A 144,179-nucleotide genomic window follows, 5' to 3' on the forward strand; every position below is an offset into this window, starting at 1 on the left:
TTCTTGCCTCCTGTCTTACTCCCTTAAACTCTCCATGCTGCTAAAGAGAACTGCCAAAAATGCAAAATCTGACTATTCCTAACTTAAACTTCGCAATGGCTCCCCAGCCCCATAGGATGAAGTGCAGTGTCCTTTTGGAAGGTGTTTAAGGAAGGTCCTTCGTGACTGGTCCCATGTACCTCTCCAGCATTAACATCCATCGCTGTTTAAACTTATGCACTAGAATTATTTATATTCCCATGGCCTCATGAATTTCATGCCTGTGAACATTTTTTTCTTTTTTTCGTATTTCTTTTCTTAAATGCTTTTCTCCTCACATTTCATCAACGGCTTAATTCTTTTAACTCATTATGACTACTTAGCAGTCAATAGCAGGAAATCTTCCTTGAACCAACAAATTAGGTTCTTTGCCATTTTGTGTACTTACTTAGATAAGCATTTATAGCATTGAAATGTTGGCTTTATGAAAGGAGTGACCTAATCTATCTCTTCATTATTATGTCCCCAGTGCATTAGTGCTATAATGATGACTAGCATGTAATGGCAACTTAATAACTATTTGATTATTGTGATAAGCAGTTTACAACTTATACATCACATCATTATGTTGTATACCTTAAACTAATACAATCTTATATATGTCACTTAAATTTCAGTAAAACTGGAAAAAAAAATTATTTGATGAATGAATGACTTGTTTACATTTCTAACTAAGCTCTAGATTCTAAGCTCCTTGAGGGTAATGACCATGACTTATTCATATTTGTATACTAGGCATCTTGGACAGTTCTTGACAAATAGTCACTCAATATTTTTAACTGTCAACCTTACATTTTTTTTCTATATTTGTGTGACTTAATTTATGCTAATGATGGGGTTTATGTAAGGCACTCTTTCATTCTACACCAAAGTTTAAATTGTCAATTTAATAAACATTATTAACTGAATGCCAAGCATGCTGTAGAGATTGCAGTTCAAACGTGTAGCAAGGGAGAAATGTGAAAAGATCAATAATACGAAGTATTAAATGCTAAACAGGAGTTTGTATAAAGTCCTCTTTAAACATAGATATGGAAGCAATCTTCCTTGGAGAGAAGGTCACAGTTCAAGGAAAATGTTAGAGGAAATATTTGATGAGATTCTTCAAAGGATTAGGAACAATTAGGTCGGTAGGCAAATGAAAAAGTTATATAGGCAAAATAAAGAGCGTAGGCAAAGGAATGAATGTACTTAATGCTATGGAATAGCATGTGGTCTCCTAAAGGTAGAATAGAGGGTTTGTGACAGGAAATGACATGATGAAGCTGGGGCTAGACACAATCAGTTTTGAGTCCCAACTCCATAATTGAGATTTTAACCTAAAAGCAATGAAAGGCCATTAAAAGATTTTATTTAGAGTTATAGATTTGTTGGAAGATAACTGGTGATAGTGACTATGTAATGGCAGAGGCAGACATATAATTGAAGCAGACAGTAGTACAGATAGAGATGATGAGACTTTGGACTATGATAGCAGTGAGTGGTAAGAGAAGTAGGTGTCAAGGGTGATGATGCGAATTGCATAAGATTTAGCTAAGCTCAGACAGTATTTCAGAATCCCCTTTCTGGAATAGTTTCAGGTCAGTTAACAGTTGAGCCTACAGCATATCCCATTTCTTCCAGATCTGGGGCAGACAGATAAGCAACATCCAGCCCTACACACATAGCTCAACCAGTTCCTACAGTTACTTGAGATCAAAGTCTATGTGATTCCTAGTTGGTCTTTTTCTCTGATTGAACCCTGATGCATAATTTGCTGCTAGAACAAAATATTTAAACCATATAACAGGGTTTTTGGGACTGGGCCTTGGGTGTACATTAGAAGGGCCTTGAAGAGACGGTTTAGCAGGAGCCTGATGGCACTCCAGGAGGCCCTTGGTGAGGGTTTAAAGGAATGTGAGGAAAATGTTATTAGAACTGGAAGAGAGGTGACTCCTGTGAATAGTAGCAGAGTTTAGCAATGATGCCAGCAGCATTCACTTGGAAAGTAAAAAGCATATCTCATTTACTGGGTGATCTAGATAAGATTTCTAGCCAGTGTTGATGTGGTGTCGATTCTTCTAGCTGCCTATAGTAAAAGAGAAAGGCCAGGGTAAGAATTATTAAATGTAAATGAGCCACAAACTTTGGGCTTAATAAATAAAACTTTCTCACTTCTAGCCTCTCCAGACAATAAATGATGCTAAAATTAATAAATGAGTTCCAGGCAAATACCAAATCAGGGAACTGTCAGGAAAATGTCCGAAGATGAAGCCAAGGTCATAACAAAACCCTTTGTTAAAACCTCAAGAAGATTACAGATCTTTTCTAATCAACAGATGAGAGAGCTTCTAAAATTCTTCTCTTCTCCTACAGTGGTTTCACATGGGAACCCCAAATAGAGAAGGATATGCAAAGAGATTTTGAGTGTGGCTTTGTCTGATGGAAGAAATTATAAATTGTTTGAAAATAAACTTACAAAATTTTTAAAGGGATTATATCAGCTTTGAATTAAAAATGACTGTATAAAATGGAAAGATGAGCCCTCATAAACTGTTGTTAGGAATGTAAACTGATGCAGCCACTGTAGGAGAGTCTGGCAGCTCCTCCATGTGACCCAGCAATTCCTCCTTAGGTATATACTCAAGAAAATTGTACACAGATGTTCATAGCATTATTTGTAATAGCCAAAAAGTAGAAACAATTAAAATATCCATCAACTGATAAATGGATAAATAAAACAGTATAACCATACAATGGAATAATTCTAGGCAATAAAAAGGAATGACATATTTGTACATACTATAACATGGATGAACCTTGAAAGCATTACAAAAGTGAAAGACAATCACAAAGGACCACATATTGTATCATATCTATATAAAATGTCTAGAATAGGCAAATCTTTGGAGATAGGAGATTAGAGGGCTATGTGTTATGGAAAAGAAAAGTAATTCAAGAGCCCAGAATGGGGAACCGAGAACCAATCCCAGGCAGTAGGAATGAACACTAATCAAGGGACTGACAACATATACCCAAATGAGTTCCAGAATTGCTATGAACTAGTGGGCTGCTTTGTGCCTCTTTTTCATTTGCATGGTACTGTCTATTGCACTCTATGTTTTACACGTTAAATTCTAGGTACTTGTCTCTTTAGTTCATAGATCTTCAGATCAAGATGAACTGTATTTGAGTTGACTCAAAGAACTGTCCCTGAAGAGCTCCATTCACCTTTGTACCTGATTTAGAGGACAAGATCTTAGGATCTGATGCTCTAAATAGATGAAACTTTGGGGGAGGGGGCACTCTTGGGAGAAAGTATGTTGGGGGAATGTAAACAATTCATGGCCAGAGGGTGAACTTTAGTGGATTTTAAGATATGTCCACTTAGCATCAAGAGGTGGGGTCTATTCCTCTTCCTTTGAATATGGGCTGTACTCAGTAACTTGCTTCTAATAGAATGTGGCAAAAGTGATGTTGCATGACTTCTGAAGCAGGTCATGAAAGTGATATAGCTTCCACACTTCTTTCACTCTTGAGATGCTAACCCTTTGAACCAAGACACCATGTTGGGAGAAAGCTCAAGCTACATTGAAGAGGCTACATGTAGGTGTTGTAGCTGATTGCCTTAAGGCCCCAGTCAATAACCAGCATCTACCACCAGATGTGAGTGAATGAGCCTTTAGATAATTTCTGCTCGACCCCTGAGCCAGCCCAGCTGTTGCCAAGAGGAACATTGACAAGCTGTTCCCACTGAGCATTGCCCAAATTATAGACTTGTGAATAAAATAAATATTTTAAGCCACTAAGTTTTACAGTGGTTACCCAGCGATCAATGAGTGGAACAGGTGGTATTGATGAGACTGATTACACATTGGAAGTAAGGAGGGAGGAATCAAGAATGTTTATCAGATTTTCTAGGTTAAGCAAATTAATAGAAAGCAGTATCAGATTGTAGTGGCCTGTTTACCCATATAAAACTAACAATTACCAGTGTTTGAATAGTGTCAGCTGGGGTACTGGCTACACAGAGTTACTTTAGAGGAGGTAAGTGTCCATGAGATTTTTTTAAAGGCAAAGCCTTATGGTCACTTTGTTTAGGTAGTAACAGCATGATTGTTCTTAAGAAACTAAAATATCAGTGTAAAGAAGTTAGGATTGGAAGAGATAAGATGAAGAGCAGTGATTAAGTAGCTGAAAAATGATTTTATCCTAGCAACTGCAAATCACTATTAATCACAACCTCTTTTTTTTTTTTTTTACCATTACAATGATATTGATGTTTGTTATAATACCCTTTATAAATTTAATGATTCTTTTTCAGGACTTTGACATTTACTTTAACCTCTTACTGGAAAAGCTCTTGTCTGTAATAGGACCTTCTCTGATCATCCTATCTAAAATTGCAAATTCCTTATTCCCATTCTCCTTATTTTTTTTACCTGCTTTATTTATTTATTTATTTGCATTTAATATCATCTAACATACAAGTTTTGCTTATTTATCTTTATCAGTTTTCTCCCCCAACTGGAATGTAATTTCAATGAGAGAAGGATTTTTGTCTTTTTTTTTTTAAATTCATTTCTCTATCCCCAGTGCCTGTTACAATGTTGAGCAGATAGCAGGTGCTCCTATAAATGAATAAAGTAATTTTTTTAATTACAAAGAGAGGGTTAGATTTGTGTTCTGCATACAATCAATACAGAATGTATTTTATAGTATTCAAGTTTTTGGAAATCAGCAATCCAAATGTGAGATTATCCATGTATGTGTGTGTGTGTGTGTGTATGTGTGTATGTGTATGTAACCCAAATGCCTCCATTGCCCAAATGGGGTTCTAATAGATATCAAATGTCACTGGCTTTAGCTCCTCCCCCTTTTTGTCTTTGTCTTAATCTTTTATTTGGAAAATTTCAAATATACATAAGAAAATAATGGGAATAGTATACTGAATCTCTGTGACCCATTACTAAGTATCAATAATTATCAGTGTTTGGTCAGTCTTGGTTGATCCATTTCTTCCTCCCACTTTTCCCCCATGATTATTTTAAAGAAAATTAAAGACATCATGAAATTTCACCTGAAAATTTTAGATGTATTTCTAAATGTTGAGTACATTTTTAAAAAACACTATCATCATGCCATTACCACATATAACGTAATTAGCAATTTCTATCATCTAATACCTAGCCCATGATCAAATTTCCCCAATTAACTCTATAATATTTTTATTTAAATAAGGATTCAAACAAGGACCATAGACTGCATTTGGCTATTATTGCTCCTAAGTCTCATTTATTTCATAAGTTTCCCCTTGTTTTTATTAATGCCATTGATTTGTTACTTAAACCTGTACCATTTGCTGTAGAATACCCTATGTTCTAAATTTGGCCTACTGCTTCCCTGATATGAATTTAGCTTGTTCTTTAGTCCTTGTATTTTCTATAAATGGTAGTTAAATCTAGAAGAATGATTAGATTCAGATTCAATTTTTAGACAAAAATATTTCATAGGTACTTTTTATTGCATCATACCATGAGACTTATAACATGTGATTGTCTCAATTTAAATGCTGCTAAAATAAATTAATGAGTTATTAGCCTGATTTCTTACTTATACAGTTGGTCATTAACCTCTCAACTACTTTAAACATCCAATTATCTTTTCATAGATTCATTATTTCATTAAAATTCGCAAAAATGATGTTTTTTTCTAAATCTACTTTTCTTCCTCATTTATTAGCTTCAATCTTTCTGTGAATAAAAACTTTTTAAACTATTAAGTTATATTAAAATGTATCATGTACTAGAAAAGCAGCATAAGTGCTTCATTTTTTTCCTTTTTTAATTTTCAGACTTATGAGTTGGTTTCCTAGCAAGTCCCAATGTAATCAATGAGTTTCTTTTATTTTTTAAAATACCATCATGAACTCTTAGATTTGATTGTATTTTGATATGTTTCAGTTCAGAATTATTCTTTCTGATCCTCAAATTTTCCTATTTTAGACCAGTGGGAGTCCTTAAGAAGTTGGCTTCTGTGTCCTTTTGATATGATCTCATTAGTCTTAAATAACTTCCATGTCTCTGGCATGAGATATTCTAGGATCATCTTGTATATTTCCTGCTCCAAATCTGGAATCAGCTATTTCCCCTTTCTACCTTTTGCTCAGGAAATTATCTGATGCCTCCCACCTTCAACCTGGTATACCTCAGAATGTTTTTGTTTCCATGACACGCCAATTCTGCACTTAGAGTTCTAAAATGAATAATAAAGAACTTAATCCCTAATAGTTACCTCCTCTCTTTCCTATTTCTCTTCTAAGCCCATGGCTGAAAGGTTGTTAGTAAGAGCATTGAGGGGTGGTAAAAGTACTAAGATCGTTACCTTGAATGGGAAGAAGATAACAAAGATGCCGTCAACATTAGAAAAACTGCCCGGCCTGAAGACTCTAGACCTTCAGAATAACCTAATTCCCAAAGTGTGCCCAGAGATAAGCACCTTAACCCAGGTGAGGACTAGCACATCTTTTTGGATTGAGGATGGAAAATAGGAGGAAAGAAAAGAGTTGGGAGAACAATAAGGCTTCAATCTCTGGAGAATTAGCTTCCTGGAAATTTACTGTTGAGCATTGTGAGAGAGCATCAGGAGGTTTTTCTCCCTTAGGGAATTGCATATGACAGGGGAAGAAGATGTTTCAACTTATTCAGGTACACTTGAGCTCACATCTAGAATCAGAGTATTAGGTCTCTGCCACACTCATCTTTCTGGAGGCTGTCATCTGAAAAATGTTGGGAGCCTGGATCTGCTTGTCTACCTTGGGGGTTCCATCTGGAAGTTGTTTTGAGGATCCCTGAGATGCTGTTCATCCTGGGGACTATCTTGAAGCTTTTGCATATGGAATGAAGACACAGTTTGGATTTAGGGAGGGAGTTCTTTTTCAATTTCCTAGAGTAGGCTGAACTTTGAAATGGAGTGTTGGCAGGGAATGGGAAGGAGGGGACATTCATTTACTCTGAAGTAGTCTCTAAAAGAGTATTAGTATGCTAAATAAAGAATGCCCTTCTTAAAGAGCAACAGTTGACATGAATAAATCCCAGATGCTTGTGTTAAACATCTCTGTCAAACAATGTGAAACACCAGCTACTGTCTTGAGATTGAGAGGAGGCAAGGGATATTAACTTTGCAGGTTTCTTTTTGCTCACTTGTAAACTGTCATCATCATGGAAAGAACCTATAACCAGCTAAGTCATTGCAGTTCATTAGTTTTGAATTCAGTATTACCCCCCCTGATCCCCACCCCCACCCCAAATCTCTATTTTCTTACTTTAACCTACCTCATTTTCTTTTTGATTTGCAAAATTATTTGAGCTTGTAATCTGTGTGGCCAAATCTTTGCAAGAAATAAAGCAATACTAAAAGTACATTTGTAGTTACAGAATAACAAGGATTTGGACTTTTCTAATGGGACAGAGGAGTTTCTCTGCAGAAGAATTTAGGATTTGACCAAGCCCTGAGCCAGTTCTTACCCTCTGCGTGATTTTTTCCCCCAATGAATTAACACAGTGCATTAAGAAAAATCAAATACTATAAAAGGTTTATAATAAAAAACAACTATCTTCTGTCCCACTCACTCTCACTCTCAATCCTGTTCTCCATATACAACCACTTTTAACTCATCTTTTTTTCTTGATTTGTTTCATTTTAGATATCACTCTTCTTCATCTTCTAAGTATAATTATATTAATATGTTTATTTTCTTCACAGTTTTCCTTTAAACTTCATATTATTACACCTTCATCTCTTCTTCCATCAATTACAATCTCTTTTTCACTCCCTACTTTGTAAGATGGAAATGTTAGCATCAGTAATCCACCTTCAGCTCTCTTCCTGTCTTCTGCTTCATAAATTCTAAACTTAATTTTATAAGATATATAACATTTATGTATTCAGTTATAACCACAATTAAATTTTTGTCTCTTGGAGAATTCTAAAATGTATGTTATGAAGTAAATATCATTCACATGGAGTCAATTAGTGTACTATGATTATATTTTCTTGTATAACCTTTTTTTCTTTGAGTGACTTTCTTCCAGGAGGCTCCATTCTTCTAACCCAATCTAAGCTGACTACTATTCAGGTTTTCTGCACACTGTCCACCAAGGACAATCTCTTTACAGCTCTCCTGAATTGGACCACTGTATCTCCTATTTTCCTCTTTCTTAATCTACTCTTTTATTTTGTAGGAATAAATCTCTAGATAACATCCTAATCTTGGTATGTGGTAGTTAGTTAAATTTTGGAACTCTTATCTACCTGAAATGTGTATTCTTCCTTCACATTTAATAGTTGTTTAGTTAAAAATTACAGATTGTAAAATATATTTCCTCAGGAAGAAGGCTTGAGAATCTGATTACCATTATTTTGTTTTCTTGTGGCTTCCCTGTTATTTTCCTCCTCATCCTTCTACTATTTAGAAGAGACCCCAATTTTGACTTGCTTGTTTTCAGTTTTCTTAAATAGGGAGCTGGCTCAGCTCTGACCTTGCTTTTAAAGAAGAAATTATACCTTACTTTTAAAAAAGAATTTGATTGATTTGAAACTAGCCTTCTTGTGGACTACCCTTAAAGTGCTTTGCAAGGCAGATTCAGGCTAAAGATATTATTGTTTAGATGTTCATGAACTAGTAATTTTTCTCATATAGGGTTGTGAGATTTTGGAAAAAAAAATCTCTTCTCTCATTATAATGGGAGTTCCAAAAGCAGCTTGAATAAAATGTGCTAGAAATACTCAAAAGATGGATATAGATTATTTACACAGTTCAGAGATTGTACTGTGGTCTTAAAGATGCCACTGATTTCTAAAAAAAGAAGGTATTTATAAGAATTTGCTGAGTGAGCCATAATGCTGCCCTCCTTCATACACTTTTGTCGTACATATGCTACTTAGAAAAATGTAAAAATCTTGTTATTTTTCTCAGTAATTTGATTCAATTCTTTTTATTAAATAGTTTATGGAACCTGACAGTATATTATGTACTATGTAGGTGTAATGAATGGGAATATTTACTGTCCTTAAGGAATTTAAGGATTAATATTTCATATACTAACTCAAACATATTTATACTTGTCATAGCCCAATTATTTCATATACTAACTCAAACATATTTATACTTGTCATAGGCCAATACTATTCTAAAATAGTATCATCAAGCCATAATCTAGTTCAGAACGACTTCCAGGTAAAGTTGGACATTTCAGCTGGGTTTTTTACATTTAAAAAAGTTTTTATCCAAATTAGTCATGGATCTCATTTTAAAAATCAAATAAGTAATTGAAAGATGTAATAAATAGCATAACACTTTCTAGTAGTAATTAATAGCTACAAGCATAGCATAATTAAATGTTAGGAGAAATTGCCTGAATCAAGTTCTAGAAGTACATATGATACATTGAATCAAATATAGGGTTAGTGAGAATGAGCTGATGGCTAGAATAGAAAAGCATGTAGCCCATTAGAAGGAAGTAAATCAAACTGGGCAAATTGGAGCTGACTGAGCTCTATAGATACTTGATTTTGAAAAAAAAAATGATGTGGAGCCATATGAGTGTTCCACAGTTTGAACTATGTTTACAGGTATGTCCCAAGCAGGCAGCAATCAACTAATGTTTACTGAGCAACTATTGCATTCCAGATACCATTCTTTGAATGCTAGATGAAACACATAGAGACCCTGTCATTGTGAAATTTCCACTTAATAGTAAAGATATAATATATATTTGAATCAATATAATAGAAAGCAGAAGATAATACCTGGTCATAGATTGTACACAGTGTCATGCATGTACAATAGGAGGATGGCTTTGTGGAGAAGGTGGTACATGACAGTGGGGAGTATTAAACACAGACATCTATTATAACAACTGGAAAACCAAGACATAGTGATAGTTTAATGGAAACAATCCTGAAACACATTATCACTGTAGAAACAAACAAAAATTTCCAGTAAAATTAACAAATTAACATAAAGTCTTTATTCTGTGGTCAATATTTCGTCTCCTGAAAATGTCATTCAAAAGTGGCTGTGAATTTAGAAATCTTTGAAAAAATGAGTTAGATATCATTAAGAAAACAAATAAGTTTAACATTTAAAAGCCAAATGGAAGTGTCTATATATATTTGAAGTACCTACTGCATTTCTAGTACCATGCACATCTAACATTTTGTGAAATGGTCTCCTGGGTCTAAAAGATTATAGCTAGTATTTTATAATATCTATTATTTGTCAGACACTTTATTATATCAATCCTTAAAATAGCCTTTAGAAGTAAATGCTGCTATCCCCAATTAAAAAACAAAAAGGAGACTTAGGAATTAGAGTGAGTTGCCTGAGATCACTTACCTAGTACATTGCATAGCAGATAGTCCCCAAAGCCTATGCTTTGCCTTCTGCACAATACTGACTAATAAGTGTGTAAACCAATAGAACAAGAATATTTAAAATGAGAATTCCATGTGTTGCATACAAGATAATTCCATTATGTATATGTATGTGTGTGTATGAATGAATATATTATGTGCATTTATAAGCTTATATATAATCATTCTGAGCAACAGTAGACAGTGTAGTATAAAAGTTAACAGCAGACCATAGAGTGAAACTAAGCTATTTCACCATAAATCATAGCCTGGACCTCAGATCCCTTTTCTGGAAAGTTGGTGGTATTGTGAGGCAATGTATAAGGCTGCTTGGCACAGTGTTTGATACCTATACCTATTAAATTCTATTCAAATGTTAGTGTTATCATTAATAAATCATTTTCTTCTGATTTCTTGTCCTCTTCTCTCCTACTTATACAAAGATTGCTACACATGAAACCTAGATTTCATAATGCAAAAGCATCGATGGATGCAGAGATGCTTATCTCATATCCAAGACATAAGAGGAACCACACATATCTATTTCAAGGCAGGCCACAGATAGGTTATAACACAGAGATATGAGTAGGCCAATGCAATCAAATGAGTCTATTCAAATTTAGGAAGAATTTAGAGCAAGTGTGCAAAGATATGGAAAGGACTATGGGGAGGTTGAACATATTTAAAAAATATTGGGTGAGGAAATTCCTCATTGATTATTTGGGCAGCAGTTTATATATAATCTAGCAGGACTGGATAGAGGGAATTTAAATGATAGCATACCTCATTCTTTGCATTCTTTGGCTATGTAATGCTATCTGTAATCAGGCAGTCATGATTACTATTCTTAAAGTAATTGCAATGGTATGTAGCTGAAAAGGTTGCATCTAAAAGGAAATTTGAGAATTTCCTTGACTGAATATAGGTGGAGAGAGAGAAGTTCTAGGCGATTCCAAAGTTGGCTACCATAAGATTACAAAAATGGTGGGTGCATTAACTTAAGTGTGGATGGGAAAAAAAGATTTGTCCATTGACATTGTCCAGTTTTAAACTTTGAATTTAGAATGTCAACATCACATTCACTTGAGATATCTTTTGAGCCCAAACTAACAAGATGTAATTTTTACAGGGATAATTACATTTAAGAAAATAATTCAATTGCATAAGTCTGGGATGTGGCTTATCTCTTTGACTGTTAACTTAGCAGTTTTCATTGACACAGACAAAATTAAGTATGCATCAACAATATGTCTTGTTGCTTAAAGAGTGCATGCCAGGTTAGGCTGCATTAATAGAAGTATAGTCATCTGACCGAGGGAGGTTTCCTGGTCCCACTAGCATCTATACTATGAGACCACATTTCCTGTATCACCCGAGGTGCCATGTTTTCAGAGAGAGGTACTTAGAAAAAATTAGAAAGTGACCAGGTCAGTGATGGGTCTAGAAATTATGTCCGGAGGGAAACGGTTAAGGAAGAATGAAAAAAATTCAGGAGGAATATGATAGCAATCTTCAAAAATTTGAAAGATTGTTATGTGGGAGAAAGGAGCGGGGATAAAACTTTTTTTATAATTGCTGTGGGAATAATTGGGTAGAAGTTTCAGAGAGCCTAAACATAAAAATAAAGTAAACAAATAAATAAAGCTTCCTAACTAGATAAAAGAATTACTCATTATTGTGTCATGAGGAAGATATATAATTGCCCATTTACATTTAATATGCTACTAGGTGACTTATAAAACTTCATTTGGATTGTAAGATGCTATAATTCTCTTGGTAATGGGTCCATAAGAAACCATTTAGTAGCAATGGTACCTATCTATGTCAATATGCCAGTTTCCAAGGGACAGAAGAATTACATTCTGAAAATACCAGCAGAACTTTATTTTATATATACTTATTGAAGTAATGTAAGTTTTAAATTTACCAAGTAGTTGTTTCTTATATGACTAAAGCCTTCCCTCAGGAACTGCCCATACCATAGAGAGTATTACTAATGAAACACTGTGTGTACTCTTTCTGGATGCTTGCTACTTCTGAAACCCTTTGTGAATACCATACCATTTAGAGTAACTGTGTCAAGGCATCCCCAATGTCTCGCCTCAAACATCACCTCCTAATGACTCAGTCTAGCTCTGAGTTACTTTCCATTCCATTATCCCATTTCCTTTCCTTCATATGTAGCATTTAACACTAACAGAAATTATTTGTCTGTCTCACTTCCTAAAGTATAAACACTATGAGAGAGGGATCATTTGTGTCTTTTTTACTGTAGCATTCAGAATAATATCAGGCACATAATAAATATGATTAATTAATGAAACATTTAGATTGGGTCTTGAGGTATACCTCAAGGGTAACTCATTCCTTGCTGTGGTGTCTCTGGACCTTATGTATAATTTATGTAACTTAGTCTGAATCTCTGACATATTTGCCATGATGATAAAGTATAACCACTTGACCTTTAAGATACCTTTATGAATTTGAAGGCCATCGATAAGTTCTTTTAGTTATCCTATTCTATCAAGAATAATCCCAATACATTCATTTTATCTTAACTTTGAAAACCTTTACATTTTGAGGCTTTCAGTTGCACCCTCTTCCTCTTCTACATGTCATATTTGGTGTGGAGCTCAGAATTTCACATGGAAGCCTGTCTTAGCCCAAGGGCCGTGTAGTTAATGTGTCACCCAGAAAAAGTGTCTTTTCTTGAGTCATATATCTATTTTATATCATCTTGGGAGCTAAGTTGAATCAGCCATTCTACTAAATTTCTCTAGATTGTCCTTTAAAATTACCTTTCATCAAACCTCTTACATCTCCTCTTGTCAACAGATAGCTTTGTTTCATATTTCATTGAAAAAAATAGACACTGTCAGTTAAGAACTCTCTCATCTTTCCCTTACTAAATCGATTCCTGTGCTCTGATCTGCATACACCTTCTCTACCTTCCTGCCTACTACCTCGAATAAGAGTCTATTTTTATCTAAGGCCAGCACCCACTTGTGCTTTGGATTCTATCCTCTCTCATCTCCTAAAGGATTTTGATTCTGCAATTATCCTTCTCTTTATATCATTAGTTATTCATTCTCTACAGGATTATTTTCATCAAAATATAAGTTGTGATATATTTTATTTTAAGGGGAAACAAACCCTCCAGCTTCTTCCTAATTTCTAGTGTCCCTTCATAGCAAATGTTTTGTTTTCACACATTTCCTCTGCAGCACACTTTTTCTGATGCTTCACCTGGACCACTACATTCATGCCTGTGTTACCTCTGTGTTTTGCTTCTTGCTCCACCTGAAGACTATTCTTTATACACGTCAGAGTGCTCCCATTAAGACACAAATCAAATAATCCTACATAATTGTTCAAAACTCTACAGTCCTTTCTAGTTTTGCTTAGAGTAAAATCCCTACTCTTTACCCTGATTTACAAAATAATACATAACCTGGCTCAAGTATACCTTTCAAACCTCACTTTTTCTAGGTTTCCCTTTACCATTTATGCTCAAGCAATATCAGCCACATCTCTTGGCTTCTCAACCATACCAAGAACGTTCCTGCTTTGGGGTCCTTATTTTGGCTATTTTTTCTTTCTTATTGTCACTCATATCTCCTTTTAAATATCAACTTCTAAGACAAGCTTCCTTGATCAACCAATCGCTATCTCCTCATTTTAAAAATTATCTACACAGCACTTAGTACTATCAGTTATTTTTCTTATTAATTTAGTTAGCCATTCACTCATTCACTCATTCAATTATTTCACTGTTACTGTGTAAGTGGTTTTAGGGTAAATGCATTACTTAAATGTCTTATTTACCGCTGTATATTCTGTACCTAGAATTAGTGGCTCATAGGAGGCATACAATGCATATTTTTTAATGAATGTTAGGGGGAGGGGGCAAAGGGAGTCAAATATATGGTGATGGTAGGAAATTTAACTTTGGGTGGTGAATACATAATCCAGTATGCATGTGATGTATTATTGTACACTTGAAACTTATGTAATTTTATTAACCAATGTTACCCCAATAAATTTAATAAAATAAAAATAAATGTTGATTCACCTTCTTCCTTAGAGATGGCTATATCTCTCCCTCTGGAACAAAGGACAGGCATGGAAGGATTCTGCTCATTTAAAAAGATTCAGATTCTCTAAACTCATGGTTTCTTTTCTGTAACACAAACCACTGCATATCCAGATATTATCTGACTGTCTGCATTGTTGGTGGAAAAATAGCAATATTCTGGGCACTTTTGTTACTGTCCTTTGTCTCTTTCCCAGGGGTCTCATGCTTTCTACCAGCATCTATGAAATGGTAGCAGGTTAACTATTATTTGCAAGTTGGGTAAAATCTCAAACCTTTAACGATTCCTTATGTTCTTGTATTCCTCACAAGTATCACAGAAATTTTGTTAGGTTGTCAGCACTGGCCTTCTGCTATGACTTTTTTAAAACTAAATTTGTGCAAAAGAATGAAATCTACTTCCGTTTTGGAAAAAACTTCGAGTAGTTATTGTGATAGACAAATAATGCCCGCCTCCCCAAGATACCCATATCCTAATCCCCATAATCTGTGAATATGTTGGGTTACATATCAGAGAGGAATTGGGGTACTGACAGAATTAAAGTTAATAGCTGACCTTGAGATGGGGAGATTTTCCTGGATTATCTGGGTGAGCCCAGTATAATTATGAAGGTCTTTTAATGTGGAAGAGAACATCAGAGTGACATGATTTGAAAAAGACTACCAGTCATTGCTGGCTTTGAAGATAAAATGGCAAACTAGAAGCCAAAGAATGTGGGAAGCTTCTGAAAGCTGGACAAAGCAAGAAAACAGATTCTTCCCTAGAATCTCCAGAAAGGAATATAGACCTGCTGACACCTTGATTTTATGTCAGTGAGACCCGTTTCTGATATCTGATTTCTGGAACTTAAGATCATACATTTGTGTTGTTTTAAACCACTAAGTTTGTGATAATTTGTTACAATGGCAATAGGAAACTAATATAGTCACAGACTCTGGATTAAGTTTTTTCATTAGAATGGCTGCATAAATACAGACATACCTTGGAGATACTGGTTTGGTTCCAGACCATGTAATGTAATAAAAATCCCAACAAAGGGTCTTGCCTTCAATTTGTAAAAATACAACACCTGTGAAGTGTAATAAAGTGAAGTGTAAGAAGACAAGGTATGCCTGGATATTTTAACTTCACCTTTACAGAAGAATAAGGCCTCTAAGATGGTGGATGTGTGGTTTTTTGTTTCCAGGACAGTGGTAAATCTAAGAAGAGAGCATGTATGGAAGCAAAACCTTTTTTATGAATTGTAAGGACAATGAATTCTATTGTAAATGAATCTGTGTCTACTTTATATTAATTTAAATCATTAACATACATCCACACCAAGTACCAGGTGACATTTAAATATAATTGTAAATTGCCTAAATTTTTTTCTTAATTATTTTTGTCTTATATAAATACATTAATTTGTCAGAACTCCTATGATTCTTTTTCTTTTACCCCTAATGTTAAAATTCTGAAATATGGAGTTGGTAATGAAATCTGAATGGTAAATTAGGTTTGGGAGTGAAAGAAAAGACTCTTTTTGTATCTTGGAAGATGCAATTTGATTTCAAATCAAATAAAAAAATGATATTTTAGGGAACAATCCTGTATCATTGATTTATTGGATTAGAAAATCAAAGAGGAACTTTCTAACTCCTCTTATGTGCAATACTTCCTATATCTAACCAATCCTCACTGGTAGAGAAGGTGCCTATGGGGTAGATCTTCTCTACCCTACCGTGCCTTGTTAGTAGTTTCTATTATAAACTTTGTCATCACAGAGTCACTTTATCCTCCCCCGCCCCAACTTTTCTATCCTGTAATAAAGAAGTCTTATTGGTCTAAATTAAAAAAACAAAAAACAAAAAAACAAAAAACAAAAAACACATTTGGGAGTAGTACAACAGGAGGACCTCAGATCTTGGGCTATATTTCTGATTTCAGGAAATTAGCTTCTTTGTTGAGTTTTTAATGGTTTTGAGTCTATGGGTCACAATATTAGGATATTCTTGAGTTACTCAAGTGCATATGAATGAATCATTAATTGCATTTTTAAATACCCTTGGAATGGTTTGCAATACAATTTTAATGAGTGCTTTAGTGAGAATTAAATTGTTTTAATTAACATAAAGTGTTTGAACATAAGCCCAAATGAACTTTATTTATAAAGACCACTTTAGGTATATGTGAAATAATTGTTTAGAATCATGTTGGAATTTTCTTAGGTTACATAGATCTCAGCAAAGGGGCTTAATTATTTCTTTTTTCTCATTTGAAGATGGATAATGTACAAGTCCATTAAATTTCTTTATGGTTGCAGTTGACAGCACTAAATCTGGGAAACAACCTTTTAGAAGAAGTTCCAGAAGAGATGAAATACCTTACATCCCTGAAAAAGCTCCATTTATTTGGAAATAGAATTCATAGATTTGCATCTGGAGCATGTGGTAAGTTAAAGAAAAGCAACATTATAGCATCAAATTTAATCCCTTTACTATATTTAACAATTTGGAACTAAAGTGAAAAAGGAGTTTTAATCCTTTTTTTTGTTGGAGATATTTAGACATATTCTTGAAATTAAGGAATTTGGGGGACTTTTTTTTTTTCAACTATTGTAATATGTTTCTTTACATGTAGACCTAAGAAAATAAGTAAGCATCAGTGTTAGTGAATTTTCTCCTTTTTCAGAATCAGTGTATGTTTAGACTCTTGAATCTGTGGGCTCTTTCTCTATGCCAGAGTAAAAACTAGTTGGAAATCAAATCAAGAAAAAAACTTTCTACAGCTCTCTTTGTTCTTTACACTTTTTATTGTCTCAGATACTAAGTCACAGTTTTTGATCAATATACTAAGTTTAAATCAATTTGAGGAGAATTTTAAAGAAAAGATAGGGAATCCAATAATTGGCATTCCATTCAGTATGAAACTCTACCGTGAATATTTTAGTTTCTGTATTTCTTAATTTAGGGCTGTTGAATTTTGGAAATCTCATGTGATTGATTGACATGAATTATGTTTTATGTCAGGTCCTGATTATCCAGCTGCAGAAATAGTTTGGTATCAGGGGGTTAAGCACGTCCAACATGTATGACACAACCCTATCGGCCTGTCCAGAGTGGACTAGACCAGGGCTAGATATGTATCCTAAACTGGGTCAGTCATATTCTCTCTCTTGCAGATTATGATAAAATCTGAAAGTTTAATTGGTTTAAGCTAATCACATGAATTAAGACAATGGTTACACACTGGTGGCCCCATGGCTAAATCTGGTCCACAAATAGGTTGGATCTGTTTTGCCTGCCTTTTTAAAAATTTGAGTTTAGTACCAACATTTGCAGATCAAGAGAATTCACATAAAAGCTTAGATTTCTGTTTGTTTGGATTTTTTGTTTGTTTTAAAAAAGATTTCTGTTTGTTTGGATTTTTTGTTTGTTTGGATTTTTTGTTTGTTTTAAAAAAGAAAGTTTAAGCAACACTGTAATCACATTGCTGTGACAGCAATTGCTAGGAGCTGGCTGAATGGCTGCTGCCCTCTTAGATAAGGCACGGATTCTCCAGGTCAACACACATGGGCCAGTTGGATTTCCACCAGGCCCACTGCTGTGTTTTGTTATCTTCTTGGTTCCTATAGGCATTTCATTTGAGAAAACTCTGTTTATCCTGTCTGTGGACAATCAAATGCAGGAGTTGTGGGATGGCTACAAATACATGGAAAATTAGAGAAAATCTGTTCAAAAGAGAAAGACGTGGGAAGGGAAAAGGGGGACAGGACATGAATATGAAGCTGAGAGAAAGTATAATGAGAAATGAAACTATGTTCTGCACTCTGTGTTCTGCAGAGATTCCCAGATGGTATGTAATCTACCAGACTTTGAGAAGCTCAGGGTGGGGAAGACAGTCTATTATCCTGGAGTGTGGCCGGGGTCTCCTTGGACATCACAACTTGGTTCAGTGCTCCGAAACATCAGAAGCCCAGGAGATGAAGCATGAGCATTTTTGTGACTACCAAGAGCAGACAAAGGACTATGTATATATAAATAGCCAATACATATATATGAGCTTATAATTAATTATACAGCATGTATATATTATCTGTATATATAAAATATATTTATATTAATATGACTTTTGGCCACCACCACTGCTGTGGTCTGAGGGCTTAGCATGTGGGGCAGCAGGGCAGTGGGCCTACACAGCCATGGGCTAGCTCATAGGGAAGTCTATGAGAAGAGCCCTGATGGGGAGGAGAACAAGGTATACTTGGAGCAAGAGTACACCAAAAACAGAATCACCGACTTTGAGTTCAAGCCACTGATGGTACTGCCCTTGGAGATCTATCTTTCAATGAGCCATAATGTTTCTCCACAACTTCCTGCCATTATAGCACTATCTCAGAATTCTGCACAGGAGAGGCATGCCAGACGATGGCCAGGTGTGACACCCAGTATTACTAGTACAAAGAGTAGGTAAAGAAGATTAAATGCTCAGCCCCCTCTCCTCCACCCTCCACCCCAGTACATCAGCTTAGTCTTGAGCTCTGTGTAGAAGCTGGTGACCAATGAGGATGTGTTCCCCACGAAATATGGCAGAAAATTTCCAGGCTCCTTTGAGTCGCTGGTGAAGATTGGAAAATACTTGTTCCATGTGCTAGCACACATCTACTCATCCCACTTCAAGAAGACCCTAGCCCTGAAGTAGCACAGGCACTTAAACACACACCACATCCACATCATTCTCTTCACCAGAGAGTTTACCGTTTTTGGCCCCCAAGTGACTACTGTCATGAACAATCTCACGGAGGTGCTGTGCAGCAGTGGAGCACAAGCATGAGAGGTGAGCCCCTCTCCCCCAGCTAGATAGGTGTGCACAAAAGCAGTAAGAAGATGCTATGTGTACTTGAGTTGGTCTGCTTGGATGCACACACATGCTGGGCCTGGCTGAGCTGAGTGCCAACTTCACAGCTGCAGGTAGGCATGGGGCATTTGGCTGATTTACCTTGGTGGTTTCCTGTTGAGTGGATGAATGTCACTAATAAAGAAGAACCTTTGGACTTAATTCATTTGCACAACAAACATTTATGGTACTGCTGTCTGAGTCAAAGAAAAAAAAAAAAGAGCGTGGGTAATGGTGCTTTTTAGTTTCTCATTCCAGTTCATGGTAGCTTGACTGTACTTTTTGTCCTCAGGAGCCATAACTTAGCATTATAACTTTGTGATAAATTAACCTTCTTTGTTTAAGCTAGTTTAAGAGGTTATCTATTACCAGCAACCTAAAGAGCCTTGGCCACAGCAAGAAATAAAAAGGACAACAAAGGTATATGGAAAAGTGGTTAAAAATTATTTTCTGACATGTAGCTAAAGCAACTAAAATTATTTTCTAACAGATGGCTTAAAAAATTTGATCCTGCTTAATCTGAACAACAATCTACTCACATGGATTCCTGAAGAAGTCAGCAGGTAATTTTGTTTATAATTAGTTAACCTCCCACCCACTCCAACCCACCCTGGGCATCTGAGCACAATTGTGCCTTGCCTAAAGTCCTTGCGGGATTTATGCATAGTAGCAAAGAGGCATCTGAAGGACTGAGGCAAGGCACTAATTTTAAGCAGATGATTCCTTAAACACTTCAGAGAAATGAGAAACAGCATGGTTTGGTAGTCTAAGTGTAAAAGTGGGCATTTAAAACAAAGTTCTAAAGTTGATTGTGTTATTGATCTGCCAGCTCTGGGGTTCTTGGACCTTGCTCCACTGTAGAATTGGTGACATTAAATTTTACTTCATATCTGTTTCATATGAGTAAGTCATTTTCAGCTCAAAAGAAAATATATTATAAAAGAAAGGATTTAAAACTAAGACATCATTTTCATTAAAAAAAAACAACAACATATTTTCTTATCATCAGAAACAACAACAAAAAAATGTTCTTTTTCCTTCCTGCACATCTACACAGATAGGCTACCAGAACAGAACCTTTCTGGAGCCAGCTGAGGGGCTTGTCCTGCAGACAAACCACCCTCTTGTGTTTTTCTTCTGACAGATGGAGAGAGAACTCTCCTAGGGTTTACTTTGGAGACTCTCTTCATTGTCTGGTGAACAGAAACATGTATTACAATATAAGAGCATCCTGATTTTTGAAAGAGGACACAAAACTGCGAACAGTCCTCAACAAAGGGCTTTTGGCCGCACCTAATGTCTATTCAAATTCACTTCGAATAGATCTATACTTATATTGCTAGAGGTCTATACCTCTAGCAATGTATTATTTCCCAGATAGATTTCAACAGAGAAGTAAAGTTTTAAGTCAGAATAACTAGAAAAAAATTTGAAGTAATCTAATGTCTTAATGAGAAGAATATTTATAGCAATGAAAATTCCAATAGTTGTCTGCTTGCTTTTTCACTTATTCAGTCGATTAGTGTATTTGATGATATAATAAAAACAGGACATCTTGGAAGAACAGGTGAACTAAGTTCAGGTCATATCTTTGTACAACCAGCCTGATGACCTTGGGCAAGTAATTTATCTGTCTTAGACCTTAGCTTTCTCATATCTATAGGAAAAATTTTAAGTAGATGAACTTCAAAATTCTTGCAGCTGTAACATGTTATGATTTCACAAGTTAGTAAACTTAGCTCTAGAGTACAAAGTACACTATTAAAGGAACTGTATAAATCTATGGTAATATGTTAGAAAGATGAATTAAAACTTTCACTGAAAAAAAAGTAGAATTGGAAAATGTGTAGGTCCATACTTTTTTTTACAGATAATTCTGGATTGTCTGTATCTTAGCTGTGCCCTAGATGTAAGTTGAATGTTACCTCCCCACACATGACTCCATTTTTTGACCTTGGGAAAGTTTCTTCACCTTCCTATACTTTAATATCTTCATTTCTAAAGTAAGGACAATAATAGCACTTATTTCACAGGGTTGCTTTGATAAATAAACTCATCAAAGATATTTAGGGTTGAGCCTGGGTCATAGTAAGTGCTCAGTGAATGTTAGCTTCTATTATTATTGGTTATTATTATTCTTTTCGTTTCCTTCATTCACTCCTTTTTAGGTACAAAAGATTGACTTAGTACTGAATTTTGGAAAAGCATCTACCATACATGTCTTAGTATCCTCCTTTTTCTCTGCCATCAATTAAGCAGCCACCTTAGCAGGATAGGCTGTACCTGGGTAGGTATGTTTAATTCAGGAGGACTAGGAGGGAGCCTGATGATGGTCATGTCAGCTCCATGCTGATGTTTGATTCCCTTATTTCTGAATCCCATGTCTTATTTCTCAATTTGTTCAGAACCTGGGAAGGGGAGAGAGGAGTTTTGTTTATTGACTGACAAACTATTATTGGTTCAAGGACTTGAAGTCGAATCTCAGCAGGCAAGAGTTTTGTCTCTAAACAACTCTGTCATAGGCAGAACTGCACAAGCACAGGGAGAGAAAGAGAACTTGGGCATCCTGGGGACAGAATCTCTCAGAAAAAAAGGACAGGGGAAGGGACTAAGCCGAAGGGCTTAGTTCTTTTTCCAAATTCGCCAATCAGTGGTTATTCTTCAACCCACTGGAGAAGAAGAAGGGCAGGAGGAAGCTACACGTGTATATCTCCTGTAGTTTTCTCTTGGAAGAGTGTGAGTTCTCCCAGTTTTGTGGAAGTGGAAACAATTGCAGATCACTTGTTCCTCTCTTCTGTTACCGGAGACATCCAGGTTCTTGATGTCTCAAACAAAGAATTGAGCAAGACATCGAGATACAGCAGAAAAGAAAAGCTTTATTAGAAGGCAAAGTACAGTTCCAGACATGGAAGCTGGTCTGAGCAAGAGAAGCATCGCTCAAAGGCCTGGTAACAAAGCCTTTGGGGTTTTTATCCCTATTTGCTGTGGGAGATTACTTTTCTTAGAGGGGTGGTCTCCCTTGATTGACAATTAAGATTAACTGGACTCAGTGATTCATCATTTGCTTTCTGCACATGTTCGTTCCCAGAATTCAGTCTGTTATAATGATATTAATGAACTTCTGGGCATATGCATCATATTATAATGATGGTATAATGAGGCTCAGGTGAATTAAATATTGTTGGGGTCTTTATTGCACAGATGCGAATGGTTTAAACTGGTACCTAATTCTCTGCTCACTTGTTTCTTTCTATGAGTTACTTTTAGTCCAAAAATGCATTCCTGCTTTCTTAATTGTGAGTGGACTAGGGCAGACACTTTCTAGAATAGGATGACCTCAGTTTCTTTACAGGCAGATCCGAAAACCTCTAACTTTACTGCCTAACTCTTTTCTAAGAGTCATGAACCCTCCTATTATTATGAATGTTGAGGATTGGGAGGTCTCTTCTGTATCTGTTTCCTGCTGAGAAAGGTCATTGTCCCTGCCTACTGGTGTTTCATGGAGCTCTTTTCCTTTCTGCCTTAGTCAGGGTGGGATCTTGGGTTTCCTGCTGAAGTGCTGCCTTAGTCGCTAGACAAGGAAAAGAAAATAAGAACTTGTTGTTTAAATCATATATCTATTAATTTCTATTATTGATTTGCCTATTAAGCGAATAAAGGGAAACAGGTTTGGTTAATATATTTCTTAAAGAGTGAAAAAAGACCTTTGGCCTAAAGTCCCCTCTCCTCTCAGACTTTAAGTGCTCTGTCTGGCATATCTCCATTGCTGCTAACAATGGGCTGATGACCCTTATCAATAGCCAGAGGATCTGAGTCACCAGTTTCGGGGCAATTATCGAGATTTGAGGGATAGGGCCTTTTTCCTAAAGAAAGGAGGAAAGAAAACTTAATTAGCTTTACTAGAAGGATTAAGAACTCTGCAAGAGATGTCCCATTTCATTTCCTGCTAAAAGATTAAGAATTTTACAAGTGATGTCCTGTATCACTTCTGCTCTTTAGTTAACCAAATGAATGACAAACATGTTTACAATAGCCTCTGAGCTGTTTAGTGCCTTGAAATAACAAAGAAATAAAAAAACAACTGCCTAATAATTCAGAGTAATTCAGAGTAGAATCAATTAAAATAATGATTATGATAATTACTTGTGAAGAACATTCTCCATCTCTCTCTCCACAGGAATTCTACATAGTTTTACTCTCTGTCAACATAGGCTCATCCTTCTTTTACCCTGTATACTCTCTGCAAATGACTTGGCTCCCTATTTTACTGAGAAATTTGGGCTCCTTTAATTCCCTTCTTTTCAAATTTTTAATCTTGTCTTAAGTAAACCTTAAGGCAAAGTCTCCTCCTTGCCTTTTCTCTTGTGCTCCCTTATTCTCTTTCCTTTCCTTCATAACCACATTTCTCTAAAGTTTATCCAGATGTTCTAGCATCATTTGTTGAAAGACAGTCTTTTCTTAATTTAATTGCCCGGACACCTTTGTCAAAAGTCAATGACCATTTATGGGCCTATTTGGACTCTTCATTCTCTTCCGTTGATCTGTTTTTCTGTCATGCCTCCCAAAACATACTATCTTGAACTGTAGCTATATTGTAAGCTTTGAAATCAGCTTTGAAATGCAAGCCCTTTGACTTTGTCTTCTTTATTATAGTTTTGGGTAGGCAGTTAAGTTAGAGATACTTTGAATTTCCATATATATTTTAAAAATGATTCTTCAGATTTTTACACAAAAACTGTCAAAATTTTTATTTGGACAGTTAAATCTGTAGATCAGTTTGGAGAGAATTGGCATCTGAGCAATATTGTTTTTTTCTAAATATGAACAAGATACATCATCTCTACTTTTATTTAGAACCCCTTTATATTTTCTCAGTCATGATTTATAGTTTTCAGTGTAGAGGTCTCTGATGTCTTTTGTTAAATGTATTTTTATATTTTTATGGTTTTTTTGCTGTTAATGTATATGAAGTTATAAAAGTTTTGTTTTCCAATTGTTTATGACTATAATATAAAATTGCAATAGATTTTTTAATAGTGACTTTGTAGTCTGTGACACTGATTTTACATTTAGTAGGCTTGCTTGTTAATTTTTATGAGATTTCTTTAACATTTAAAAATTTTTATTATTTCTTTATTTATTTTTTAGGCAAGGCAACCCTTGGTTGACCTCACAGATTGCAAGGACTTTGTCAGCTTACAATTCCTAATTTTTTATTTTTTACACCTACAGCACCTGGTCTTCCTAAGTGGTCTCCCATCCAAGTACTAACAAGGCCTGACCCTGCTTAGCTTCTGAGATCAGACAGGATCGGGCTTGTTCAGGGTGGGATGGCTGTATCTCTCTTTGAAATTAATTTTTTAGTTTTTTAAAAATTTATTTATTTTAATTAGTTTCAAGCATGTACTACATTGGACAGACATCTATATAGTTCATAAAACGATCCCCTCAATTGCTCTTTCCCTCCCCTGACCCTCCACCTAGCCAACGCATTAATGCTAACTGCATTCCCTGTGCCATGTTCCCCATCCCCGTGACCATCCATCAGCTACTAATTTGTACTTCTTCAACCCTTCACCCCATTCTCTCAGCCCCCCATACCCCTCTCCCCTTTGTCCGTCACCAAATTGTCCACTATATTTGCGAGTCTGTTTTTGATTAATTTGTTCTTTTTATTCCTTAGATTCTGCATATAAGTGAAATCATATAGTGTTTATCTGTCTGACTTAAATAGCTTCTAGGTCCATCAAAGCAATATCTTTTTCCATTCCCTTCCTTTTAGTCTGTGTGTTTCTTTTAATCTGAAGTGAGTCTTTTGTATTTTTTCTTCTTATAGAAGTCCTTCCAACATTTCCTGTAATACTGGCTGATAAATTCCTTTAGCTTATTTTTGTCTGGGAAGCTCTTTATCTGTCCTTCAACTCTAAATGATAGCTTTGCTGGATAAAGTATTCTTGGTTGTAGATCCTGGGTATTCATCATGTTGAATATTTTGTGCCAAACCCTTCTGTCCTACATAATTTCTTTTGAGAGATCAGATGCCAGTCTTATGGGTGTTCCCTTATAAGTAATTAACTGTTTTTCTCTTGCTGCTTTTAAATTCTTTCTTTGTATTTAACCTTTGGCATTTTAATTATGATATATCTTGGTGTGGGCCTCTCTGGATACCTGATTTTTGGAATTCTCTGAGCTTCCCGGGGTTTTATGTCTATTTCCTTCACCAGGTTAGGGAAGTTTTCCATCATTATTTCTTCAAACAGTTGTTTAACATCTTGATTTTCTTCAGTTATGCAAATCAGATGGATATTTGGATGCTTAATAGTGCCCCATATGCTCCTTAAATTATTTTTATAGTCTTGGCATCTCATCTCTTGCCATTTTGATTGTGTGTCTTTGGCTTTCCCATCATCTAGATAGGGCATTTGATCCTTTTCTTTATTCACTTTTTTTTTTTATTCCATTTAATATACTTCTTGTCTCAGATAATGAACACATTTCAGACTGGTTCCCTTTTATAATTTCCATTTCCATTATTATGTTTTTTATTTCTTTGTTGAAATTATCTACACTTCCCAAAAGTTCATTGAGCACCTTTATAACCGGTGTTTTGAACTCCGCATCTGTTAGATTATTTGACTCTATTATATCTGGATCTCTGTTCTGTTCTCTCATATGGTTTCTGCTTCTTTGTCTTCCCATTTTGGCTGCCTTTCTGTGCCTGTTTCTATGTACTAAACAAAGCTCCTAAGTCTCCCAGTCTTATTAGTGTGGATTTGTGAAGTAGGTGTCTGTCCAGTGGCACAGTCCTGAGAGGGTTCAGCTGTAGGCTAAATTTAGCCCAAGCCTCTACCCCTCTGGGGCCACCTGTTAAGATTCAGGAAGAAATCCACAGATGCTGTGCTTATAGTTACCTCAAAAGGACACACCAGAAACTGAGGCCAGCTGCCTCCAGTGTGAGTCTAGGTGCTGCTCAGCAAGGAGCACCTAACTGGCTGAGGATATACTTGGATGTGGCTTGGGTGGGGCCTCGAGTTGGGGGAGGCAGGTTTTAGGGAATCCTCTGGGAAGAGCAAACTCTGTTATCCAGTTTGATGAAGTCAGGGCTATGGCAGCGCTGAGTCCATGCACTGGGAGTAGGGAGGGCTCAACAGGGAACAATAGATACCACTGGCACTTCTGTACAGTGCAAGTCTCACCTCAGCCCTCACTCCGACAATGTCTCACTGTAAGTCCCTGATCCCCCCTGCACGCAGCCAAACTGGTGTTGGTGCTCAGAGCGAGCAGTTCCGTCACCACAAAAATCTGTCCGCAGATGTGGCCCCTTTAAGAGGCGTCTGCCGCTGCTGCAGCCTCCATCTTAGCTGCTCAAGACCGGGCAGCCTGCGTCTTCACCCTGTCCTACATTCTGCTGTTGCAGGGTGCTTTCTTGGATTTCTCCCTCGTTGTATGGTTTGTTCCTCTAGATTCCAGGCAATTTTTCCTTGCTGCTACTCCTTGTTTCTATCACAACTTTGATTTGGTCGCCAGAGGGATGAATAGAGCCTCTATCATCTATGCCATTTTTTTCTTTACCCCAAATTAAAAATTGTTTTTTTGCTTTCAAAAAATTAAATTTACTGAGATGGCATTAGTTAATAAAATCGAGTTGTAAGTGTACAATATTATAATACATCATCTGCATATTGCATTGTGTGCTCATCACTCATAACTTAGTCTTTGTCTGATACCATATATTTGACCCCCTTTACTATCTTCATCTGCCCCATACTCCCCTTCTGGAAATCACCATATTGTTGTCTGTTAATGAGTTTTTTGGGGTTTGTTTGTTTTGTTTGTTCATTTGTGGCTTTCTGTTTTATATCCCACATGTAAGTGAAGTCACACTCTCTGACTTCAAATTATACTACAAAAATCAAAACAGCATGGTACTGGCAGAAAAATAGACACATGGACAAATGAAACAGAAATAAACCAACATATATGTGGCCAAATAATTTTTGACAAAGGAGCCAAAAACATGTAATGGAGAAAAGAAAGCCTCTTCAATAAATGGAGCTGGGAAAATTGGAAACTCCATGCTGTTTTTCATAGCGGCTGTTCCAATTTACATTTCCACCAGCAGTGTATGAGGTTTCCTTTTTCTCCACATCTTCTCCAACACTTGTTATTTCTTGTCTTATTGACAGTAGCCATTCTAACAGGTGTGAAGAGGCCTTTATTGTGATTTTGATTTGATTTTCCCTTATAACTAGTGAAGTTGAGCATCTTTCACTGTCTGTTGAGCATTTATATATCTTCTTTGGGAATGTGTCTGTTCAGGTCCTCTGACCATTTTTAAATTTGATTGTTAGCATTTTTTGTTGCTCAGTTGTATAAAGTCTTTATATATTTTGAATATTAGCCCCTTATTGGAGGTTTTGTTTACAAATATCTTCTCCCATTCAGTTGGTTCCCTTTTTGTTTTGTTGATGTTTTCTTTTGCTGTGCAGAAGCTTCTTAGTTTGATATAGTCCCATTCATTTATTTTTGCTTTTACTTCCCTTGCCTTTGGGGTCAAATTCATAAAAACCTCTCTGAGACCAAGGTCCATAGTTTAGTACCCATGTTTTCTTCTAGATATTTAATTGTTTCAGGGTTTTGATACATTCTGAGTTAATCTTTGTGTATGGCAATACCTCTGCAGTGAAAATCACTTAATTTTCCCTAGTCTTCTTTACAACTCAATTGCTTCTGTCTCAGGGCACTACTCCCATGTATTGGAAGAGGTGAGTTATGGATCTCCTGTGTGCTCCTGGTGCCACCCTCCAGTAGTCAGAAACCCCTGCAGGACTGCTCCAAGTTGACTCAGCTGCTTCCAACTGTGTTACAATTGTTGGAGGATGGGTGTGTGTATGTGTGGGGGAGAGACAAGTGAGGGGAACAGGGTTGTAGAGGTTTGGGGGTGAGGGTGGGTTGTATGTTTGAGTGTTTAAGATTCTGCTCTTCCTCATGGGCTTAGCTGCGCTGCAGTGAATACAGACTACTTAGGCTGGAAAGTTTTTTTTTTTTTTTTTTCAGCCCATTCATTATTTGTCAAGAGAGGATCTTGCTGCCTGGTGGGCCACAGTGGGATGAGGTGGGCAAATTTTCTGTCTGCAGAATCCTTTGTTCCTTGCTGGCGGGCTTTGGAGAGCTATGTTATTTTGCACTATTTCTCTGCCCTTGATCCTGGTCCAACCTCAGTGTGTGCCAACTTCCCAGGCCCAATTGTCATCTCTGTTTCTCCAGTCTGGTCTGCCCGGTGGGGGCTGTACCTCAGCCTTTTACTACTATTGTGTCCACTGGGTCTGTCGCAAATATGGAACTACAGCACAGTTTCTGTCTCTGTCCTTCTTCTTTGTTTCCACTTTTTGTTTAGATATGCCCAACTTCAGATGTTTCCATGTGCTGTTGTCTCAAACGTTTGTGTGTTGAGCAGGGAATCCTTTGTTGAATTATAGAAGTTTGACTTGTAACTTCAAGGGGAGAGACATGGAGGTCCTCTCATGTTGCCATGTTGTTGACGTCTTTGACTATCTCTTTAATTTTGAAATACTTTTCTATACCTTAGTAGGCTCCTTGTTAACCTGCTTCATCTTCTGTTTCTCTACTCATGCCTTCTCTGGATGCATTTTTGTATTGTCAAATGTTCACATTTTTCAAGAATCTTCATTGGCTTCCTCTCTCCCTTTTTCCACCCTTTTTGTTGTTGTTCTTCTTGTCAGTCTCATCAGCTCACATGGCGTCCATTTTCATGCTTATAGTCTTCTACCAAATTCCTTTCACTAGTATCACTCTCCTAACTTCCAGTTCTCCACTTTTAATTGTTTTAAAATGTTATCTCATTCCGTTAATCTCAACACATTCATTGTATATTTCCATTCATAGCTCTGTATATTTCCAATCATTGTATATTTCCAATCTTGATACTCATCTACTGGATGGGCAATTTGGCGAGATATTTACTGCCTCCAATCTTTTATTTTTTTTCATTTCTAAATTAGGGGTAATAATTCCAACTTTATGGTTATGGTGATGATTAAACACACAGGTACATAGTTGGTGCTCAGTAGTGCTAATTTCTTTCTATTTGTTTCTGAAAAATATTAATATTTTCTCAGCTTACTATGTCTTCTTGTTGCCCTACTTTTACAAGATTTATTATTCAGAACCAAGTTCAAATGTCAATTGTTCCAAAATGCTTGTGACATATACCTCAAGTACCATATTTACAATTACAGACTCAAATATTTTTAATATTTTTCTTCCTAGCCAATGACATTTTCTGTCTTAATTTTATGGCCTTATGTCATATCTTCTTCTAGTCCATGATGTATACATAAAGGCAGAATTTGTGTCTGATCCATCTTTTCATTTTCCACAGGAACTAAGTGGCTCTCACATCTATTTGGTACAAGATATATAATATGTAACTATATTCATAAAGCTATATATCTATATTTATATACTGATACTTATATCCATGTATATGTATATATGTATACGTATATTTATGTATTTATATATCCTCCTTCATCTTCTTGCTTCCTCTTCAATCTAGTGAATGTATATGTACAAAGAATGAATGTAGAATTTTCTTTTAAATCTAGATTTTGATTACATAAAATATATTTTTAACATAAGCCATCTGATTATAAAATATCTTCAAAAGTTAAGTTACGACAAAGATTTTTTATGCTCATATGATTCACAGTAGTTGTGAACACTTGACTGAAATAAGGCTCAGATGAACTACAAAAAAATAAATTGACACATGGCTTCTGATAGGCAGTGTCTGTATAATGGACTTTCTTATTCTCATGAGTTTCATTCATATACTTTGTTTATTTTTTAGATTAAAAAGCCTTACATGTTTGAGTATAAATCATAACCAGCTAGCCAGCATTCCTAGACAACTTTGTTTCCTTGAGAATCTTTCTGAACTTCAACTTAATTACAACCAGCTCATTTGCATACCTGAAGAGATTAAGTTCTTGAAGATGCTCCAGAAGCTTCTTCTGGTCAGGAACAACATTGATGTTTTGCCAGAGGTAAGCAAAACATGAAACCAAATTTTCTTCTGTTGGGAAAGAACTCATTACAACATGGTCGGGAAGAGTTATAGATTTGGGCATCTCAGTAAAACCATCCTTTGCTTTCCATCTGAATAGATATAGTTAATTCCCAAATTCTTATGACAAAGGAGGGTTATAACTTGGATTATTTCACATAGGTAGGGCTGCCAAATAACAATCCAGTATGCTCACTTAAATTTGAATTTCAGATAAGCAATGAATAATTTTTTAGTGTAGGTATGTTCCATATATTGCATAGAACATATTTATACAAAAATAAAATCCTTGTTTCTTTGAAATTTAAATTTAAGCCTCCTATATTTATCTGGAAACCCTATATACGGCACAAAATGTAGTACATTCTGGTTTTGGTATGTGTTCTAGATATCTTCCATTTTTCCTTCATAGCCACTCTCCATTCTTTTCCAACCTACTCTTCATCTGGGAGACTTATCTGTATCAGCATCAGTGAGCTCCTTTGTCCTCTGGCTTCCTCTTGGATATGGCCAATGAGAGGCACTAGCAGGAGGTGAAAGGACAGAAGGAAAGTGAGTATCAGATAGTATTCCTCTGATGTCTGCCTGATAGGGTGCTGTGAGTTTCCTGCATACTTTTCTAGAAGGCCATAGATAATGTCAGATGATCCTCATATAGACCATTACTAGCCCCACCCCCTTGGCTCTTTAGGTCAATGATGGTAAAGAACTTCTTGCCATTGATAGCTTTTGGGAATTCTGTGGGTTTAAGAAACTACATTTCATGGTTTAGTTTTTCCTAAACCCTGTGAAACTTTTATAAATAGTGACTTTATTAAACTCTCTTCAAATTTCCCAGTTTGAGAGTACTGTTTGTTGCTGGGAACCTGTAATTGGGTTTACCTTCCTTCTTTAGGCAAATTAGAATTAATTTAATAGAAGGGAATGTATGTCATATAGTAAATTGAGAGATAAAAAAGCAGATCAATTCTTGTTGTTTAATTTTTCTCTCAGGGATATATTTCCTTGAAATATTTTGTTCATATTGTAATGTGATATGTGAAAATATACCAAAGTGTAGGCTGTAAATAAGTATATTTCAAACATTTTATTCTTAAATTCTTTAAAAATCTTAGTTTCTATAAACAAGTAAGAAATACCTTTAAATTTATTAAAAGTATACGTTCTTAATCTAAGGAAAAAGCTTTAACAGCAGTAATATGATCATTTTCATGAAGCATTATATTATTTAGTATTCATAACAATTCATTATAACTCTTCTTATTATACCCATTTTAGAATAAAGAACAGGGAGGCTATGTGACCTGAACACAAAGGTCAAAGATTGGGCTCAAATCCATGTCTGTCTAACTTAAAAGTCAGATCAGTACTCTTTCTACAATTTTATAAATCCCAAGGAGTTTAGACTTTAAACAATTTAAAAAAGTTCTATCCTGAATTATCATGTAAAGAATACCTATGATCAAATATGTCTTTGTACATTTAATATAATTTAGTTAATATGATCATTATTCTTTTTGTTTTGCATTATAAATGATAAGGCATTACAGAAAATACTCATTTGTTTTGATAATGAACAAGTTATGAAAAATTTTCTGGTACATAATAAATTGTGTGCATGTTTGCACATGTATATGAATATATATGTCCATCCGGTTACAATGGGCATGTAGCTAGAGATACTAACAGATTTTTCTTTATAAGGAAAGGGTTCTGTTAGCTCAGTGCTAAGCAAAAGGGATATGAGAAATAATTGATGGTGGAATTGTCAATAGACACAACTTTCTAAGATTATATCTATTTTCTGTTTCGCAAAGATTATTTCTATTTTAATGATAGTGTCTGCTGAGTGCTTATTATGTATTAGCCCCCTTAATAAGAACTTAGTAACTTCTTTAATACATTCAACAATCATACTGAAGTAGGGGCTTCCATTAGCAATTCCATTTTACAAATGGAGAAATTGAAGTACCAAGAGATTAAAAAATTTACCCATAGTTACATAGTAAGTGTAACTTACTATGAATAGTGAACCTATGAATAGTCTAACTCTTGGCCACCATGTTATGTTGCCCTGGAGTGGTCAGAGGAAATGGAAAACTCAAAGAATCTGGCAATCCCAGACATAAAGATATCTTTGGAAAGGATTTACTGAAGAATGATCAGGTAATTAGAAAAGATGATCAACGCTATCAAGTTTGAACTTAGAAGAAATATTTATGATTCTACATATGAGGTTTTTGAAAGTCAATCTCTCTTTTGTTTTCTGACACAGGGATTTTGTGATCTTAGAAACCTAAGAATCCTAGACATAGCTGGAAATATTATACAGATATTTCCACCAGGAGTAAGTAGAGCCAACTTCTATTATAATTTTAAAATAATTTTATTTATGCTATTGAGATTAGAAAAATATGGGCAGCCAGTAAAACCTGTAGTAATTGAAACTTTAAATTATACAAATGATTCAAAGATTTTCTTTGTTCTAGAATTTCAAAACCTGTTCTTTCCCATTCCTTCATTTGTGTTCTGCGCCTGCTGAACTTGTTTGAACTAAGTGAACTCTGATTGTTATCATAAATATTTTAATATATTGGTTATAGTTAATGTTTTTTGCTGTTACATACTGCTTTTGGTCACCTTAGACTTTTTCTTTCTTTTTTTTTGAAATGGTAAAGTGATAGGATTTATTGAAAGCTCAGAGTTACAACTCTCTCACAAAAGGGTGTATCTGAAAGTGAGATGGTCCGGTCACCTCAGACTTTTTGAAACCATTACTCCCCAGAGTATACATTTTTATCCCTTATAATTAATCCAGAAGCAATATTTCTGTTAGTTGGTTTTAAACCATAAACAATAAAAGATGCACTTTTTTTTTTCCATTTAGAAATTCATTTTGATTTTGTTTTATTTCAAATAATGGAGAAGCAGTTGATATTGGTAACTTCTAACTTTTGGGAAAGAAATGGCAGTTTTTCATATTGCATTTTTATATCCTAGCAGATACATTTCTATATTCTAGGTAATAATTACAAGCCCACCAATCCAGAGGTATTCAATAAATAGTTGATGGTCCATTAATTACTTTCTCTGACTGATCAACTCCAAATTGAAATTTTTGTCTTTTTAACCCCCAAAATAAATTTTACAATGACTTAGATATGAAAAATGAGTGTAATATCTGCATTTTAGAAAAACATTACAGATTTTTTTTATTATGGTAATATATATATAACAAAATTTATTATTTTAACCATTTTTATGTGTACACGTCAATGGCACTAAGTATATTCATGTTGTTGTACAGCTATCAGTACCATCTATCTCCAGGAATTTTTCCCCTCTCTCCATTTCTATAGAAATGTCTTTAAGTGCCTTTTTTATTTTGTCACAGCTATTCTTTTTTTTTTTTCTTTTTACATAGGTCTTTATTTAAGAGTGTTTTGCTGTTTTATAACCTCAAACTTGGTGTGCTATTTGAAAAATTCAGTTATTTCACAATAGTATTCACATGGCTTTTATTCACATGGCTTTTAAATCTTTGAAATTGGATTTTCACCAGCATTTTTGTATAAGAATGTACATTAAATGCAGAGCTACAGCAAGACAATGGGACTGTTGTAATTGTTTGCTCATATGTGTTGACAGAAAGTTTCTGGGTTACTTAATTATTAAGAAAAACACTGTCATGATTACACAGTTAATTAGCTATTTTAGAAATGTATTGGTTCTTTTATTACCACATAGTCAGATCTGATACATTGAGACTTTAATTTCTTTCTTTAGCTCTTTTATTTTCTTTCCTAAATTTAAACTTTTAAAAAATATTTAATATTTGTGCAAATTATATATTTTTTTAAAATTTCAAACAACAAAGAAATACAGAATAATAATGAAAGTTTCCACATCAGTACCTCTATATGTGTGTTTTTAGAAAAGTTTGTTAAAGCATTTTTTTCACATTATACTATATCTGGATTGATTTAATTACATTTAACATCCCAGTATGATTTTTTTTTAAAGTAATACCATCTAAGTATTAAAAAGGTTTCATTAGTACTATAAAGATCAGTAGAGAGAAAACAAAACTCTGGGGCTGGTTTCTTGATCTGATATATTATTGTACCATTTAAAGAAATTCTCAGTGCCTCAGGTAAAATTATTTGATATTCAATATCCAAGACATCAAGATTATTCATTATAATAGTTTGCAAATGTCCTATGTTTTTTGGGTGAATAAGTATTGTTAAGATATCTGTTCTTTCTTTCCATTTAGCACTCTTTTTTTTAAACAATAATTTTTATTTTTCGGGTATAGTTGGCATATAATACTATGTTAGTTTCAGGTATACAACATAGCAATTAGACATCTATATAACTCACAAAGTGATGACATCAATAAATCTAGTACTCTTCTTACATTGTACATAGTCATTACAATATTATTGGCTATATTTTTTATTCTATACTTTGTATCTCCGTAACTATTTTATAACTAGCAATTTGTGCTTCTTAATCCCGTCCCCTTTTTTACCAATCCTCCTTAATCCCCTCTCTCTGGTAATCTTCAAAATGTTCTCTGTATCTATGTTTATTTCTGTCTTTTATTGTTGTTTATTTTGTCCTTTAGATTCCACATACATGTGCAATTGTATGGCATTTGTCTTCCTCTATCTTACTCCACTCAGCACAATACCCTCTAGGCCCATCATGAAATATTTTTTCCATTCTTTTACTTTTAGTGAGTGTGTGTGTGTGCGTGTGTGTATCTTTTAATCTGAAGTGAGTATCTTATAGGCAGCATATGTAAGGGTCTTGTTTTCTTGTTCATTCAGCCACCCTATCTTATGATTAGAGCATTTAATTATTTTTCATTTGAAATACTCATTGATAGATATGTAGTTATCACCATTCTTTATTTAGACATATATATATATGTTGTCATCATCTTCTTCCTCTTCCTCTTCCTCCTCCTCCTCCTCTTCCTCCTCATCCTGCTCCTCATCTCTCTCCTCCTCCTCCTCACTCCTCCTTTGCCTCCTCCTCACTTCTCTCCTCCTCACTCCTCCTCAACTCTCCTCCTCCTCTTCCTCTTCTTATTTGTACAACTTCTTCTATTTCTATTTCTTCTTCTTCAGCTCTTTAACGCTATTTCTTCTTCTTTCTTCTTCTTCTTTCTTCTTCTTTCTTCTTTTCTTTCTTCTTTCTTCTTCTGTCCCTCCAACATTTTCTGTAATACTGGCTTGGCAGTGATGAACTCCTTTAGCTTTTTCTTGTTTGGGAAACTTTATCTGTTCTTCAACTCTAAATGATAGCTTTGTGGGTAGAGAAATCTTAGTTGTAGGTCCTGGGTTTGATCACTTTGCTTATTTTGTGCCAAGTTTTCTGACCTGTCAAGTTTCTGTTGAGAAATCGGCTGACAGTCTTAAGGCAGTCCCTTGAAGGTAACTAATTGCTTTTATTTTTTGTTTTTAAGATTCTCCCTTTGAATTTCACCTTTGGTATTTTAATTGATGTGTCTTGATGTGGGCCTCTTTTTGGCTTATCTTGTTTGGGACACTCTGAACTTTCTGGGGTTATATGTCTATATCTTTCACCAGGTTAGGAAAGTTTTCTGTTATTATTTATCGAAATAGGTTTTCAATTCCTTGTTCTCTCTCTTCTCCTTTTGGTATCTGTATGATGTGAATGTTGTTACACTTGAAGTTGTCCCAGAGGCTTCTTAAACTATCTTCATTTTTTTAGATTCTTTTCTCTTGTTGCTGTTCTGATTGGGTGTCTCTGCTACCTCATCCTCTATGTTGCCGATTCGATCCTCCATTTCATCCACTCTAATGTACTCTTCATCTCAGATATTGTAGTCTTCATTTCTGACTGGCTCCCTTTTATGTTTTGCATTTCCATTTTTATGCTTTTTTTTTAATCTCTTTGTTAAAGTTCTCTCTGAGTTCACCCAGTCCTCCCATAAGTTCATAGCGTATCCTTATAACCAGTGTTTCGAACTCTGCATCTGGTGGATTGCTTATCTCCATTTTGTTGAGTTCTTTTTCTGGAGCTTTGTTCTGTTCTTTCATATGGGATATGTTTCTTTGTCTCTCCATTTTGTTTGCCTCCCTGTGTTTGTTTCCATGTATTAGGTGGGTCTCCTAAGTCTCTCAGTCTTAGTAGAGTGGCTTTATGTAGTAGGTGTGCTGTGGAGCCCCTTGGCGCAGATCTCAGAAAGTTCCAGCTGCAGGCCAAGTTTAGCTGCAGCCTGTGTACCTCCAGGGCCATCTGTTAAGGGTCACCAAGCAACCACATATGACTGCCACCCTTGCTGAACTTATAGGTGCCTCGAGGGGCAAAATCAGAAACTGAGCCTGGCTGCCACGGGTGTGAACCTTGGGGATGCTCAGCAAGAGGTACGGGGCCCGCCTAGGCCAGATGCTGCTTTTTGGGTTTTGTGAGCCTTTGAGAGAATTTATGAAAGTTTACAGCAGGAGCCAAGATAGCCAGTTTGTAGGGAACAAATCACTGAAAGCAGCTTGGGTGGGCCCACAAGTTGGGAGAGACAGAGTCTCAGGGAATCCCCTGGGCGGAGTGACCTGTGTTATCCAGGTTGTTGGTGCTTGCGTCTGCAGTTTGGAAGCAGGAAGAGCTCAACCAAGGAACATTGGCTTCTGCTTGCACCTCTGTCCTGGAGCAAGCCATCTCTCCAGCCCTTGCCCTGAAGCTTGATAGCTCAGCACCTCCCCATATCTCTGGTGCCCCTCAAGCAGCAACCCCAGCACTGGAGCTCAGAGATGAGTGAGTTCATCAGTGAGTAAGGCCAGATATGGGCCCTTTAAGAGGGAAGTCCCTGCTTCCTGCAGCCCTCTGTCTCACTCAGGTGCAATCTTTGCTGGTTTTTACATCCAGAGGTTGTGGGGACTTCTCTTCCCGGCACTGGAACCCTGGGCTGGGGAGCCCAGTATGCGGCCTGGACCCCTCAGTCCTCAGGTTGGGGAGGTGGCTCCGCAGCCAAGATGGCCTTCCTGATTCTCAATCACCACATGCTGTTGTGGGACCAGGCATTTCATGTCTTTGCCCTTCTATAGTTTTGAGTGACCTATTATTTGAAGTGACCTAGTTGCAGGGCTTCTGTTCAGCCAAATCTCTGGTGATTTTGTGTACTGGTTGCTCTTTAGTTTTGTTATAATTTTGATGGTGTTGCTGGAGGACACATGCACAGCCACTACTTCTTATACCATCTTGAATCTGCACTTTTGTTTTCATATATACTTTTATAAATAGCATTTTTCTGATTATAGAAGTAACTAATTCATTGTAGAAAATCTAGAAAATTGATAACTATTAAAAAAACAATATATAAGGTATCTTTAATTTTACTTTTCAAAGAGTGTTTACTGTTTTTTCCTCTAGTATCTCATTTTCATATGTGACTTAAAAAATAAGATTGAAAATATATTACATAAAGAAGTATGTATCTTGCTTATTCACTTAACATTATATATAAAATATATTACATAAAGAAGTATGTATCTTGCTTATTCACTTAACATTATATCCCTAAACGAATATTCTTCAAATATGTGATTTTTAGTGAATGGGTCTTCTATTTTTTTCTTCATCATATGTTCACTTTTTCTTTCATTTTTATTTATTGCTGGAATTGGAATTGGATTTTGAATAAACATGCCTTGGAGGAAAAAGATGATTTAAAATAAAATGTCTTTTATTTTCATTTCCTTTTGTGAGAGTAACATTTCTGAAACATGGCCTGTGGTAGACAGTAGACCATATGGAACAACTGGCACTATGTGCAGTAAATAGTAATGCTTGGTTTTGAGTTAGTTTCCTAGGATTGCCATAATGAAGTACCAAAAACTGGGTCTTAAAATAATGTCTTTCTTTTGTTATAAGGATATCAGTTATAAGGATATTAGGCCCACTCTAATCCATTATGACCTCATCTTAACTAATTACATCTGCAAAAACTCTTTCCAACTAAGGTCAAGTTTTAAGATTCCAGGTGGTCATGAGTTTGGGGGAGGGAGGACATTGTTCAACCTATTATACTTGGGTAGAATAATGAGTTTTAGTACTCTATTTAGCACCTGTGTGTGTAATTGTTACAACTCTCCTATGTGAAACATATATGACAACTTAATTCAACAAAAATTTGTTAAGTACCTTCTCTGTGATCAAGTTTTTTTCTAAGTGTTAGGCATGAATTTTAGAAGAATTCCCACACTTAGGGAACCCAGTAGCCAAGTAAACAGATATGCATGTTGCCCTGTAGGAACTATGGAATTTGTGTTTGAAGAAAACTTTAAAATTGAAGCAGGTAAATACAGAAATTTAAAATTAGAAAAATTAAAGAAACTGGCATTAATTATCTTTGAAAGAGAATGGAGGCAGTTAGGTGGTAATTTCATTGATGAATTAAAAATATGAAAGGGGAAAGTTCCCTTCATAACTTTTGACAATGGGAAAATAATTGTTATTTGAATTAAGATGCCATAGTGGGATTTCTGGGAGGAAAGTGATACTAATCTCTCTTTAGATTTTAAAATAAAGAGTAGAATACTCAGTCTCTAAAGTAGTTATGATTTGGCCCTTTCAAAAGGGAGAAAACTAAATTGCTGAATTGTTTAGTTCTCTTGAAACAATTATTTTTTATCTTTTAAGCAAAGATATTTCTCTGGCTCCTCTTTGCCTCAATAGCCCAGTTATTTTCCAAAATGTGATCATTTGAAGAAAAAGTTGACTTGACAAAAGAGAGATAAAGTTTTAATGATCATATCAAGGGACATCATGATGTGTGTCTTGATGTGAATTTATAACAAAATATCATCTAGAAAACATTTACAGACCTAACAGAAAACTTCACATTTCTGTAACACTTTTGATCAGAACCCTCCATTAGTAATTTAACCATCTGAATTATTATGACTACTTTCCAGTTTGAGAAAAGGCATTAAAAATTATCCTTCTGAAGCAATACTTTGCAATTACCTAGTAATTTGCAGATTTGGAAAGCAATTTTGCATGTTATCAAATGTATTTGATATTGAAAAGCCCATCGAAGAAGACATATTTGATATCATTACTTCTGTTTGGCACTGAGGATATTGAAGCTCCAGAGAAGTAATTTACCTACAGCAGTTTCCTTCAAACTTGAATATACATCAGAATCCTCTGGATGGCTTATTAAAGTATAGATGGCTGGACCCCACCCCAAGAGTTTCTGACTCAGTAAGATGGGGAGCTCAAGAATTTGCATTTATATTAAGTTCTCAGATGATGCTATCCTGAAAGTCTGGAAACCACATTTGGAGAAGCACTGGACTGAAGTATAGAACAGAGGTAGAGCTGGACTTACACTCAGGACTTTTGGCTGCAAGCCCAGGACTCTTCCCATATTAGAACCCTACCTCTAAGAGAAAAAAGTCTTGAAGAATCAATTCTTTATCTCTGGACCTACAGTCAGGGGCAGTCCACAAATAAATAATACATCTTTTTCATCTCATGGGGAGTTTGAGTTCTGAGAATTTCTCCGTGTCCTTAACTGAAATAATACTCAGGGAACACTCTTTAAATGATACAATTCTAGCATACTTTGAAAAATACTTTGTATAGAAACTGGGATTTTGGTATGTGAACACAGGAATGTCTATAAAATTGGAAGCTGTTACTCCTCTTCAGCCACATTGTGGATTTACTTGGTATGTATATGCCATTGACATAACTTCTTACACATTTATTCATCAGCCAATCTAAACATTGGAGAGGTTTTAAGCATGTGACTTTAAACACTAAATTTTATTTTTAAGAATGTTTGTCAAGGCCAAATTTTCACCATGTAACTTTTAATTGTTTCTGAGTTGTCTTTATAAATTTCCCCATATACAGCAGGTGGTCATTTTTGGAAGAGAAACTCAGGTTTAGCTAACATTTATAAGGACACATATAAATGTAACAACTTATGAGAAAATGTTATGCTGAGATTAGACACTGAAGAAATATGCTTAAAAGGATGTAAATCATAGCCAATGCTACATTTTCCACTGCTGCTGCTTGCTTTCAGTTTTGAATTCATGATATTAATATTCATTTGAATCCATGGCCTTCATAAATGATTCTATGTCAGAATTATGAATCTTAAGTATCTGTATATCTCTAAAGTTTGTAGGCATATAGTGTTTTTTTTATAAGAAAAAATGAATACAAGGAGAAAAAGCCTGGTATTTTCATGAGAAAAATTATACTTGAACTATTTTTGAAGGGATAATAGTTATAGCATCTATTCTATTTATTAATGCCCCTTTTATTCTTCAAGAATTCTTCAATTATCATAAATCATATTTGAGAATAGTGTAATAAGTACTTTTCCCTTTTACCATATGAGAAACATGGGAGAAGAAAAATGTTAGCAACTTTTCCAGAAGTGCAAATCATTTGAATGATGAAGAGATTTGAATACATTGTTCCCAAACAAAAATTAAATATGCCTAGCTTAGCAGTTTACCAGTTGTATGACCATGAGCATATAACTCAATTACTCTGTCTAATTTTTTTTCTCTATAAGTTGGGAATATTAACAACACTTGTATCATAACATGGTTGGAAAAGTATCTGACACAACAATTGGTGTTCAGCAAATAAAGGATGAATGGATGACTAAATGAGACTATATCTATATATAGGAAGTGATGCATTAAAAGCCTACAAAGGCTTTTGGGATGGAGGCAGGTAGTAGTCAACACCAACCACCAGTAGTATATATGGTGAGGCAGTATATAGAGAGAGGAATATAAGAGAAAGCATATATATACATATATATATATTACCACACACACAATGTTTGGCACATGTCATCAATATCATCATCATCAATAACATATACACATTATTACGCTATATATACAGATAAAATTATATATATATACATATACAAATTATATATATACATATACAGATATACAGATATGTATATGTATATATATACATATATATGTATATACATATACATATATATGTATACACACACATATATATGTATATATATGTATATACATATACATATATATATATGTATACACACACACACACACACACACACATACAGACACATCCTTTACTAGCACATTATATTAAATGTTACTTTCCTTTAATGCCATGAAAGCACTTGAATGATTCTAACTTGCAAATAGCAGGGTAACCACTGATCTGTATGGACAGGTATACATGGGGGTACAATCTCTGTTAGCATCACTTCCTATTCCCCATGTGCTATTTGCCCGAATGGCTCTTCCAGATGATTTTCCTCTGCAGGCTCATTTATAGTCTTCTGGGCTACCTTGGGTAAGCAATAAAACAGAATCAACAAACCATCTTCCTGAAAGGGTTGGGGGATCTTTCTTTCTCTAGATCTTTGCCTTTGATTCTGTTTATTTCTGTCTCACCCTTTCCTCCCTTGGGGAAAGCTCTACCACTGTTCTATACTTCAGGTCAGTGCTTCTTGGCTTACTTAGTTTCTGATTATCACACTGATTCCTTGAAAATAAGACCCTTCATTATTGACCTCCCTTTTTCTTAGAACCTCTACTCAATCGTCACCTACTGCTTATTCTGATGTTCTTTCTTGCCTTGAATACTTTTAGTTTAATATAGTTTTCCTATTTATAGAAAATGGTGACTGATCTTTTTATGTTAAGTGACTTGCTCAAGATCAGTGACTTATATAAGTAAATTATATAAGTAAAATCATATGGTATTTGTTCTAGGTCTATCCATGTTGTTGTAGATGGCAAGATTTCATTTCTTTTTTTGTCCGAGTATTATTCCATTGTGTATGTGTACCAGATTTCTTTATGCATTTGTCTATCAATGGACCCTTAGATTGCTTCCATATCTTGGCTACTGTAAATTTTGCCACAGTGAATATAGGAATATATATATCTTATTGAGTTAGTGTTTTGGATTTCTTCAGATAAATACCTAAAAGTGGAATTGCTGGGTCATAAGGTAGTTGTAGTTTAAATTTTTTGAAAGACCTCCATACTGTTTTCCTTAGTGCTTCACCAATTTACAATCTCAGCAAAAATGCATAGAGGTTCCGTTTTCTCTACATCCTCTCCAACACTTGTTGTTTGCTGATTTATTGATGTTGGCCATTCTGTGTTAGATGATATCTCATTGTGGTTTTAATTGGCATTTCCCTGATGATTAATGATGTTGAGCACAGTTTTATATGTCTATATGTAATCTATATGTCCTTTTTGGAGAAATGTCTATTCAGGTCCTCTGTCCATTTTTTAATCAGTTTTTTTTTTTGGTATAAAGTAGCATGAGTTCTTTTTTCTTTAGTTAATTAATTAATTAATTAATATCTTTGTTTAATTTATGGTGACATTGGTTAACAAAATCCAATAAGTTTCAGCTGTACATTTCAACAGTAAGGTATGTATATATTTACATTGTGTGTTCACCTCCCATAGATTTATTTCTGTCACCACATATTTGACTTCCTTTACCCCATCTACCTCCCCCCTCCCCACTCTTCCCTACCCTTTGGTAACCAATAGTCTATTGTCCATGTCCATGAGTCTTTATTTGTTTGTCCTGTTCATTTGTTGCTTTTAGGTTTATATTCCACATATAAGTGATATCATGTGATTTTCAACTTTTTCTGTCTGACTTATTTCGCTTAGCGTGATTACCTCGAGGTCCATCCATGTCGCAAATGGCAGTATTTCATCTCTTCTTATGGCTCAGTAATATTCCACTGTATATATGTACCATAGATTCTTTAGCCGATCATCTATTGTAAGATACTTTGGTTGCTTCCATGTCCTGGCCACTGGGAATAATTCTGCTATGAATATTGGTGTGTAAACATCTTTTCAGATATGGGTTTTCAAGTCTTTGGGGTAAATACCCAGGAGAGGGATTGCTGGATCATATGGTAGATGAATTCTTAGTTTTCTGAGGAAACTCCATGCTGTTTTTCATACTGGCTGTACCAATTTTCAGCCCTGCCAGCAGTGTATGAGTGTTCCTTTTTCTCTGCATTCTTTCCAGCATTTGTTATTACTTGTTCTGTTGATTATAGCTATTCTAACAGGTGTGAGGTGGTATCTCATTGTGATTTGGATTTGCATTTGCCTAATAGCTAGCGATGTTGAGCATCTTTTCATATATTTGTTGGCCATTTGTATGTCCTCTAGGTAGAAATGTCTGTTCAGGTCTTCTGCTCATTTTTTGATTGTATCATTTTTTTTGTTGTTGTTATGGAGTTGTAAGAGTTCTTCATATATTTTGAATATTAGGCCCTTATTGGAGGCATTGCTTGCAAATATATTTTCCCATTCAGATGGTTGCCTCTTTACCTTGCTGACGATTTCTTTTGCTGAGCTTTTCAGTTTGACATAGTCCCATTCATTTATTTTTGCTTTCACTTCCCTTGACTTTGAGGTCAAATTCATAAAATCTTCTTTAAGTTCAAGGTCCTTGAGTTTAGTTTCTATGTTTTCTTATATGCATTTTATTGTTTCAGGTCTTATATTTAGGTCCTTAATCCATTTTGGATTAATTTTGGGGTGCGTGATAGACAACAGTCTAGTTTCATTCTTTTGCTTTCCAGTTTTCCCAGCACCATTTATTGCAGAGGCTTTCCTTTCTCCACTGTATGTTTTTGGTTCCTTTGTTAAAATTTATTTGCCCATATAAATATGGGTTTACTTTTGGACTCTCGATTCTGTTCCTCTGGTACGTGTGTCTGCTTTTTTTTTGTCAATTCCATGCTGTTTTGATTATTATTGCTGTATAGTATAATTTGAAGTAGGGCAGAGTGATGCCATCAGCCTGTTTTTTTTTCCCTCAGGATGGCTTTGCAATTTGGGATCTTTTGTGCTTCCATACAAATCTGATGATTTTTTGTTCTATTTCTTTAATAATGCTGATGGGATTTTGATGAGGATTGCATTAAATCTGTATAATGCTTTAGTTTAAATATGGTCATTTAAACTATGTTGATTCTTCCAATCCAAGAACACAAAATATCTTTCTATTTTTTTGTATCTTCTTTGATTTGCTTTAATAGGTCTTATAGTTTTCATTATATAGGTCTTTCACATGCTTCATTAAGTTTATTCCTAGGTATTTTATTCTTTTTGTTGCAATTGCAAAAAGAGTTATTTTTTCCACTTGTTTTTCTTACACTTCATTGTTGGTGTATAGGAACGCTATGAATTTTTGAATATTGATTTTGTATTCAGAAATTTTATTGTATTTTTTTATTATTTCTAGTAGTGTTCTTGTGGAGTCTTTAGGGTTTTCTATATAGAGAATCATGTCATTCATAAATAGTGACAGTTTGACTTCTTCATTTCCTATGTGGATGCCTTTTATATATTTCTCTTGCCTGATTGCACTCGCTAGGATCTCCAATGTCATGTTGAATAACAGTGGTGATAGCCTTGTGTTGTTCCTGATCTTAGGTTTTTAGTTTTCTATCATGAAGTATAAGGTTACTGAAGGTTTGTCATATATGGCTTTTATTATGTTAAGGTACTTTCCTTCCTTACTGATTTTGTTAAGTGTTTTGATCATAAGTGGGTGCTATATCTTGTCAAAGGTTTTTTCTGCATCTATCGATATGATCATATGATTCTTATTTTTTAATTTGTTTATGTGGTGTATCACATTAATCGATTTGCTCATGTTGAACCATCCCTGTAGCTCTGGGTTGGGGATTGGGGGCTGCGGCTCAACCTCGATTTTGCAACCACCACCGCTAAAAATCAACTGTTGTTTTTCTGCCATCCCGCTTCTCTGCCTTCTGCCTTGATTACTGGGTCCTTCTGTTGGCCACGGGGAGCTCACAGCTTTCCCAGGCAGGGCTGTTCAGGAAACTTGCCATTCCTTCTCCCCTACCCCTCCTCCTACAGGGAGTTGCAGAGGCTGTGAGAGGCAGCTTCTTTATTTCTCTCTGTCCACCGCCCTACACCCAGGGTTCTGACCTGTAGTAGCTCTTACGCACAGATCTCACACTCAGACGTGCTGGTGTGCAATTTAGGTGTATTTTGTTGAGTTTTAGATGTTCAGCTTATTGTTGCTTCAAGGGAAGAGATCTAGGGTCATCTCTCACTCTGCCATGTTTTCTAACTTCCTAAAATTACATTTTGGTAGGTTTTTGATGACTGTATCAATTTCCATACTGCCGATTGGTCTATTTAGATTTTCCAATTTTCCTTGATTCAGTTTAGGAAGGTTGTATTTTTCTAAGTACTAGCCTATTTTTTCTAGGTTATTAAATTTGGTATTATATATTTTTTCATAGTATTCTTGTATGATCCTTTGTATTTCTGTAGTGTCCGTCCTAATTCCCCCTCTTTCATCCCTGATTTTGTATATTTGTGTCCTCTCTCTTTTTTCTTTAGTGAGTCTAGCCAGGGATTTGTCAAGTTTATTAACTTTCTTAAAGAACTAGCTTTTCGTAATATTTATTTTTTCTATTTTTTGTTTCTTTGTTTTCAATTTCATTTATTTCTGCTCTAATTTTGATTATTTCTTACTTTCTACTGACTTTAGGCTTCATTAGTTCTTCCTTTTCTAGTTTTTTAAAGATAAAACGTTAAGTTGTTTATTTGGGCTTGTTCTTGTTTTTGGAGATAGGCCTGTAATGGTATGAAGTTTCCTCTTATGACTGTTTTGCTGTGTCCCAAAAGTTTTTATATGTTTTACTATCATTATCATTTGTTTCTATGTATCTCTTGATATCTCTTTTTATTTCTTCTGACCCAGTAATTCTTCAGTTGTATGTTGTTTAATCTAAGTATTTGTGGTTCTTCCCGCTTTCTTTTTACAATTGATCTCTAGTTTCAAAGCATGATCAGAGAATATGGTTGGTATGATTTCAACCCTCTTATATTTGTTGAGGCTATCTCTGTGTCCCAGTATGTGGTCAATCTTTGAGAATGTTCCATGTGCACTAGAGAAGAATGTATAAGCAGCTGTTTGAGGACAGAAGGCTCTGTAAATGTCAATTATGTCCAGTTGGTCTACTGTGTCATTTAAGAATGTTATTTCCTTATTGATTTTTCATTTGGATGATTTGTCCATATCTAAGAGTGGAGTATTTAGGTCCCCAACTATGACAGTGTTTTGGTTTGTTTCTCCCTTTAGTTCTGTTAGTAATTGCTTTACATATTTCAGGCTCCCAGATTGGGAGTATAGATATTAATAAGTGTTTTTGTCTTCTTGGTGCATGATTCCCTTTATCATTATGAAGTGTGTCTCTCAGTATCTTTCTTTACCTTTTTTATTTTGAAATCTATTTCATCTGATATTTGTACCGCTACTTCCACTTTTCTCCGAATGCCATTTGCTTGAAATATCGTTTTCCACTCTTTCACTTTGAGTCTATATTTGTCTTTGGAGCTGAAATGTGTCTCCTGGAGGCAGCATGTAGTTGAGTTTTGTTTTTTGATCCATTCTGCAATTATGCCTTGTTATTGGTGAGTTCAGTCCTTTTACATTTAGGGTGATTATTGAAATACGAGGTTTTCTTATAGCCATTTTATCTTTTGCTTTTTGGTAGCTCAGTGTTTCCATTGCTTCCTTGTGTTTCTGTTTTCTTTATTTTGATTGGCTTTTGTGGATTTTCCCTCTGGTTCTTCTTCTTTTGTGTTATATACTTCAGTTCTGAATCTTCTGTGTGTGGTTACTAGTACAAATATGTAAAAGATAGTTATATATATACAGTCGTCATTTTCTTCTGCATGTGCCTTATCTCTATTCTCCTTTGCTAATTGGATCTTTGAATCCTCTCCTTTTTAGTCATTGTTATCTATTTGTTATCAATTTGTCCCTATGCATGCTGAACGTTTATTACTATCTTATTATAACAATTCTCTTCTTATTATTTGAGTTTATAATGCCTTGTTCTTAGTAAGGGTTGTACTCCTCTGCTCCTATTTGGTTGATAGTCACTTTAATCCTAATTATGGTTTTTTTTTTTGTCATTTTGTTTTAGGTGAGCTGACTTCTTTCAGTATTTCCTGTAGTGCAGGCCTTGTTTTTGAGAATTCCCTCAATTTTTGTATGTCTTGAAAGGTCTTAATTTCTCCTTCATATCTAAAGGAGATCTTAACTGGATACATTATTCTTGGCTGGTAGTTCCTTTCACTTAATAGTTTAAATATCTGATTCCATTCCTTTCTGGCTTGTAAAGTTTGTGCTGAGAAGTCTGATGATAATCTAATGGGTTTTCCTTTATAGGTTACCATTTTCTTCTCTCTGGCTGCCCTGAGATTTCTGTCTTTATCATTGATTTTTGATAATTTTAATACAATGTGTCTTCCAGAAGGCCTTTATGGGTTGAGATAATTGGGTGTTCTATTGACTTCTTGAATTTCAAGCTCTAGCTCATTCCTTAGATTTGGGAAATTCTTGTCAACTATTTGTCTGAAAATGCTTTCTAGTTCCTGCTCATTTTCCTTGCCTTCGATAATGCCCATTATTCTTATGTTCCCTCTCCTCATGGTATCAGCTAGTTCTTGAATTTCTCTTTCATAATTGTTCATTCTTCGGTTTCTCTCTTCTTCCTTCTGATTTATTTCTAGGTTTCTGTCTTCGATATCACGGATCCTTTCCTCCAGTTGGTCAACTCTATTTCCCAAACTTGCTATTTCATTTTTTCAACTCTTGCAGTGTGTTCTTCATTTCCAGAATTTCTATTTGGTTCTTTTCGAGGGTTTCGATCTCCTTGCTCTGATCATCTAGTTGTTTTTTCAATTCCTGAAATTGTTGATATGACTCATTTAGTAATTCACTGAGTTTTTTCAGAAGTACCATCCTGAATTCTCTTCATTTAAATTCCATATTTCTATGTCTGTAAATTTATTTTTTGGAGATTTTTCTCTTTCTTTTTGAGATGCCTTGTCGCCTTGGTTGTTCATGGTGTTTAATCGACTATTTCTTCACCTGGACATTAATGGAAATGTATTCTGCCTTTTTTTCAGAAAGATTTATTATATAAAGATCTCTCTTTAGCCTGTTGCAAAGAAGGTGTTTTTCTTTTGGTTTCCAGTATGTGGTATCTAACCCTCTTGGATCCCTGCCTTATATAAAGCCTTAATAATGCCCTTATTCCCCTTAGAGATGTTTAATTGCACTTGCTACTCTCAGTCTCAGTCCCTCTCAGTGTTAGTGACAGTTTCAGTAGCATTTGCTCAGATTCCCCTGGGGCTCCACGAAGTTCAGGTCTTGGAGGTTATGGGTGGAGGGGACCTCTGGGTTGGGGGTTGGGGGTTGCAGCTCAGCCTCGGTTTTGCAACTGCTGCCATGTAAATCAACTGTTGTTTTTCTGCCATCCCGCTTCTCTGCCTTCTGCCCTGATTACTGGGCCCTGCCTGCTGCTGCGGAGAGCTCACAGATTTCCCAGGGAGGGCTGTCCAGGCAAGTCGTCACTCCTTTTCCCCTTCCCCTCCTCTTACAGGGAGCTCTGGGGCCTATGAGAGAGAGCTTCTTAGTTTCTCCCAGTCCACCGCTCGACACCCAGGGTTCTGACTTGTTGTAGCACTTATGCACAGATCCCACACTCAGACATGCTGGTATGCAGTTTGGGTGTTTTTTGTTGAGTTTTAGATGTTCGGTTTATTTTTATTTCAAGGAGAGAGAGCTGTGGATGACTTCATCCGCCATGTTCTAAAGATACAGAATCCCTCCCCCCAATCTGGTTTCGATTCTCTTGTTTCTCTGTGTTTCATTCTAGATATTTCCTCCTAATATATTTTGTAATTTAATAATTTACTCTTTAACAGTATCTAATGTGCTATTAAACTCATCCATTAGGTTATTTATTTCAATTTTATTCAGTGCTACAATTTCTAGTCCTTTTTCAAATCTATTATGTTAATTTTTATAGTTTTCAGTGTTCTACTCTAAGTTTTAAGCTTAGCTTTTATTTCCTGGAATATGTGAAGTATAGTTTTAATGTCTGAGTGTGATGAATCCAATATTGAGGAGTATTTTGGGTTGATTTTTGTTATCTGTTGTTTGTGCATTTTTATTTTTCTGTATCAGTCAGAGTTCTCCATAAAGATGCTATTCAACCTAGGATATTGTCTTTTCTTTTTATGTACTTGATTGTATTGATTATATCCTAGATATTGTATTTGAAAAATTACTTTTGATTATAAGTTGAGGTTAAGATGATGTAACTTCCTAGAGAAGTTTTTATTTGCTTTTGCCATGAAAAAGCAATTATGTCATAACTTTAACCTGATGAAGACATTAATAATATGGTACCATTTAAGTCTAGTTTCAATGTTTAAGAGTCACATGGAATATTTAAACCTTGGGGGCGGCTGTCTCTGTGGGGTTGGGTAATTTCCAATTTAGTCTTATTCCTAGGTGAACATCCCTTTCTGGTCTCAACATGGCAAAAATGGTTTTAAATGTGGGAGTCATTCCTCTGGATATGTCTGCTCCCAGATCTTGTCTTGGCTATTCTTGATGGTCTTATCAGCAATTTGGTACCTTTAAGAAATTTTTTCACATATTTTTAATTCATTAGGAAGTTCATTGGGATTTTGTTTCTTTGTTTTCTTTTTTTGTTTGTTTGTTTTGTTTTTTTTTTTCAAAATTACCTTGTTTTCCATTACCAGAACTGGATGTTTTTGATAGATTTCATTAAGAGACTGAGAAAACTTTATTCTGAAAAACTCATTTACCTTCCTCAGTAACCAATACATTTCTTTTTATTAATTAACATTCACTTCTGCTTGTTTCTAGGCCTCCTGATTAGGTATTGTATTTTAAGTAGCAAAGCACTATAACTCTGCTCAGTCAAACTGTTTTCTGGGTGATGCCTGGGTACTAGATGTAGCTCTAATTGACTGGTTTATGGTGTCTGGTCTCTTTATTTTTTGCCTTTCCAAGAAAATAGACTTCCCTTAGATCTTCCCATGCCTGGCCTTTTGTATCATAAAGGTCTCAACTCAAATATCAACTCCTCAGAGAAGACTTCCTTGACCACCCAATCAAAATAGCTACCTCATTACTCTATTACAATTAATTTTTTTCTTTATGTCACTTACCATTATAATAAACGTTTATTTATTTCTTTATATATTTATTATTTGTTTTTATCTATCCTTCATTTCTTTATTCTCAATGGAATACAAATTCCTATGAAAGCAGGATACTTGCCTGTTTATTCATTGTCTATTCTTATTGCCTAGAGTAGTTGACAACTAGTAAGCATACAACATATATTTGTTGTATGAATATGTGACTAAATGGCCATATCATAGCCATTGTTAGATTTTCTACTCTTCATCTAATGCCCATAAATCACAATCATTGGGAAGGTCTCAAGAATTTCTTTTTGAACTTTATTAAATTTCTTGGGGTGACATTGATTAATAAGATTATATAATTTTCAATGGTACAGTTCTATAGTATGTCATATGTATATAACATTGTACATTCCTACCCAAAGTCAAGTCTTCTTCAGTCACTATATATTTGATCCCCTTTACCCTCTTCTACCTCTCACCACCCTCTTCCCCTCTGGTAACCATTATACTGTTGTCTATGTTCATGAATATTTCTGTTTGTTTTGTTTGCTTTTTCTGTTTTATATTCCACATGAGTGAAATTATACGGTTCTTGTTTTATTCCATTTAACCTGTTTTGCTTAGTATGATAGTCTCAAGATCCATCCATGTTGTTCCAAATGGCAGTATTTAAAAATCTGTGGTATTCAATTGTATATATTGTATCACACCTTCTTTATTCAATCATCTATAGAAAGACACTTGGGTTGTTTCTATGTCTTAGCTACAATGAATATACTGCAATAAACATAGGGTACATATAACTTTATGAATAAATATTTTCAAATTTTGGGGGTAGATACCCAGAATTGGGATTGCTGGGTCATATGATAGTAATATCCTTAATTTTCTGAGAACCTCATACTGTTTTGCATAGTGGCTGTACCAGTTTACATTCCCACCAGTAATGTATGAGGGTTCCTTTTTCACCACAACCTCTCCAACACTTGTTATAACTTATCTTGTTAATGATAGCCATTCTAACATGTGTGAAGTGATATCTCATTGTTTTAATCTGAATTTCCCTTATAGCTTGTGAAGTTGAGCATCTTTTCATATGTCTGGTGAGCATTTGTCTTCTTGGGAAACGTGTCTGTTCAGGATCTCTGCCCATTTTTAAATTGGATTGTTAGCTTTTTTATTGTTGAGTTATATGAGTTTTTTTCATATATATATTTTGGATATACACCTTATCTGAGGTGTTTGCAAATATCTTCTCCCATTCAGTTGTTTGCCTATTTTGCTGATAGTTTCTTTTGCTGTGCAGAAGCTTCTTAGTTTGATCTAGTCCTATTTATTTATTTTTGCTTTTACTTCCCTTGCCTTTGGGTCAATTTCATAACACCAAGCTCTCTGACGTCAAGCTCTATAGTTTAGTACTTGTTTTTTCTATGTATTTAATTGCTGTAGGTCTTATATTTAGATTTTTGATTCATTTTGAGTTAATTTTTGTATATGATGACAGCAGTCTACTTTCATTCTTTTGTATGTAGTTTTCCAATTTTCCCATTACCACTTATTGAAAAGATTTTCTTTTTCTCCATTGTATGGTTTTGGCTCCTGTGTCGAGAATTATTTGCCCATATGTATATGGGTTTATTTCTGGGCTCTCAATTCTGTTCCATTTGTCTTTGCATCTATTTTTCTGCCAATATCATGCTGTTTTGATTATTGTTGCTTCGTAGTATAATTTTAAATCTGGAAGAATGATACCTCTGACTTTGTTCTTTTTTCTCAGGATTGCTTTGGCCATTCAGGTCTTTTGTGTTTTCATAAAAATGTGATGATTTTTTGTTCTATTTCTTTAAAAAAAATGACGTTGGGGTTTTGATGGGGATTGTATTAAATCTATATATTGCTTTGGGTAATATGGCAATTTTAATTTTGTTGATTCTTTCAATCTATGAACATGAAATATTTTTTTCATTTATTTGAGTCTTCAATTTCTTTTAATAATGTCTTGTAGTTTTCAGTATATAGATCCTTTACATCTTTTATTCAGTTCATTCCTAGGTATTTTGTTCTTTTTTTTTTGCAAAATAAAATAGAATTAAATTTAAAAAAAAATTTTTTTCTTAAATTTTATTCTTAATATGCAACTTTACTGTATTTGTTTCTTGTATCTAATATTTTTTTGGTGGAGTCTTTAGGGTTTTCTGTATAAAGAATTATGTCATCTATAACAAGTGATAATTTGACTTCTTCATTCCCAATTCAGATGCCTTTTATTTCTTTCTCTTGCATGATTTGCTGGCTAGGACTTTCAGTACTATGTTAAATAACAGTGGTGAGAATGGGCGTTCTTGTCTTCTTCCTGATCTTAGAGGAAAAGCTTTCTGTTTTTCACTATTGAGCACAATATTAGTTGTGGGTTTGTCATATTTGGCCTTTATTATGTTGAAGCACTTTCCTTCTATATCCATTTTTTTGAGTGCTTTAATAATAAATAACTGCCGTATCTTGTCAAAAGCTTTTTCTACATCAATTGATATGATCATATGATTTTTATCCTTTATTTTGTTAATATGGTGTATCACATTGATTGATTTGTGTTGAACCACTCTTGCAACCTGGAATGAACCTCACTTTGTTGTGTTGTATTATCTTTTTAAGGTACTGATGTATCTGATTTGTTAGTATTTTGTTTAAGATTTTTGCATCTGTATTCATCAGAGATATTGTGTGTGTGCGTGCGTGCGTGCGTGTGTGTGTGTGTGTGTGTGTTAATTCTTGCCAAGTTTTGGTATTAGTGTAATGTTGGCCTGATAAAATGAGTTAGGAAGTTTTGCTTCTTCTTTAATTTTTTTGAAGAGTTTGAGAAGAGTAGATATCAAGTCTTCTTTGCATGTTTGGTAGAATTCACTAGTGAAGCCATCTGGTTCTGGACTTTTATTTTGGTGTTTTTTTCATGATTGTTTCAATTTCCTTATTGTTGATGGGTCTATTTAGATTTTCCAGTTCTTCATGGTTCAGTCTAGGAAGGTTATATAGTTCTAAGAACTTGTCCTTTTCTTCTAGGTTACTGAATTTGGTGGTGTATAGTCTTTCATCATATTCTTGTATAGTCTTTTCTATTCTCTGGTCTCCAATGTAACTTTTCCTCTTTTGTTTCTGATTTTGTTTATTTGAGTCTGTTCTCTTTTTTTCTTTGTGAGTCTAGCATTGTCTATTTTATTAATTTTTTCAAAGAACCGGCTCTTTGTTGCATTAATTTGTTTCTACTGTCTTTTTGTTGGCTATTTCATTTAATTCTACTCTAGTTTTTATTTTCTTGTTCCTTCTACTGACTTTGGGCTTCATTTTTTTCCTAGTTCTTTAAGATGAAATGTTAGGTTGTTTATTGGAGGTTTTTCTTGTTTCTTGAAGTAGGCTTATAATAATACAAACTTCCCTCTTTTATTGCTTTTGTTGTATCACCAGATTTTTATATGTCATTTTCATTTGTATTGTCATTCTCATTTTTCTTTATGTATCTTTTGATCTCTTATCTTTTTTCTTTGATCCAGTTATTGTTTAGTAGCATGTCACTTAATCTTCATATACTTGTGTTTTTGTTTTACTCATTTTTTTTTTGCAGTTTATTTATAATTTCAAAACTTTTTGGGTAGAGAATATGGTTGGCATGATTTCGGTTTTCTTAAATTTGTTGAAGCTAGTTTTGTATCCCAAAATATAGTCTATCCTTGAGAATATTCTATGTGCACGAGAGAAGAATGTATATTCTGGTGTTTTGGGATGAAAGGCTCTGTAAATGTCAATTATGTCTAGTTCTGATGCTTAATACTTAAGGCTGATATTTCCTTATTTATTTTCTGTTTGGATGCTTTATCTATAGCTGTCAATGGGGTATTTAGGTTTTTTTTTTTTTGTCATTTTCTCCCTTTAGTTCTATAAATAGTTGCTTTAAATATTTTGGTTCTCTCAAATTGGGCATGCATATCTTAATGTGTTATGTTTCTTGATTTATTGTCTCCATCATAATAAACCATTCATCTTATCTCGTTACTTTTTTGATCTTGAAATCTATTTTGTCAGATATAAGTATGACTACACCCACTTTTATTTGTATGTAATTTTCTAGGAGTTTCATTTTTTACCCCTTCACTCTGATTCCATATTTCTTCTTGCAGCTGAGATGTGTCTTCTGAAAGCAGTGTATAGTTGACTTTTTTATTAATTAAAAAATATTTTTAAATTATAGTTGACATACAATATTATATTAGTTTCAGGTGTACAACATGATGATTTATACAACATTTATATAACTTATGAAGTGATCACCCCAATAAATCTAGTACCCATCTGACTCCATACATAGTTATTATAATATTGACTATATTTCTTATGCTATACTTTACATTTTCATGACTACTTTGTAACTGCCAATTTGTACTTATATATCCTTTCCCCTTTTTCACCACCCTCTCAAACCCCCTCTCATCTGGCAATCATCAAATTTTTTTCTATATCTATGAGTTTGTTTCTGTTTTGTTTGTTTATTATTTTTTTAGATTATACATGTAAGTAAAATTATATGGAATTTGTCTTTCTCTGTCTGACTTACTCCACTCAGCACTATGCCCTCTAGATCCAGCCATTTTGTTGCAGATGACAAGAGTTTATTCTTTTTCTTTTTAATGGATGAGTAATCTTCCTTATCTATTCATCCATTGATGGACACCCAGGTTGCCTCCACATCTTGGCTATTGTAACTAATGCTGCAATGAATATATGGATTCACATGTTCTGTCAAAGTAATGTTTTACATTTGTTTGGATAAATACCCAGAAATGGTATTACTGGGTCCTCTTTTGTCTCTTGTTATAGCCTTTGTTTTAAAGTCTGTTTTGTCTGTTATAAGTATTGCTACTCCAGATTTTTGTTTGTTTGTTTTCTTTTTCATGAAATATTCTTATGCTTTCAGTCTGTTTATCTTTTGATCTGAAGCGAGTCACCTGTAGGCAGCATATATAAGGATCTTGGTTTATCCATTCAGCTATCCTTTTGATTGGAGCATTTAATCCATTTACATTTAAAGTAATTGTTAATAGATATGTAATTATTGCTTTTTTATTATTCATATTTTTGATTTTTCTTTCATCTTCTTAAAGAAGTTTCTCTAACATTTTTTGTAATACTGGTTTGGTGTTGATGAACTCCTTTAGATTTTCTTGTCTGGGAAGCTCTTTATCTGTCCTTCAATTCTAAATGATAGTTTTTCTGGGTAGACTAGTCTTGATTGTAAGACCTTGCTTTATATTACTTTGAATATTTCATGCCAATCCCTTCTGTCCTGCAAAGTTGCTGTTGAGATATCAGCTGACAGTCTTATGGGAACTCCTTTGTAAGTAACTAATTGCTTTTCTCTTGCTGCTTTTAAGATTCTTTCTTTGACTTTAAGCTTTAGCAATTTAAATATGATATGTCTTAGTGTGAGCCTCTTTGGTTTCATCTTATTTGGGACTCTCTGCACTTCCTGGTTGTATATATATCAATTCTCTTTGCTAGGTTAGGAAAATTTTCCATCATTATTTCTTCCAATAGGCAGGCTCTCAATTCCTTGCTCTGTCTCTTCTCCTTTAGGTACCCCTAGGATGCAAATGTTGTTACATTTGATGTTGTCCCAGAAGCTCCTTAAAGTGTCCTCAGTTTTTGAAAATGTTTTTGTTACTATTCTGATTTGATGTTTTATTCTACCTTATTTTCTCAATCACTGATCCTATCCTTTGCTTCATATAATCGACTCTTGATTTCCTCCAACGTATTCTTCATTCCAGTTATTGGATTCTTCATTTCCGATTGTTTCTTTTTAATGTTTTCTATCTCTGTTAAAGTTCTTACTGAGTTCTATACTCTTCCCCTAAGTTCATTGAGCAGCCTTATAACCAGTGTTTTGAACTCTGTATCTAGTGAATTGCTTGTCTCCATTTTGTTGAGTTGTTTTTCTGGAGCTTTGTTCTGTTCTTTCATGTGGGTCATGTTTCTTTGTCTCTCTGTTTTGGCTTCTTCTCTGTGTTTGTTTCTATGTATTGGGTAGGGCTTCTGTGTCTCTCAGTCTTAGGAGCATAGCCTTATGTAGTAGGTGTCTTGTAGGGCACAATGGCACAATCTTCCCTGGTTACCTGGGTCAGGTGCTCCAGTTGTCTCCCTTGTATGGGTTGTATGTACTCTCCTATTGTAGTTGAGCTTTGGTTGTTTTTATAAGTCAATGAAAGAGATTGAGCCTTGGGCTCATAGGTTGTGAGGACTGACTGGCGAGGGCTGACCCTATAGAGAAGGATTCAGTTTAGCGGTATTCTGATGCCTGCTGAGTCTTCCCTTAGATGTCTTGTCCTTAGATGCAGTCCCAGAGTGGTGCTCTTGCTCAATCTGAAGCTGGCCACTGGATACGCCAGCCCTCAGGCCTCCTAGGAAGGGCTCTAGCTGCAGCTTGTGTTATGTGTGAGGCCATCTGGCAAGAGTCATTAAGCAATCTGCAGATTGCTGCCATTGGCACCACCATTGGCACAGGGGCCTTTAGAGGCCAATCAATGAACCAAGGCCTGCTTTCACTCATGCTGGGCTTGAGTGGGGTCTCAGGGAATCACCAAGGCAGGGTGACCAGGGTCAGCCAGGTTGATGGATACTCAAATATAGCAGCTACCTGCCGCTGCATGCCAAAAGACGGGGAGGGCTCATCAAAGAAACTATGGATTCTGCCAGCACTCCTGTCTGGGAGAAAGCTACCCTTCCAGCCCTTGGCTTGAAGCCAGATAATTAATTCAATTCCTCCCCATATGTTCCTGGTACCTGTCAAGCTGTTGCCCCAGTACTGGAGCCCAGAGAGAGTGTGTCCTCAGTGAGTAAGTTTGCTCATGGATCCCTTAAGAGGAATATCTGTAACTCTAGTCACGCTTCATCTCACTCAGGCACAATCTCTGCTGGTTTTCACAGTCAGAAGTTGTGGGTACTTCACCTTTCCAGCACTGGAACCCTGGCTGGGGAGCCTGGTGTGGGGCTGGGATCCCTTGCTCGTCAGCGGGCACCTCCATAGTCATGATATCTCTCCTGATTTTTAACCACCACATGCAGATGTGAGACCAACCCATTCCATGTCACTGCCCCTCTACCAGTCTTGAAATGGCCTCTTGTGTATGTTCTGAGTTGTAGGACTTCTGTTCAGCTAGACTTCAGGCAATTCCAAATTATGGTTTTTCTGTAGTTTATTTGAAAAGTTGGTGTGGTCATGAGAGGAGGTAAGCACAATATTTACCTACTCTGACATCTTGACCAGGACTCTCCTTCACTGTTTTTTTTTTTTTTTTTGTAATCTAATTTGCCACTCTATACCTTTTTACTGGTGATTTCAGCCCACTTACATTTTGCATGATTATCAATATGTGAGAATTTTTTATTAGCTAATTTATCTTTTGTTTTCTGGTATCTCTGTCTCCATTGTTTCTTTTCCTTTGTGTTTCTATCTATTATTTTAGATGGTATTCTATGATTTATTCTACTTTTTTATGTTATGCATCTCAGTTTTATATATTTTTTGTAATTACCATTAGGTTTATGTAAAAGAAAGTTTTCTATATACAGTATTCCTTTTCTGATTGCATTTTATTTCCTTTCCCATGTGCGAATTCAGACCTAAACTTCTTACTCTTTTATGATTTTCTTGTCATAAATTGTCCTTTTTAATACTGTGAGTTTATTTCCAACTTGCAGTAGCTATTGTTTTCTCTTTTTAAATTTTTTTAACCTTCTTTAACCTTTATGTTATATTTAAGTGTATATTACCCTATTCTGAATAAGAGTTGCAATTTCCTGTTTCTGTCTGTCCATTAGTCATTTTACTAACTTACTTATAGTTTGTATCCTTTTGTATTTTTGTTTTTGGTAGAAAACCCCATTTGATATTTCCTATAATGCAGATCTTGTGTTGGTAAATTCTCTTAGCTTTTGTATGTGTGGAAAAGTCTTACTTCTTCATACCTAAAGGATAACTTTGCAGGATGTATTATTCTTAGGTGGTGACTTCTCTTTTTCAATAATTTGGATATTTGATTCCACTCTCTCCTATTTTATAAAGTTTCTTTTGAAAATATGATAATCTAATGGAATTTTCTTTGTAGGTTACTGTTTCCTCCCCCCTGGCTGCCTTAAGAATTCTTTTTTTGTTATTAATTTTTGACAATTTTAATATAAAACCGTGCCTTGGAGAAAGCCATTTTGAATTCAGATAATTAGGTGTTCTGTTAGATTCTTAGATTTTAAGATCTAGTTCTTTCTATAGTTTTGGAAAATTCTTGTTGATTCTTTGTTTGAATAGCTCTCTGTTTCTCCCTTTCTTTTCCTTTGGCATAATCATTATTCTTACATTGCTCTTTCTGATGGAGTTAGTTCTTGTAGAGATTTTTTATTTTTATTTTTTTACTTTCAAATCTCCTTCTTCCATATGCATCATTTCCAGATATCTGTCATTGATATCATTAATTCTTTCTTTCATGTGGTCAGCTCTATTTCTTAAGCTTGCTAGTTTATTCTCACTTCTTTCGCTGAGTTTTTCAGCTCCATAATTTCTGTTTGGTTCTTTTTTATAGTTTCATTTTCTTTGGTAAAATACTCCTTTTGTTTGTTGATTTCATTACTGAGTTTTATTGTGTCTTGTTGAGTTTCTTCTGAACCGTAATCTTGAAATCTCAGTCATTTAAATCACATATTTTCATGTTTTTAAGTTTATTTCCTGGAGATTGTTCATTTTCTTTCTCAGCTACCTTGTTATCTTTGTTATTCAAGGTATTTGATAGATTATTTCTCTGCCTAGGTATGTATGGGAATAAAATCTGCTTTTTAAAATTGTAGCAGTTCTCTATTTAGCGGGTTGATAAGATGATGTCTTATGTTTTCTACTAGGTGGTGCTGAAGTACTAGTTTTTATTTTTATTTTTTATTTTACTTGTACTGCTGGAACTTCTGGGGTCTCTGTGGAACTATTCCCTCAGCTATGGAACATGTCCTGTGTTCCCTGGGGAGATGGGCATCCTCTTTGTGACCAGGTCACCTTAATCTCAGGGCACCAGCACTGTTATTTTAGGTGGTATCTGCATCTAGATACTGCTAGCAACGTTGTACTTTCTGAAGTGTTCCAGGTGCCTCCATGGGGTTCCACTGCTCTAGGTGAGAGTGGAGTAGGCTAGAATATACTGGCTTGTATATTCGTGGCTTTGTTCTCCCAGTAGTGGTAGCTGCTAGACCTCAGCTGCCACACCTCTGTATTTCTGCCCTTGTCACTGGAATTGGCTTCAGTGTGCACCTGCTGCTCAGGGAGAAATGTTTCTGTTTCTCCAGTACTTAGGTCTGCAGAAAGTGTGCTCTGTAACCTGACACTTTCACTGCAACAGCTTCTGCTGGGGGCCACCTTGAGCTCTGGCATGGTGAGGGGAGCCGAGCTCTGAGAGGGTGAGTGTTGGCTATGTATCTGTGTTTTGCTTTCTGCCTGCTAGTGGTAGCTGCTAGACCACAGCTTTGTGTTTCATCTCTGCCCCTGTCACTGGGTTCAGCCACAGTATGTGATGATCACTCAGGCAGGAATGTTGATTCTGCTTCTTAGGGCTCCACAATATTTATGCTGTAACTCATCTTCTCTTCTGCCTGAGTTCTGCAGTGAGCTCCTGACTGCATCTCAGCATGTGTTTCTGTCCCTCCCTCCATCCTTCCTCCCATGTTCTATTAAATATGCCCACCTTCAGATGTTTCAATGTGAGGACCTCTCAGATATGTTTGTGTGTTGAGCAGGGAATCCTTTGTTGAATTTATAGCTGTCCAACTTGTTTTAACTTCAAAGAGAGAGACTTGGAATTCCTCTCATGCTACAATGCTACTGATATCACTCCAAGAATCTCCTCATTGATGTGAGAATTAATCTCTATCTTGTTCCTACCTCCTTTAACTTCCACTTATTTTGCTTGATCATATATTACTTTCCTGCTCCATTCATTTGTCCTCAAGAGAACTCTGTCTTCCACAGTCTTCTAAAATGACTGTGAGGTAAATGTCTATTTAATAGCCATATTACATTTCTATTATAGTTTTATTTCCTTTTTAATTTTAAAAGATGATTAAAATTATAGAAACACTTGATATTCTTTTTTTGCCTTTTTTGCCAAGAAGTTCAGAATAAAATAAATTGCAGTTTTAGAATAATCTTATTCCATATTTTTGAACTCTAATTTTATTGACCTCGATTTTTTAAGTCTGATATTATAAACCACCTACAGTTCTTGGAAGATAATTGAGAATATATTAAAATACAAACAAAACAAAAACCTAATCTCTGACTAAAAAGGTATGCCAAAAGACTTCCAAGGCTCCCTATATAAAATTGCGAAATGTTTCAGAACACTTTATTTTTAATCAGCAGTGAGGGTAGGAGGGATGAAAATCAATTTTCTCATTATTTCTAGTATTTATGTTAGGCAAGGATCAAATAAATTTATAGAAAACTTCCTGCTATTCTATAAATTTAGCTTTCTCTTGCTTTTTTCTTCTAAGTGCTATATGCAGAAAATCACACCATAGTATACAGAGAAGGTATAATACTGAGATAGGTATAGTTATTAGTGACATTAAAGATAAAAGGTTCTAGAACATAATGAGGAGAAAATAAATCATTTCTATATCAAGAAGACAACTACCCAGACATGTTAGGGAACTAGGTCTAGGAAGCATTTTTTGGTTTTGTTTTAAAAATTAGTGCAGCTTTCTTTTAGAAAATCCTGGCAAGAAAATTCCATGGACTGGAACCTGATTATTAGAAACAGAACCAACAAGGATAGGCAAAAGCCAGTATAGGAGGGATAGTCTTCAGTCTCTGATGTAGTCAAGATTATTAGTCAGTTTCCTCTATCTAGGTCATGGATGCTCACTGGGTACAGTAATTTGCCAATGAGGATATGTAAAAGTTACATAAAAACAATGATAACTAATATCCTTTGAAAAGTATGTGGTCAGTTTTGTGCGAAGGCACTTTAGAAACATCATCTTATTTAATCCTCATTATAGCCCTATCAATTAGGTATTATTACTATTCCTATTTTTACAGATAAAAAAATTGAGGCTTTGGGAAGAGATTAAGGTACCTTACCCAATCTTATATATTAGAGCGGAGACTTAATTCATTTCCTGTTTGCCCGGAGAATACTTGCAGGCACCCCTTGTGTCTACAGTGTTTACCCAGCGATAACTCACGGATTACAGTCCTAAACTTACCTCCTAAGTTTGCCATGAAATATCTCACTTTTATTACTATTTTCACATCGCACCAGTATATCGACAGTCTTTAGAAACAAATGACATCATTCTATTTATAACATTCTGTTTTTAGTAGCGATATTTCCATTTACAAAATTTAGTAATTCCCAATCACTGAAAATGTTAAATCCTAGAAAATGTAGCATTCCTATGTGTGATGTTAACATTGTTCTTGAATAGCTGTTAGACAAAGGTTCATTTGATGAATCTGATTTTTCCAAAATAGATGATACTGATGATTTTTTGGATAGTGCTTCAGAAGACTGTACTGTCAGGCCTCTGTCTGACTCTGATTTGGATGGAAATAGCCCTGCATCAGGTGACTCAGGCCATGCTTTGAAATGGTCAACTAGTGTTATGGTTCCATGTCAAAGATATGACTTTACCAGTACACCTGACAGAAAAGTTGATTTCAGTGATACTGCTGACCCACTGCAGTATTTTGAACTGTTCTTTATTGAGAAATTAGTTTCAAAAATTAACAGTAAAATGAATACCCAAGATGCCTTGTTGCCTTCAAAGCTACATGGTCCAAAAAATTTTCTGTGAATGGATAAATGGAAAGACACTGACAGCGATGAACTGAAAGTCTTTTTTGCAGTAATGTTACTGCAAAGTATTGTGTAGAAACCTGAGCTGGAGACGTTTTGGTCAACAAGGCCTCTTTTGGATATACCTTATCTCAGATAAGTTATGACTAGTGAAAGATTTTTATTTTTGTTTCTGTGCCTGCATTTTGTCAATGATTCTTCCATATCCACTGGTCAATCAAAGGCCCAGATTTCATTGCAGATCAAACCTGTGTTTGACTTTCTTGTAAATAACTTTTCAACTGTGTATACTCCAAACAGAAACATTGCAGTTGAAGAATCACTGATACTGTTCAAGTAGTGGTTAATTTGGAAGCAGTATATCCCGTTGAAATGAGCATGGTTTGATCTCAAGCTATATTTACTTTGTGAAAGTCAATCTGGTTATGTGTGCAATATTGTTGTTCACACAAGGCCCAGGATGATTTTAAAAGATTCAGCTGATGGTCTGAAATTGTCACGCACTGTTCTTACCTTGATCAATGACCTTCTTGGCCAAGGATATTGTGTCTTCCTCGATAACTTTTATACATCTCTCATGCTTTTCAGAGAATTACATCAAAATAGGACTGATGCAGTTGAGACAGCTCATTTGAACAGAAAACAGATGCCACATGATCTGAAAAAAAAATACAAACTTTGCAAAGGAGACAACTGTAGCCAGACTCTGTGGTGAACTTATGACACTGAAATGGTGTGACAAGAAGGAGGTGATGATATTGTCAATACTCCACAATGATACTATGATTGAAGTAGACAACAGAAATGGAAAGGGAACTAAGAAGCCAGGTGTCATTGTGGATTATAACGAGAATATGAAAGCAGTGGACTTGGCTTATCAAATGCTCACTTCTTACTCAGCACAAAAGGCACACATTTTGGTATAAGAAATTCTTTTACCACCTTCTAAATATTACAGTTCTGAACTTCTACATCTTGTTCAAGAAGGACAATCCTGTGCACATGATCAGCAGTGTAAACTTCAGACTACCGATGATTAAAAGAATGCTGGAAAAGCATCACAAGCCAGGGCAGCAACGTCTTCGTTGATGTCACACCTGTCTAGAAGACATTTCCTCAAGAACATACCACTAACATCAAGGAAACAGATTCCAATTGGTCACTGCAAAGTTTGCTGCTCAAACAATGACAAGGATGTCAAGAAGATCCAGAAAGAAATGTGATATTTTTATACAGAATCTGATATTCTGCTGTGTGTTGTTCCATGCTTTAAAATTTACCACGCGCACACACACACACACACACACACACAAATTATTAAATACTGATTATCATATACATTTCTGTTACATTATGATTAGAGACAAGTTCTGTTTAGAAATAACTCTAAGTACAGTTTTTATATTTTATTTTCACATTGAAAACCAGTCAGATTTGCTTCAGTTTCAAAGAACATGTTTCTATAAAATTAAATTCATACCAGCAGTGAACAGCACTTTTTTTTTTCTAAATGAGAAATGGGTTAAACCTATCACTTCAAAGCCAAGTTAAATTCAATTACTAGTAGTACTTCTAGAATTATATCATGCCTGATTGTTGTATATTCTTTCTGACTGTCAAGATTGTATGTTCTTTCAATTGCTGTGGAAGGCGTGGCTGAATTGAACTAGCCAGAGAAAGAACTGATTGATCTCTGAACTTTCTTCCCCCTGCTGCTTAGTTTCCCATGCTCCTATAGGCTCTAACTTTCTTTAGAAGATCGAAGTCAAGATTCCTGAAAATGTGGTTTTTGGAGAACTAAAAACAGATTCATTTGAGATGTAGAGTTGAGATTAGCAGTTGTCTCTGAAAGCTCTTGCTGAAATAGACTTTTTATGCCTAGTAATTAGTAGTCTCTGGAGTCTCCTTACAAAAGGAACCTCTAAGCTTACTTTTGAGAGGAAGAAAGGGTACTGGGGTTGGAGCGTATTTTCTGATGCCATACCTGAGAGTCTGTTGCTGGTATTCTTGGATTAAAGGGGAACTTCAAAGAAATGGCAGATGTGGCTTTATAGAAAGATACACTAAAGAGAAAGCAGAGTTACAAATTAAGGAAATAATTCCAAACAGAAGACACTTGGTTAGTAGAAGGCTTTGACAACTAAGCTGTGCAATCAATGTCAGGGGATCAACTCACAGATAGGGAGACAGTAAGTGACATTGAGAAAAGCTTGAATATGTCACTGTGGTGAAACCATGAGGCTTTTGATATGCAGTACTTTATTTCAGAATATTAAAAGTTTGTTTACTTTTTCTTTTTTATGCTTGCAAATAGAGAGTTGGTGCTAACCTGTTAAAATTATTTGATGGCCAGATTCTCTCAGGTGTCTGGGCCTGAGAATTTTTTTCCGTGAAAATCTTTGTCATAAGAATTACAGCTGCATCAAGTCATACACACAACTCTAATAAACATATATTGTTAATAACTTTTCAATTTCTATGTAATATTGAATATATTTTGATGTTTATTTTTTTGCATGAATGAAAAAAAGACATGGTGAGTGAAAACAGCAGAGTGTGGAGTCAGACAAACCTGGGTTTGAATTCTGGCTATGATATTTATCTTTGATTTTTTTATGATTCCTGCAGATAACAGCCTATTGCAAGAGATCCCTGAGTTGGCCATAGAAGAAGACAGGTTTTTCTTGGTGGATTTACAAGTTAGCTTTCCAAGGGAAATGTGGTGAGTCAAATTTTGGTAGTGACTTCTTTTTAGGCCACAATGGAATGAAGAGCAGCTAGTGTGCTATCTTCACTGGAGGCAGCATTGTGAAATAGAAGACATATGAACTTTCATGGACTGTATATGAATGTGTTTTGCAACTTTCTAGTTGCGTGACTATGGGCAAGTTTTCTGAAGCCTGGATTTCAGTTCCTTTTTCTAAAAAAAAAAAAAAAAAAAAGGATAATAATACAAATAAATCAAAGATATACTTTGAAAAGCAAGCACAAAGTAAAATAAAACAAACATATACTTTATGTTTAACTTTAGAGTAGAAGATGCTGCTTTATGAAATTATTTTACAGCACACCATATAATTTTTATTCAGGTATTCACTGTTTCAGAGTACAAGTTCCACTGAATGTCCCCTGAAGAATAACAAGTAGAGTCAGTCCAGCACTGATTGTCCTCATATAAAAAGAACAAAGGAACTTATGCTTCCTGGGAGTAAGCCTAGTACTGCCAACCAAGCATAGTCTTTCAATAAAGATTCTGCCCCTGCCCAGTTTTATAGACACAGAGCTGGTTATAAATTCCATTGTTCTCTTTCCCCACATACACCCTGGTGATCTTGCCTGATTTGTTTTCTGAATAGTCACAATTTTTAGTTACTTTTTTGCTCTGCCCCTGTTGGGCTGTGATCCTTGTTTCAAGATTGAGAGATTTGGAAAGGGAGAAAGCAAGAGAAGGGCACCATGCTGAAAACTCAGTGAGTTCCACAAAAGCAGTAATATTAGAACTGCTCCTAGGGAGAGAAGTCGGATAGCTTATGTAAGTGCATTCAACATTAACAGAGACAAGGAACCAGGATAGGAAGAAAATACCCAATGGTTTGCTAGAAAATGTTTAATGATCAGCTCTCAGGGCACGGTGTAACCCTGATTTGTGGCATCTCCCAATTTCCATGAGGTAAATATTCCCACCATGGCCTGTTTCAAGTTACTAATATGATACACTGAAAGCCAAGTTGGAGACTATGCTCATAATTGGCTCTCCTGAGCCAGTACCAGTCAGCACATCAACAGCAGTGACTTAGGCACTACTGATTGATGGGAGATCTGGTATAGAATTTTAAGAGATAATATGTCTTTCGTCTCAGAGATTCTTAAAATATTAACTTTTTGACTTAATAACGGTAATCTTGGGTATACATTTTTAAATTTCCCAAATCTCATTTCTTTATTCAATAATTCAGTTATTCAATATACATTTGCATATATTTTGTATGCCAGGGGCTATTGTTCTAAGCATTATGGATACAGAGGTGCATGAGAGTTCTTACCCTTTTTGGAATTTATATTTTAGAGAGAAGACAGTAAGTAAACAAAAAATATAATTTTATGAAGTTCGTGAAGAAAACACATAGGGCACTGTAAGTCCAGAAGGAGAGATTTTGTATGCTTTGTACACTGCTCTATTCTCAGGGCTTACAACATTGCAAGAATGAATAGAGCATAAAGGAGGGGTCTGCTATTCTCATTGGGCTGTCAAGAGAGGCGCTCTGAGGGGCTGCTATGTGATCAGAGAGACTTGAATGATATAAAAGAACAAATGTGGTGGGCGCTGTTGGCGGCTGGTTGAAGCCCCCATCTTCAACCCTCTTCTTTTGAATTAATTCCAGGGGGAATGGCCATGTGTTACAGTTCCAGCCAGAGAAAAATAAGTGAAAATCTTTTGGATGGGGTTTGTGGAAAAACTTTTCTTTTCTCAATAAAATCAGGCAGATTTATTTGGTTTCTCCAAACCTCCTTTACCTCTTGCACTTCCTTCTTTTTGTTGCCTGGACTTGATTGAAAATTAACAGCTTTTTGAGACTGTAAAGTGATAAGTGTGAAGATAATATTATAGTTCATTAATTTTAACATATAATTAATTAATGTTATCATTAATGCATGTTCTTCATTTTATACTTAATAAGTGATAAAGAAGAGTTAAATATTTTGAACTCATAATTTATACTTTATAATAGGAGTCATGATAATGTGAGTGACTTCAAAGTCAAATGAGAAAAACTATAAGTTTAAAATTTTGGGGCTAATGTTATTAGCTACAGGTAGATATTTTTTCAATACTTCACTTATATTTGAAAACAGAAGGTGGGGTCTAGACATTTCAATATGAAAATAAGTTATTGAGGAATCAATAGGTAGAGCTTTCTAACACAAAAGAACATGTGTGTGTGTAATTAAAAAAAAATGTAAAAGTAGTGAATGCTGAGGCTCTAAGCAACCTAAAAAAGAGAGAAAAGAATTTGGGTTTTATGTTTCAATAGGTGAATCGATGCTTCTCAATCTTATTTTAAAAATTATTGTCCCATCCCCAAGAGACTTTTAGATATATTTTCCCCTAATAATCTCTCCTCCATTTCATTAAATTTTAATATTAGACATACTGTATATATGTTTATGTTGTCAGGTATGATTGAGTTTTTTTGAGGACCACAAACCATTGTAATACCTAAGATTTTTTTTTTGCCTCCCCCATTAATCAATTTTCACCCCTTTGGGGATGATATCAGCTCCCACCCTTGCTGTTGAGCACATGAGCTGAACCAGCACAGAACTTGAAAAAATATTTCTTACATTCTTTGGATTTTAACAAGCAAAATAATTTATTGCATGGGGATCTTAATCAAGGCAGAGGAGGTTAGTGGAAAATGAATGTATTTCCCAAATTCGTGCGTTTTTTATTTGTTTGTTTGTTACTCTTTTTCAGCTGCTATGTTTCTTGAGTAATTTTCTTTGGTTAAGCTATGCAAATCAAAATTAATTTTAGACTGTCATAAAACATAAAAAGCATTTATTTGACCAAAAAGAGCTGCAGCCCAGGAGACACAGATTCAGGTAGAAATCTAAATTGTGTTACACAGAGACAAAAAGGAGGCTGTCTTTTATAGTGAAAGTTCCCACCCAGGTTCTCAATTAGGTCCATTTATGCAAATAAGGTATCCAAATTGTGCAGTTCTCACTGGACAGGGCAGGTCTCAGTCTGTTGTTAGAAAAAGGAAGCCAGGGTTTCTCTGCATTGATTGATTCAGATGGAGAAAATAAGCAACGAGCAGGAAAGAATAGTTTTGGAAGCCAAGAGTTCAGTCTGAAGTTCTTCCCAGTATACAGAGTATGTGAGTAGCCCGTCAGTAAATGGCCACTAGGCTCTTATCATTCATAAAATTTGGGCCCTCAGTTAACCACAGGAAGTTTATCTCAGCAGATAAATTTTTTCTCGGGGTTCATATCAAGTGAATCTTTCTTTTTCTGGTCCACAAATACATACTTGTGCATGTAAGAATATCTTTCCATTGACTTTGCACATTAATGAAAACATGCCTGGTTATCAAATCCCTGGGTCACAAATGTTTCCACTTTCAAATCTAAACATATAATTCCATTCTATTCTGAATTTTAATGATATAGACAAATCTGAGACCAAAGCGTTATAAGAAGAGGGACATATGAAAGCCTCAAGGTGAAGAATGCTTGGAAACTAAGCCAACGATGCCAGAGTAGACAGAGAAAGAGATACCAGAAAAATGATGTAGATGATAGATGCTTTGCTCATCCTCTCTTGAGACCTCATCGAAGTAGAGGAGGAAATGTGGAACAAATAGCAAGCAGAATCCCCTGGGGTCTAGATGAACAGAAACACTACAACTAGGGAGAGAATTAAGAAGTCACCCTGCAATGATTGGAGGTAGGAGGGGGCGAAGACATAAGGTTGCCTGGTCCCCAGTGTCTGAGTGGGGCAGAAGCTACAGCAGCTGCAGCCAGGTCCGCAAATGGACTTTCAAGGTGATGGATCTGCTTGCTCTGAGCACTAGTGTCAGGTTGGCTGTTGAGGGGATACCAGAAACTTAAAGGGGAACACTGAGTTGTTGGAGTGGGAGCCAAAAGTGAGACTTTCTATCAGACAGAAATGCTGGTGGTATCCATTGCTCCTCTGTTGAGCCCTCTCCCCTCCCAGCATGCAGAGGCAATGACGCCATAGCTGAGATGTCATCAAACTGGATAACAGAGGATGCTCTGCCCAGAGGATTCCCTGAAACTCCACTTCCTCAACTCGCAGCCCCACCCAAGCCACATTTAGTTGTGTCTTTGGCGAGTCCTGTGCCACTTACTGAGCAGCGCCAAGACTTACACTGGTGCCAGCTGATCTTGGTTTCTGATGTAGCCTCTTGAGGCAACTATAAGCACAGCATCTGTAGGTTGCTTGCTGAATATTAACAGGTGGCCCTGGAGGTGCACAGACTGGGGCTAAACTTGTTTTGCAGCTGAACCCCTCTCAGGACTGTGCTGCTGGACATCTGGTACACAAAGTAACACTAAGAAGACTGGGAGACTTAGGGGCTTTGCTTAGTACATAGAAACAGACCAGAAAGGCATCCAAAATGGGAAGACAAAGAAGCAGGAACCATATGAGAGAACAGAACATAAATCAAAGAAAAATGGAGTCAAGCAATCTAACAGATGCAGAGTTCAAAACACTGGTTCTAAAGATGCTCAATGAACTTAAGGGAAGTGTAGATGAACTCAGTGAGAACTTTCACAAAGATATAAAAAGATAAAATGGAAATGAAAATTATAAAAAAGAATCAGTCAGAAAGGAACACATTATCTGAGATCAAGAGTATATTAGAGAGGATCAACAGAGTAGAGGAAGAAGATGATCAAAACACCAATATAGAGAATGGAGGAGCCAAGGACACTCAATCAGAATGGCAAGAAAAAGAAGATAAGACTATAATAATAATTTAAGGAGCCTATGGGACAAAATTAAGGGAAACGACATCTGTGTCATAGGGGTACCTAAAGTGGAAGAACAAGAAGTTGAACATATATTCAAGGAAATAAAGATGGAAAACTTCCCTAACCTGATGAAAGAAATAAACATACGACCCCAGGAATCTCAGAGAGTCTCCAAAAAAAAAATGAACCCAAAGAGGTCCACACCAAGACACGTTATAATTAAAATGCCAAAGATTAAATACAAAGAAAGAATCTTAAAAGCAGCAAGAGAAAAGCAATTAGTAAGCTACAAGGGAGCTCCTGTAAAACTTGCAGCTGATTTCTCAAAAGAAATTATGGAAGACAGAAGGGGTTGACACAAAATATTTGATGTGATGAAAACCCAGGATCTATAACCAAGAATACTTTATCCAGCAAAGCTATCATATAGAGTTAAAGGACAGATAAAGAGCTTCCCAGACAAAAATAAGCTAAAGGAATTTATCAATGCCAAGCCAGTATTACAGGAAATGTTGGAAAGACTTCTTTAAGAAGAAAAAAACAGATATCAAAAATGTGAACTATAATTGAAACAAAAAACCTCATTGAATCATACAATGTAAATATGAGCAACAAATTATCTATTATACTTCAATAAAGCTGAAGAAAAAATAAACTGATGAATAAAAAAAAAAAGAGAGAGAGACTAGGAGATGAGGTCAAAGAGATAGTAAAAGACCTACTCTTGAAAGAGTCCTGTCAGCCAGTGTAAGAGGTTTGCATTGCATTTTGAGTGAGATGAGAACCATTGGATGGTTTTGAGCAAGGGAGTGATGTATTCTGATTTACACTGTAAGGAGATCACACTGTTGGGGGTAGTGCTTACAGGGCAGAGTGAAAACAGAGGCCTGTTCAACTACTGGCTCTCAGATAGGTCAAGGACAAAAGCGATGTCTAAAGCAGGTATGGAAAGGAGATTGTAAGGAGATACTTATAAGCTCTCCCAGATCAGTTGTTCTTTTTACAGTGATTTTTAAATTGCAAAGACTGAAGCAAATGTTGGAACCATTGTCCCATCAGCTTAAGGCCCAAGATATCGAAGGCAGGGAAGGTCCTGGGCTTGGGGGTCTTCAGCTGCTTCTCCATGGCCAGAATGAAAAAGAGTGTGTGTGTGTGTGTGTGTGTGTGTGTGTGTGTGTGTGTGTGTGTGTGTATTTAGAGCCTGGGAGTTATCTCCTTCCCTATAGGATTTATTGGCCTCCTCTCTTCAATTCCCTCTAAAGGTCTTTCTTGGATCAAGTATACAGCAGATACTGAAGGATTCTGACTGTAGGTTACTTTCTGCCTATTTCTCTTCTACTCATGCAAGGCATGTGAGAAAAGAGTATCCAAAACAGACTTTTTTGGCTTTCTTATGTTTAAATACCATCAGCCAAATCACTCCACAAGTCTGATTAGATATCGTTATACATTTTTTTGAATTTCCCATTGGTCATAGCTCTTATTCCTGTCCTTTTTTTAGAATTGTGTGTGTGTGTGTGTGTGTGTGTGTGTGTGTATAAATATATATAAATATACATATATAAATACATATATAAGATTTTGGCTGCCATAACCTCCACATTTAAAATCTTGCCTTCCACACAAGTCGAACTTTAGCTTATTTAGAAATTCCAATTCTTGCTAAAAGGCAATGCTGTGAGCTTTGAGATGGTTTGAACAGTGCAGGGTAATTTTTCCATAGCCTACTTATCACTTCTGTTTTTGAGTCCATGTGAAATCTCAGTCTCCTTTCTTCCTGTTTAACCTTGACAGTGTTCTTGCTAAACTAGACCCATTCTGATCTCCCTCATTCCTTTAGGCTAGTCTGAAGCAACAGAAGGACTTGCTGAACTTATACATCGTTCCTAAGGCATAGGGCTTTGCAGGAACAGTTACAATAATTGACCAAGTCTGGAGAAGAAGGTCTTTGCATATGTTGAGTGCTCAGAAAGAGCTGTGTGTGCCTAGGGTTTCTGAGAAGACATTCATTTATCAATTATTTATTGGGCATCAGCTATGTACTAGGTACTGAACTTAGAGCTTGCATTATATAGTCAATTAAAATATAGTTTCATTCATTCATTCATTCATTCATTCATTCATTTATTTTTATTATGGTAACATTGGTTAATGAAATCCAGTAAGTTTCAGATGTACGATTCAACAGCAAGGCATATATATGTTGCGTTGTGTGTTCACTGCACATAGTTAGATTTCTGTTACCACATATTTGACCCTTTTTACACTATCTACTTTCTCCCTTCCTCCTCTCCCCTACCAAGATATAATTCTTAAAGAGACCAAAGCTTGATAGATGAAGATAGACTTTTCAACAATGATTTCCTCACAGTATTTATAGGTCGTATGATTAATTTATGTATAAGTCTCAAGAAGCAGACTGAAAAACAGTTGATAGAAGCTGGAGACGATTAGAGGGGTGGTATTTTCATCTTGAAGAGATAATCCAAGAGTGGGGTGAGTAGAGTGCACAGAAATAACTGTGAGATAAGACCCCTTTGTACCTCAGGATGGCTGGCATATAAAGGGTGAAGGTAAGGCTTACTATGGTTGGCAAAACAGGCTGAGGAAAGCCAAGTATGACATGCTAGGGCTTTTGGATTTATCCTGTGGACAAAAAGGAGTCTTGAAATTTTTATAGCAAGGTTGTATTATGACCAAATTCTCATTTAAAAGATCACTTCAGCAGCAAAAGTTTGCACTAACACCAATTAGAGTACTATTGGAATAATTTATTGCATGAGGCTCTTAATCAAGGCAGAGGAGGTTAGTGACTGGGGTGGGGAGTGTAAGAGGATTGTGCAGAGGTAGCAAGGAGAAGGGTGGAATAGGAGATAGAAAGAAAGGATAGATTAGAGAAGTTTTAAGAAGAGAGGTGAACACACAAAGCAATATATATGTAAGGTACTATTAAATTGTACACTTGAAACCTATATAATTTTATTAATCAATGGCACTTCAATAAATTTAATAAAGAAGGTTGAATTGAAAGAATATTGTGGGAGACTTGATGTGAGTGATGAGAAAAAGGAAAGAAGAAAATCTGGGGGAAACGAGGTTGGTTTTCAAATGTTAGAATTTATGGAGATTGTGGGACTTCCAGCTGGTTATTCCCCGTAGACCACCAAGTGTTTGAGACCATTACTCAGGAAGTTGCTTTGCTCAACTTATGCTCAAAGATTCTTGAATCTTTGATTTAGTGAGCTTTCCCATTCTTTGCCTTAGCAAATCACCTCCACAGTCATGTCTAGATCTTAACATCATTTCACCTGCTCTAAGTTTGAAGAATTAAAGTCCACTATGCCAGTTCGACCACCGGTTCCTCCTATGTTCCAGCTCTCTATCGCTCTATAGCTATGTAGTTTCTTTTAGGTCACTGAAACTTCATGTGTCTTTACTTCTCTTTTATGTGTCTTTACTTCTCTTTTATTTCTGACTCCTTCAATCATTCAGTTCTACACCTCCAAAACTTGTGCATGCCTGCACCTATACCTCCTTTCTTCTAGCCACAGAGAAGATAATTAAAAGATCATTTTATATTCTTCTTCTGATCATTACTTTCAATTATTCTTTCTTTCTCTTCTATATTAACCTCTCTGTGTTGACACTTACCTTCTACATGCTTAGGTTCTCTTTATCTTAAAAAATCTAAAAACTCTCATTTAAACCTACATTTTCTTCCACCTGCTAATGTCCTCTCTAGATAAGTAGGGAGAATGTTTATATATGTCATTGAATGTTTATGATCTTGGGGCTCTAAAACAGGGTTTTCCAATTTTAATACTATTTTGGGCCTGGTAATCGTTTGTTGTGGGGGCTGTCCTGTACATTGTAGGATATTTAACAGCATCCCTGGGCTTTACTAATTCGATGCCTTCTCCCTCTCTCAATTGTGGCAACCAAAAATAACTGTAAGACCCCTTTGGTGGAGGAGGGGCAAAATTGTTCCAGTTGAAATTAAACTAATAAAAGTGGTTGTTTGAGTAGGCATGCTCAAAAAGACTCAAAAGCTGTAACAGCATTTCATTAATAGAAGAAAATGTAGCTGATTATGCTACCAGAGTAACAACAATAGCAGAGAATATCATTCTATTAGGAAGCTAGGCTGACAGGAAACCCAGTAGTGCATATAGAGAGAGGATATTTAAATGTTGCTCTGGGGAATATTCAGAGTGGACATTGAGAGGCTGACTTCAGGTTATTTAAGCTTACCTGCTGCAAAACACATACTAATGAATTTAATTAATTAATTAATTAATTAATTTGTATTAAGATGAATTCTTTCTGATACATTATATGTAGTAAGTTAGCAAGCTATGTAACTTATTACCACATTTGATGGAGAATAGTGACAGGATTTGAAGGAAGAGAAACATGACCCCTAAAGAGAAATGTATGCCCTTTGAACCATGGTCAAATTTGAAATGAGGTTCATGTATGTTAACAACATTTCATATACCAAGACGTTCAAGTTTGTCTCAGTTTTGAAAAAAAAAAAGACTATGAGTTTAGGTATATATTATGGAATGTTTTTCTTTATGACCGAAAGGAAAAAAAAAAAGATAGTTTCATTAAGCACAAAAACTGACCTTTTTACTTCAATATATCTACCACTGCTTTTGGGCTACTATTGGATTCAAGTGTCTAGGTTGCTCCCTGTTGATGGATAACACAGGTAACTGAATTAAGAAAGTCAGAATGTCTGTTGTGAAACTATGAGAAAGGAGATTCAGCATGGTCTTGAGCTCTGTATTATTTGTTTGTTTGTTTATTTATTTTTGGTTTTCTCCAAGCTTATATTTTTATTTTTTAAACATTTTATTTTTTATTTCCCCCTCCCTACCCCTCCACTCTGGTAACCACTAGTCCATTGTCCATGTCTATGAGACTGTTTGTTTGTTCTGTTCATTTGTTACTTTTAGGTTTATATTCCACGTATAAGTGATATCATTTAATTTTCAACCTTCTCTGTCTGACTTATTTCTCTTAGTATGATTATTTCAAGGTCCATCTATGTTGTTGCAAATGGCAGTATTTCATCTCTTCTTATGGCTGAGTAATATTCCATTGTATATATGTGCCACAGCTTCTTTAGCCAATCATCTATTATAGCACACTTCAGTTGCTTCCATGTCCTCACTACTGTGAATAATGCTCCTATGAACATCAGTGTGCAAATGTATTATCAGATATGGGTTTTCAAGTCTTTGGGGTAAATACCCAGGAGAGGGATTGCTGGATCATATGGTAGATCAATTCTTAGGTTTTTGAGGAATTTCCATTTTGTTTTCCATAGTGGTTGTACCAATTTGCAGTCCCACCAGCAGTGTATGAGGGTTCCTATTTCTCCACATCCTCCCTAACATTTGTTATAACTTGTTCTGTTGATTATAGCCATTTTAACAGGTGTGAGATGGTATTTCATCGTGGTTTTGATTTGCTTTTCCCTAATAGCTAGCGTTGTTGAGCATCTTTTCATATATTTGTTGGCAATTTGTATATCCTCTAGGGAGAAGTGTCTGTTCAGTCCTCAGCCCATTTTCTGATTGGATCATCTGTCTTTTTTTTTGTTTGTTATTATCGAGTTGTATGCGTTCTTTGTATATTTTGGATATTAGACCCTTATCGAAGGCATTGCTTGCAAATATATTTTCCCATTCGGATGGTTGTCTATTTACCTTGTTGACAGCTTCTTTTGCTGAGCAGAAGTTTTTTAGTTTTATGAAGTCCCATTTGTTTATTTTCACTTTTACTTCCCTTGCCTTCGAGGTCAAAGTCATAAAATCCTCTTTAAGTCCAAGGTCCTTGAGTTCAGTTCCTATGCTTTCTTCTATGCATTTTATTGATTCCGGTCTTATATTCATGTCCTTAATATATTTTGAGTTAATTTTGGTGTGTGGTGATAGACAACAGTCTAGTTTCATCCTTTTGTATGTGGCTTTTCAGTTTTCTCAGCATCATTTATTGAAGAGGCTTTTCTTTCTCCACTGTATGTTTTTGACTTTTTGTCAAAAATTTTTTGCCCATATAAATATTGGTTTACTTCTGGACTCTCGATTCTGTTTCACTGGTCTGTGTGTCTGTTTTTCTGCCAATACCATGCTGTTTTGATTACTGTCACTTTGTAGTATGATTTGAAGTCTGGCGGAGTGATGTCTCCAGCCTCATTCTTTTTTCCTCAAGATGGCTTTGGCAATTCGGGGTCTTTTGTGTTTTCATACAAATCTGATGATTATTTTTTTGTCTTATTTCTTTAAAAAATGCTGATGGGATTAAATCTGTATAATACTTTAGGTAATATGGTCATTTTAACTATGCTGATTCTTCCAATCCAAGAATACAGAATATCTTTCCATTTCTTTGGATGAAGTCCACTTGATCATGGTGTATAATCTTTTTAATATGTTGCTGTATTTGGTTTGCTAGTATCTTATTTAGGATTTTTGTATCTGTGTTCAAGAGAGATATTGGTTTGTAGTTTTCTTTTTTTTGTGTGTGTTATCTTTACTAGGTTTTGGTATCAGGGTGATATTGGCCTTATAAAATGAGTTGGGAAGTATTGCCTCCTCTTTATTTATTTATTTATTTATTTATTTTTTGAAGAGTTTGAGAATAGGTATTAAATCTTTGAATGTTTTGTAGAATTCACTGGTAAAGCCATCTGGTCCTGGACTTTTACTTTTTGGTAGATTTTTGATGATTGTTTCAATTTTCATGCTGCTAATTGATCTATTTAGTTATTCCAGTTCTTGATTTGGTCTAGGAAGGTTACATTTTTCTAAGTACTGGTCCATTTCTTTTATTTTATTAAATTTGATGTTTTATAATTTTTCATATTATCTTGTATGATCTTTTGTATTTCTGCAGTGTCTGTTGTAATTTCCCATCTTTCATTTCTGATATTGTTTATTTGTGTCTTTTCTCTTATATCTTTAGTGAGGCTAGCCATGGATTTGTCAATTTTATTAATCTTTTTGAAGAAGCAGCTCTTCGTTGCATTTATTTTTTCTATTATTGTTTTGTTGTTGGTTTTCAATTTCATTTATTTCTGCTCTAATTTTGATTATTTATTCCCTTCTACTGACTTTAGGCTTCATTTGTTCTTCCTTCTCTAGTTTTTTTAAGATAAAGCATTAGGTTGTTTATTTGGGCTCGTTCTTTTTTGGAGGTAGGCCTGTAATGATATGAACTTTCCTCTTATGACAGCTTTTGCCATGTCCCAAAAGTTTAGTATGTTGTACTGTCATTATCATTAATTTCTATGTATCTCTTGATCTCTCTTTTTATTTGTTCTCTGACCCAGTTATTCTTCAGTAGTATTTTGTTTAATCTCCATGTATTTGTGGTTCTTCCTGATTTCTTTCTGCAGTTGATCTCTAGTTTCAAAGCATTATGATCAGAGATTATGGTTGGTATGATTTTAATCTTCTTATATTTGTTGAAGCTATCTCTGTGTCCTAGTATGTGGTAAATCCTTGAGAATGTTCCATGTGCACTAGAGAAGAATGTATAAGCATCTGTTTTTGGATGAAAGGCTCTGTAAATGTCAATTGTGTCCAGTTGGTCTAATGTGTCATTTAAGGATGTTATTTCCTTATTGATTTTCTATTTCGATGATTTGTCCATATCTGACAGTGGAGTATTTAGGTCCCCTATTATGATAATGTTTTGGTCTGTTTCTCCTTTTAGTTCTGTTAGTTATTTCTTTATATATTTTGGGCTCCCTGATTGGGAGCATAGATATTAATAAGCATTATATCTTCTTGATGCATGATTCCCTTTATCATTATGAAGTATCTCTCAGAATCTTTCTTTACCTTTTTTATTTTGAAGTCTATTTTGTCTGATATTAGTATTGCTACTCCACTTTTCTCTGAATGCCATTTGCTTGAAATATCATTTTCCACCCTTTCACTTTGACTCTATATTTGTCTTTGGAACTGAGATGTGTCTCCTGGAGGCAGCCTATGGTAAGATTTTGTTTTTTGATCCAATCTGCAACTCTCTACCTTTTTCTTGGTGAATTCAGTCCATTTACATTTAGGGTGATTATTGAAATATGAGGTCTTCTTGTAGCCATTTTATCTTGCTTTTTGATAGCTTGGTGTTTTCATTGCTTCCTTGTCCTTGTGTTTCTGTTTTTTTTTTTTTATTTTTTATTTTGGTTGGCTTTTATGGGTTTTCCCTCTGGTTCTTCTTTTATGTTATATGCTTCAGTTCTGAATTTTCTGTGTGTGGTTACCATTACAAATATGTAAAGGATAGTTTTATACACACACACACACACACACACACGTATACATTTGTGTGTGTGTGTGTGTGTGTGTGTGTGTGTATACAGTCGTCCATTTTCTTTGCATGTGCCTTATCTCCATTCCTCTTTGTGAATCTGGATCTTTGAATCCTCCTCTTCTCAATCATTGTTGTCTCAATTTGCCTCTATGTATGCTGACCATTCATTACTATCTTGCTATAGCAAATATCTTCTTATTTTAAGCTTATAATGCCCTGTTCCTAGTAAGGGTTGCACTCCTCTGCTTTTATCAGCCTGCTAGTCACCTTAGTATTAATTATGTTTTTTTGTTTGTTTGTTTGTTTTTGTCATTTTGCTTTAGATGAGCTGACTCCTTTCAATATTTCCTGTAGGGCAGGGCTTGTAGTGGAGAATTCCCTCAATTTTTGTAAGTCTTGAAAGTTCTTTATTTCTCTTTTATATCTAAAGGAGAGCTTAGCTGGATACATTATTCTTGGCTGATAGTTCCTTTCATTTAATAGTTTGAATATTTGATTCCACTCCTTTCTGGCTTGTAAGGTTTATGCTGAGAAGTCTGATGATAATCTAATAGGTTTTCATTTATAAGTTATTGTTTTCTTCTCTCTGGCTGCCCTGAGAATTCTATCTTTGTCATTGATTTTTGATAATTTTAATACAGTGTGCATTGGTGAAGGCCTTATTGGGTTGAGATAATTGGGTGTTCTATTGACTTCTTGAATTCCAAGCTCCAGCTCATTCCTTAGATTTGGCAAATTCTCATCGACTATTTGTCTGAAAATGCTTTCTAATCCTTGCTCCTTTTCTTCCCCTTTGGGAATTCCCATTATTTTTATGTTTCCTCTCCTGATGGTATCAGCTAGTTCTCTTTCATTATTTTTCATTTTTTGGTTTCTCTCTTCTTCCTTTTGATTTATTCCTAGATTTCTGTCTTCGATATCACTGATCCTTTCCTCTATTTGGTCAACTCTATTTCCCAAGCTTGCTATTTAATTTTTCAACTTTTGCAGTGTGTTCTTTATTTCTAGAAGGTCTATTCGATTCTTTTTGAAGGTTTCAATATTCTTGCTAAAGAACTCATTCTGCTCATCTAGTTTTTTTTCAATTCCTGAAATTGTTGATATGATTCTTTTTGGATCTCATTGAATTTTTTTAGAAGTACAATCCTGAATTCTCTGTCATTTAATTCAAATATGTCTATGTCTGTAAGCTTATTTTCTGGAGATTTCTCTTTCTTTATGAGATGCTTTGTCACCTTGGTTGTTCATGGTGTTTAATGGACTATTTCTCTGCCTGGGCATTAATCGAAGTGTGTCTTTTTTTTTTTTTTTTTAGAAAGAAGATTTATTTTTTAATGGTCCCTAGTCTGTTGGAAAGAAAGTGTTTTTCTTTTGGTTTCCAGTAGGTGGCATTTAAGCCTCTTGGATCTGCTTTATATAAAGTCTTAATAATGTCTTTTTTTTCTTTTCTTATAGATGTTTAATCATGCTTAGTACCCTCAGTCTCATTCCTGTCAGTTTTAGCGACAGTTTCCGTAGTGTTTGCTCAGATTCCCCTGGGGCTCCATGGTGTTCTGTCTTGTAGGGTATGGCAGGAGGGGCCCTCTGGGATGGTGGATGGGGGCTATGGCTCAGCTTTGGTTTTACAACCACGGCTGGTAAAAATTAACTGTTGTTTTTCTGCCATCCCTGTTTTTCTGTCAGCCGCATTTCTCTGCCTTCTGCCATAATGACTGGAAGCTGCCGCCAGCCATGGGGAGCTCACAGCTTTACCAGGCAGCGTTGTTCAGGGAGCTCTGTCTGTGAGAGGCAGTTTCTTTGTTTCTCCCAGTCCGCTGCCTGACACCCGGGGTTCTGACCTGTGGTAGTTCTTATGTGCAGATCCCATGCTCAGATGTGCTGGTGTGCAGTTTGGGTGTTTTTGCTGAGTTTTAGATGTTCAGCTTATTGTTGTTTCAAGGGGAGAGATCTGGGAATATCTCTCACTTTGCCATGTTTAATCCAGTCTTAGTTTGTATCTTATTTTAAAATCTTGTCTATGTTGTAGAAATTTCCTGAGACTTTTAAAATTAATGACATGATGCCCTGGAAAGATATTTTAAATCAATTATTTCTAATTTGTTGAGTGCTTCTTTTATTTTCAAATCCTGGACTGAAATCAGGGAAATATCTGATTATAAATATGAGTTGCAGTGGTGTAACGGTGCCAGTTTGTCTTGGCTTACAAGAGCTGATTTTCTACATCTTTTCCCGACTCTGTGTTCAGTGAATGGAATGAACCATAGTAGGAGTATTTACATCATGGAATCAGGACATGCCACATACCAGGACTCCCTATTTTTTTTTATTTCCACAGAACTGTTTCACCTGAATATGTCATATTTTCCCTATTTCACAGCTGAAATTAAGGCTCAGAAAAGTAACTCCCTAAATGAATTTTAACTTTGAAAGCTACATGAGTTTTTGGGTGACAAGGCATTAAATTAATATGAGAATCCCTTATTTGTCTACTCAAATGGTAAATTCCAGTTGAATTTAGGTTTTCTTCATAGAAGATTCAGTATCCTGTGAACTGTATATTTTTTCTTCTTTTTTAATTTTCACTGTGCACGACAGATTATAATGAGAACATTTTGATGTTCTTCTGTTTCTCTAAAATGCATCATCAGACAGTCTTTAAGATCTAGATTTTGGTGTATATTAGAATATAATTTTTTCTAATAAATATGATTTTCTAATAAATATATTATTTGTAAAATGTTCTCAACATTTGATTAATCCCTGTTTTGTTTCTAATAAGTTCTGTGATCCTGAACAAGTGTCTCAGCCGTCTCTTAGAGGAGATGCCACCAATGACCACTAAGGTCATTGCCATTCATACTAGCATAAAGATTCTTATGCTTCTAACAACTAGAGTACGTCCTGTTGTTAAAATATTAATGTGGAATATAAGTCCTAAATAAAGCAATTTTAGACTACTTTTATTGAAGATTTAGCCTCAGAAGTAAAGTTTGTTATTTTGTTGTGAAATAAAGTTTTTATTTTGTTTTGAAAGTTTCAGGATCTGAAGCTGAGGGAATTCTACTGTGAGGGAAACCCACTGTTCCTGAAGCAGCCTGTTAGTGCTGTAAAACAAGAGGAGGTCTGGAATCTACAGGTGAAGCCTTATATCATTCACACAAGTCTTTAAAGTCATGATTTAAGTTTTAAAAAGTTTTCTTTTAAAGCATTCCAGCCAAGCCAGCAAATAACTAATGTAACTCTAGTCCATTGGCAATGTACATCTTTTTGACTTGCTTACAGAATTCAGTATAATCCTATCTCATTTCCAGAATGACTAAATTCAAAGAAATGGAAACATTTTCTTGGAAAAAAAGAAAAGGGAGAAATTTGCTTTCACCTTGACACACACACACACACACACACACACACACACACGCGCACATTGTCTAAAGATATATTTGATTTGTTCTTACTGGGATCTTTGCCTCTTCCATCCCTTTTTACTTGACCTCATTTCCTAGTGGATGAATAAATATGATCCAGAAATCATGTTCACTTTAGTTAAGAAAGTTAGTGATATTAAAAGAAGGAATAGGAAAGCATATTAGTGGACTCTCTTTGTTTGTCCTTTGGTGTTAGATGAGTTAAAGTTCAAAAATATTCCCACCTTTGAGTATGTCTCAATTATGAATTTGAACTTCTCAGGTCCTTTTAAGTCTTTATGTAACTGAACAAGGAGGATTGTCTTAAGACTTTCAAAAATTGTGTAGGATTCAAGTTTCCTGGATGCAGGAAACAGCCAATCTTGTTCAATGGTTTAGTTTTTTAAAAAATAATATTTCCTTTGTTACATAAATAATGTATGTTTAATACAGAAAACTAGAACATACAGATGAGCAAGGAAGAAAATAAAAATTAGTTTCAATGCCATACTGATTAAAAGAAAAATTTATTACAAAAGTCATTCGAGCTCTTTTAGAGAAATTAGAGAAAAAAACAATAGAAGTTGATAAAAATACTCAGAAATCCAGTATGCAGAAATATTATCATTATTCTCTGACATTCATTTTGCTAGAACTTTCCATAAATCCAGAAGTTTTTTTTTTTATTAAAGATGAGTTCAAATTCTGCATACTAGTTACTTTTTTTTCCCCTCAAAATATTGTAAATACCTTTCCAACCAATAAAAGTAAATCTATGATCTCTTTTTTTGATATATACAACATTTTCTAATATATGATTACAGCATAGTGTTTTTACCTACTTCCCTGCTGTTAGCTGTTTAGATTATTAATTATTTTCTGGCTTTCTGGCCTTTATAAACAAGGCTACAATGACTATCTCCAGCAAATTTCTCATGTCCATATTATTCCTCTGAGTGAAATTGTTTGGTCAAAGAATGTCATCTTTTAAAGTTTGATTAACTCATTTCAAATTCCCTTCCATAGAATCAGTCTATACTTCCACAAACAATATTATTTTCAATTCTTGTGTGAAAAAAAAATCTTATTCAAAATTTAATTGTAAATGGTTTTTAAAATTGCAGTATTTAATTTGTTTAATCCCTTATAACCTATTTGTTCTCCTTGAATTAAGCATTTCAGAATAATATCAACAATAACAATAATAAAAACTAACACATGTAAAGCTTAATACGAGCAAGACATCATTCTAAGCACTTAACAAAAATGAGTTAATTTAATCCCCCAATAATCTTTAAAAGATAAGTACCATTATTGTCCCCCTTTTATAGATAAACTGAGTCCCAGAGAGTTTAAATAATTTGTGTAGTTTCACAGAGCTAGTAAATGTTGGGATGATGATGCCAACCTCAGCAACTGGATTCCAGACTCCATGCTGTAATAATGCTTCAAAAAGGGGCTGCCTGAAGTGAGGGAAAAGGAAATAGGGGTAATCCCTGGTTGGAGGTGGTCCTGATTTGTGAATGGGGCTGGATTAGCAGTTAACCCAGTGTGTCGGTGGTTTTACAAGAGTGCACTCTATGACAAGAATGATTTGGGTATTTATTAAAAGTAACTCTAAGAATTTTTCTTAGAAAGGTGACAAATTTATTGTACATTTCATATTTGTACTTAAAGTAAAAGTAATTTCTGTCAGTTAACATTACTGATTAAACTACTTAGACTATCAAAGAATTATAGGGCTCAGATTCAGGCTATGTACTGGTTAAGAATTTTAAACATTTTTTTTCACCTCAGAGGTTTATGAACTAATTTAATGTTGATAACTATATTATAACAAAATAACAGCCAGAATATACTGCATCAGTAGATGCCAGACTAAGTTTTACTCATGCTATCTAATTTAATTCTTTGAACTCTTATGTGATAATACTGGAAGAATATCCCTGTTTTATAGATGAGTTATTCAAGATCAGAGAAGTTAAGGACTTGTCCAAATGGGGTCACAGAGCTAGTACATCATAGAGCCTTGATTTGTACCTGTTTATTGATATGACTGTGACTCAGAATCTTTGCTCTTGATGTTATGTTTTAGTGTCTATCATACACTGAGTGGCAACTGATTATACTACAGTTCCAAAATTCATTATTCCTTCTAAAGATTCATGTTTGTTTTTAAATCTTATGTATTTTATATTTATATAAATATAATTTGTATGTAGATAGTTTTATAATTCAAATTAAATCATTATATGTAAGGAAAAATAAAAAAATACACCTGAAACTAATTTTAATCTGATAGCTTAAACATAGTTATATATGGTTACCTACATATAGTTATCTAAAAAATATTCTAACAAAAGAGCATACAAACTATTCAAGAGGAATAATTTATTTGTCCATAAAAGATATTTTGACTTTTAAATAGCATTAGTTTTAGGCAACCATTAAGTTGTATATTCACAAAAACTGCATTGCACATATCTTTAAGTGGTAACTTAAAAAATACTATTGGTCATGACAATTGGATCTTTATATATACTCATGTTTTCAAATAATAACTTTATATTTCAATGGTATATGTTATTCTTCCAAAGTAACACATTGGCAGCAACTAGGAGAATATAAATAATGGGTACTATAAGAGTTGTCAAGAGGCATACTAAGTGCAACAAATATGTTTGGGTCCAAAAATTATAAATGAAAAAAAGTGAACTGTGTGGATTGTGGTCTATTTATAGGTCCCATTTATAGGTATTTCAGCAAATTCTTCCATCATCTGATATTTGGGGGAGTGAATCCTTGTCTATTAGTTTTCTACAGCTTTATAGTGAGACCTACACTTTGAATTCTTGTAGCTAAAAACGTACTTCATTCATAATCACAAGCTGTGGTCTGCGTAAATAGGTAAAGAAAGAGTAATAATAGACATATAATTTAGTAGGTAATATTAGTGTGAAACGGTAATTTTTTTTTTCAGAAAGGATGACCTCAGTTATGTCATCCTTTCTGGAAAAAAAAAATGTAACCAACCACCCAGGAGAATGAGCTTAAATGTGTAGAAAGTTATGCTGTTGAAGAATCAGACATTTAAGGAACTTATGCTCAGGGCATTTGCTGTATAAAGGCAGCTTTCCTAGATACTTGTTAAGTGGAAGGGATAGAGTAATAAGAAACAGGATATGGCAATCCATGATTTTGTTGTTACTTTTAAAAGATTTTAATTGGGATGAATAGGTGAAAGATAATTTATGTACATATGTAGGTATTCCCAAAGATTCCTATCAGAGACTGATGTAGACTACCTTAATATCACTGATAAATCTTTTACTTTGACCAGAAAAAGTTTCACACACTTATTTACATTTAAAATTCATCCACTGTTTATGTAACATTTATACAGGGCTTCCAGCTACTGGCACAAACAATGGGGGCCATTGATGGAGTAAATTAAATGTTCATTTTGTTTGCTTGGTCAGTGAAGATTTTATTTTAAGTATTACATAATTAGAGTTTTCTTTAAGATAATTATGTTGTTGATGGTTATGGTGAAAGTCAGTTTATATTTCCTCACCGCCCTTTTATTATTTAATATTATTATTACCTAAAGTAAAATTTCTGGAAAATCTATGTGGATAGGTTTAATACTAATTTAATTCAGAGATGTGGTTAATAGAAATTGGTGCTCTTTACCAACATGGCTCTATTGAGGTACTTAATACAGTAGCTAACTTAGACTAACGCTTTTCAAACTTTAATATGCAAAAGGATTACGTGGGGGAACCTTATTAATTGCAGATTCTGATTCAGCCGAGACTCTGAATTTTTAATAAGCTTCCAGGTGATACAAATTCTACTGGTCCATGATCTACAATTTTAGCAGTAAGGATTTAGCCATTAGTAAATATGATAGTCAGTTTCCCAGTTCAGTCTGAATATTTGTACAGTCCTTGCTTGTTGTAATGAGAGGTACAAAATTTGAACTAAACTTTATCTAATAATGTAAACTTATTATAACTTGGATTCCTGTATGTAAAAGACAGAAATATTACAATGGAAGTAAGTTGCTTTTCTTACATTGTCAAAAACTAAACTTATTTACAATACTAGTCATTGACAATATAATTCATTGTATGTACTATGAAAAAATAACAGGAACTGTGAGGAATAAGCCAAAAATACAAATCAGTGAAATGAGAATCAACGTAATACAAAACAGCTATTTTGCAAATTATCTGAGGAACTATATTCTTTTTGAATCTAGGAAATAACATCAAGATTTATAATGAATCAGCTAGCAGAAAAGAATCCTTTCCTAATGCAAGCCATAGCATGGTATCCACAAGTCAGGAACACAATCTCTCGAGGAAGAAAATGTACAATATGTGGAAAGTCCTTTTTAACTACATGGTTGGAATGTGTTGAATTTGTCCCACCATCAAAGGTAAATGGTGCTTTTTGTGTGAATATGAGCATAAGACCTACTTATCTTTATCTAAATCAACCAATGCTATCTAGAGATGTATCTAAGAATTGACTTCTATGATAGTATAATGTTTGTTCCCAGCTTTACTGAGACATAATTGGCACATAATGTTATGTAGGTTTAAGTGTACAATGTGTTGAATGAATACATTTAGAAATTGCAAAATGATTACCACCATGGTATTAGCTTCCACCTCCTTCCCATCACAGAGTTATTATTTCTTTTTTTGTGTGTATGGTGAGAACACTTAAGATCTATTAGCAGCATTCAAATATATGATACACTATTATTAGTTATAATCATAATACTGCACATTACATGCCCAAATTTGTTAATTTTATAAATGGAAATTTGTAATTTTTGACCAGTATTTTCCCATTTCCCCCACCCCAACTCATGGTAAGCACTACTTTACTGTTTCTCTGCATTCGTCTTTTTAGATTCCACATATAAGTGAGATCATACAGAATGTGTCTTTCTCTGTCTGACTTATTTCACTGAGTATAATGCCCTCAAGATCCATAAGCTGTTGTGAATGGCAGTATTTCCTTCTTTCTCATGACTGAATAATATTCCATGGTATAAATATCACATAGTTTTTATCTATTCACTTATTGACAAGACACTTAGGCTGTTTCTGTATCTTGGCTATTGTGTTTAATGCTGCAGTGAACACAAGAGTGCAATAATTCTATGGGATTCTTATTTCAATGTCCTTGGATATATACTCAGAAGTAGGATTGCTGGATCATATTTTTAGTTTTATTTTTAATTTTTTTGAGGAACCTGCAATCTGTTTTCCATAGTACTACTCCATTATGGTCTCAAAGATGAGTTAATTAAAGGCTCCAACTTGAGAGATTCAAAGCTGAGGAGGAAAAACTGGGCTGGAAAATTGGGGGAGGAAGATGGTATCCTTCTGTGTCATTCACAGGGAGGATTGAAAGCAGGTTGTATTGATCATCAGGCTAACTGGGAACACAGGAATAAAGCTAGCAAGTCTTGACTAATCTCCACAAAATGTAGATGGTAAAACATAGAAAGTAATAGGTTGTCCCCTGGAGGGTGAGAAAGGCTTGGGGAAAGATTTCGAGGATGGGTAAATATGTGTATGATTTTAGGCTGTGGAAGGAGCTAGTAGAAGATAAAACTTAAAATTAATCTGTGTTGTATGCCAATTCAGGAAGAGTTTAATGTTTTGATTATGTGCTACCTATTTTAAGGAATTAAAAAGACTAGAATTTGGTTATCGCATGATGAGCCTCATCTGTTCTATTACTTTAAAGGACTGAATAAGTCAAAAAGAGAGTCAAAAGTTTTTAAACAACTGTAAAATGGATAATGGTAGTGCTTTCCAATTACAAAATTACTTTTACATATATTTTGCCTTCGATACCTTAAATAGGTACTTACTCTAGGCTCTCAGGGCCCAGAGATGAATAAGACACAGTCCATGACATTGAGGAGATCACAGACTGTTTATTAAAATACAATGTTATAAGATTATAGTAAGGCATTATACACCCATACTATAGAGTCATAGACAGAGCAAATGGATACTTAGGAGGCGTTTTAGTCTACTCAGACTGCTAAAATGAAATACAACAGACTGGGTGGCTTATAAACAACAGAAATTTATTTATCATAGTTCTGGAGACTGGAAATCCAAGATCAGAGTTCTAGCATGGTTGGGTGGGGGGCCTCTTTTGAGTCATGGACTTCTTGTATCCTCACATGGCTGAAGATGATAAGGAACACTGTGGGTCTCTTTTATAAGGACACTATTCTCAATCATGAGAGCCTTGCTCTCATGACCTAATAACCTCCCAAGGCCCACCTCATAATACCATCATGTTAGTCATGAGGACTACAGCATACAAATTTTGGGAGGACACAAGGATTAAGGCTATAGCAAGAAGTTTGGGGAAACTTTCCTGAGGAAGCGACCTTTGAGTACCATGAGTTCCTGATCCTCATATTAACTTCGTGACTTGGTTTTCATTGTCTCCATTCACAATTGAAGCAACTAAGTAAGTTAAGTAACTTGTTCATATATTTCAAATCTTTGAAATAACAGAATTAGGACTTTAGCTTATGCTTCTTGATATCATGATAGCACAATAATATGCACATTTTAATTTCGAACCATAAGAGAAAGTGCAAATAAATTTATTGATGGTGATACAATTATTCACAATGGTTCTCTTCATGTATTTCAAAAGCTGTCATATGAAAAAGATGAGGCTTTTCCTCTGTTGACTTGTGAAGTGGAACATAGAACCACTGGTATTCAAGCTACATAAATGGAAGAATTTTCTTATAGGATTTTGTGCGCACATGCACATACACACACAAGCATACATGCAGGTTAACATTAGTCATCACTGAAGAAAAAATAAAGAGATTTGACATCTATATAATTTCATTTTAAAAACTAAAAGGGAAGTAAGGATATATTTTTATCGATTAAATATGAGTGCGTTATAAAAACAGCAACAAAGTGGCATAAGACTATATAAAAATAAGTGGTTAAAAAAATTACCAGAGACCTGGATGTGAAATCTTACTAATGGCAGAAAATTTTCAAATACTGATGAAATACATGATACTTCACACTGAAAAAGCACAATGAGTGCCAAGCAGAACAAATAAGACCTAGACAAATCCACACCTGGACATTTTTTTGGTAAAACTGTATACTACCAAAGAGCAACTATTAAGAGCTAAAGATAAAATTTTAAGAAACTAGATCGTGTACAAAAAAATGACAATGGACTGAAAGCAGATGTCAGAAAAAAGTGATATAATGTCATCAAAGCACTAAGAGAAAATGACTCAAAGTCTAGAGTTATATGCCTCAATAAATTGATAGGCAAAGACATGGGAGTGTCAGAAAATTGTGAGAAGAAAAATTTTTAAAGGAAACTTGTTTTGCTTTGGAATAACCATTGATTCTAACCATATTAAAATAATTTTAAAAAATTAAACAAAAGTAACATTTAGTAAGTATATGACAATGATAAAAGTGTATGACAATGGAATTAGAATAAGTATACAGTATGAATTTATAAATTATGCTGCATAAATTTAAGAATATTTAAAAATTATTAAAATTTGGGTAAAGAAATTTTAGACTGAAAAATACATTACCAGGTGCTTGGCATTTGAAACATGTTACTTTAATGACATTGTTTAGTTCCCTGTTTTTAGAGTAAAAATATGCACAAAATGCATTAGTATGATAATCAGATTAACCGTGTTAGTAAATAGATGCTTTTACATACCTTTAGGGTTTTATGTTGCTTTTCCAGTTAACTAGAGAGAGATTATACAAAAACTAGTTGCCTGGAAGCCTCCTTTCTATTAAAAAAATATCTATTTTAAAATTATTTTTTCAGGAACTAACTTAGAAAATGTTAACCTTTAGAGTAAATACTTTATCATGAAGAAAGAACCCATTTGATAGTGCTGGTATTGGTTACCCTTTTGAGCTTTACAGAATGTTGTTTCTGACAGGATTTGCCACCTGAAGGAACAGTTGAAGGAGGGTGGCACTTGATAACAAATGGGTCTTTATTCTTGACATAAAATAACTGGAAATGACCAAAAAAAAAAAAAACCATTTATGCAATAGTTAGTCAATTTAATATGCATTAGGCACTAAGAGGATCAGAAAACATCACATTTCTAATTCTAAACAGTCACAAAATTAATATGTATTTATTGTTCAGAAAAATTGAAATGGTATGAATCTTCCTTATTTTATTCAGAAAATGACAAAACAATTACAGTATTAATGAACTTATACACTATGTCTTGACTACTTCTAACTCCCCCCACCCTCTTTCCCCCTGGTAAACACTAAACTGTTGTTTGTGTCTATGAGTTTTTATTTATTTGTCTTGTTCATTTGTTGCTTTCAGTTTTATATTCCACATATAAGTGAAATCATATGGTTCTCTACTTCTTTTACTTGACTTATCTCGCTTAAAATAATACTCTCAAGATCCATCTATGTTGTCACAAACAGCAGTAATTTTTCTTATGGCTGAGCAATATTCCATTGTATATATGTACATCTTCTTTATCCAATCATTATTGAAGGACAAATCTATTGTTTCCATGTCTTGGCCACCATGAACAATGCCACAGTGAACATAGAGGTGCATATATCTTTACTAATAAAAGGTTTTCAAATTTTGGGGGTAGATACCCAGGAGAGAAATTGTTGAATTATATGGTAATTCTAATCTTAATTTGTTGAGGAACCTCTTTACTGTTTTTCATAGTTGCTGTACCAATTTACATTCCTACCAGCAGTGTATGAGGATTTCTAAACTTCTGGTAGTCACAGTTATACTCAGTTATCTATGGTTTTTATCTTAAGTTGATTCAACTTCGATACATTAATCTAAAGTTGTGTACCACCAAAATGTTTGAACCTTCCATGTGAAATTTAAATAACAATAATTATGCAGAGGTGGTGTCGGAGAAAATGATCATTCTGTATGGGAGAGAATACTGTTTAGCTGGATGGGTGACTGGAACATGAGCAGGATTTGCTTTCTGGGTTTTGCCATTACCACAGTCCAAACTACCTTAAGGGTGGGATGACCATATAATGTATCATCTAAGTCAAGATACTTTTGAGGGTGAAAGTAGACATTATTAATAGCCAGAAAAACAGTAAGAAACCAGGACAGTCCTGGGCAAATCTGAATGTGTGGTTATACTTTCTAAATAGAGCAGATGACTTTAAAATAGTGCTAACTGCTGATGCTTATTATTGCTGATATAGAAGAGTTGTCATTATGAACATTTATCTTGGATTTAAAAAATTATTTTCCATCTCTTCATAAATATTTGAGGGCCTGCTTTAAACAGGAAACTGGGTTTGAAGAACAATGCAAATAAGTAAGAGACCTAGTTTGCTCCATGATTTAAAATAAAAAGTTTAAAGATGTAAAAGACACTAGCAATGCAAACTGAATTTTAAATGAGTAGTAGAGATCAATTGCTTTGGGATTTCAAAGTGGAAGGTGAGATTACTATAGGTTGTCTGCCAAAAGATGCTGGAACCTGCTGTACAGGGACTTGACATAGGTAGAATTTAGATACATGGAAAAGGAAGCAGAGAGAATATTTTAGAAGAGAATGAAATGTAGGAGAATGAATCATGCTCATGGGGCAATGAATTAATTAAGTTGGTCTGTAGATGGGAGTGGGAGGAGGCAATATTATAAAAGAATTGGGATCAAATCCTATAAACCTGTCAAACAATAGAATAAGGAGTTTGAACTTGATCTTGTTTGGAAATGGAGTCCTACTGAATGTGTGGGGACAAGTCAATTATATAAAGATGTACTTTAGAAGGAATTGTTTGGCAGTACTGTACTGGATTAACTGGAAGTTGAAGAGAAGAGAAGCTGAAGGAAACAGACCTATTAGAGTGGTTGTCTAGTGTGGGTGTAATTTGTAGCAGTAGAAATGCAAGAAAAGGGAAGCGCCATGAGGAAGGAATGGCATCAGATCTTGTTGATTGATTGGATATGTGAAACCTCAGAGAGGTGTAAAAGAGAAAACCAGAAAATTCCAGAGGGAGCTGATTTAAAAAGCAAGATCCCAAGTTTAATCTTAGACAGATTAAGTTTTAAGCGATATGTAGGTAGTTCAAGTGAATATATTTAACTCTCAATTAGTGACAGATGAGAACAGCAAAGAAATATACTTCTATGCATTATTTGAAAATATGTGCACTTTCTAACTATTCATTCTTCCAAACAGTTCTGCAAATTATTAAACTATAATCAAAACCCTACATTGGTGAAAGAAGCTGAGAGACATATTATGACTAACACTGATCCAGAATTTAGTGAACTTAGATTCTAGTCCTGTCTCTGCCTTGAAAAATGAGGCCTAAGGTAATTCACATTCCTTCTCACTATATGTGGACTAGTTTCCTTATCTGTACAATAAAGGAGTTAAACCAAAGTCTTTTCTAGCTTCAAAATGCCTTGATTTTATAAAGGGGGGAAAGGCTATAATAGTCATGCTTTTCATGGTACTGCTAATTTGGAATATAAAATCAGTATTAGCTTTCTAATACTGCTATAACAAATTGTCATAAACATGGTGTCTTAACAACAAAAATGTATTATCTTACAGTTTAGTACATCAGAAGTCCAATATGAGTCTCACTGAGCTAAAATCAAGATGTCAGCAGGGCTACAATCCTTTCTGGAGGCTCTAGAAGAAACTTCATTGTCTTCTTCTTTTTAGTTTTTAAATGCTACCCACATTTCTTAGCTCACAATCTCCTTCCTCCATCCTCAAAGCCAGCATTGATACATCTAGTTCTCACATCACATCACTTGAACCTCGTATTCTGCTTCCTTCTTCCATTTTTAATAATTGTTGTGATTGAATTGAGTCCACCTTGAAATCATCCCCATCTCAAGGTCCTTAACTTAGCCACACCTACATAGTTTCTTTGCCATGTAAGGTAGCATACATATTCACAGGTTCGTATTAGGACATGAACATTTTTGGGGGTCGTTTTCCTGCTTACCATACTTTTACCCGAGAAAACAGAAAATCATCTTACTCTTTTTTTCCATTCCTTGTGTTTCCAAATGCTATCCAAAAATTTACTTTTTTATACTCTGCGATAAAAAATATATATTTTGATAATTTTTGACTTCTCAGACTTTAAAATATGGCAGCGATTATCACCGAGGCATATGTTGAATGATTTTTTTTAAATCTCTCAATTATACCATTCAACAAATATAAAATTTAGTAAACATGCATATTTAAATTCAAAGTGCAAAACTGCTTTTCCCCAAAACAGGGAGAGATTATAACTGTATGTTTATTTTCTTTAGAAATTATTTTCTAATTCTTGTATTTCACTGTAAATAGTTAAGAGTAAAATATAACATTTTCACAATTTAAAGTTTTTTGCTAAAAAGATACGTTTTCAAAATGAAAGCAAGTCCAATTGTAAACCTTTTGACCTTGACTTAACAAAAAGTATCTTTTGGTGTTTCAATTTCTATCTATAAACAATGACCAAAGCAGTAATTATCTTTGACAGAGTCATGGAGTTTTGTTAATTGAGGTTTGTGAAGACATGTTCCTTATAAGAGGGTATGTCATTATCCCTTTATAACATGCTCATTTCAAATGGACATATGTCATACCAGTTATACTCTTATGATGATGGTATGAACAAAAATAGATATTTAATCGATATCAAGAGATAGGGTATTAGAGACTCCTTTTTTACATGCAAACATTATTGAGTCCAGTAACTATATATGGAAATATATGTCACCAAGGAATTATGTTGAGTCCATTTTTCTCAGTAAAATTTCCAGGAAACAATTCATAGCCCTGAGAGATATAATGGGAATATAATTATTAAGTTAGAGAATAATCACAAACAAAGTGACATACTCAATGCAAAACTGATAATGATCTCCTAAAAAGTTAAACAAAGCATTTCATTCTAATTAATTAAACAATAATAATACCCTCAAGAAGGGAAAAGAGGGACACAGACACATTGCATTCCTGTTTGCAAAAAGAGCCAACCCAAACATCGCCCATGAGATTTCTTAATGACACAGGGAAATGGCTAAAACCACAGTAAAAATAGAAAATGCCTTTAGTAGTTTCCATTATAAACTTTTCATCTCATGGAGAAACTAGACAAAGCAAATTGGATAATTGTATGACCCTAATCGCTTCCTTTGTTTATGTTTGTCTTTCTTTTTATAACCTTCTCCTCTTGGTTAATGGCTCTAATCTCTGCACTAGTTTCTTAAATGAGAGCTAAGTGAAGTAAAAGAGAAAACCAAATTGTGTGTGTAGCACAATTTATTTTGATGGCCCTGTAGATGAAATTTCTAGATGAGATTAGACAGGAATAACTGGTCGGATGAGGAAGGGGAAAAGACCCCATTTAACATTCAGTTTTTGTTACTAGTTCTCCCAGCACAATTTCAAAATTCAGCCACAGGTAAACCCAAATATTTAATAAATACAGTGAATCAGACATTTGAAAAGCTATTACAAAGGTGAAAAGAAAAAAGTATCAAGCTCGACTCAAACTACAATAATTAGGAGATACACAAAACAAAAAGATCTGAAGTATGACATCAATAACATAAAGCATGGAAGAGGAAGGAGTAAAAATGTAGTCCTTATAGAACATATTTGAACTTAAATGCCCTTCAGCTTAAAATAGACTGCTATAAATATAGAATGATATATATAACCCTCATGGTAACCATAAACCAAAAATCTACAAAGATACACAAAAAACAAAGAAAAAGGAACCTAAACAAAGCACTAAAAACACAGCAAACCACAGATAAAGAGAGGAGAATTATAAAACAACCAAAAACAAGCCTTTCATCTAAGTTCAGGAGCAAGAAAAGGATTCCCACTATAACCACTTCTATTCAACATAGTATTGGAAGTCTTAGCCACAGTAATTAGACACGATAAAGATAAAAGGCACCCAAATACAGAAAAGAAGTAAAACTCTCATTATTTGAAGATGACATGATACTATACATAGAAAACCATAAAGACACCAACAAAAAACTATTAGAACTAATAAATAAATTCAGTAAAGTTGTAGGATACAGAATCAATATTCAAAAATCTGTTGTGTTTCTGTACACCAATAATGAATGATCAGAAGGAGAAATTAAAAGGACCTAAATAGACATTTCTCCAAAGAGGACATGCAGATGACCAAAAGATATATGAAAAGATACTCAACATCACTAATCATCAGGGAAATGTAAATTAAAGTCACAATGAGATGTCATTTCACACCTATCAGAATGGCTGTCATCAATAAATCAATAAACACCAAATATGGGTGAGGATGTGGAGCAATGGGAACAGTTGGTGGAACTCTTAATTATTATAGCCACTATGGAAAATAATATAGAGATTTCTCAAAAAGAATGAAAATAGAGCTGCCATAAGACCTAGCAATTCCACTTCTGGGTAACTATCTGAAGACAACAAAAAAATTAATTTAAAAAGCTATATGCACCCATATGTTCTTTGCAGCATTACTAGTAGTAGCCAAGATATGGAAGCAACGTAGATGTCCATCAATAGATGACTGGATAGAGAAGATTATTTATATATCTATATATATCATATCTTTTTGTGATATATATATATATATATATATATATATATATATATATATATATATATATATATATATATAAAATCTTTTATTCAGCAATAAAAAAGAATGAAATCTTGCCATTTAGACAATGTGGATGGACCTAGAGGGTATTCTGTTAAGTGAATTAAGTCAGACAGAGACAGATGAATATCATATGATTTCATTTATATGAGGAATCTAAAAAAACCCAAAACAATTGAATAAATGAAACAAAATTGAAACAAATCTATGGATATAGAAAACAAGCTGATGGTTGCCAAAAGGGAGAGGGGTAGGTGGATGGGAATAAAAAAAAATGTTAAAAAATAAATAATGACATAGGAATTTAATATTCAACATCATCCTTTAAAAAGCATATGAATAAACTTCTTCAACAGTTAAATATAATCTAATTAATCAATATGATCTTTTATAAAGTAGATTTAAAATACTACATATAACATAGTCTCAGCCACAGCAATAAGACAAACTAATAAGACTTGAAACTAATAATAAAATAAAATTAAGAAAATACTATATATGATATGTCTATCATTGGAAAACTACTTATGAATTTTTTACCCCTGCACTAATGTATTTGTTATTGATATCCCAAGATTCAACATTTTATGGTTTATTTATTATTTATGCCGTATTGTTTCTTTAATACAATATGTACATTCTAATTTTTTGCTCTCATAGTTCACCCTTTCTAAATGTCTTTTCATGTTCTCTTCAAGAAGTCACATTCTAGTCTTCCTACAAAACCCGGCTCACCATTTTCTTACAATGTGAAATCTCACTAAATATGCATCCTATGGTGGTGTCTCCCTTCTCAACACTCACATAAAACCTATCATTGGGTTGAGCCTATGTTTCTAGTTATTTGTGTGTGTGTGTGTGTGTGTGTGTGTGTATTTATCTCTTATCTTTCTAAGTAGGTGCTAAAAAGAAACTTAGAGTCAGGGATTGTTTTTTATATGTCCTTATTTTGGACTTTGCCAATTTCTGTAGTGCAGGATTTAGGTTGTTTTTATTTTGTCAGAATTCTTGGTTGCAATTTAAGAAACCCAACTCACACACTAATTCAAGTAATGAAGAAGGCCAAGGCATGGATCTGGATGAGTATTTAGTTATGCTGGGGATCAGGTACCCAAATTTATTACCAGATTTTTGTCCTTCTCTACATATTGTCTTAGCTTTTATTTTATTATTTTTTTGGTTTTGCTTTCAGGTAGAGGATCCCGAAATTATTCCCTCTGGCAATAGAGGGCGAGCTTCCCTCTCTTAATAGATCCAGAGAAAGCCTTACTGCTGATGCTCTTTGGCTTTGTTGGACTGTTTTGGGTCATGTGCCAGCCTGAATTATGTGGCTATTTCTTGAACCAGGGAGGTGGATCTGTTGTCTTCTCCCTCCTATAATATGTGCACTAAAATTGGAAAAGGGGTGGTTTTCCAAAGGAAAGGTAGGCTTTTGTTCCAGCAGAGTGGGAAATAGATTCTGACACAGGAAAAAGTAATATGCTCTTGGGAATTTCAGTAAATGCTAATTGATAAACTAAACTTCCTTCTAGGAAAGAAGTCAGATTTGTATTGATTCTGTACCATTTTTTGACTTTATCTAAAATATTTTATCATTAGAATAGTGCCATGTATTCTTTGAACACTTCATGGTCACTGCTGGAGATGGATGCAAAGGTGATACGATTGATGTATGACTTTAGCTCTTAACTGATTTATCACCAGGGCTGAAAGGCTGTTACTCTCTCCAAAATGGATTAATAACTGTGCTTAGATGTTTGAACCTTTAAATGGGTCCTCGAAGTTCTTTTGTGGAAGAGTGAACAGAACAGTAATGAAATTTCTCACAGTGGATTGTGATGATAAAACTAAGTAGCATTATCAACCAATTAAACTAGTAGTTGTGTGACTGTTTGGATTCTCTCTCTGAGAGCTGTGTTGAATTCAGAAGTTGTTTGTAAAGCATAAAAATTGTAAGTTTTTGTGGCTGCCATTATTTCCAATATTAGTGGTCAGGACATGTACACTAAGTTGGATTATAGAGTTTTCATTTACTTATTTTGTGCATTGAGAAGTAAGGTCAGAGATATTTGAAGGACAAAAACAAGCCACACATTGAACAATTTGCCTGAAACCCAGCCAGTGACGATTTTAATGAAAATTGCAAACAGTGAACAAAGAGTATTAGGAAGATTGATTTTCATGAGAAACGGATGTTGCACAGGCAAAACCAAGATGTCTATTGGGATGTTCAATAAATGTCTGTTGATTGATCCATTTAACATCCCTATAGGACAGAAGTCAGATTTGTGTGGATTCTGTACTGTAATTTACCTTCATCTCAAACTTTATAACTAGGCAGTATATTAATATGTTTGGATAAAAGCATAGATAATCTTTTATCATGTGAATTTTATTTAGTGTTGAATATGCCTTTCTTATCTAGTTAGGTTTATTTGTGTGTTAGAAACAGCAAATCAAGCATAAATGGAATAGCATATTCTTTAGCAATCACAACTAATATTTATTTTATTCAAAAATATTTACTGAACACTGCCTAATTTTATTTTTAATTTTTACTTTTTAGAACTGGAAGATAAGCAGAAATCTACAGCTGGTACCTCTTCGAATATTAATTTGTTCTTACAAATGTTTTAGTCAACGTGGCCCTAACCTGTTTGGAATTGCTCAAGTGTAGAGCAAGTGAGAAGCTCATTTAGAGCCTCATATGACTTTCACTGTCAACTCTACATACACAGATTATGCCCTAATTAAGATACCATGCTGTGTCTCTTCTCTTTGTTAACACATTACGCAAAAGAAGAAAAATAATTTACTTGTAAAGATCCCAATTTAAGTATTACAATCTATCTTTAGATTCTTTAGACTCTAGATGAGCTGTTTCTTCGACTTAGAAACAAAATAATAAATGGAAAAATAAAAATCTGTGTGGAAAGTGAATGTTATTTTTTCTGTCATTTTTTTGACCACTACCCCCTTCTCTAGTTTTAAGAGACTTTGATGGAGACATGTATTTTTTTAATGTATGTTTTATAGTTAAACAAGAACCACTTTTTAGTGCTACACAGTTGTATCACATTTGTATAATTTCAGTTGAGCTCTTTTTTTTTAAAGAGACACTAACACCTTATTAACTAAGAAGAAACCTTCATTCCACTTAAAAAGGATTAGGAGGCTAGAAACCCAGCTTGGTTACTCCCAACATCACTTTGTTCCTGCTTTTAAAGTTTTAATTTTTTTTTCTTTCAAAAATGAAACTGACGGAAGGCAGGGCAGTAGCGCTGAAATGAGAATTTGGCTTTTTTTTTTTCATTGAACGACAACAGAAAAGTGAGAAAAAAGAATTAGACAAATATATAGTATAGATTGCATAGATCAGTGGGCTTTGGAAGTTTTTCCAGCAGCATCCAGATCACTTATAAATTGTTAGAAATGCAAATTATCTGGCCCCACCCCAGACTATTGAATCAAAAATGGGGGAGTGTGTGGCCTAAAAATTTGTTTAAAAAATCTCAACGTCAGAAACATGGCAAAGTGAGAGATGTCCCTAGATCTCTCCCTGAAACAACAATGACCTGAAAATCTAAAACTCAACAAAAAACACCTAACCTGTACAACAGCACATCTGAGCGTGCGATCTGAGCATAAGAGAAACCACAGGTCAGAACCCCCAGGAGTCGAGGCAATAGACTGGGAGAAACAAAGAAGCTGCCTATCACAGCCAGAGCTCCCTGCAGGACAAAGGGGATAGGTGAAGATGCAGTGGGTTCCCTGAACAGCCATGCTTGAAAGATTTGTGAGCCCCATGCAGAGGCAGTGCCCAGATATCAGGGAAGAATGCAGAAAAGAAGGGATGGCAGAGAAGCAACAGTTGATTAATTACCAGCCGCAGTTTCAAAGTGGAGGTTGAGCCACATCCCCCATCCCCCAACTCGCAAGACCACTCCCACCATATCTTCCCAGACCAAACACCGTGGATCCCCAGAGAAATTTGAGCAAAGGCTACCGAAACTGTCACTAACACTGACAGAGATTGAGACTGAGGGTAGTGAGTGGGATTGAATATCTATTAAAAAAAAAAGCAGTATTAAGACTTTGTATAAAGCAAGAATCGAAGAGGCTTAGATGCCACCTACTTGAAACCAAAAGAAAAATGCCTTCTCTGCAACAGACTAAAGAGAGACCTTTATATAATAAACTTTCCTTCTGGAAAAAAAAAAAAGCAGAATACAGTTCTATTAATACCCATGTGGAGAAATAGTCCATTAAACACCATGAACAACCAAAGGAACAAGGTAGCTCAGAAAGAGAAAAATTTCCAGAAACTAAACTTAAAGACATAAAAATATGCGACTTAAATGACAGAGAATTCAGGATGGTACTTCTGAAAAAAATTCAGTGAGATCCAAAACAATTCATATGAACAATTTCAAGAATTGAAAAACAGCTAGATCGGCAGAATGAATTTTTTAGTTAGGAGATTGAAACCCTAAAAAAGAACCAAATGGAAATTCTGGAGATGAAGAACACGCTGAAAGAGATGAAAAATGAAATAGCAAGCTTGGGAAATAGATTTAACCAAATGGAGGAAAGCATCAGTGATATCGAAGACAGAAATCTAGAAATAAATCATAAGAAAGAAGAGAGAAACCAAAGAATAAAAAAATAATGAAAGAGAAATACAACTAGATGATACTATCAGGAGAGGAAACAAAAGAATAATGGGCATTGTTGAAGGCGAGGAAAAGGAGCAGGGACTAGAAAGCACTTTCAGACAAATAGTGGATGAGAATTTCCCAAATCTAAGGAATGAGCTGGAGCTTGAAATTCAAGAAGTCAACAGAATACCCAATTATCTCAACCCAATAAGACTTTCTTCAAAACACATTGTATTAAAATTATCAAAAATCAACGACAAAGACAGAATTCTCAGGGCAGCCAGGGAGAAGAAAATGGTAACCTATAAAAGAAAATCCATTAGATTATCATTGGACTCTTCAGCACAAACTTAAAAAGCCAGAAAGAGTAAACTACTAGCCAAGAATAATGTATCCAGGTAAGCTCTCTTTTAGATATGAAGGAGAAATAAAGACCCATCCAGACATACAAAAATTGAGAGACTTCTTCAATACAAGGCCTGCTTTACAGGAAATACTGAAAAGGTTCAGCTCACCTAAAACAAAATGACAAAAAAATATATAACTATGAGAAAGGTAACTAGCAGGGAGATAGAAGCAGAGGAGTGCAAACTTATTAAGAATAGGGCATTAAATTTTAAACAGTAAGAAGAGATTTGCTATAGCGAGATAGTAATGAACATTCAACAAACATTGGGATTAACTTAGACAACAATAACTGAGAAGGGGAGGATTTAAAGATCCAAATTCACAAAGGGAGATGGAGATAAGGCACATGCAGAAGAAAATGGTCTACTATATACATGTAACTATCCTTCACATATTTTTAATGATAGCCACATGCCAAAGATTCAGAACTGAAGTATATAGCATAAAGAAAGAAAGACCAGAGGGAAAATCCACAAATCCAACCAAAAAACAAAAAAAACCAAAAAATAGACACACAAGAACAAGGAAACAATGGAAATGCCAAGCAGGAGTAGCGGTACTAACATAGGAAGAAATAGACTTCAAAATAAAAAAGGTTAAGAAAGATACTGAGGGACACTTCATAATGATAAAGGGAATCATGCACCAAGAAGACATAATACTTATTAATATCTGTGCTTGCAACAAGGAGAATTTCTATAATGAGCCTAGTTACTATGAGTTCAAACGTATTCTCTGGTATTTATATTTGTATATTTCCATTGTCTACACGATTCAAGATGGATTTTCTTCATTTAATTGTTCAATATTTAACAACCTCCAAAATGGTGTTAGTTGAATACAGTGGGTAAAGAATTGATAGATCTTGCTAAGAGCACTGATATTATTTTTCTATAATTAAAGCAATATGTCATAAAGGATATTTGCTTTCTTTTGAACTTTATGTTAAAAAATATTTTCTTTATGCTAGTATTTATTAATGGAGATTACTGAGGTTTTAAATTAAGGTAAATTTAATTATTTTTCACTTGATGAAGCTTCAAAAAACTCCAAAGTAACACTTGAAACTCTCATTTCTATTTCTTCATAAAATATCTCTTTACGTGTTTCTTTCTGTCTAGGTTATTTGCCAACTGCAGCATTGAGAAAATAATGGCTGAAAGTCACTTGCACTTGCTAAATATTTGTTTTGCTTCTTGGTGCAGAGAAAATCCCTGGGCAGCTCAATCCGCAAATCTGCTACTGGAAATTTGGGAGCCTCTGCAGGCCACAGGGCTCCAAATCACATAAAGGCTCTTGACTTGCTGGGACCTTGAGACTCATAGACCAGCCACAGCATACTAGGTTTAATGAGGGGACTTTTAAGTAATTTTCATCCCTCTAATGTAGGTATCCTGAGGGGCCAGAAAAGTCACCTGAGGTGGAAGGTAATTCAGGATGCATGCCATGTTTCCAAGTACAGGGTTGGAGTGAGTAAAGATGTTTAATAGGGCAACACTATAAGTAAATGGGGCAGGAGGTTGCTGGTGGGTGAGTGAGCTACAAAAGTTAAGAAGCAAGGCTGCTTCAGAATATGGAATGGGAAAAACAAAGGATCTATAATCTCATCAAGTCAGGCTTTCCAAGGGCAGTTGAAAGATCTGGCACATTCAAAGGCAAGTGCTTGGGTCTTAAGAGGAGAGATGGACATAGTTAGTATCTACAGACTGTAGATGAGGAACTGGTCAGTGTTAATTAACCTTGAATTATGACTCACAGACAGATAGCAAGGAGCAGGCACTGTGTGGGGCAGGGTCTTTGCAAGCGCGAGCTCATGGGGAATCTCTATCTTTTTTTCCCTTAAGTAAGTTGCTAAAAACTGGGAAAGAGGGAAAAGGTGGGTATATTGAAGGATGGGGAAACTGGATGCAGGGGGAAGAGGATCATAAATAACCATGATTCTCCTAGTAAAATTAGAAATAAAAACCTCTATTCCATTGAATTATAATCCAAACCTTTGATTTCTGTCTGGCATAAATCAGGGGTTACATTATCTTCTAAATAGAAGGCAGAGGCATTTAAAATGCTTTAAAACTTAACATTTAAAATCTCAGTGAAGTAAAATTGGCTTGAAAGGAAAAAGTACTTAAATTATCCATGTTTCACTAAGAGTTCCATTTTATGTTTATGATTTATCAAACAAATATTTTTTGATACCAGAGACAGGGGAGACATTTTCTAAATTTAAGAATAAACGAGGCCTCAAAGAGCTTCTATGTGTTCCTAACACAATTAGCAGAGAGGAATTCTTTTAAAATTAATCAGATTAAGCCCTTCTCTCACCAATCTCGCTTTTTCATTACTCTTTTCCCCATTTGATTGCTCTTCCCTCAGATTTGCCCGCTATTCTTTCCCCCATATCCTACATGAAATGCTTCCCTGGTCATAATATTTAAAATTGTGAGTTCCACTTTCAATGCACTAAACCCCTTCTCTTCTGTGTCTCCCATATCTTCTCACCTCCTATTTTACTCTATAATTTACTTATTAATTTTATTTATTATCTGTTTCCCTCCCCTATAACATAAGTTCCATGAGAGCAGGGCAGAAATTTTTTTTCCTAACATTTTATTATAAAAATTCTCAAACATACAGAAAAGTTAGAAGAATTTTATAGTGAATACTCATATACTCATTATCTAGATTTTACAGTTAACATTTTACTATATTTGCTTTATTAATATCTATTCATTCCTCTATTCAGCCAGTAATCCATATTAATTTTGATATATTTTGAAGTTGCAGACATCAGTGTACTTCCCTTCTAATATTTCAGCATATGTGTCACTAACAAGTATTCAATACCATTTCTCTTTTTATTCTTCTGAGGTAAAATTTACATGCACACATTTACATGACTTCAGCAAATGCATTCAGTATCAAAATAGAAAGTTTCACCAACAATCCAGAAAGTTCTTGTATGTCCCTTCCTTATAGGGTTGCCAAATTTCACAGACATACAGGATGCAAAGTTAAATTTGAATTTCAGTGAAACAATGAATACATTTTTAGTATAATGTTTTGAATATTTCATAAGGCATAGTAAAAAAAAAAACTTTGTTGTTCATCTGAAATTTAAATTTAACTGGGAATCCTGTATTTGATCTAGCAACCCTACTTTGCAAACATTTCCTGCCCCCTCCCTTCAGAAGCAACCATTGTTCCAATTTTTTCTATCAGAGATTTTACCTTTTTGAAACTTTATAAAATACATTCTTTTCTGTGTGGCTTTATTCACTCAGCATAATGCTTTTGAGATTCATTTATATCACTGCATATATCACAAGTTTCTTCCTTTTTAATGCTGAATAATATTCCATAATATAACTGTCATACTGTTCATTCATCTATTCTCCATCTTGGGTTTTTTTTTTTCCAGTTTCTGTTATGAATAAGCTGCTACTAACCAAAGCATACTTAGCAATATTCAATGGCTATCAGTTAAACTAGTTCTAGACAAATCCAAACTCCTTACCACGCTTCACAGGCACCTAATACTCTAGCTTATTTTACATCGTCTCTGTTCTCACATCTTGCCACTTTTTTCTTTAGCTCTCTAGTCATATTCCTTTCAGTGCTGTGAAGCTTCCACACTATATCCAAGTTGAGCCTTTTATATGCAATGCCCTGCAGATGGAACACTATTTGTTCCTACTGGTTGCCTGACACATTTTGCTCATGTTTTTCTACTTACCGAAGTGACTCTAGGCAAATTTCCTAACCTCTCTGAAGCTATATATGTAACCCTCTATATGTCATAGAATAATAATAGTTCCCTTTTTGGGGGCTTATTATGAGAATTAAATGAATTAACATATGGAAAGCACCTATCCTGGCACTGCTGTAAGTGTTCAGTCAATGTTTGTAGCTGATGTTGTGGAGAACCTTGGATTTCTAGAAGCTTATTATGCTTTATGTATACTGCATACTAAAGAGCAGGGAAAAATTGAAGGTAACAGCTGCAGAGTGAAAGATTAATAAAGGGGGACAAAGCACACAAGAGGGAAAAGACCAAACTGGAGTTTATAGTAATAGTCCACATGAGCATACTCAGTGGGAACTGAGTCAATGACACCAGGAATTGAAAATGGGTGAAAGATTCAGAAGATATTTAATTTAGAGACAGAACTAACTGACTGACTGAATGTCATGAGCGAAAGAAAAGGTGCTGACATAGATGTCTCTCACCTATTTGTATGAATGTTGATGCCAAGTACCAAGATAAGGAATTCTGGAAGAGGAGCTGGGTTTTGTGAAAAATGAGTTTGCTCTTAGACATGGTAACTTAAGGATGCTAACTAGACATCAGTGTAAAGGTCCAGCAGATCATTGGAAAGGAAAATATAATCAAAGGCATGGATTTTGATCAGGAATGAAATATATCCTTGTATCATCTGAAGATTATGTTTTTAATGAAACGAAAAGTGATGCTTTTATTGTTGTTCTACAAATCAAATCTTCTTAGACTCATCTTAGACTGGATTCTAACAAGTATACAATTTTGTGTATTCTACATTACGGTCTCATGTAACAGATACAGGGATATATGAAGAAGGCTTTATTAGTGAGAGAAGGCCGAAGATACACATAATTAGCCTGTTTAAAAGTAAGAAGCAACACTGTTTGAAGGAAATCACTTAAGGTCTGGCTATGGCTGTGATAAAACGCCTTTCTTTTCTTCTTTTCTCATTTGTTTTCTTCTGAAAAATTAAGACTTTGGAGCTTTGAATCACAACGTACCAATTTCAGTTTAGGGTAGATTTATTTTATTTTATTTTAATTTTTATTTAATTTATTGTGGTGACATTTATTAATAAAATTATATAGGTTTCAAATGTACAATTCAATAATATATCACATGAATATTGCATTGTGTGTTCACCACCCAAAGTCAAGTTTTCTTCCATCATCATATATTTGACCCCCTTTACTTTTATCTACCTCTTTCCATACTCTTCCCTCTGGTAACCACTAAACTCTTTTCTGTGTCTATAAGTTTTTATTTATTTGTCTTGTTCATTTTTTGCTTTCAGTTTTATATCTCACATGAGTGAAATCATATGATTCTCAATTTTTTATGACTTGTTTCACATGGTAATCTTGAGATCCATCCACGTTGTCCCACATGGCAATATTTCATCTTTTCTTGTGGCTGAGTAATATTCCATCATATATATGTACCACAACTTCTTTATACAATCATCTATTGAAGGGCACTTTGGTTGCTTCCCTGTTTTGGCCACCGTAAATAATGCTGCAATAAACATCAGATTACATCTATCTTTATGGATAAAGGTTTTCAATTTTGGGGGAGTAGATACCCAGAAGTGGGATTGCTGAGTTATATGGTAATTCTATTCTTAATTTTTTGAGGAAACTCCACACTGTTTTCCATAGTGGCTGCACCAATTTACATTCCCACCAGCATTATATGAGGGTTTCTTTTTCCCCATAACCTCTCCAACACTTACTACTTATCCTGTTGATGATAGCCATTCTAACAGGTGTGAGGTGGTATCTCATTGTGGTTTGGATTTGCATATCCCTAATAGCTAGTAAAGCTGAGCATCTTCTCATATGTTTCTTGGCCATCTGTATATCTTCTTGAGAGAAGTGTCTGTGTAGGTCCTCTGCCCATTTTTTTTTGTTGTTGTTGTTTGTTTACTATGTAGAGTTATTTTTAATAGGGCAAGTATGTATATTTTCTGTAACGTATTTCACTTGCAAGCATGACTGGTGAGGTTTATCCCTCTCTTTTTTCTACATGGGCCGCTCCCGGGGCATGGTTACAATATGCCACCACAGTGGGGCAAATCACCTTCCTTTCAGGCCGGGGGCAAAGCTTCAGTGTTGGGACCACCAACTGGGGTTTCCTCCTGCAGCTGCTTAACCTCTCGCTCCCAGCTTTTTCATCACAGTTTCTTCCACTGCTCTCTCTTGGCAAAGTAATCAGGATATATTGCCTTCTCAGAAGGATGCCAGTAATCTCAGCACCACTCAGGAAACTTGTAACACTCGTATCTCTCATAGGAAGTGCCTCCAGGAGAGTCAGGGAAGTTGTATGGCTGAGGATACTGATTGTGCCAGAATACTTCCTCCACCTCCCTCAGCAGCTGGGTGGCCTTCACCGTATCCTTTCAGTCTTATGTTCTTCAAACCAGGCTCTTATCAAACAGGCAAAGTACCAATGTTTATCCCTGTGGATGCATCATGACTCCAGGTGGTGGAGAGCTCGCTTAGAAAACCCCAAAACCTTCTGCTATTGGGTCAGGTAGGCAGTGGGAGCCAACGGCGCCATGATGGCCTGTTCATCTTCAGCGGCCACGAGGGCTCCGCCTCTGCCCATTTATTAATTGAATTGTTTGTTTTCTTATTATTGAGTTATATGAGTTCTTTATATGTTTTGGAAATTAGCTCCTTATCGAAGGCATTGTTTGCAACATCTCTCATTCAGCTGGTTGCTTCTTTGTTTTGTCGATGGTTTCTTTTGCTGTGCAGAAGCTTTTTAGTTTGATATAGTCCCATTAATTTACTTTTGCTTTTACTTCCCTTGCCTTTGAAGCCAAATCTATAAAATCCTCTCTAAATTTAAGGTTCATGAGTTCAGTACCTTTTTTTTTTTTCTATGCAATTCATTGTTCCAGGTCTTATACTTAGGTCTTTGATCTATTTTAAATTGATTTTGGCGTATGATGATAGCAGTCTAGTTTTACTCTTTTGCATGTGGCTTTCCAAGTTCCCCAGCACCATTTATTGAAGAAGTTTCCTTTTCTCTAGTGTATATTTTGGATCCTTTGTTGAAAGTTATTTGCCCATGTATACATGGGCTCTCAATTCTGTTCCATTGGTCTGCCAATACTATGCTATTTTGATTATGTTGTTTCATAGTATAATTTGAAGTCAGGCAGTGTGATTGATACATACAGCCTTGCTCTTTTCTATTGAGATTGCTTTAGCTATTCAGTATTAGATTAGTATTTAGTATTTGATTCCATACAAATCTGATGATTTTTTGTTCTATTTCTTTAAAAAGTGCCAAAGGGATTTTGATGGAGATTGCATTAAATCTGTATATTGCTTTGAGTAATATGACCATTTTAATTGTGTTGGTTCTTCTAAACCATGAACACAGAATATCTTTCCATTTCTTTATGTCTTCTTCCATTTCTTTTAATAATGTCTTATAGCTTCCAGTGTATAGCTTCTTCATATGTTTTGTTAAGTTTATTCCTAGGTATTTTATTCTTTTTGTTGCAAGTACAAAAGGATTTTTTTTTCATTTCTTTCCTGAAATTTTATTGTTAGTGTATAAAAACAATATGAATTTTTGTGCATTGAGTTTGTATCCTGCAACTTTACTGAGTTTGTTTATTTTTTTCTAGTAGTTTTTTTTGGTGGAGTCTTTAGGGTTTTCTATATAGAAAATCATGTTATCTGCAAAAAGTGACAATTTGACTTCTTCATTCCCAATTTGGATGCTTTTTATGTCTTTCTCTTGCCTGATTGCTCTAGCTAGAGCTTCCAATACTATATTGAATAAGAGTGGTGAGAATGGACAACCTTGACTTTTTCCTGATCTTAGAGGGTAAGGTTTCAGTTTTCACCATTAAGTATAATATTAGCTAAGGGTTTATTATATATGGCCTTTATTATTTTGAGATACTTTCTTTCAATATCCATTTCTTGAGTGTTTTAATCATAAATGACTATTGTATCTTGTCAAATGCTTTTTCTGTATCTATTGACTTAATCATATGATTTTTATCCTTTATTTTGTTAATGTGGTGTATCACATTGACTGATTTGCATATGTTGGACCATCCTCGTGCCCTAAAATGAATCTCGCTCTGTTGTGATGTGTTATCTTTTTAAGGTATTGACATATTTGATTTGCTAATATTTTGTTTAAGATTTTTGCATCTGTATTCATCAGAGATATTGGTCTGTATTTGTATGTGTGTGTGTGTGTGTGTGTGTGTGTGTGTGTGTGTGTTTGTGTGTGTTATCCTTGCCAGATTTTAGTATCGAGATAATGTTAGCCTCATTAAATGAATTAGGAAATATTGCCTCTAATTCATTTTTTTTTTAGGAGAGTTTGAAATGAACAGGTATTAAATCATCTTTGAATGTTTTGTATAATTCACTAGTGAAGCCATCTGGTCCTGGGCTTTTATTTTTAGGGAGATTTTTGATGATTGTTTCTATCTCCTTACTGTTAATCAGTCTATTTAGATTTTCCAGTACTTCGTGATTCAGTCTAGGAAGGTTGTATATTTCTAAAAAACTTGTCATTTCTTCTAAGTTATTTAATTTGGTGACAAATATTCTTTTCTAGTATTCTGTATGGTGCTACTTTGTATTTCTGTGATATGTCATAACTTCTCTTTCATTTCTCATTTTGTTTATTTGTCTGTTCTCTTTTTTCCTTAGCAAGTCTAGCCAAGGATTTGTCAATTTTATTATCTTTTCAAAAAACCAGCTCTTTGTTGTATTAACGTTTTCTATTGTCTTTTTGTTCTCAATTTTATTTAATTCTGCTCTAAGTTTTATTATTTCCTTTCTTCTGCTGACTTTGGGCTTCATTTATTTTCCTTTTTCATGTTCTTTAAGATGTAATGTTAGGTTGTTTATTTGTGATTTTTCTTGTTTCTTGAGATAGGCCTGTAATGACATGAACTTTTCTTTTATTACCGCTTTTGCTGTATCCTAAAAGTTTTGATATGTTGTATTTTCCTTCTTATTTGTTTCCATGTATCTTTTGATCTCTCCTTTTGTTTCTTCTTTGACCTAGTCATTCTTTAGTAGCATGTGGGTTTTCCTGCCTTTTTTGTTTTTGCAGTCTATCTCGAGTTTCAAAGCATTGTGGTCAGAGAATATGCTCGGTATGATTTCAATCTTCTTGAATTTGTTGAGGCTAGTTTTGTGTGCCAAAATATGGTCTATCTTGAGAATGTTCCATGAGCACTAGAGAAGAATGTATAATCCGGTGTTTTGGGAAGAAAGACTCTTTAAACGTCAATTATGTCCATTTGGTCTAATATGTCATTTAAGGCTGATATTTCCTTATTGATTTTCTGTTTGGATGACCTATCCCTAGCTGTCAATGAGGTATGTAGTTCCTCTACTATAATCGTGTTTTTGTCAGTTTCTCCCTTTAGTTCTGTTAGTAGTTGCTTTATATAATTTGGTGCTCTTGTTTGGGAGCATAAATATTAATAAGTGTTACGTCTTCTTGATGTATTATCCTCTTGTTTCTTGTTACCTTTTTTATCTTCAAGTCTATTTCCTCAAGTATAAGTATAGCTACATCTGCTTTTTCTGGATGTCATTTGCTTGGAGTATCATATTACACCCTTTCACTTTGAGTCCATGATTGTCCTTGCAGCTGAGATGTGTCTCTAGAAGGCAGCAAATTGTTGGGTTTTGTTTTTTTGCTCCGATCTGCTACTCTGTGCCTTTCTATTGGTGAGTTCAGTCCTTTTACATTTAAGGTGATTATTAATACATGATGTTTTCCTATAGCCATTTTATTTTTTGTTTTCTGGGAGCTGTTTTTTCTATTGTTTTTATTCTCTTGTATTTCTGTCATTTTAGTTTGGTAATATTCTACAATTTTTCCTTCTGTTTCCTCCTTTTTATGTTATGTGTCTCAGTTCTGGATTTTCTTTTTGTGTGTATGGTTACCATTAAGTTTATGTAAAAGAAATTTTCCTATATATAGTAGTCCTTTTTCTACTGTGTGTGTCTCATCTTTATTACTCTTTGCAGATTCAAACCTTTACCCCCTCTCCTTTTCTATTTTTCTTGGCTCGTATTAGCCCTATTTATGCTGTGAATTCATTTCTGAGTTACAGTAGCTATTGTCATCTTCTCTTTTTAAAAATGTTTTTAACTTCTTTAACCATTATGTAATATTTAATTTTATAAAACTCTATTCTGAAAAATGGTTACAATTTCCTGTTTCTACCTGTTAATCATCTTACTTATAGTTTTGTATCTTTTTGTCTTTTTTGTTTCAGATAGGATAACCACCTTCAGTATTTTCTGTAATGCAGGCCTCGTGATATAAAATTCCCTCAGCTTCTGTATGTCTGTATGTCTTTCTTATCTAAAATATCTAAAGGAGAATACTTTGCTGCATATATTATTCTTGGCTGGTAATTTCTCTTTCAATAGTTTGAATACTTTGTTCTACTCCTTTCTAGCTTGTAGAGCTTCTGCTGAAAAATCCAACGGTAATCTAATGGGTTTCCTTTATAGGTTGCTGTCTTCTTTTCCCTGGATGCTTTGAGAAGTCTTTCTTTGTCATTAATTTTCGACAGTTTTAATATAATGTGGCTTGGAGAAGACTTTCTTAAATCAAGATAATTCGGTGTTCTGTTTGCTTCTTGGATTCGAGGATCTAGTTCTTTCTATAGGTTTTAGAAGTTCTCATCACCTGTTTGAATATGCTCTCTGTTTCGTTCTCCCACTCTTTTCTTTGGTATATCTATTATTCCTATATTGCTCTTTCTGATGGAATTAGAGTGTTCTTGTAGGCTTTTTCCATTTTTTTTTTTTAACCTCAAGTCTCTCTCTTTTATCTACGTCCTTTCCAGATTTCTGCCTTCGATATAGCTAATTCTATCCTCCATCAGGTCTGCTATCTTTCCTAAGCTTGATATTTCATTCTTTATCTCCTTTATTGAGTTTTTTAGCTTCAGAATTTCTGTTTGGTTCTTTTTTAAAGTTTCGGACTTTTTGGTAAAGTCTTTCTTCTGTTCACAGTTTTTATTTTTGAGTTCATTTATCTGCTTGAGTTTTCTTGCATCTCATGGAGTTTTTTTCGGAACTGCAGTTTTGAATTCTCTGTCATTTAAATTACTTATTTTTATTTTGTTAAGTTTATTTTCTGGAGATTTTTTAAAATATTTATTTTTAGGTTTATCAAAATATAATAGACAATTTGCTTGTATTTACATTGTAAAATTCAATGATTTTTTTTCATTTATAGTTGGCATACAATAATATATTCATTTCAGTTGTACAGCATAGTGATTAGAGATCTATATGACTCACAAAGTGATCACCCTACTAAATTTAGTACCCCTCTTCCTCCTTACATATTTATAACAACATTATTAACTATTTTCCTTATACTACGCTTTATATCTTCATGTCTATTTTGTAACTATCCATTTGTATTTCTTAAACTCTTTGCCATTTTTTTGCCATCCCCTCAACACCCTTCCCATCTAGTAGCCCTCAAAATATTCTCTGTATGAGTTTGTTTTCGCTTTTGTTGTTTTTATTTTGTTCTTTAGATTCCACGTGTACGTGAAATCATGCGGCATTTTTCTTTCTCTAACTGACTTACTTCATTTAGAGCAATATCCTCTAGGTCCATCAAGGCAATATCTTTTCCCATCCCCTTCCTTTTAGTCTGCGTGTGTCTTTTCATCTAAAGGGAGTCTCTTGTAGGCAGCATGTGTAGGGGTCTTGTTTTCTTATCCATTTAGCCACTCTGTCTTTTGGTTGGAGCACTTAATTCTTTTCCATTTGAGGTACTTGTTGATAGGAATGTAGTTATTACCATTCTTTATTTCAGTTTTAGATACATGTTTTTTCTTCTTAAAGAAGTCTCTCCGACATTTCCTGTAATACTGGCTGGAGGCGATGAATTCCTCTAGCTTATTTTTGTCTGGGTTTTCATCATGTTGAATATTTTGCCCCAGACCCTTCAGTCCTCCATAATTTCTTTTGAGAAATCAGCTGCTAGTCTTATGGGAGCTCCCTTGTAGCTAACTAATTGCTTTTCTCTTGCTGCTTTTAACATTTTCTCTTTGTATTTGGCTTTTGGCATTTTAATTATAATGTGTTTTGATGTGGGCCTCTTTTGGTTCATCTTTTTTGGGACTCTCTGAGCTTCCTGAAGTTGCATGCCTATTTCTTTCACCAGGTTAGGGAAGTCTTCCATCATTATTTTTTCAAATAGCTCTTCAACTTCTTGTTTTCTGTAAGACCCCTATGACATAGATATTTTTACATTTAATAGCGTCCCATTGGCTTCTTAAATTATTATTATAGTCTATTTTCCATAGTGGCTGTACCAATTTGAAGTCCCACCAGCAGTGTGTGAGGGTTCCTTTTTCTGCATCGTCTCCAACATTTGTTATTACTTTTCCTGTTGATAACAGCTATTTTAACAGGTGTGAGGTGGTATCTCAAAGTGGTTTTGACTTGCATTTCCCTAATAGCTACTGATGAGTATCTTTTCAAATATTTGTTGGCCATTTGTATATCCTCTAGGAGAAGTGTCTGTTCAGGTCCTTACACATTTTTTGATTGGATCATTTGTTTTTTGTTCTTATTGAGTTGCATGAGTTCTTTGTATATTTTAGATATTAGGCCCTTATTGCAGGCGTTGCTTGCAAATATATTTTCCCATTCGGATGGTTGTCTCTTTACCTTGTTTACCTGGTTTCTTTTGCTGTGCAGAAGCTTTTTTGTTTGCTGTAGTCCCATTCATTTACTTTAGCTTTTACTTCCCTTGCCTTTGAGGTCAAAGTCATAAAATCCTCTTTAAGTCCAAAGTCCTTGAGTTTAGTTCCTATGTTTTTTTCTATGCATTTTATTGATTCCAGTCTTATATTCAGATCTTTAATCCATCTTGAGTTAATTGTGATGTGTGGTGATAGACAACAGTCTAGTTTCATTCTTTTGCGGGTGGTTTTCCAGTTTTCCCAGTACCAGTTATCAAAGAGGCTTTCCTTTCTCCACTGTATGATTTCGGCTTTTTTTGTGAAAATTATTTGCCTATATAAGTATGGGTTTACTTCTGGACTCTTGATTCTGTTTCACTGGTCCATATGTCTGTTTTTCTGCCAATACCATACCATTTTGATTACTGTAACTTTGTAGTATAATTTGAAGTCAGGCAGAGTTATACCTCCAGCCTCATTCTTTTTTCTCTGGATGCTTTGGTGATTCAGAGACTTTTGTTTTTTCATACAAATCTGATGATTATTTTTTTTTGTCTTATTTCTTTAAAAAATGCTGATGAGATTTTGATGAGGATTGCATGAAATCTGTGTAATGCTTTAGATAATAAAGTCATTTTAACTATGCTGATTATTCCAATCCAAGAACATGGACTATCTTTCCATTTCTTTGTGTCTTCTTCAATTTCTTTTGATAAGGTCTTATAATTTTCATTATATAGGTCCTTCGCATGTTTTATTAGATTAATTCCTAGGTATTTTATTCTTGTCGTTGCAATTGCAAAAGAAATTATTTTTTCCACTTCTTTTTCTGACACTTCATTATTAGAGTATAGGAAAGCTATGGATTTTTGAATGTCGATTTTGCATCCAGAAACTTTACTGTATTTGCTTATCGTTTCTAGTATTGTTCTTGTGGAGTCTTTAGGATTTTATATAAAGAGAATCATGTCATCTGCAAATAGTGACAGTTTACTTCTTCATTTCCTGTTTGGATGCCTTTTATATCTTTCTCTTGCCTAATTGCACTTGCTAGGACTTCCAACGTTATATTGAATAACAGTTATAACCAGTGTTTTGAACTCTGCATCTGTTAGATTTCTTAACTCCATTATTCCTGGATCTCTGTTCTGTTTTCTCGTATGATTTCTGTTTCTTTGTCTTCTCATTTTGGCTGCCTTTCTGTGTCTGTTTCTATGTACTAAGCAAAGCTCTTAAGTCTTTTAGTCTTATTAGCGTGGCTTTGTGTAGTAGGTGTCCAGTAGCACATTCCTGAGAGGGATTCAGCTGCAAATCAAGTTTGGCCCCAGCCTGTGCGACCCTGGGACCACCACCTGTTAAGACTCAGCAAGCAATCCACAGATGTTGTGCTTATAGTTGCCTCAAGAGGCCACACCAGAAACCGAGGCCGGGTGCCACCAGTGCAAACCTTAGCTCTGCTCAGCAATGAGCACTGGACTTGCTGAAGGCACAACTGGATGTGGTTTGGGTGGGGCTGCAAGTTGGGGTAAGCAGAGTTTCAGGAACTGCTCTGAGCAGAGTAAGCTCTGTTATTAAGTTTGATGATATTTCAGTTCTCGCGGTGCTGAGTTCTCACCCTGGGAGGGAGGCAGGTTCAACATAGGAACAATGGATAATGCTGCACTTCTGCCCAAGAGAGAGCCTTGCCTCCGGCCCTCACTCTGACAACTCAGTGTCCCCCTGTAATTCCCTGGTGCCCCCTGTGCAGCTCACCAGGCGTGATACTCATAGCGAGCTGGTCCGTCATCATGACAGTTCAGTTGTGGACATGACCCCTTTCAGAGGCTTCTGCAGCTGCCAGCTGCCGCTGCTGTAGCCTCTGCCCCACTCAGCCACTAGGGACCAGCAGCCTCGCGTCTTTGCCCCCTCCTATCTTCTACCATTGCAGATTGATTACTTATTTTTCTCCCTAATTGTAGTGCTTCTGATCATCTAGATCCCAGATGACTTTGCTTGCTGTTTGCTCTGTGTTTCTGTAACGACTTTGATTTGGTCACAAGAGGGAAAAACAAGCTCTCTATCATCTATACCAATTTTTCCTGCTTCCTCTTATTTTCTGGTTTTAAAATTTTATTTCTGAGATGCCTTGTTACCTTGGTTATTCATAGTGTTTGATGGATTATTACTCTGACTAGACATTTATGGGAATAAACACTGCTTTTTAAAATATTTTATTATTATTAAGAGTGATCTCTCTTTAGCAGGTTGATAAAAAGGGTTTGTTTATTTGGTTTTTAGTAGATGGTGCACAAGCCTCCTGCACTGCCAATACCTCCAGGATCTCTGCTGTGTGGCAAAAAGAAAAAAAAAATGTATGTATGTATATGTATGTATATGTATATATGCATCTGTATGTACATATACATATATGTACATACATATACATTTGTATATACGTGTGTGTGTGTGTGTGTGTGTGTGTGTGTGTGTATTCCTATATTCCTGGGAGGTGTGTGTCTCCTCTGTGACCAGGTTGCATCAGTCCCATGGCTCTAATCCCATGTGTGAATGTGATGAGAGAGAGGTTTCTGAGTCCTTGAAGAGGCCCTGATTTTCTAGTGCTGCGCTAGTGCCCAGATGCAGTGTTGTGCTACCTGAGGTGTCCAAGGTGTCTCTGCCAGGATCAACCTCAATCAGTGGGAGTGGGGAACATTGAGAGAGGCTGCTGGTGTGCTTGTGGCTGATTTCCTTCCAGTAATGGTGACTGCCAGGTCTCAGCTTAATCACCTCTGTTACTCCCCCCTTGTCTCTGGGACCAGCTGTAGTGTGCATCTGCTACTCAGAAGCTGTTTCCTCAGTTCCCAAGACTACAGATTCCCTGCTTTCTAGCCTCATACTCACTGCTGCAGTTTTCTCTGGGGCCTGCTACTAGCTCTGGGAGGATGTAGGGAGTCATCCAGGCTTCGTGACTTTGTTTTCTGTCTGGCAATGGCGGTTGCTAGAACACTTCTGTTGCACCTCTGTATTCTGTTTCTGTCCTCATCACTGGGTTCTGCTATAGTGTTGCTGATCCCTCAGGCAGGAATGCTCAGGGGCTACAGAAAGTGCACACTACAACCTGATTCCTCCCCTCTGCCTGAGTCCTGTAGGGAGCTTTGGGCTGTGTCCCAGCACTTGTCTCCTCTCCTCTCCCTTTTTTCCTCCCTTGCTCACCTAATTTGCCCATCTTCAGATGCTCTGATATACAAATCTCTCAGAAGTGTTTTTGTGTTGGTCTGGGAATCATCCATTGGATTGTAGCTGTTCAACTTGTTGTAGTCTCAAGGGAAGAGATTAAGGGCACCCCACATGCCACCATGCTTCTCAGGATCCATTCAGGGTAGATTATTTTAAATCCTAAAATAGTGAGGAAAAAGATAGAGCCAGTAGGTAGCTGTTAGGTTCCTGGTTTCAAGGCAAGAGTCAAGTACTGTATGATGCTGGGAAATGTGTGTGTGTGTGTGTGTGTGTGTGTGTGTGTGTGTGTGTGTGTGTTTGTGTTGCCTTTTCTTCTTGTTTTGATTCTTTTCCACTGCTAGGAAGGAACTGTAGATCAGAGAAGCATCTGGCATTAATACTATGGATCTTCCTTTGATCTAATAAAAGCTTTTTAGTCATAGTGCTTAGACTTTGTGTCACCTTTTAGAAAATTGAGTGTAATTAATCTTAATTTATTATGGTGTATAATTTTATTAAAGTATAAAGTAACAAAAATTACCCAAGATTTCCAAGCTGAAAAGTCCTCTTAGGATGGAATTACTCGTTAAGAAAAAGAGAACTGATTTGAAGTTAGTTTTTCTTCCCCCTGCTCTGGCTATATTTTAAAAATACATGAACAATAAAAAAGTGCTACTTTCCTGATATAAATATTTATAAATTTAAATTCTTTTAATCTAAACATTTTCAGAGATTATTTCTTACCAAATAAATCTGTTCACAATATGTTATTTGTATTTTTGTTTATATGAGGATCTGTATTATGAATCAGAATTCTGTTTTATCTGTGTTATGAACAAGAATTTTGATACATTCTGCTTTTAGAGAGATATTTAGATAATCTAAGAGCATCTTTCATGTAACAGACACCAGGTAGTTTACTGCTGATTCTAAAGTTCTATTTTCATGAAAGGAATTATTTCTTGTTAGAAAATTATTTTCCCACTATATTACATTTCTTACAGTGCTAAAGACACTGTATCGTGCAGTATGGATAGAGTTTCTGCAGCACATGCCCCATAATCAGTTCTTCTGATTGAAAATATATTGCTGAATTTTAGAAACATCTAAGGAAATCACAGTGGTTTGGCATGAAAAAAACAGTGTCAAATGTTTGAATATGCAACAAAAAGGGGGAAAATTAATGAAGATGTTTCCATCCTAAATAGGCCTATTTTGTAGTGCTGGTGTTTGTTGACAGAACATCCATAAGACTCTAAACACTGTATAAAAGAATCAGGCACTGCCTATGCCTTGCGGGCTTAAAATATGCCTCTGTGAAGTCTCAATCTAAACTATATGTTAATTTTTCTAAGGAAAAACTGTTTAGACAATGCAGATGATTGAATGAGGTGATCTCTTGAGGTTCCTTCTAGTCCTGTGAGTCTAAGAAACACTATGTATTTCTAAAGCTGGTGATTATTGACAAATTAAGTTTCGACAATTCTAGCCAAGAATACCGCTTAATGCTCATTGTGAGAACTGAAATATTGGTAATATTTCCAAGTTGGTGGAGAATGCCTTGGATTTGCAAGATGTTTCCATGGTCTTACCTGACTGATTTTAAATCGTGCTTTTCTGGTATCCCTTTGAAACTCTAATGAAGAAGTAACCCTGAAACAAAGGATGATTTATTTCATGATAGTAAAGTTGACCCTTGTATTAATGTAAAGCAGGGTGAGCCCAGAAGGGGAGAAGAGGAAATGTGGAAGAAAAGGAATGGAGAAGTTGGTCACTGAAGAGACAGTGTAGAAAGACCGTAGGAAGCTATCACCTCAGAAAATGTGGGAGAGGGATATGTAGCCTGATGTTGTCTTTTCAGACAAATATGTTCCTGAAACCAGAAAAGGTAATGTAACTTGTCTAAAATCACAGTGTCTCAGTAGAAAAGCCTAAAGTCTTAGTTCCCTGCTTAATTCAGTGTGTTTTATCTCATTGATGCCTATGCTTTGCCCATTGAGTCTTCCGGAGAACCAGAAATCCTACAACGTATCTTTTTACATTCTTTGTTGCTACACAAATGCTATTCTCTAAACCTGAAAATACAGTTATTGCCTTCCAGCCCTGTCATTCTCCTTCACTCTGCCCTTTATCTCTTCTCTTCTCCAACATACTTAAGGATGTTATTCTAAATTTGAGTTTTCAGAAACATCTGCTTAGTCCAAATAGATCAGATGGCAGAGGTAGAAAACTGTGATAATAAAGATAATAGATTCAATACTGGTTTGCTGTGAATCTGGAATTCATTTTTATATTTAACTTAGTTTAATTTATTTTCAACTAGTATAATTCTCAAATCTCTGAAAGTTTCAGTATCTGTTTTTTTCTTGCTCTTCAAAGTGTGACCACACACCTCTTGGTGTGGAATGTTGGTCAGAAATATATTTTAGAGCTCACTGTCTTTATAACTTAATTGGTTTTAATCAAACATGTTGATCATATCACAAACTTTTCTTTCTAATTCTTGTTCAGTGTGTTAAATCCATTATTTTCAGAAAGGCCCCTAAAGAACTTCATTAGTCAGTTTGTGTATTAGGAAACTCTTGTAAGTCTCCTAGAAGTAGATTATGAAGTAGAATAGTTGAGTTGCTTACTCTTAAGTTGTTACTAAAACTAATGTGTGTGTGTGTGTGTGTGTATTAAACATCTGTTAATATATATCCAAAATATTTATATATATTTCTAAATTTCTAAAGTTCTAAGTTTTAAAAATAAGCATCAAGAGAAGGTGCAACTAGAGGAAATCGAAAAAAAATATTACAGAAAACATATTCTTGCTCATGTTTAAGGACTTTGGCATGTGCTAATTACCCATGTGCATATCTTTACTCATTTCTATCAAAGGAAAAGAGAAAAATCAGAATTCCACTAGTCTAGGAACATTGTCTGCCATGAAATATTCATGAAAGATTTTAGTTGAAGGAGAGTTTAGGAGAGAAAAGAACTGTGAAAAGTTGGGGAGACGCAGAAATATTTTGGTAAATGAAAATAATTTTCTAGGGATTTAAAAAATATATCTAAAAAAGATTGGTTCTTTAAAAGGACATATTTTTTGTTTGTTTTTAATTTTATTTTATTAGTTTTAAGTATTCAGTACACTGGTTAGACATTTATATAGTTTATTTAATGATCCCCCTAATTGTTTTTTCTCTCCTCTGGCTCTCCACCTAGCCATTACATTAATGCTAACTGCATTCCCTATGCCATGCTCCCCACCTTCGTGACCAACTCTCAACTACTAATTTGTACTTCTTTAACCTTTCACCCATTCTCCCAGCCCCCCAACCCCCTCCCCTCTGGCGATCCCCAGATTGAGAAGGACAGATTCTTAATGGATGTTTAAAATACACATATTTCTAACAAACTCAGGAAACATTTTTAATAATCGATTAATAACTCTTGTGTCATGTCTGAGTTGACATATTACCAATCTAAATGCCAAGTTTACTTAACCATTTGCTGGCCACTAGGCCATAGGATTCAGGTTTGGGACTTCTATATTATTGTCATATAAGAGATAGATTAAATAGTGTCAAAGTAAAGGCTCTGACTCCCTCAGAGGCTACTTGGAATTCTTACTTGCTCTTGACATTTCTGGAAATGAACAAAAACTCGCTATTCATTAGTTTTTGAAAATTTTGCTTACATGCATGAGAGGCCCTCTCAGGACAGAAGCTATAGAATATATCTGGAGTAGACACTGGTCCTCAATTAATACAGACAGAAAATTTGTAATGGAATATTTATATTTCAATTTGAGTTTCAGGAAAATAAATTTCTTTTCACAAAGAAAAGCATAGATCCTCTTGGCTGCATGAGAAAGAAAATAGAAACCTCTAACCTAGAAAGAAGAAAAAAATGAAGCTGGCAATTGAATAAGGCTCAAGTCTTGTATTTCCAGCTCTTCCTACTACCCTTCGCCTTCTGGGGTTTTTGGGGAATAATAGAGTTAGGAGAAGCTGTGAGAAGTTCAAAATCCATTTGAGTAACTTTATAATTAAAACATCTTGTACAGCAGAAATTTGTTTCTTTAACAAAGTGTTAGACTGTCAGGCGAAGATAGAGAAAAGCAGCAGATAGCCAATACCTTCCTGTGGGTAGAATGTTCTCCATTTTAATGACACAAAGTGAGACAAGTTTATGTAATATATATGGAAAATATTAATTACCATCAATAGTCATCACTGATACAAATTTGAGAAGTTCTGTGCAGACACAAGCCCTAGCAACCCATATCCAGATGTTCTTAACTGTTTGTTATTGACTTGACAACCACTAGGTGACACTGTTGCTTTACAGAGTTAGTACTGGAAGCTCCATTAACCATGTAAAAGTTATGCAGGAAGAACTATTATTTATAATTTTTTAAAACATGTTTTTTATAGTTTAAATATGAATATCTAATTTACCAGCCTGAAATTGAATTAATGATGATTGTCATTATTATAAATTGTTCTGACAAAACTCTCTACTATATAAGATTTATAAACACTTAGAATAAAACTACTAAGACTACTGCTACTCCTAGTGCCATTTGCCACCTCACCAACGTCTAATATTTCTCAACTGCTTACTCTGCAAGTACCTTTGTGCTTAATATTATAGATAAATTATTTCATTTAACCCTTTTGTCAACCAAACTTGTTAAAGATGACAAAACTAAGAATTGGCAGAACAAGAATTCAAACACTATCTGACTGCTACCCTGACTACTTCATTGACAGACGTGGTCGCTGATCACACAGCAAGCTAGTGGTTGGACATGACCTGAGTTCTGTGATAGTATTTCCAATCCAGTTGCCTATATCAAAAATGAGAGAATGTAGAAGAAAATAGTGGCATATGTTTAATAAAAACATAATATGGTTTTCTTTTCATTACTTTTAAAAGGTGTTCTTGAGAATACATATTTGTGAAAAACTATGTGTCTATTTGATATACTTAATATTTTTTTCACAGCAGATAATTTTAATTTAGAATTGCTAAGTAAAACCCAGGATACCTATTTAATTTTGTGTTTGAGATAAATGTCTTTTTAGCATAAGTATGTCCCATGCAAAAATCTGAATTTCTGATAAACAATAAATACATTTATTTTTTGTGTAAGTATTTTACAAATGTTGTTTGAGACATATCTATATTAAAAATCAAAAATTATTCCTTATCTGAAATTCAAATTTAACTAAGTGTCCTATGTTTTAATTTACTAAATCTGGCAATGTTACCTTATCTATTATTCCAATTAATTTGAGGCAGTACAAAACTCACTCAATTCCTTTTTCTCTATGTTGACTCCCTCCCTTCTTTCGCTATATCTCCTTCATTCCTCTATGAGGAATATATACTTGTCCTTTTAAAGAATGATCCCTCGATGCCTTTTATCCTTTTTTTTCCTGCTTCTTTCCAGACCTATTCCATCATGTTTGTCTCATTTTCACTTTTTCTCTCTATCGTGTCTTTTTTTCATCTATAAAAGTGATTAGAGATTTTTACCTGAAACAAAAACAAAAATGAAAGCAAAAACAAAAAACAAAAACAGAAACAAAAACAAAACCTCAAGCTTCCTCTGCATTTTATTTGGTTATATTTCTTGAAAGAGTAGTCCCTATTTTCTTATCACACATTTACTCTTCAAATAACAGCACTCTGGTTTCTGTGCCCACTACTTCTCTACCAAAAGTCATTCAACAACTTTCCAGTTGCTAAACTTCCATACTTTTCTAATCCCTCATCTTTCTTTTTTTTTCCTTCTGTATTTGACAGTGTTCCATCTTTAATCCCTTATTTCAGTCTCTCTGTATTATTTACCTTTTTGGGACAGATCATCACTTTCTTATGATACATTCTGAAATTTTTAATCTCCATCTCCATTGTAATAATGACACCACCATATTCCCCACCACAGTAAAACATTCTTTTTTGACAATCTTTTGTTATTTTATATCACTTCTACCTCTACCACATTCTTGCATCTACCTATTCCCTTTAATCTTCAATCTGATTAAATTATCAACAAAAGGAAGAGGATTCTTCAAAAAGAATTAAGATGAACAGGATAGAAATTGTATTCTATCTGTCTTTCCCACTTTAGTCTCCTTAACTGATGATTATCCTGGAGCTGACAGGAATAAAAGTTTTGTTCTGGTAGTGGGATTCTTTATTTTCTGGATTTATGGATAAGTTAATAAGTGCTCTGCTTTCAATTGGCTGCTATTTGACAGTGATCTTCTGGTTCATCAGAATGGAGGTGGGATATGAAAATACTTTTGTTATCCTTTACCTGAGATGGGTTCTCAGATTCACATTCAGTTTTGAGTATTATCTGTTCAAGATGTTGACTAGAATGTGAAAAAAATCATATATACAATCTGCCTATTCCTAATCTCAAGAATCAATTCCAGAAGGGCAGGTGAGACCTTGAACTCTTAATCTTTTACCCTTGGTTTCACAATCCTAATTATGTTAAGTCTTCTAAAATATAATGTTCCTTCATTTTCACGACTTCCTTAGGGATGGATAACCAACAGGGATATATTAGAAAGCATTATAATCATCCCATGTAATTTTTAAAGCAACCCATTAAATTGGTGGCTTAAAATAATAAGAATGTTCATTGGATTGGAGAATTTTAGAATATTACTTAATTAGGTGGATATTTTCTTTTAATTTATAAGTTAGTAGACTGCCCATCAAAAGTAATTCCTTCTCTCCTTAGATATCTAAAAGAATTGATAGGCTTAAATACTGTGTGCTCCTAAGCATACCTATTACTTCTTACTTTGGACTACTTTTAAGTTTCTAGGAAGAATAAAATCTTGTTTTTATAGATTGGGTTGAGACTCACAGTCAATTTGTTAAAAGTGATTTATAGATGCAAATATGAAGAAATGTTTCTGTTAGCTCTCATAAAGAATCACCTTAGATTATAAACTCCTAGAGCAAGAATGGTAAACTTACACTCCCACTAATGCCCATAGCAGATATCACTAATAAATCTATGCGAATTTGCTGAGCATGGAGGTACTGCTTCAGAATTATTTTCAACTCCTCATTTCAGTAGAAGAACTGATTTATCTGCTTTAGCAGAGAATATAGATGACCTTTTTGTTAATCATATTCAGAACATAGAGGGTAAATGTCAGAAGATAAAATCAAATCAAGAGTTTAGGAATTTCAGGAAAACCTTGAGGACATGGCCTACTTTTGAGTTTGAGTAGAGAGAATGGAGTTGGCATGCAAGTCCCTAAAACAGACAGGAGTGACCAATGGTTCATCCTCAAAAATGACCAATTTTTGTCTATATCTTCCAAAAATTGGTCATTTTTGAGGATGAATAATGTTGTAGTGCAAATCAGAATTTCAGGTTCAAGCAAGGAAGATGGAAATAGATTTGGGTTGTTATTCAATTAGACCAGTTTGCAAAAAATTATAAACTAGATAAGATTATCTATCCAGGAGAAGGAAACATTCCATTCTAACTGAATAGTGATGGGAAGTAAGATATATCTCATGTTCTTCCTTTATGCTTTTAATGCATTAAAGCATATTAAAAGCTCAATTTAAAATTGTTGAAATACACACATTATTTAGATTACCTTAGCAACTAATGAAAGAAATTTATAGGTACTAACAACTAACATTTATCAGTGCTTCTCTCATATGCCAGGCATTGTCCTTGATATCTTAATTATCTAAATCCTCCCCTCAGAGACCTTGAAAAGTTGGCACGGAATTTCAGCTTTGCTTGCCAATATGCTGGGTATTTGTCTTCATAATACAACACTTTGAATATTTCTTTTGTGTTTTTCTCCTTTTGATATGAATAAAAAGTAATGGTCCCTGGGACTTGGTTTACATGCATATATATATATATATATATATATATATATATATATATATATATTTTACTACCAATTATATTGTGAATATGGTACAAAATCTCATTGAAATCTATGTAAACCTTGCAACTTCTAGTGTAAATTTTAGTAATTAAATGGAGAGAAAAAGAACTCTGGCTTTATTCCCTGTGTGCTACTTCAACTGAAAGAAGTGCTTTATGGAAGGTCTAAAAAGTCCCTTAAAATTTGAATTTCCAATAAACTAAAATAGTTTGAATGTTTGTCTATATCTTCCAATAAGTTATAAATTTGTAGTTATTCACTATTTATTTTTCTATTTGACTCCACTCTCTGAGTTATACTTTAGCCATCCAAGCTTAGTCAAATAAGCTTGAGTACTGAGAACTTTCAAATATTATTATGTGCCTTTTGGTAACAAGAAATTAGTTGTAGCCTACGTTTGAATTATGTTGTCAGATATGAAATGTAAACCAGCAAGCAAAAACTAGCTTAAAAGAAAAATGATTTATGGCTTCAAGGTATCAGGAAATTCTAAGCATGAGTGCTCCAAATTTTTACTGGAAAGTTAATTGATCCAGAAAACTAGACATGATTAAGTGTTGTGGAAGTCAACATGTGACAGGTTGAAGAATGTTGCAATGAGACTACTCAAAATGTGAATTTATTATACATTTGGGCTGGTGTAAGATATTAACCCCAAAAAGCCCACTAGAGCATGGGAAAAATATCTAACAATAAAAATGACATCATTAGTAATTATTCTTTGCCAGTTAAGCCCTAATAATTCTATTTCTAAGAAAATAGTCAAAAATTTGGTTTAAGATTTATGCCTAAAGATGTGAATCTCATTGTTATCTGCAAAATAAACAAGAAACAACAACAAGAACACCTGTTCAGCACCCACCCAAAATGGAAGAACTAAAGTATTTACTACTCAGGAAATGTGTATGTAAATTATGGTACATACACATTTTATAAATTCCTTTATAAATTGTTTATAAAGGAATATTGTGCAGTCATTAAAAAATCATGCTGTAGGAATTTTACATAATATGGCAGAGGCTAATGATATAATAACCAGTAAAATCAAAAGTTATATGTACAGTAATGTCCCAATTATGTAAAGAAAAACTTTTCATAGAAAAGAAAAATAGAAAAATCAACAGTGTGATTATGGAACATATTTCTTCTTTTTCTAATACTTTTCTATACTTTCCAAAATTCTCTATTTTATAATAGTAATTAGATTATTTAATAACCAGAAAAAATGAAGGAATAATATTGAGAAAAATAAATGGCTTCTGAATTCTTATCAAAGTGCAAACATTCTGCATTTTGCTCTATTAATCCTTGACATAAAGCATATAAAGCTATGAAAGTTGACCATGGAAATAAAAGCAAATGGAATAAGTAGAAACTTGGGTTTTAACTTTTGATATTATAATGCATACATGTGTATGAGAGCAGTTTGGTGATTTTTCAGTTTTGTAGGTTTATTCATATATCATATTTCAAATATTTTCTTTTAATAAAAATACCTCTTGTTACAAGTGAGAATCTTAAAAGTAATGACCAGTTCTGCATCTTAGAATAGCCAACTATTTCCTGCATAAAGGCCATCTCTCGGGAATGCTATAAAAATGTTTCCACACTTCTTGAATCCACTTCATGAGGTGTCACATATAGGTACTATTTTAACTTTAAGACTTAAGATTTAATAAGGCTAACACTACAAGATCCACAATAGTATTGATTTTTCACTAAAAGTAATTTTATAAATCAAACACTCTTTGGTAATATTGAGGAAATTTGCTCTTTTGGATTGATACCTATGTAGCAATATAGTCTGTATAGAATATTCTAGTCATTTTCTTCTGAGTGACACAACAAAGTCTACTTTTTTTCTGTTATTACGATTCCTTCTAGATGAGGACTTTGTACCTAGGGGGAGAGTCTAATGAAATTATTAAACAAATTCTATTATATCTCTTAATAGAAGTACTAGGTTGAAAGTTATATGTCTGATAAAGACATAGTATATTTGATTTCAGTAATAAGTTTGATACAAATTCTTAAGATACATTTTTGGACAAAATAAAAAAATATTCTGTTTAACTAACTTTTCTTAAATAATTTCTACTAAATAATTAATTTTAATCTGAAGGATAGTTTCTGGTAGATGTGCCTGATTTTTCTTATTTGTTGATTTGAATAAGACTTATATAGCATGCTTAATCAATTTTTGGGTAATACTGTAGAATGAGGTCTGTCCTCCCAAAATTCATATGTTAAAGCCTTAACCCCCAAAATGATGGCATTTGGAGATGGATCCTTTGGGAGATAATTAGGTTTAGGTCAGGTCACAAGGAAAGGGTGTCTCTATGATAAGATTAATGTCCACATAAGAAGAGATACCAAAGAGGTTACTCTCTCTTGTTCTCTCTCTGCTACGTGAAGACACAATAAAAAAGTAGCCATCTGAAAACCAGGGAGAGGGCCCTCACCAGGAATCCAAATGGCTGGAATCTTGATCTTCAACTTCCCAGCCTCCAGAACTGTGAGAAATAAATCCCTGTAGTTGAAGTTACTCAGTCTATGGTATTTTCTTATGGCAGCCTGAGCTGACTAATACAGGTATCATAATGTTAGAGGAATAGCAAATATGTTGAAATGAAGCACATACTTATCAGTAGTAGTAATGACTGTATCAGATTCAGGAAGATTTTAACAATGAATTAATTGACCAGATTCCCTAGATCAGATAACGGTTTAACATAAAACTTTGTGCTTAGAATTTTATAAAATGTTCTCCTATAATAAAGGATGGAGAATATATCATATAACAGAGTAAGTCTGAAAAGTGCATTTAATTGTATGATATTGCTTTGACTTTTCAAGTTAGAATACAGCTAAACACCATTAATTCTTGATATCATATTCTAAAAAGGAAAATTGGCAAACTATAGAAAATCATGAGGAAGATAATGGTAGACTGTTTGAAAGCCATATTATATGATGAACAACTTTCATTTTCAGCCAGAATAAAATAGCGGGGACTAGATTTACCTTCCTGCCCCAAACAAATAAGAACCTAAGAAAATATATGAAGCAAGATTGCCAAGATTTTTGACATAGGGCAACAAAGGACAGTAATCTTGGAGGGAATGGAAATAAACCATATGAGCCCAATGATTGTCCCAGCTTACTGCCGGGAATGTTCCTAGGCCATAGTGCAGTAGAGCATAGAGGTGAATGAGAACACAAGGGGAGACTGGTGGTCTTTCTAAGTTGAAGAGAAGAAGCTGGGAGTCTGAAGTGGCCAAAACAAATAGATTTCACATGGCAGAGAAGAGAGCTCCACAGAGAAAGAGCCCCTCCCCAAATCTGCACATGTAGAGTGTTAGGCTAAGTAAAGATCAGCACATCAGTGTAAGGAACCTACAGACAATGGGGAAATGATTAGAAGGAGCAAACCTAGGGACTCATACAGAGTCCATACAGGGTCAGGAATACTTATGTTTCCATCAGCCAGAGTGAAACTCATAATCCACAGAGGTCACAACTTTGGGTTTTGCCTCAATAGTGGACATAAATGTTGTTCTGGTCCCACTTATCAGTATAATCATTTCAGGTCTTGCTTTTAATCTCTGAAATAATAAAAAAAAAAACACATTGGATGGAACTAACAGTAGATTAAACATTGCAGAATAAAAGATTAGTGAACTTGAAGACATAGCAGTTGAAACCACCCAAAATGAAATATTAAAAAATCCCCCCCAAAATATATACAAAACATCTGCAAACTATGGGACAGCATCAAGACTGTTATATATTTATTTGGAGTCTCCAGAGGATGTAGGACAGAAAAAAATATTTGAATAATTGCCAGACATTTTCCAAATATGATGAAAACTATAAACTTATAGATCTAAGAAGCTCAACAAACACCAAGCATACACACGAAAAGAACAAATTGTGTTAGGAGGAAGAAACACCAAGGCACATTGTAATAAAATTTCTTGTTGGAAACAATGCAAGCTAGAAGGCAGTGGAGCACCATCTTTAAAGTACTAAAACAAACAAAATAGATAACATCAACAACAAAGATCCCTGTTAAACTTGAATTTTACAGTCAATAAAATATCTTTATTGATATTAGATACATAAAGCCTGAAAGAATTCATCCAGCAAACCAGCACTAGAAGAAATATTAAAGAAAATACTTTAGTTAGGAGAATATAACCAGATGAAAATCTGATACTATTCAAGGAAAAATGAAGAGCAACGGAACAGTAACTCTGTGGGTAAATATAAAAGACTTTTTAAATTATTTAAATGTCTTTAAAAGATAAGCAAATTTAAGGCAAAAAAATCTATTTTAAGTTTTATAATACATGTAGACATAATGTATGGCAACAATAACACAAAGAGAAATGGAAATATATAGTTGTAAGGTCCATTACTAAGTGTAATGGGGTATGCTATCACTTGCAGGTAGACTTTGATAAGGTAAAGATGTATACTGTAAACTCTAAAGTGATTACCAAAATAAAACTTACGGTTAATAAAGCAACACAAGAAATAAAATAGAATCATAAAAGTAGTTAATTTAGAAGGTGACATCAGAAGCATGGTGATGTGAGGGGTCCCCTTGATCTTCTCCCCTTGAAATTACAAGTTGAACAGATATAATCCTCCCTCCCCGAACTAGCAGTGGGCCCCAGGGGAAACTGTAGCAGCAAATGTTGGGCTACAAAGCAGGAAGTCTGCAGCCTTGAGAACTGAAGAAACAGCTTCTGAGTGGCAGATGCACAGTGCAACTGGTTACAGTAACAGGAGTGGAGCTGAGGCAGCTAAGGCCTGGCAGTCACCATTACTGGAAGGTAATCAGCCACAGACACACCAGTAGCCTCTTCCAACCCACCATACACCCACCCATCAAGGCTGATTCTGGCAGAGGCACTGGGGTACCTCAGGTAGCACAACACTGCATCTGGCTGCTGGAACAACACAGGGAAATCAGGGGCTCTGAACTTCATCACTCATCACATTCTCCCACTGGGGTAGAATCCTGAGACTGGTGCAACCTGGTCATAGAGGAGATACACACCTCCCCAAGGGAATAAAAGACATTTTTTTTTTTTGTTACATAGCAGAGATCTGGGAGGTCCTGGCAGTGCGGAAGGCTTTTGTACCACCTACTAAAAAACAACAACAGAAAAAAAAAACCTCTTTTCTTATCAACCCACTAAAGAAGGACTACTCTTAAAGACAGATGCACTCTGACATTAATAGCAGCATTATTTATAGTGACCAAGACATGAAAACCATTGAAGTATTCTTCAATAGATGATTGGCTGAAGAAGATGTGGTACATATATACAGTGGAATATTACTCAGCCATAAAAAACAATAAAATACTACCATTTGTGACAAACTGGATGGATCTTGAGAGTATCATGTGAAGCAAAATAAGTCAGACAGAAAAAGTTAAGAATCATATGATTTCACTCATATGTGGGATATAAAACTGAGAGCAACAAGTGAACAAGATAAACAAAAATTTATCAACACAGACAGTAGTTTAGCGGTTACCATAGGCAAAGGGGGAAGGGGAAGGTAGTAAGAGTATAGGGGTTCAAATATATGGTGATAAAAGGAAATTTAACTTTGGGTGGTGAAAACACAATGCAATATACGTATAATGTATTATTGAGTTGTACAATTCAAACCTATATAATTTTATTAACCAATGTTACCCCATGAAATTTAATTCAAATAATTAATACAAAAGATGCTAGTAAAAGAGGAAACATAAATAACTTATAGGATAAATATAAGATAAGTTCAAAATGGTAGGTTTAAACCCAAACATATCAATAATCACATAAATATAAATGGTCTAAAGCCTCCAAATAAGGCAGAGATTGTCATGTTGGATTAAGAAAGCAAGACCCAATTCTATGGTGCCTACTGGAAGTCCACTTTAAATAAAAAGATACAAATGGTTTAAAACTGAAAACATGAAAAACAGATATGGCCAAAATTGAAGTAACTTAGGATGTATAGTTGGAAAATGCTGTCGGAGCCAGCCGATGAAGTAATTGAGGGTACCTGAAAGGGGGAGCATGGACTGAGGAAAAGAAAGAAGACAGACAGAATTGCAGGAGGGAGCACAGATTCAAGCTGTGTCCCCGAGTTTATTTAGCACACACTACTTATAGCATTGCAATGAGAAAACAGCAGTCAAGACCCAAGGTCAGCCAAATTACTCATCCTGCAAAACAACGAAGTTCTCACAACTCCCTTCTTGGAAAACACTGAGTATTTAAAAGAGTTTAGTACCACTTATCTCAGAGCTCGCCAAGTTAGCTCGGCTCCCAACAAAATGCAAATACATGAGACGTACAATCATAATCTTTCAATTAACACATATTTCCTTTAGCAAGAAGATTAATATTCATAGAAATATGGCAGCTAAAGCAGCAGTTATAGGGCCATAATCATACAGTACTGAGGGAGATGAATTTCTAGCACCGTACTGGGTAATTCTCTCTTTTGGCGTCTTCAAATCTTAAGTCATGCTGTGTCCCCAGACAGAGTTTATTTTACTTACTGTTTATCAGTTGTTGGTCAGAAATGATTCTCAACGAACTTCTATTCTTTATTTTTTAAAATATCTTTTATTATTTATGTTTCCTCCCTCTTTCCCTTCCTCTCTCCCTCCTTCTTTCCTTCCCTCCCTCCCTTCTCCCTCCCTCCTCCTCTCTCTCTCTCTTTCTTTATTCTCTCTCTCTCTCTCTTTCTTTTTATTCTCTCTCTCTCTCTCTCTCTCTCTCTCTCTCTCTCTCTCTCTCTCTATCTCTCTCTATCTCTCTCTTCAGACTGCTGTAACAAAAATACCATAGACTGAGTGACTGAAACAAAAAAACCACATTTATTTCTCACAGTTCTGGAAGCTGGGAAGTTCCAAATCAAGGCACTGGAAGATTCCTTGTCTGGTGAGTGTTTTCTTCCTGGTTAGTAGACAGTTATCTTCTTGCTGTATCCTCACATGACTGAGAGAGTGAGCTCTAGTCGCTTTCTCTCCTTATAAAGATACCAATCCTATAAAAGAGTCTCCATGCTCATGACCTTATATAAATTTAATTCATTCCCAAATGCTCTACCTCCTAATACCATCCTATTGGCTGCTAAAGTTTCAACATAGGAAAATCAAGGGGACACAAACATACAGTCCATAACATCTACTTCCTTCCTTCCTTCCTTCCTTCCTTCCTTCCTTCCTTCCTTCCTTCCTTCCTTCCTTCCTTCCTTCCTTCCTTCCTTCCTTCCTTCCTTCCTTCCTTCTTTCCTCCCTCTCATGTTCCTTCCCTTTCTCCCTCTCTCTCTCTCTCTCTTACTCTCTCCTTTTTTTCTTCTTTCCCATGTCTTCTCAAATGCCTTAGATTATTGTAAAATATGCATTAGAATGTACACATAATTCTTTTCCCTAGGCTTTTCTTTACTTCACCTAGGCCATCTCCTTTTGGCCCCTATTATGAATTAAAATAAATATATAAAATAATGGCAGGAAAAAAAAAGACATGATAAAGAAACAGACTGGAAAGTGCTACTTAATTCAAAGAAAGCAAAGTAAGGCACATTAAGAATCAGCAGTGGAAGCACAGAAGTTTTGTTCACTCTACTATACTAGTTGGCTTATCAGGAGTAAAACATGAACTACACTGTTCAAAATTGTAATCAACCTGTATATGTGCATTCACACATAAATGTTACTTTCTGAAATAAATAGCACATAAAAAAATCAGAGTTTTGGGATAGCTCTAAATGAATTGATCCTGAAACTGAAGGGTCCCAGTGACTAGGATAAAGTCTAAAGAACAGACATTTTAAGTAGCAGATCTTGGCTCAATAATTGGGAAAATGTTCTAACAATTAGAAAGTCTGAATATTGGAATGGGCCATTTTTCTGGGCTTGTTAATTTTAGTCACTGGAAGAATTAAACCAGAGGTTGGATTAATTATTTTGGATAAATTAAGAAAAGGTACCCTATCTGGTGGATGACTTAGTAAAAGATGCTCCCTCTGTGTGGATGTAGTCCCATATCAGTTACATGGCTCGGTGAACAGACATGGCCTTAGTAACAGCCTCCACTTTCCTCTTCAGATGAGAACCTTTTGTAGTGTCCTCTTGTTAGAAATGCTGTTGATCAACTTCCTGAAGTACTCATGGATATGGCATTGATGGCCTCAAAGCTTTATGAGTCTATATTTGTAAATGTAATCTGGCTATAAATCAGTATTTTAGGTGTCTTAGTCTCCACACAGATCATATGCAAAGAAGCACAATGCCACAATAAAATAAATGTGAGAAGAATTTCAGTCCTTACTAGTGTCTCTAAAAAAACATTAAATGCCATCCAATTTATAACCTAAACAATAGTTCTTAAAAGAATTTTTCCTTATTCAAGCCTGGCTCAGTTCCCTCATACTTCATAATTGCTCTAGTGGCTCTCACATGCGTCTAAAACTCTCTAAAACCTCAGTCTATGAGGTTTTCTATCTCTGGTCTCCTTCTTTTCTTTACATTCACTATCTAGTTTTTCCACTTTCCATTTACTGGATTCTATGATATAAGAAAAAGGAATTATGTTGAAAACATGTAGACTCTTTCCTAGATTGTGAGAGAATGGGGAGAAGCTGAGCAAGTAAAGATAAAATCTCTCCTTATTTTCCCCATTACTATATCTAACTCTCTTTCTCTCTCCACTTATTTTTTCTGATTCTTTAACAGCACAGCCTGGAACCATACTGAAATAGATTAAATAATTCTTGAGTAATTTCTGGAGTAGAGATATTCAATTCATATATTAATACTTACTGAGTAGATCCTATGTCTGCAGAACCTTCTATTAAGTCTTAAGGAAAGCGGCAAAGCAAGTTATATGAATAATCCCTACAAGGAAGTTACAATCTCATCAGCCTGACTGGATAAAAACACATAAAATAGATTTCAAGGAAGAAAACTAATAGACAGTGAGAATGACTACAGCTGTACATCCATGAATAGCTTAAGGGTTACCTGGATTTGGAGTGTACAGCAAAAACAGAACTGTGGGGAAGCCAGGGAAAGTTTCATGAAAGAGATAAGACTTGAGTAAATGTTTAGTTCAAGGAATAAGACCAGGGAACTAGGGAAATTAGTATAGAGATATACTAAAGAGTCAATATGCAGCAGATAGTGACTATATTTGTAGGAACAGAGGGTCTATGCAGAGTGAGAAGACTTTTTTCTCAGTGGGAATTCAACTATTCCTCATGTGAGCTCCCATAATACTTATTGTGTAACTTAATTATTAATTTATCTCATTTTGCCTTGAATTAGAAGTAATTTCTGCTCCCTCCTAGTCTTAGGATGTTTTATAATAATTGCTGGCACTAATATGTTTAGGTATTTCAATACAGATTCATTTTCAAGTGTAATAATCCTATTTTTGTGAATTTCTTATTACCAACATGTAACACAAAGTTTTTATTTATGTATTTACTTACTTACTTACGCCTATAGCACCTGGTCTTCCTAGGTGGTCTCCCATCCAAGTACTAACCAGGCCCCACCCTACTTAGCTTCTGAGTTCAGATGGGATCAGGCTTGTTCAGGGTGTAACACGAAGTTTTCAAAAAATGACTGATATTACACAAATCATTGCTGTTGATTGGTGATTTTAGTCAAGCTTTCAATTATTCTTCTCATTTTGTCAGCATAGATCTGAATTTGTGAACTAGATGTTTTGAAAAAATATCTTTATTGTTAATTTTGATTATAAAAGTAATATATACTCAGTATACCTGTAGTTTCTAAGTTTCCTTGTTTATATACTGAAATGTATAATACAAAGTTAAATGTAGCTATTTATGAAGAAAAATCAACATAATATCTCTACTAAAGATAAATTTACTTATGTAGTAAGTTTACATTTCATACCAATTTATACAACTTAGTCTTTAATGAGATTTCAAATCTAAATTAATGAAAAGTTTGTAAATTTAACACAGTGCAAACAATTGGAAAAATAAAAGGCAAATTCTATTCTGCACATATGAATGAAGTATACATATATTGCTACATAATTCTGATTCATTGGATTGAAAAAGAAAGGTATTTTTACACAGACAGAAAACCAGAGATACCATCTTTGGAAAGCTGACAGGGAAGCTCTTCATCTTAACTTAAAAGCAATGAGAAAATGTAGAGCAGGGGACCTTGGAAATAGCCAACGGATCCAAGTACTTTGTTATTCTGAAGGCTTCCAGAAACTTTCTATTGTCTGGACAAATAGGCATTAAAAGGGCTACAGGAAACTATAAACATTGTATTCTTTTTCTTGGCCTCACAAATTTAGTTAATATGTTGGCTTTTTGGCTAAATAGCATAGCTCATCATTGTATTTATGGTTTTTCTTCTGAAGCTGGGGGTAACAATCATAAAATAAAAATTTGACATCCTGTTTGTTTTATTATAAAATGTAATACCCTTTCTAAAAAAAAGACCACTCCCCGCAAAATAAGTTATGTGAAAAGAGGGCAGCATCACAAAAGAGTTGAGGATGCTTCAAAAAATAGTTTCAACCATATGTTAATCCTTAAGAAATTTCACTTACAAAACTATAAGTGATAGAATTGTATGGCTTGGAGAAATAGAGAAAACTGAATAAGTAGTTTCAGAGACAGGGAAGAATGGTTGCCACCAATATTTGTTCATTGTGATGCTTATGAGATGAAATTTCAGTTTGTTTATGAGAACTGGCTATTCTGTTCCCAGAGTGGGCAGTGTCTGTCTGAATGTTTCTGTATGAATGGAAATCTCATCTCCCACAGAATAAAAATAGATAAGGCTATTAGCAAGGCTCTTTGATATTTCTGAATTTTGTAGAACTGGTAGTCATTTGATAATATTGAAAATATACACTTCTCAAAGAAATAAGTCTGGATTCTCTGATTTTACTTTTCAGAACAGACTCCTCTGGCAATTTTATGTTTTTACATATCTTGTAGAGAGAGACTGAACTAGCTGAATGCTTCCTGATTTTATTAGCATAACCCAGCCCACTTCCAACACACGCCCAAAACTACATTAGCCATTGGGATTGGAGCCCCCTCCAAAAAATAAGACTGGAGTGAATATAAGGGAACTTATTGGTGAGAAAGCTGTAGACCAACTTAACACTGAATCCATTTCTTTTCCAAGACCGGAAAAATATTACACTAACAGGAACCACTTCTCTCCATCTCATTCAGATAAGAATTCAAGGTTTTAATCTATATTTTTTATCTAGAATAATTAATTGCACCATAATTAGATATACAGCCTGGCTGCATATATTTAAATGCTTCTGTTAATCTCTCTCTCTGACCTTCTCTTACATTGATTTATTTTTTGAATAGCTTTGACATTGTTAACCACAGACGAATTGGAGCCTGGTGCTGAAAGGAGGTGTTCTGCAACGATTGTTTGCTTGTCTAAAGTTTACTTCTATAAGAGGTAATCTGAAAAATGACAGGGGCAAAGAGGAATAAGAAAAGTGTGCTCTGGAACAAGATGCATATCCCCCATTGTGAAGACTTTAAACAGTGGTGTATAAGGCGGCTACCTATTTTGGAATGGGCGCCACATTACAATCTGAAAGAAAACTTGCTTCCAGATACCGTGTCTGGGATAATGTTGGCAATTCAACAGGTGACACAAGGTAATGTACTACATTTGATTTTCCCATTTTATGCAGAATAAAGTTACTTTGCTTTAGTGAAAGAATATTGTAACCTCAGATCTACAACTGAGCTAATGAAATGGATATTTAATTGACTCTGGGAGAATAAACATATTGAATATTTGTGTACTGAATATCTGTATAACTATGTATGTTTTACTAGTTGTCTTTTTTTTTGCTATTTTTATAGCTATTAGTAATTGAACCAATTTTTGAATGACATTACATATTTGCAATGTTAAAATTCATACTATATAACAGTACGAGATCAGTAATTATTGGAGAATGAGTTATTACAGCTTGACCTTGCTAATATAGTTTTCTGCTTTCACTGAATTAAACTATAAAATATCTCCTGGCTTGAACACTTCATTTGTAAACCGAGTTAGCAGCACACAATTACCTCTTGCAGCCTGGAGAGCTGCTATAAGCAAGGAACATAGTTTTTGTACATAAAGGAGGCTCTTTGCCAAGATCATTATTTGGAAAGAGAATCTTGTATGCCCTTAGAGCTTATGTGTTTCACTGTGCATGTCGATTTTATTCTGTAACACATTATGCACTGCATTTATTTCTCAATAAGAAATTTAAACTGTTGAGAAGTCTAATTTTAATTTTCCCAAGGCAAGTACTAAATAATATTCTGGATTCAGATAGGTCTTTCTCTTGTGAAAAGTGCTTAGTTTTCTAGTGTGCACTTGTGTGTGAACATGTGTGTTTTTGTGTGTGTGTGTGTGTGTGTGTTTTTCTTGAAGGTAAATTCATATTTTTTCCACTAATTTAGGTAATAATTTCCTCTCTGTAGTAAAAAAAGGAACTACCTTTTCAGGATTGAGAGAGTGGAATACTTTCCGTAGCATATACTTTGTAGATTTATGTTTCTTTGCAGTTTACTACCCCCTTGGCTTAAACTATTATTCCTGATGTTAAATTATAAGCACTCTTAATTGAATTATTCTGTAGGTGAAACAAAGTGGTTTGTATATTTATGTTTTTAGTGTGATAAGGAAAATATATAGTGGTGGTTTTAAGATCCATAATACTATCATATTTTATGGGATTCCATTTTTCTGAATTGTCTTGTATTCCATTTTTAGTGACCATTTTGCCAACATCAAAACATAGTAATATTTCATAAAAATTCAATGCAAATAACAGGATAAGGCATTTTCAGCCTTGTTTTTATTCAATTTTAAATTGAAAATGAGAAACTACTATGTACTTTGAAACTTAGATGAATTTATAAGGACTTTTTCACCAGATAATTTCAGTATATTTTATAAATCTTTGCTCTAATTTAATGTGAAATGAAAGACAAATATATTTTTTAAACAATTTGTTTTTTTTTTCATATTTGTAAAATATCAGGTCAATAAAGAAATTTGATAATGTGATAAAGATACCTGTGATATGTTATTAGTGAAATCATTTATGTGTAAGTCATTGGTAATTAATTATATGGCTTTTATTTGGATATAGATTTTGAGAAATACTATTTTATGATTCATTTATTTTATTGGTGATGAAGAAACATATTGGCTAGCCTCCAACTATGAGAAGCACAACGTTGTCTCAGTCCTTTTGTCTTAGAAATTTATGGCTCTGGCTGCTGGTTCTTTTGGAAGTCTATTAGAGCTTGGACAAGGCTTCATAGCTAAAAAGACCTTAAAGGTTTTGGTTGATATATAAAAAGACTCATCGTTCTAAAAGTACCTATTCTTTTTAAAACAATTCTCTTAAACTTTCTCATGCTTACCCACTATGGAGAGATAAAAGGTGAAATATCATAACATTGTTTTAAGGGGCACTGCGTTAAGCCCCTTATATACGTTATTTTCCCCAATCCTAAAAAAATCTCAAGAGACAGCAGTCTATTCTTTTTCCATATGAGAAAATGGAGGCTTAGAAATGTAAGTGATTTTCTCTGGACCTCATATCTAATAAGCGGTAGAGTCGGGACTTGATTCCAAAGTCAACACTCTTACCATTTTATACTTTACGCTCTACAGTGTCAAAATAACTAGACTTATTCATAATACCACTGTTATTAATAACAGAAGGTATTTCTTTATAAAGATACAAATATCCTTCTCTTAAAATTATTTTTACATTTAGGTTTCATCCCCACAGTTTTTAGACTCAAAGATAAAGTGTAAAGGAAAATAACTACAGTAGAATATAGAGTAAGGAAGGCATTTAGACATTATTACCTTTCATTTGTGTGAATACAATATTGGCAATAATTACCAGCTCCATTTCTTTAGGAAAATTAGAAGAAAAAAGGGTAATTTTTGTTCTCACATCGTAACAAAACTATAGAAACAAATATCTGTTTTTGCTCTACTGATATATGAAGCAGTTTTTCAGTTACTCAGCACAATTGAATTATATAAAATTGTTGAATTCCCCCAAAATGCCTTAGGCTATTTCATCTTTACAAATAAGAGGCTCTAATCCTTATCACAGTGCTAATGAAGTTTTTTCTCAACCCAAGATTCACATATTCAACTATGCGAAGCTAGCACTTCTAAAAGCACTTCAAATGCAATATTTAATCTTCTAAAACAAATTGAATGATACCACCATCCTAACCAGAATTATAATAATTAATAATAATAATAGTTATTATGTTCAGGCACAACTGTAAACACTGTTATAAGAATACTGACATTTATATGAAATCGAGGCTCAGAGAGGATAATAACTTGCTTAAAGTCACACAGCAAATGAGTGGAAGAATTACGATTTGAACTCAAGTAGTCTGGCTCCAGGGAGTATGCTCTAAATTTTATTCTAGACTACTTCTCAAGTGTCATTCTCAACTCTTCCCTCTCTTGCCACTCTGACTATTAGCATGAAACCGACCACCAATTTCTGTTGTTTCTATTCCTAAATATCTTTCCAACCAAGTAATCTTCCTTCCTGCCTCCTGCTGCGTCTATAGTTTACTGTCTAAACTATTGAAATTCTCATCTTTCAAGGCTTCATTTTCTACTCTGTCTCCTTCTGTAGGCCATATTCTATAGTGCAGCCAAAATGATCATAAAAATTTGAACATTCCGCTTTCCTATTCAGAATTCTTGCCCAACTCTTCATAATAACTTATCGGATCATTAATAATCTGGGCCCCTTGGTGCAAAGGTCTACTCAAAGAGATCTTTCCTCTGAGAATCCCTCTCAAATTCCTGGAAAGGCATTGCTACTCCCTTTGTACTTTTTACATATCTCTATGATTGGCCTTAACAGATTACATTATAATCTTTTGATATAACTCTTTCCACACTGGTCTGTAAGCTCCGGGAACAAAGACAATGTCTTAATCTTCATATTCTTACCAACTTGTATATGCCTGGCACATAGAAGCAGGTTTTCAATAAACATTTGGTGGAATAATTAAAAGCAATTTAGCTCCTGAAGCCTCTGATTTTCTTGGGCAGCATGCTACCAATCTAGGAAAGAATTACACTTAAATTAATTCTTATGTTTTCAAAATAAATGTAATAAAGATACTGATAGTAAAAAAAATACATAAAATATGAGTAATTAATTTCTTCTAATTCCTCTTACTTTTCTGAAGTTGTGAGTTTGCAGCCCTCTGGGAAAATCTGGTAAAAGATATCTTTCCTTTTCCCAGTATTATTTTTTTCTCTAGCCATCATTAATAAGTATAGTCCATATAAAAATCCAGATGCTTGCCTTCTCTTGAAGAAGGAGAATATATAGCCATATAGATTTGCCATTCCCACGTGGCAAAAATCTGTTAGACCTTAATAAAGGCTACTTCCTTTATACAGGGCATGCACTTCACATTTTGTCACAATCGCCACCAGTCATACAGGCACTGCCACCCTGCCTGCCAGTACTCCCGTTACCTGACTAGCTCTATGAATATCTAAATTTGTATCCCCTGCCAATACACCTTCTAACACGCTTTTTAAAAATGCCTTGAACTCACTTGTGAATAAAGCCTTTATATAGAGATTGTATAAGATTAGATTCTCAACTTAGATTTATAGAACCTTCAGGTCTGTGAACCTGCACTAATATATTCCAATATACTTTATTTATTTATAATCCTATATATTTTCTGTTACTTAGTTTTAAAAAGTATTCTGGAAAGGAGTCCATAGGCTATACCAGACTGATGTAGGAGTGATTGCCTGTCCCCAAAGTAAATAAATATAAGTGTAGATGTGCTCATTTCAAAGAAGAAAAACGAGAAAAGAAACTTTAGATAATTCTTTCACCATGTTCAAATATTTCTTAGAAACTATTTGTATTTTTAAAAATATTTTTTAAAAATTGAGATCTCTCATTACTAACATCAGGTAAGAAGCATTAAAATTAGTATCAACTGCAATGTTCTTTAACTGACATCTTATAGGACATCACTACAGAATGTATCTTGAAGATGAGCAAATATTCTAGAAAATGTCATTGACTTAAAATATGTCATGAACATGGTTGGCAAACTAAGCAGTATAAAACTCTGGTCTCTAGAGTATTTAGGTCACATTCTAGCCTGAATAACCACTTTAAGGGAAAGAGTTTTTTTTTGTTTTCAACCTGAAAATCAAGCATCGAGACAGGGTAGAGATCTAAAACGCATGACTTGACATGTAAGAACCTACTCAACTAGGGAGCAATGTAAAAATGTTTTGCCTTGCATTCCAAGAGATCACCTAGAATTTTGTTCCTAAACCATGAAAATTTTATGCTGCCACGGTGTTTTGGGCTACAGACAAAAGATGAATATTCCTTATAATTATGTAGAAGATGTAGCATTACTGGCACAAAAACATGTGTGGAAGCTGAGTTTCATTGTACTCCTAAGGGCAGCTTAGTGACATGTGGAACAATAAGTAGAAATCTGTAAAGCACATTGCATTGCAAAAATTAAATGTTTGTACGAGATTTTTTCCCGGCATGGTCTCAGCCTTGAGAAATCAGAACCCTAGCAATAGCTACATATCTCTAACCTGACTCCCTTAATCACTGTTTCCCTGACAGCAACTTTTCTCTTCTCCAGAAACAAAGGCAGCCAAATATTGCTAAATAAGTCTAAACTATACTAGCGCTGACCCCCATAAAAATATACCCAGGAGCTAGCGACACTCTGCTGGATTTTCCCCTTTTCATCAGTACCCCTTGTCCCATGACCCATCTTTCACCATAGCTCCAGGATTTACTCTACACTTCTGATTTCCTTTTCATTTTTAATAAATGTAATTAATGGAAATTTATATATTAAAGGGCCATTTACATATTTCTGCACTTAGAATAATGTTTCCTATAATATTTAGGCCTATTCACATAGAAAAATCATGACTTTTCTTTTTAGGGTGTCCAGAACTTGGTAACGTTTGCAACAAAATAGATAGGCAGCGAGTGTGAAGATATGTGGCTTATATAGTAATATGGCTTATATAGCTGTTTCTGCCAGCTAGGGTCCATTTTTGTTTCTTTTAGTAACTATGTCTCATATTGTTTTTGGAGAATAATCCTTCATCCATTTTTAGTACATGTGATTTGTGTGAGATTCTAATTTTGGCTCTAGTGACGGAGTCCAGGCTGATCAGTAGATTGAGTCCCTCTAGACCAATATCCTCAACCTTGAGGATCCATTAGAACTAACCTGGGGCTTAAAGAACACTGATATCTGGGTCTCATCTCAAGCAATTAAAATCAGATTTTTTTCTGGGAGCAGTTCCCAGACACTGAGCCATTGTATTTCTTTTTTTTTCTTGTTCTTTTTTTTTTTTTTCAGTTGTCCTAGATTCTAATAGACAACAGTGTTTAGAGCTATATCCAGACACAGTCATTGGTCCAGGTGAAGGCTTGTGGTGCAAGTCATGATAATTAGCCCACTTTCAGTGATTGGTTCAGGGATGAGATTTGCCCTGTAGGCACAAGAGTATGGATTTACTACACAACAAGTCAGCCATTTCTTATTTTAAAATGATAGTGGCAATGAAAGTGACTTGAATGGTCTAATTAGTCTAGATCCCAAGACACATGTGGGACCTTCAAGGAAGAGACATATTTTGTGATGAGACTACTGACAGTAAAGATGATACACCTTTACAGGTTCCAAGGGCCTCTCAGCCTGAAAATGAAGCCAACCCAGCAAAGGACATAGCAGAGAGAAACTGAATCCTTATGACAGCTAGTATACCCCTGACTTTTCACTTGCATGTACAAACACATTTTTTTCTTTGCCTAATTAGGTTTAAGTTGGGTTACTTCTAATCATCTTAACTATGCATTTGAGTGTTACTACGATTTAAATGTGTTACACTAATTGTTCCTAATTCTATAAAACACAGCAAGATAGATATATATTGTACTATATATTTTCATGAGAAGAGGAGTTTAAGGCTCATAACATTAGGTGACTTGCCCCCAATTTTAGTACTGCTAAGCAAAATTCAGAACTGTATCTGCTAGGCTCCATTCCTCACTCCTCACTGCTTTCTCTTCTCTGGTTTGAGTATAACAGAAATAACCTAAGTGGAACTGGGGCTCACATTGGGCAATGAAACTCCTGATCCTCCTTTCAAGTCAACCTCTCAGGCTGCCCCGTCCCATGAAGACATGTAATTTTCTTTGATAAAGTTTCTGGTTGAGGGCAGAAGAGGGCTCTGCTAATGGGAAAAATTACCTATACCAGAGCTCCTCTGTCCCTTGAGAGCCTCTCACTGCCCTCTGCTAGACTAGCTTGGGATGAAAGAGGAAGGGGAGATTCACTTTAATACTGGCTGAATATCAGTGAATAATAGCTTTTATCATGTGTCAGAGGTGACACATGGATAAAATGTTTGGATGAGACTTTACTAAAAGCTAGGGAGCAACAAAAGGGAATAATAGGCTGCAGTGAATCTGTAATCAGGCTTACTCCTCTTTGATTAATAATATTTGTCTGTGAACCAAGAAAATGTGTTTATGGAAATTTTGTTTTCATATGGTTGTGGTATTGAATACACGTAAATTTACCCTGGGAGACCTGCTTGTAATATTGCTTAAACCTGAGCATGCCGATGCTGTGAACCAGACAGCTGATTACACTGTGGTTTGCTAATAACTATGCTAAGACCACAACAAACAGTTATCAGAGGGAAATAATTTTTATCATTGCCCACACAAAGATATTATATTCAATTCTTGGAAGTGCTTACTGCCACCAAATTATGTTGTTTTTAAGAATATTAATCTGTCTTCCTAGATTTCTTTATTTCTATTTAAAAAAAATATGTGAAAGAATACACAGTCTTTTGCTATGTTCTTGAAAAGAGACAGAAAAGTGTAGAACAAGTGACTTGTTATATTTTCCTACCTCAAAAATTTTACAAAAGTACATAAGAATATGATTTTGTTATTTCATCCTTTACAATATCTGCCTGGTGTGGGTATGTAAGGGTGGGAACATTGTCTTCATTAAAATTTGTGGAATGTTGGTTTCAGCCACTTTCTGCCTTATAGGTTGTATTTAGTAGAGAGCTGCCAAAGAATTCTGTGTTTTTATTTAGGAACATGAAGAGTGTTATAATTCTATCTATATACTAAAATATGAAATAAATATTTGGTGGTAAAAACCTGGATCAATATAGAGAACAAAGTGGCAGTCTTAAAAAGCTGGCAAGACTTGATTAGCTACAGATATATGGTATTATATGAAATGTCCTTAAAAAAAAAATCAGGTCCTATTAACCACTCTTTTTCTCGAGAGGATTTGAAGGGAACTATATACACTGGTAACATTTAGAGAATGGCAACCAGTGTCCCAGCATAGTTCTAGCAAAGCTGGAGCAGAGCAAAACAGTTTAGGTCTGAGATCAAAGAGGTGCTCCTTTTTTTTTGTAAAGCTAAGGTTTGGATGAAAAAGAAAGAGACATATAAGAGCTTACCTTGAGACAAGCCCTGATCTTTCTATCATTTCAGTAACATGGGTGAAGATATAGTAGAAGAGAGAAACATATATAAATGTGGACATGGCCTTTTCCCATTAAGAAATGATGTTCAGCATTCCAGTCAAAATGTCAGAGTAGGTAAACACTGTACTTGCCTTCTCCCATGACCACATTAAAATTACAACTAAATTATAAAAAAAATAAACCTTGAGAACCATCTGAAGACTAGTGAAACAAAAGTGCTATAACTAAAAAATATAAAAAAGAAGCCACTTTTAGACTAGAGTGGGCAGAGATGTGAAATTGGCTGGTTCCATACCCACACAGGGCGGTCAAGAATTGGGAGGGATATATCTAGGCTGCGGAGGTGCCCCCTGAAGAGCGAGGGCTGCCAGCCCTATACCTCACTCCCTAGCTTGGAGCACCAGTGCCAG

General features: G+C 34.8%; 2 protein-coding genes and 4 pseudogenes across 9 annotated transcripts in view; 3 read left to right on the forward strand and 3 right to left on the reverse strand.

The window, feature by feature from the left end:
- The first annotated feature begins 5,949 nt into the window (after nt 1-5,949).
- LRRC69 (leucine rich repeat containing 69) lies at nt 5,950-98,369 on the forward strand. Its single transcript, XM_039866382.1, has 8 exons — nt 5,950-6,526; nt 16,831-16,957; nt 19,894-19,966; nt 30,277-30,472; nt 32,768-32,839; nt 81,312-81,413; nt 85,946-86,125; nt 97,975-98,369. The coding sequence occupies exons 1-8, from the start codon at nt 6,344-6,346 to the stop codon at nt 98,083-98,085; spliced, it is 1,044 nt and encodes a 347-aa protein (XP_039722316.1). The 5' UTR covers nt 5,950-6,343; the 3' UTR covers nt 98,086-98,369.
- Nucleotides 18,654-19,460, forward strand: LOC120605479 (MOB kinase activator 2-like; annotated as a pseudogene).
- Nucleotides 24,627-24,745, reverse strand: LOC120605496 (uncharacterized; annotated as a pseudogene).
- Nucleotides 98,370-106,273: 7,904 nt separating the features above from the next.
- LOC120605460 (NADH dehydrogenase [ubiquinone] 1 beta subcomplex subunit 9-like) lies at nt 106,274-106,811 on the reverse strand (annotated as a pseudogene).
- A 26,819-nt stretch (nt 106,812-133,630) lies between these two features.
- On the reverse strand, nt 133,631-133,744 carry LOC120605490 (uncharacterized; annotated as a pseudogene).
- A 1,505-nt stretch (nt 133,745-135,249) lies between these two features.
- Nucleotides 135,250-144,179, forward strand: part of SLC26A7 (solute carrier family 26 member 7) — a 139,181-nt gene continuing 130,251 nt past the window's right edge. For 6 of the 8 annotated variants that reach the window (XR_005653639.1, XM_039866383.1, XM_039866387.1 and 3 more), the window contains exons 1-2: nt 135,287-135,381; nt 135,516-135,817. Coding sequence is in view for 7 of the 8 variants with exons in the window: in XM_039866383.1 (XP_039722317.1) it covers nt 135,625-135,817 (193 nt within the window). In the remaining variant the exon portion in view is untranslated. Of the gene's footprint in view, nt 135,382-135,515; nt 135,818-144,179 lie in introns of all 8 variants that reach the window. The other 2 variants (XM_039866384.1, XM_039866386.1) reach the window with 1 other exon arrangement.

Source organism: Pteropus medius, unplaced genomic scaffold, assembly GCF_902729225.1.
Source record: "Pteropus medius unplaced genomic scaffold, Ma_sr-lr_union100, whole genome shotgun sequence".
Taxonomy (NCBI): Eukaryota; Metazoa; Chordata; class Mammalia; order Chiroptera; family Pteropodidae; genus Pteropus; species Pteropus medius.

Bases quoted from the DNA above. Each gene is read 5' to 3' on its own strand.
- LRRC69 (XM_039866382.1), top strand. From the start codon at position 6,344: ATGGCTGAAAGGTTGTTAGTAAGAGCATTGAGGGGTGGTAAAAGTACT. The intron at 19,967-30,276 runs GTAATTTTGTTT...TTTATTTTTTAG, and splicing joins ATTCCTGAAGAAGTCAGCAG to ATTAAAAAGCCTTACATGTT. The intron at 86,126-97,974 runs GTAAATGGTGCT...TTTACTTTTTAG, and splicing joins AATTTGTCCCACCATCAAAG to AACTGGAAGATAAGCAGAAA.